This window comes from Salvelinus fontinalis, chromosome 4 (assembly GCF_029448725.1).
Source record: "Salvelinus fontinalis isolate EN_2023a chromosome 4, ASM2944872v1, whole genome shotgun sequence".
Classification (NCBI taxonomy): domain Eukaryota; kingdom Metazoa; phylum Chordata; class Actinopteri; order Salmoniformes; family Salmonidae; genus Salvelinus; species Salvelinus fontinalis.
The window spans coordinates 69680487-69824665 of NC_074668.1; the positions used below are offsets into that span (position 1 = coordinate 69680487).

General features: G+C 44.7%; 6 protein-coding genes and 1 non-coding gene across 40 annotated transcripts in view; 2 read left to right on the top strand and 5 right to left on the bottom strand.

Annotated features, from left to right (window-relative positions):
• Positions 1-11698, bottom strand: part of LOC129852718 (CUGBP Elav-like family member 4) — a 189368-nt gene extending 177670 nt beyond the window's left edge. For 15 of the 28 annotated variants that reach the window (XR_008759039.1, XM_055918371.1, XM_055918365.1 and 12 more), the window contains exon 1: positions 11152-11698. Coding sequence is in view for 27 of the 28 variants with exons in the window: in XM_055918371.1 (XP_055774346.1) it covers positions 11152-11401 (250 nt within the window). In the remaining variant the exon portion in view is untranslated. The remainder of the gene's footprint in view (positions 1-11151) is intronic. The other 13 variants (XM_055918370.1, XM_055918368.1, XM_055918369.1 and 10 more) reach the window with 1 other exon arrangement.
• Positions 11699-47993: 36295 nt separating this feature from the next.
• Positions 47994-71374, bottom strand: LOC129852709 (protein mono-ADP-ribosyltransferase PARP6-like). Of its 6 annotated transcripts, none has more exons than XM_055918322.1 (24): positions 71071-71373; positions 69363-69500; positions 68858-68935; positions 68161-68255; positions 67908-67968; positions 67719-67809; positions 66229-66295; positions 65016-65165; positions 57349-57499; positions 56449-56580; positions 55955-56050; positions 55682-55774; positions 55451-55576; positions 55201-55266; positions 54961-55028; positions 54779-54827; positions 54550-54662; positions 53262-53334; positions 51558-51627; positions 50833-50927; positions 50676-50739; positions 50465-50549; positions 50117-50250; positions 47994-48493 (listed from the first exon to the last, which is right to left on the bottom strand). In XM_055918322.1, exons 2-23 carry the CDS (start codon positions 69363-69365, stop codon positions 50148-50150), a joined length of 1929 nt encoding a protein of 642 aa, XP_055774297.1. In that variant the 5' UTR covers positions 69366-69500; positions 71071-71373; the 3' UTR covers positions 47994-48493; positions 50117-50147. The 6 variants fall into 6 exon arrangements, with proteins under 6 accessions (XP_055774297.1, XP_055774295.1, XP_055774298.1 ...); XM_055918320.1 differs by having other exon boundaries at positions 47994-49116; XM_055918323.1 differs by having other exon boundaries at positions 47994-50250; positions 55201-55263; positions 71071-71374.
• Positions 71375-76979: 5605 nt separating this feature from the next.
• LOC129852717 (pyruvate kinase PKM) lies at positions 76980-98996 on the top strand. 2 transcript variants are annotated; one of them, XM_055918340.1, is made up of 11 exons: positions 76980-77088; positions 82418-82596; positions 83366-83457; positions 89693-89824; positions 90325-90511; positions 90702-90972; positions 91119-91269; positions 91420-91572; positions 92691-92857; positions 96145-96326; positions 97846-98996. In XM_055918340.1, the coding sequence occupies exons 2-11, from the start codon at positions 82440-82442 to the stop codon at positions 97950-97952; spliced, it is 1599 nt and encodes a 532-aa protein (XP_055774315.1). In that variant the 5' UTR covers positions 76980-77088; positions 82418-82439; the 3' UTR covers positions 97953-98996. The 2 variants fall into 2 exon arrangements, with proteins under 2 accessions (XP_055774315.1, XP_055774316.1); XM_055918341.1 differs by lacking the exon at positions 92691-92857 and adding an exon at positions 93196-93362.
• trnaa-ugc (transfer RNA alanine (anticodon UGC)) lies at positions 83128-83201 on the top strand. The gene has a single exon. It is a non-coding gene; the product is annotated as a tRNA-Ala (tRNA).
• Positions 98997-99222: 226 nt separating the features above from the next.
• Positions 99223-103740, bottom strand: dhdh.2 (dihydrodiol dehydrogenase, tandem duplicate 2). The gene is made up of 7 exons (XM_055918382.1): positions 103574-103740; positions 102947-103058; positions 102568-102731; positions 102135-102387; positions 100692-100816; positions 100383-100533; positions 99223-99370 (listed from the first exon to the last, which is right to left on the bottom strand). The coding sequence occupies exons 1-7, from the start codon at positions 103661-103663 to the stop codon at positions 99261-99263; spliced, it is 1005 nt and encodes a 334-aa protein (XP_055774357.1). The 5' UTR covers positions 103664-103740; the 3' UTR covers positions 99223-99260.
• Positions 103741-104277: 537 nt separating this feature from the next.
• LOC129852726 (trans-1,2-dihydrobenzene-1,2-diol dehydrogenase-like) lies at positions 104278-107986 on the bottom strand. The gene is made up of 7 exons (XM_055918383.1): positions 107122-107986; positions 106836-106947; positions 106561-106724; positions 105695-105947; positions 105310-105434; positions 104945-105095; positions 104278-104686 (listed from the first exon to the last, which is right to left on the bottom strand). Exons 1-7 carry the CDS (start codon positions 107209-107211, stop codon positions 104577-104579), a joined length of 1005 nt encoding a protein of 334 aa, XP_055774358.1. The 5' UTR covers positions 107212-107986; the 3' UTR covers positions 104278-104576.
• Positions 107987-132661: 24675 nt separating this feature from the next.
• hcn4 (hyperpolarization activated cyclic nucleotide-gated potassium channel 4) overlaps positions 132662-144179 on the bottom strand; it is a 97071-nt gene continuing 85553 nt past the window's right edge. Inside the window, exons 7-8 of the mRNA XM_055918297.1 lie at positions 142269-142433; positions 132662-139656 (exon numbers count right to left, since the gene is read on the bottom strand). Of these exons, the coding sequence (XP_055774272.1) occupies positions 137675-139656; positions 142269-142433 (2147 nt within the window). The 3' untranslated portion in view covers positions 132662-137674. The remainder of the gene's footprint in view (positions 139657-142268; positions 142434-144179) is intronic.

The window sequence follows — 144179 nt, forward strand, 5'->3', positions numbered from 1 at the left end:
ACTGTCCAGTCCCCATAGACTACACTGTCCAGTCCCCATAGACTACACTGTCCAGTCCCCATAGACTACACTGTCCAGTCCCCATAGACTACACTGTCCAGTCCCTACACTGTCCAGTCCCTACTCCCTATAGCATCCACAGGATTCACCCCATGACCAAACATCGAATCACCATCAAATCCCCTTAACAAATCGCAGTGTCGACCAGAAGTGGGAGATATAAGCTATTGTCACAAAAATGAATCTACAGTCAAACATTTAAATGAAATGTGCAGATGTTTTCACCCCATTAACATTTGGGAAATGCATATACACCTAAATGGACCTTGAGGAATTCAAAAGAAATTCACATTAGGCACTAGAGAAATTCAAAAAGCCCAGAGTCAGTATTCATGACACACAGAACTGTTCAGGTTGAGATACCGCAATCCACATGCATAAATCATGAGTAACAACATTATACCCCCCCAAATCATGAGTAACAACATTATACCCCCCCCCAAAAAAACATGAGTAACAACATTATACCCCCCCGAATCATGAGTAACAACATTATACCCCCCCAAATCATGAGTAACAACATTATACCCCCCCCCCCAAATCATGAGTAACAACATTATACCCCCCCGAATCATGAGTAACAACATTATAACCCCCCAAATCATGAGTAACAACATTATACCCCCCCAAATCATGAGTAACAACAGTATACCCCCCCCCCCCAAATCATGAGTAACAACATTATACCCCCCAGAATCATGAGTAGCAACATTATACCCCCCCAAATCATGAGTAACAACATTATACCCCCCGAATCATGATTAACAACATTATACCCCCCCCCCCCCAAATCATGAGTAACAACATTATACCCCCCCAAATCATGAGTAACAACATTATACCCCCCCGAATCATGAAATTTTAATAGATCCAAAATGATGGTGCAACCCTGTGTTATATCACTCTGAGTATGAATGGTGTAGCAGAAGATGATCCATTAGTTGAATAATGAAATAATCATTAAGTCTAGACTGTGATGACACACTCCTTAACCACCTGAGGCATTTCAATGACATGTCTCTTGGTCTGAGGGAGGGGATGTCACGTTGCTGAAACAAAATGTGCTGAAGGCCTATGCACAGCCATTGTTGGTAGACTTCTACAATGGTATTGGCCTGCTAAAATAGCTACTATACTTGCTAAGTCTAGGTTATGTGACAGGGTTATGGTTCAATATAGCCTGTGGCCTATTTTAATGCAACACACATTTAGTTGAATATGACAGAGACATAAGAATAGGATACTTGTTTGCTCTTATTTTAATAGGTCTTTATCAATAAAATGTCCCAATAAGGTGCAGAGCGTTCAATTTGCATGCTGGGGTGCAAGGAGACCCGCAGCTCCACGAAAATGATTGACAACCATGTGCTGTTATCACGCCTGCTTCCGCTCTCCCTCCCGGGCGCTCGAGGGCACCAGGCAGCCCGGCATTACGCACTCCTGCCACCATCATTATGCAACCCTGCTTCCCTCGTCACGCACATCAGTGATTCATTGGACTCACCTGGACTCAATCCCCTTTGTATTTTCTCACCTATATCTGTCTGTTCCCCAGCTCTGTTCCGCGCCTCTGCATTGATTGTCGTATGTCTCTGTACTACCCAGCTCTGACACTGTTCCTGTCATGTTCCGTGTCTGTGTAAATGAAATGTTCACTCTCCGCACCTGCTTCTCATCTCCAGCGTCAGTTCTTACAGAATGCTGAAGCCATCAAATGAAGCATCGGGGAGTGCTGGCGTTTCGGTTGGTGATGACGTCGTGTCCGGGGGCTGCAGCCAAGGGAACCGGGGTTTCCTCAGCCTGCTCATCGGGCTTCCACGCCCTAGCTGGCTCGAGAGGTCTCCTTGCCCCGGGTTGGCTCGGCCATCCCATGTCAGGCCTCCGCTGGATCATCAGGGTTTTACGCCTCAGCCGGTTCGCCAGGCTCCTACGCTTCTGCCGGTTCGTCGGGCTTCTACGCCCCAGCCGGCTGGTCCAGCACCCATGCCTCGGCCGGCCCGCCAGGCTAGACCAGGTGGGATGAAGGGTGACACCCCTAGAGGGGTGGGTACTGTCACGCCTGCTCCCGCTCTCCCTCCCTGGCTGCCCTGCATTACGCACTCCTGCTACCATCATTACGCACACCTGCTTCCCTCGTCACAGGTATCAGCGATTCATTGTACTCACCTGGACTCAATCACTTGTGCTATTTCCTTCCCTATATCTGTTTGTTCCCCACTTCAGCATTATTTGTCATATGTCTTTGTATTTCCCAGTTCTGACGCTGGTCCATGTCTGTGCAAGATTAAACATTCACTCTCCGTACCTGCTTCTCATCTCCAGCGTCGGCTCTTACAGCCGTTTTCAAGGGATTGTTAAATAAATGTGAACTGTGAGCATATATTGTGAGCATAGTCCGAACTACACATTTCCGATTATTCCATGCAACACAATTGTGCACATTTAGCTCTATCATCAGAGTTATACAGCATGCTTTTCGTGGGCTCTCCCTGTCAAGCAGCAGAAGGCTGCATTTGCCGATGTACTAATAGCTGATAATGTTTACTTTGCAAGCTACTGGTAGAAACTTTGTACAGTTGGCTAAACATAGTGGTAAGTAGATCTAATGTACTTTTTTCTCCAACCAATGTAGGCCTACCTCGTGAAGTTGGCTAACATCCCCGTTTCAACATTGTTTTCAAGCCTGTTTAATCGCGATTGCTGCTGACAGACATGATAGGCTACATTGATTGATGGACCATGTCAAATTGGCTAGCAGGTTAATAACAGATCACGTTAATATGGCCAGTTAATAAGTTAACTTTCAGGGTATAAACTATATGGCTGTATATCCAAATATTGTTTGATGTGCTTGCCATCTATCGTGGTAATGACAGTAGTCCGACTGACAACTTTACCAGGACGAGGACTTGCCAATGTCAAGCTCTTTCCAAAAGCATAATCTCTGATGACACAATGTTTGTTTGCTTAGCTAGCTAGCTAGCTACATGCCAAATGGATAGTCTACCCTCACGTATCTGAAATTACATAATCAATTGATGTTTACTGAGCATGAAAAGCATGCAGTTACTTGCTGTATAACTCTGGTGATAGAGTTAAGTGTGGAATAATTGGAAATGTGTCGTTCTGACTATACTCTTCAAGAGGTGATGATATTAAAACCAAATAGTTATAACATTTATTTAACAATCCCTTGAAAACGGCATACAGTTGTCAATGGTTTTAGCGGAGTTGGGGGTCTCCTTGACCCCTAGCAGTCAAATCGAACTCTCTACACCGTATTGTGACGTTTTATTGAAAACAACATTTAGCAGGCAGTGCTGAGCGATTAACTCAAATGTCGGTTATTTTTCAATATTTAAACAACTAATTGACCGACATCAGTTCAATTATTTGAATTCCGTTTCGTTCAGTTTTTTTCTGTGAGCTCAATGCCCAGACAATTCAGATCAAGCCCAAACTGTGTGATGTAGTAGGGAGCTGTAGTTTCCAACAGGCCAATATTCTACCTAGTTTAGTGCAGAAAACGTGGTAATTAACTACAATGACCATAATCCATTGCACGCCTACTTGTCCGGTCTGTTTGGAGCAGACACGGAGAGGGAGAGGGAGTTGGAGAGGGAGAGGGAGAGAAGAGACAGAAGAATGCACAATTGAGAGGATAGAGAGCAGTTGCTTCGCAAGGTATCTCTACCTGAAAATACATCATCTATGTGATTGATAGTTGGTATTCAGCAGTAAAACTATGCATTATTTACTTTGAAGAACTACTAAAATAGTGATTTTGCAGCATAGGCAGCAGCTCTATAGAGAAGAGATGACTTGGAAATTCAAATAAAACAAATGTTATATAGACAACTTAAATATTTTATTAAAGTAAAGTAATATGAATAAACAATGGTTAATAAGCAATAAGCGGAAATGGGCAGTAACTACCATCATGGCACTTTAGTTCATTGTTGTATTGTGTGTTGTTACAAAATTTAACCCACATCATGTATATTGCATTTAATGTTTTAACTAATTGTCTAAACTGAAATCGAAAACCATGATTATTGTTTAATAATCTAACCAAAACCGAACCGACCTCAAAAGGCACTAATCACTGTAACAGTCCTGACCTGTTTTATGTTGTTTTTTATGTGTTTATGGTCAGGGCATGTGTTAGGGTGGGCAGTCTATGTTATCTGTTTCTATGTTGGTTTCGGTTTGCCTGGTATGGCTCTTGATTAGAGGCAGGTGGTTTGCATTTTCCTCTAATCAAGAGTCATATTTAGGTAGGGCATTATCACTGTGTGTTTGTGGGTGATTGTCTCTTGTGATGTCTTCGTGTCGTTATCGATGTTTTTCACATATGGAGCTGTTTGGCTGTTCGTTTTGTTTCGATGTCGTCTGTTGCCTGTTCGTGAGTTTACGTTCCAGTTATGTAAGTTTATGTTCAGGTTTTCGTTCTACGTCGTTTTGTTATTTTGTAGTTTGAAAGTGTTTTGTTTAGTTTTCGTGTTGCCATCTGCATCATTGTAATTTATAATAAAGATGGCATATTTCCCAGACTCCGCATTTTGGTCAGAAGATCCTTCTCTCCTCACCTCATCTGAGGATGAGGAGAGCGACAGTTCTAACAGAATCACCCACCAAAATACAGAGACCAAGCGGTATGGGAATGCTCGACGGAGCAATAAGGATTTCTGGACTTGGGAGGAGATATTGGACGGTAGAGGACCTTGGGCTCAACCAGGGGAATATCGCCGTCCTAAGGAGGAGAAGAGGGCAGCCACAGCCCAGGAGCGCTGGTATGAGGAGGCAGCGCGACGACGCGGTTGGGAGCCCGTGAGTAAGACCCAAAAATTTCTTGGGGGGGGGCACACGAGGAGTGTGGCAAAGCCGGGTAGGATACCCGAGCCAACTCCCCGTGCTTACCGTGGAGGTAGAAGGCGTCGTACTGGTAAGACACCGTGTTATGCGGTAAAGCGCACGGTGTCCCCAGTACGCGTGCTTAGCCCAGTGCGGGCTATTCCACCTTGCCGCACTGGGAGGGCTAGGTTGGGCATCGAGCCGGGTGCCATGAAGCCGGCCCAACGTAGCTGGTCTCCAGTACGTCTCCTCGGGCCGGTGTACATGGCACCAGCCTTACAGGTGGTGTCCCCGGTTCGCCTGCATAGCCCAGTGCGGGCTATTCCACCTCGCCGCACTGGCAGGGCTACGGGGTTCATTCAACCTGGTAGGGTTGGGGAGGCTCGGTGCTCAAGAGCACGTGTCCTCCTTCACGGTCCGGTATATCCGGTGCCACCTCCATGTACCAGTCCTCCGGTGGCAGCCCCCCGTACCAGGCTGTCTCTCCGGGTTCTCTCTCCTGCTGTTTCCTCCTCTCCAGCGCAGCCGGTGCCTAGACCACGCACCAGGCTGTCTCTCCTTCTCCTCCCTACAGAGCTATCTGTCTCCTCAGCGCCATCTGAGCCATCCGTCTCCCCAGCGCCATCTGAGCCATCCGTCTCCCCAGCGCCATCTGAGCCATCCGTCTCTCCAGCGCCATCTGAGCCATCCGTCTCCCCAGCGCCGTCTGAGCCATCCGTCTGCCATGAGCCTGCAAAGCCGCCCGTCTGCCATGAGCCTGCAAAGCCGCCCGTCTGCCATGAGCCTACAGAGCCATCCGCCAGACAGGAGCCGCTAGAGCCGTCAGCCAGACAGGAGCCGCTAGAGCCGTCAGCCAGACAGGATCTGCCAGAGCCGCCAACCAGACAGGATCTGCCAGAGCCGCCAACCAGACAGGATCTGCCAGAGCCGCCAACCAGACAGGATCTGCCAGAGCCGCCAACCAGACAGGATCTGCCAGAGCCGCCAACCAGACAGGATCTGCCAGAGCCGCCAGCGAGCCATGAGCAGCCAGAGCCGCCAGCGAGCCATGAGCAGCCAGAGCCGTCAAAGAGCCATGAGCAGCCAGAGCCGTCAGAGAGCCATGAGCAGCCAGAGCCGTCAGTGAGCCATGAGCAGCCAGAGCCGTCAGAGAGCCATGAGCAGCCAGAGCCGTCAGAGCGCCATGAGCGTCGAGAGCCGTCAGCCTGCCATGAGCGTCGAGAGCCGTCAGCCTGCCATGAGCGTCAAGAGCCGTCAGCCTGCCATGAGCGTAGAGAGCCGTCAGTCTGCCATGAGCGTCGAGAGCCGTCAGCCTGCCATGAGCGTCGAGAGCCGTCAGCCTGCCATGAGCATAGAGAGCCGTCAGTCTGCCATGAGCGTCGAGAGCCGTCAGCCTGCATGGACCTGCCAGAGCCGTCCAAACAGGACCTGCCAGAGTCCTTCAGCCGGGATCTGCCCCTTGTCCCGGTGTTGCCCCTTGTCCCGGTGCTGCCCCTTGTCCCGGTGCTGCCCCTTGTCCCGGTGCTGCCCCTTGTCCCGGTGCTGCCCCTTGTCCCGGTGCTGCCCCTTGTCCCGGTGCTGCCCCTTGTCCCGGTGCTGCCCCTTGTCCCGGTGCTGCCCCTTGTCCCAGTGATGGTCCTTATCCTGGTGCTGCCCCTTGTTCTGGTGCTGCCCCTTGTCCCGGTGCTACCCCTTGTCCCGGTGCTGCCCCTTGTCCTGGTGCTAGCTGTTTATTTAGGGGAAGGTAGTGTTAGGGTGGGCATTAGAAGGGGTAGAAAGAAGAGGGGAGTGACTATGGTGGTATGGGGACAGCGTCCTGAGCCGGAACCACCACCGTGGTCAACTGCCCACCCGGACCCTCCCCTGGACTTTGTGCTTGTGCGCCCGGCGTGCGCATCTTGAGGGGGGGGTACTGTAACAGTCCTGACCTGTTTTATGTTGTTTTTTATGTGTTTATGGTCAGGGCATGTGTTAGGGTGGGCAGTCTATGTTATCTGTTTCTATGTTGGTTTCGGTTTGCCTGGTATGGCTCTTGATTAGAGGCAGGTGGTTTGCATTTTCCTCTAATCAAGAGTCATATTTAGGTAGGGCATTATCACTGTGTGTTTGTGGGTGATTGTCTCTTGTGATGTCTTCGTGTCGTTATCGATGTTTTTCACATATGGAGCTGTTTGGCTGTTCGTTTTGTTTCGATGTCGTCTGTTGCCTGTTCGTGAGTTTACGTTCCAGTTATGTAAGTTTATGTTCAGGTTTTCGTTCTACGTCGTTTTGTTATTTTGTAGTTTGAAAGTGTTTTGTTTAGTTTTCGTGTTGCCATCTGCATCATTGTAATTTATAATAAAGATGGCATATTTCCCAGACTCCGCATTTTGGTCAGAAGATCCTTCTCTCCTCACCTCATCTGAGGATGAGGAGAGCGACAGCTCTAACAATCACTCAGCACTAATAACAGGTGTCTACATATTTTTCCACCAACTTGTCGGCTCCGTCATAGGCAGCTCTCAGTGAAAGACGAAGTATAGCCGACAGATGTGCCTAAATATACGCTGAGTGTATAAAACATTAGGAACACCTTCCTAATGTTGAGTTGCATCCCTTTTTGCCCTCAGAACAGCCTCAATTCGTCAGAGCATGGACTCTACAAGGTATTGAAAGCGTTCCACAGGGATGCTGGCCCATGTTGACTCCAATGCTTGCCACAGTTGTGTCAAGTTAGCTGGACGTCCTTTGGGTGGTGGACTATTCTTGATACACACTGGAAACTGTTGAGCGTGAAAAACCCAGAAGCGTTGCAGTTCTTGAAACACTCAAACCTGTGCGCCTGGCACCTACTACCATACCCCGTGCAAAGGCACTTAAATACTTGGTCTTGCCCATTCACCCTCTGAATGGCACACATACACAATCCATGTTTCAATTGTCTAAAGGCTTAAAAATCCCTCTTTAAGCGGTCTCCTCCCCTTCATCTACACTGATTGAAGTGGATTTAACAAGTGACATCAATAAGGGATCATAGCCTTCCCCTGGATTCACATGTTCAGTCTATGTCATGGAAATAGCAGGTGTTCTTAATGTTTTGTACACTCAGTGTATTTGCATGATTTGAGTGTAGGCTGCTATTACAGCTAACTAACCTGCTGACCAAAATAAATGTACACGTACATGTTATTCAATCATTGCATCCACACTGCTCACGCGCATTAACGAGTATATGCGTAGCCAGGCTCTAAAATAGAACTTGGTTCTATTTCTGACGCTTGATGTGCTGCAAGTCCCGCCTCTCCCATCTCCTCATTCGTTTTTAGGAGCATATACCCACATGGGTGATTGAACAATGAAATGAGGTCCACACTCCAGTCCAGTTGGTGGTGGTAATGCACCTTAAAGTTGGTTGCCAACCGCATTATAAAGTCCAAAGAAGAAGAAGCCTGAAGGAGGAGAGATTACTAGAAACTAACTCAGTTTACCCTTTTAACTGAGGATTTATTGTCAGAGTAGAGGACCTTGTGCATTTCAGGTAAAATAATAACCCAATGTTTATATCCCAGGACAAATTAGCAAGCAAAGGCAAGCTAGCTAGCTAAATTGCAATGGAAGTGTAATGCTTTTCGACCTGTCCCCAAATGAATATAGTTGGTTCAGAGTTCGTTTTGACATTTCAACCTGCGTGTCCTGATCGCATCTGGTGTGGGTAGACAAAATCAAAATGTGTGCCATAGCGCACGTGGACGCATGTAGTCAGCATGTAAGACTTCATTCACGAAGCATGTAAGACTTCATTCATTCATTTACAGTCGCATTTGGTTATAGTTTGCCTATTGTAAGTTTACCAATACCTTTAGTATTTCCGTATACATAGTCTACTAGGATGAAGAGGAAATTCAGCAACTCTTGGAGGGCAGTGGAAGTTGATAAAAGAGTTAATGTAAAAGTAGTCTAGGCCTGAAACCAATGCATATCAGACTTTTGCCTTCACTAGGGTTTAAAGACCAGAAGAAATGTGGGTTTTATACATTTCAAAACGCCCTCCTATGAGCCCAAAGACCAATCACAATTGGAATACAAAACAAACATAGACTGACCAATAATAGGCTAGATTACGATTATGGAGGATTCAATTATTGTAAATGCAAATCCCAAATGTATTTAAAAAGTCTTAAAATCAAATGTTTTTTATTTCAAGGAAGTACTATTTTATTTTAAGTCAGGCTTTTTTGTAAAGCATTGTTCCCTCAAAACGGAATCAGCCATTGCTTAGGACCTTTGCATGCCTATTTTAAAGTAAAAACAAACTCACATGCCAGTTGTGAGTCTGTAGAAAAATATTTTCCACGTGCCTTTCTGTAGGGAACATTTAAAGATGTTGGCATATATCACAGGTGAGAAGACCATATGAGGGGAAAAACTCCTCCATAAAATGCATTTATGAAATCTTATTAGACAGCACGCATGTAGCCAACTCCCGCGCACTCCCAATGTGACTTTGAGTCGGTGGGTAGTAATACATAATATGTCCTACATTATAGGCTACTAGTACACCGGAGTGGCCTCGGCGGATGCTGATTTGACTGGGCAGACAGTTTGGCTTGTGAACAGGATTATCTTTCTTTAAGCAAACAGCCCTGGAGCTTTGACATTCATGGAGTTCGAGGACAGGCAGACGTAGAAAACACACGCATCGAGAATATTGTTTTAAACGATCATCATGTTCCAAAGAGAAACGCGGGGTGTGTGGGTCCAGCAGCAGTGACTGATAACTCACTGAACAGGTGGCGCGCAGAGACCTTCAGGGCACAGGGTAAAGGGAGATCCGGGAGCAGGACACTGCTGGGCGGCCGCTAATTTCTGTGTCACGATTCCCTCTCTGTCTCTCGGCGGCTTGTAGGCTCTTTGGCAATATGACCTATTAATGTAAACTAGTAGCTTTAATTATATACTGCACTATATGATTTAACTGGCACTGGTCCCACGACGAACCCAGCGCTGTACCTGTATAGCAGTGATTAGTGGAAGCGCGCTCTTCTGAAGAAGAGATTAGGAAAATCGTTAGAAGAGAGCCTTTTATTATAGCTTTACACACATATTTAAACGTCATCCTACATAACGAAATTAAACACATTATATAACTAGGCTATATTAGGCCTGCTTTTAGTAATAATACACAAATTATTTAAAAAATAATAAAAATAATAAAGCAATACTAATACTACTACAACTACTAATAATAATAAAAATAATAATACGTATCCTTTAAGTAACTTTTTAGTATTTGCTTTCGGTAGGTCTATAACACTAGCATTTAAATAGACAACCACCTCGATTCTAAGACATAGCCTATACTTTCACAGGACATTGGGACATTATGTTGACATAGCCTACCGGTAGACAATATTTTCAACCAATAGCGGCTAAATGTACGGGGTTGTAATATTAGTTCAGAGGTGAAATAGAAGGACACCCTCTGGATAATCAATCACATTTAGTCTGTATTCTACGCGCGCTATGAAATAATGACATGAGTATCGCTCCTGATCATTGTGGACAATGAGGTGACCCGGCCGGTGAAAGAGCGCGAGAGAGAGACCCCATGCTGTTCCCATGCCTCTGCTATGCAACATTGGATGCTTTTTATTTCCTGGGCCCCGCCCCCTGAACTAGCCTACACTACAATACATGGCAGTGATCTAAACAGTTATTTTGGTCTCTTAATTACGTCTAAAACGTATACATTAGCCTTCTCAAAATGCCACATCAGCATCGTCACACAGCCCTAATAACTAACATCTCATGCCCAGTGGTGATTTCCGTCCTCCTTCTTCCGGAGTATATTTTAGCTTATCTGTCTATGACGATCTAACTATCAGGCACCGTGAAGCAAACAGACATTCCTTGTCCCACCCCTTAACTAGGAGCCCAGCACATGAGCGTCAATGTAAACATACACAGACATAGGCTACAAAGCAGTAGTATCCTAGCGGATGAGGGGTTGACACTTTGACAATTAACCCGCGCGCACTCATTCGCACACGTGTGTGTGTGTGTGTGTGTGTGTGTGTGTGTGTGTAAAGCAACAACGTACTGCTTTGCAGGAAACTCCCACATGCCACAAACATCTACAATAATTACACTTTTTATGCTCTCATTAGAGCCTCGAATGCTTTAAAAAATATATATACTGTTTTTGAAAAGGATGTTGCTGCGTGCATACAGAAGCAAAGAAATGATACCAGAACCGACCTTTATGCATTCCCGTAAACCTGTCTTTCAGCACAGTGAGTTCGTATATCTTTCCGAATTCCTCAAAAAGGGGCTTCAGATCTTTCTCCTCCAGGTTTCTGGGAATCTGTCCGATAAACAGCTTGATGGCGTCGTGGTCCTTCATTGGAATGGTGTTCTGACCGATCATGAGTCCGTTCATCCTGCCGGCGCTGTTCGTGGTGCTGAATCCATTCTCTTGCTGCACTCCGTTTGCAGTGACTGTAGCCATCTTTCCTAAATGGGCCGGCGGCTGGTCTCTCTCTCGCTCTCTCTCTCTCCCTTTCTCCCTTTCACTCTCTCTCAAGTCAACTGCAAACTCCCCCTACTTTATTTTTTATCTTCTTTCTCTCTCCCTGTCCCTCTCCCCTTTTACACAGTTTCTCTCTTCTTCTTACTCCTTTCTCTCAATCTATGCTATTGCTTTGATTTCGCTTTATTTATGTTTGATGTATTTTCATTCCTCTTCCCGTTCTCAATCTGTTTCTTTCTCCCTGTGTCAGCTGCCACTCTGCCTAGTGACGTCAGCTCGTAGGCTTCTGACTAGACCCCTAGCTAATTTGCATAATAAACCCGGTTTAGCCAATTGGAGGGCAGGACGACCGAGCGCCCGCAGGGTGTAGTGAGAATCCAAACATTTGTGTAAAGGGAAAGCTCGAGACTTTTAAGAGGAACAAAGACAGGAACTTGCCGCTGTAGGCTACGTATGAAATTGAATTCTGTAGATAATCATTCTTACAGGTAGCCTTGTTCTGGCTAATAGGAAAGACACATTTAGATATGTGTAGGCTATTGTCTGCTGTGTTTTGATGTCGCGCGCTCAAAGAAAACCCAGTATTTACGTTCCTAACATGTTGCTGTCTATGGTGCTGAATTGGCGCTACCGTTTGTTTCAACAGTTTTTGGACTGATCTACGGGTTCTTTTCACTTCTTCATAATCAACGGGTCTTTGTCTATACATATCCAAATAACTTTCTGAAAATGTATTTGTTGTCATATTAAAGTACTACTAATTAAGTTTTGCTTTAGGTAATCATGGTTTATGAAAGGCTCAACAGTTTGGTCATAATTAGGTCAGAGATCCTAAGTGGTGATGATGTGTACTATTACGGCAAGGATGAGATTATTGATTGGATGCTGAATGACTCCACTACTGTAAGGCTATTTTGAGAGCCAGGCAACAGGTTATGCAGAGATGAATTGTTCATCAGTCAGTGGTGGCAAATATTCTAGAGAAGGATATAACTATAGTTGAAGTCAGAAGTTTACATACACTTAGGTTGGAGTCATTAGAACTCGTTTTTCAACCACTCCAAAAATGTCTTGTTAACAAGCTATAGTTTTGGCAAGTCGGTGAAGACATCTACTTTGTGCATGACACAAGTAATTTTTACAACAATTGTTAACAGACAGATTATTACACTTATAATTCACTGTCTCACAATTCCAGTGGGTCAGAAGTTTACATACACTAAGTTGACTGTGCCTTTAAACAGCTTGGAAAATTCCAGAAAATGATGTCATGGCTTTAGAAGCTTCTGATAGGCTAATTGACATCATTTGAGTCAATTGGAGGTGTACCTGTGGATGTATTTCAAGGCATACCTTCAAACTCAGTGCCTCTTTGCTTGACATCATGGGAAAATCAAAAGAAATCAGCCAAGACCTCAGAAAAAATATTGTAGACCTCCACAAGTCTGGTTCATCCTTGGGAGCAATTTCCAAATGCCTGAAGGTACCACGTTCATCTGTACAAACAAGAGTATGCAAGTATAAACACCATGGGACCACACAGCTGTCATACCGCTCAGGAAGGAGTTCTGTCTCAGTTCTGTCTCCTAGAGATGAACGTACTTTGGTGCGAAAAGTGCAAATCAATCCCAGAACAACAGCAAAGGATCTTGTGAAGATGCTGGAGGAAACAGGTACAAAAGTATCTATATCCACAGTAAAACAAGTCCTATATCGACATAACCTGAAAGGCCACTCAGCAAGGAAGAAACCACTGCTCCAAAACCGCCATAAAAAAAGCAAGACTACAGTTTGCAACTGTACATGTGGATAAAGATCATACTTTTGGGAGAAATGTCCTCTGGTCTGATGAAACAAAAATAGAACTGTTTGGCCATAATGAACATTGTTATGTTTGGAGGAAAAAAGGGGAGCCTTGCAAGCCAAAGAACACCATCTCAACCGTGAAGCACGGGGGTGGCAGCATCATGTTGTGGGGTGCTTTGCTGCAGGAGGAACTGGTGCATTTCACAAAATAGATGGCATCATGAGGGAGGAAAATTATGTGGTTATATTGAAGCAACATCTCAAGACATCTGTCAGGAAGATAAAGCTTGGTCGTAAATGGGTCTTCCAAATGGACAATGACACCAAGCATATTTCCAAAGTTGTGGCAAAATGGCTTAAGGGCAAAAAATCAAGGTATTGGACTGGCCATGACAAAGCCCTGACCTCAACCCTATAGGAAATTTGTGGGCAGAACTGAAAAAGCGTGTGCGAGGAGGCCTACAAATCTGACTCAGTTACACCAGCTCTGTCAGGAGGAATGGGCCAAAATTCACCCAACTTATTGTGGGAAGCTTGTGGAAGGCTACCCAAAACGTTTGACCCAAGTTAAACAATTTAAAGGCAATGCTACCAAATACTAATTGAGTGTATGTAAACTTCTAACCCACTGGGAATGTGATGAAAGAAATAAAAGCTGAAATAAATAATTATCTCTACTATTATTCGGACATTTCACATTCTTAAAATAAAGTGGTGATCCTAACTGACCTAATACAGGGAATATTTACTCGGATTAAATGTCAGGAATTGTGAAAAACTGAGTTTAAATGTATTCAGGTAAGGTGTATATAAACTTCCGACTTCAACTCTATCTAGAAGGAATATATGCCTAACTAGTGGTTAACATTCAGATATTCTCATTACATCTTATGCATAGTGTCACGACTCCTACCGAAGGTGGCTCCCCTTCCTGTTCGGGTGGCGCTCGGCGCTCGTCGTCACTGGCCTACTAGCTGCCACTGATCCCTTTTTCCCCTTTCTGTTTATTGGTTGCACCTGTTTGTGTTTTAGGCTGATTAGTCAGGCTTTATTTACCAGCAGGCCCGCCTGCTGGTTGTGCGGGATTGTTTGGTGTACATGTGTACACGTCTGTGAATTACGGGTTTCCCATTTTTATGAGTTTTGCTGGACTGTTTAAGTCCCCCGTGTTTGGTGCATTTGTTTTGGTGTGCGCCCTGTGTTTCGTGGGGTTGGTTTATGTTCACCGGTTTTTGTGCATTAAAAGGAATAACACTACCCTGAACTCTCTGCTTCCTGCGCCTAACTTCTCACCCACTACACCCCGGACGTTACACATAGTTATATAGGCGCGGCAAGTATTGATTGTTGCATGATTGTAACATCTATGTATATGATTTAAAAAATATATATATGTCAATTCAATATTTAATACATATCCCAAGCATATCCTCTATGTTGAATGAAATCAAAATAGATCTTGCAGATTCTTTCATATTTGTCTTTGTATGAGAAGGTTCCTCTCCTATATATGCAGGAGTGTGGTTGTTTGGGGAGAGGAGTGGTACTTAAAAGGCTCTAGTAACATCTGGCATTGCATTGCTTTGGTTAGCTTTAATAATTTATTTTCTATTTAATCACATCTTTGTAGATCGTTTTTAAAAATATCCTGCAGAGTTTACATGCTGAATGGGGTATTAAAGCACAACAGGCCCCCTTGTCAATACCATCAGAGGCATTCATTGCCATAAAGGCAGAGCTAATGTAACGTCAGTGCCGCCCTTTGGTTTTGTGATTTTTTTGTTTCCTTCTTTTTGTCTTCTCTCAGTGGGGAACCTTGCCTGCACAGCTGTGAAGACTTCCAAACTGCTTGGCAGGGGAACAGACATGCAGGTACTGCTGCCTGGCTGCATGCTATCTCCTATTATGCTACTGCTGCTGCTGTGTATACATCTTTTTGTTTGAGTGCGTGGAGGCGTCTCAGAAAGGTTGACAGGGTTCTCAGGCTTGTCGCTGCCAAGCCTCACCACCTGTACTGAAACGGAGGGAACCGACGTGCTTGGGCCTCTCACAGATGGAGTGCAGTCAGATGAGTTCCAAGCTGTGCTTGTGGAGGCATGTGAACTTTTCACAAAGAAGGAATGCACACAAGAAGAATATCATGTGTCCTCCAGGATTTTCCACACCTGAATACCCCATGTCACTTCATCCCTTTTTTATGACAAACCTTATTCACCACGTATTCAAGGTGACTCACCGGAAAAGTCATAGGCAAGCTATTTGAAATACCTCCAAATAGATTCAGTACCTTGAATTTCCCAAATCAGATACGGACAACCCTGGGAGTGTATAATGGTTTTAAAGGAAATTACCTCAGTGTGTGTTCATTATTAACCAATTAAACAGATCATGGCGAGTAGACGAGGTGTAATGCAGTCAGGCATGAACACATTTCACTGTCCATCTTATCTTGTAAGAATGAGTCAAATTGAAGAGAGAAAAGAGCCATTGATATTCATGTTATTGCCTCTATGAGGTGTGATAGTATTTATGTGAATTTAGGAGTGGTATGGTAATCCTGGAGCTTTCTCCAACACACAGGCTCTATCTGCTGCTGGCTGCCTCAGGGAGGGGTAGTGCTGTCAGTGCACTGTTTCCCCACACGCCACAGGAGAGAAAACCACTCTCTCTGAAGCAATCATTTGCTTTCAAAACTTGACTTCCCTCAAAATTCATTCATTTGCCTGTGCACAATGGAAGTGGCAGTATAACACTTGTTGGTCCAAGCCTGGGCTGCGTATAGAGGGATTGTTTAGGCTTGGTTCATTTTCATTTATAAAGGCTGGATTACATCTCATTGATGAGGGACTTATATCCTTTATGGTGGGCGTCCTCTCTAGTGTTAGTGCCTGGCCGTTCCCCTGAATGCCAAACAGGCATCTTGCATTGCACATTAAAGAGTCGCAGTAAACAGAGGGAATGAATAAACGAGAGACAAACAAACAACAGGTCATGGAGACCGCCATGAGTCATCTGCTTCCTGGCAGCTAATGAATCCCACAATCCTCTCTGCCTGCCTGGTTCCCAGGAGTATGTTGCGCACTCAGGCATTTTGCTCTCTCTGTATGGTTACATTTCTCCATTTAACAATATCTGAATATGCATTTTTTGGGGCATTATGTTGGATGTAACAAAGCGACTCAGCTATATGAATACACTGCTGTTGTGTTATTGCAATGACACAGTTTGGTGGAGAAAACCCCTCCCTCCCTCCCTCCCTCCCTCCCTCCCTCACACACACACATGCACACGCACACACATGCACACGCACACACAGGCACACAGAGTCACACACAGGCACACACACGGACGCAGACACACACTCACGCACACACACACACCGCTGTGAGTCAGATGAGGACAACATGAGCATCTACACAGTACTGTGAGGTGAGTAGAGAGTAGAATGGATGACTCTGAGTCCATTCACACCCAATGGCAGGAGGGCTCCACTGAGGCATCACAGGTAACAGTACTGACGTACAAGCAGCCAGCAGGATTACTGCCTGGCAAGCCCATTCACAGAGAACAAAGAATCATCACCATGTTTTTCTCTCAATGCCCAATATGTAGAAGTAGGCAACGTATTCTGTTTGATGAAGGGTATGTGGAGAATGAGTCAGTGTTATGGTGACAGCTGGAGGTGAGGCGAACCAGAACTCTCAACAGCAGCATCACATAATGTTAATGGACTTCTTTACGGCGCCGAACGTACAGTTGTCATGGCAGTCTATTTTTACTTTGGTGGAGGCCCAGCAGGATCAGTGGTTCAGTGTGGTGTTTGAAGCTCACTCCGATGAGAGGAGTCCCACGTATAGCAGCCCGGCTTCACAGAGCCCACTCAACTAGTTCACAGAGCCCACTCAACTAGTTCACAGAGCCCACTCAACTAGTTCACAGAGCCCACTCAACTAGTTCACAGAGCCCACTCAACTAGTTCACAGAGCCCACTCAACTAGTTCACAAGCTGTTCTCGCTAGCTGCTGGCGCACATGTTGTTCAGCTTCCATCGTCCCCTCGCGTTTGCAGAGAGAGGGAAGAAAAATAAACCTTTTTCACCAAATCTATTTTTCATTAGCTTTTAGCGCTTCTCTTGTATGAGCTGTTGGATTTCAGCAGAGTTGTCTCTCGAGCGGTGTATTGTAGTGCCGTGTAGTGAGTTCTGGTTGTGCTAAAGAGTAGCTTACAGACCTTTGAAAACCTTTGGTGGATCTTGCTTGGCAGGCATAGGAGCAGGCTTTACTTTGAATGCAGATGTAAAACCATGAGCAAAACGGTACTATTTCAAAAGCGTGTAAATGCATATTCTGGGGCGAGCCACAATATTATGGACAGTTTATTTGGATAGTCCATCTGTAGACACTCTACAGACTCACTAACATTTCACATCACTAACACATCACTAACATTTCAACTAACTATCTACTAACCCTAAACCCCTAACCCTAACCCTAACCCTTATCCTAACCCTAAACTTAACCGTTACCCTAACCCTAGCCCTAACCTTCAACCTTACCCTTATTCTAAACCTAATCCTAACCCTAACCGTAACAGATCGTTTGTTGATAGTATGACCATCTGTAGAGCATCTACAGATGGAAAATCTGGGACTATCCAAATAAAGTGGGAATGTTATTTTATTTCAATACATTTTCGACATTTACATTTTAAGTTTGGGAAAGGTTGATCATTCACATATCACAGCGTTCCTAAAGTCAGTTAGATAGTTCTAGTCTTGTCAATGTCAAGGTGAAGCACCAGTGAGTTGTAAACGTGGGATAACAATCTCCTTGGAGGAGAGGCAGGTATATATCCTCTGGCAAAGACATCAGAGAATAAACAGAGGGGGCCAAAGACTAAACGTACCCACATCACAACATGACTGAATTATGAATGTCTCCTCAGTCAGTATGTAGGATACTTTTCTCTGGGCGCTTCACAGAATCATCCAGTTGACCATTGGGCAGTGGTATAATGGGTGACTCAATCTGTCCGTGTGTGTGTGTGTGTGTGTGTGTGTGTGTGTGTGTGTGTGTGTGTGTGTGTGTGTGTGTGTGTGTGTGCGTGTGCGTGTGCGTGTGCGTGTGCGTGTGTGTGTGTGTCAGACCACTGGATGATTTACATAGACAAGTCTACCTGTTAGGATGCCTGTGTACCTCAAGGGTTCAGTACAGCATTGTGCAGCTCCTCTCATTTCATACCGCACAGAATAAACAGGACAATGTGACATTACTGTATTTAGGCCTAGTTTATGTCAAATACAAATGTTTGCTTTTCTCACAGTTAATACATTTTCCACCTACAGAGTAGACCGACAGTGAGTCCAAGGTTGCACATGAATAAATCTCCAAAGAATTGGTAGTGTATGTTTGGGGTGATACAGAGGTCAGTATACTGTATGGTTCTCTTATGCTAATGCTTGCTGGAATATTGAGAGTAGTCTGGCCAGCTACAAGAGTTTTTACTGTCACATTCTCAGGCCCTGTTACCCCTGCCAGCCAGTCATGCTGACCTCTGGCCAAACTCCTCTGGTCAACCTCCAACTACCATCAGGGGTTTTAATGGCTGTAAGGTCACTTCTGGCTATAAATACACATTTATTAAGCTTTTCTGGAAAATCATGTGCTAACATACCCATATGTATTTCCTGTGTATTTACACATATTCATGTCTATTCATGGAGGTGACATGTTGTAGCTGAATTATTTATCCAGTCTATTCCGCTAACCTCCCTCCACCGAGTCCCAGACAGTGGCAGGACTAATGTCTGGTCCAGGGGGTTCCTTGGAGCTCTCCTGCAAGTTAATACATTCTGGGCCATCTGTTTCAACACACCTCCTTTCCATTACCAAGTGCCCCCCTCCCTGGCCCACAGTCTAATTAACTTTGGTCCCTCTCCCTCTCCCCGTGCCCAGATTCAAACTGCCCCTCTGAGAGAAGGGGAGATGGAGAGAGAGAAAGAGAACGAGAACGAGAAAGAGAGAGACAGAGAGAGCATCTTCCCCAATATTTGGAAACAAGGCCTGATCATCCCAATCCACAAAAGTAGAGACAAATTTGACCCCAATAACTACCGTGGGATATGCGTCAACAGCAACCTTGGGAAAATCCTCTGCATTATCATTAACAGCAGACTCGTACATTTCCTTAGTGAAAACAATGTACAGAACAAATGTTAAATTGGCTTTTTACCAAATTACCATAAGACAGACCACCAGATCATGCTTTGTTGATTTCAAAAAAGCCTTTGACTCAATTTGGCATGAGGGTCTGCTATACAAATTGATGGAAAGTGGTGTTGGGGGAAAAACATAAAACATTATAAAATCCATGTACACAAACAACAAGTGTGCGGTTAAAATTGGCAAAAAAACACACACACATTTCTTTCCACAGGGCCGTGGGATGAGACAGGGATGCAGCTTAAGCCCCACCCTCTTCAACATATATATCAACAAATTGGCTAGGGCACTAGAACAGTCTGCAGCACCCGGCCTCACCCTACTAGAATCTGAAGTCAAATGTCTACTGTCTACTGATGATCTGGTGCTTCTGTCCCCAACCAAGGAGGGCCTACAGCAGCATTTAAATCTTCTGCACAGATTCTGTCAGACTTGGGCCCTGACAGTAAATCTCAGTAAGACAAAAGTAATGATGTTCCAAAAAAGGTCCAGTTGCCAGGACCACAAATACAAATTCCATCTAGACACCTTTGCCCTAGAGCACACAAAAAAACTATACATACCTCTGCCAAAACATCAGTGCCACAGGTAACTTCCACAAAGATGTGAATGAGCCGAGAGACAAGGCAAGAAGGCTATTCAAAACATTTGACATACCAATTAGGATCTGGCAAAAAATAATTGAATCAGTTATAGAACCCATTGCCACTTATGGTTATGTGTGTCACGTTCCTGACCGGTTTTCTGTTATTTTGTATGTGTTTGACGGTCAGGGCGTGAGTTTGGGTGGGTAGTCTATGTTATGTGTTTCTATGTTGGTATAAGGGTGACCTGATATGGCTCTCAATTAGAGGCAGGTGGTTTTCATTTCCTCTGATTGAAAGCCATATTAAGGTAGGTGTTTTCACACTGTTTGTTTGTGGGTGGTTGTCTCCTGTGTCAGTGTCTGTGTATGTTACGCCACACGGGACTGTTTCGGTTTCGGTTTGTTTGTTCGTTCGGTTTTTGTGTAGTCTGTTTTTCCTGTTCGTGTGTTCTTCGTTTCATGTAAGTTCTTACGTTCAGGTCAGTCTACGTCGTTTGTTGTTTTTGTATCTATTCAAGTGTTCTTCGTGTTTTCGGTTTTGTTTAATAAATCATGTCATATAACCACGCTGCGTTTTGGTCGAATCCCTGCTCCCCCTCTTCGGATGAAGAGGAGGAGGAATTCCGTTACAATGTGGTCTGGGTTCCGCTCACCAACCAAGAATTCACAAAATGGGACAAACACCAAATTGAGACTCTGCATGCAGAATTCTGCAAAAATATCCTCAGTGTACAACATAAAACACCAAATAATGCATGCAGAGCAGAATTAGGCCGATACCCGCTAATTATCAAAATCCAGAAAAGAGCCGTTAAATTCTACAACCCCCTTCTAAAAGGAAATTATTCCCAAACCTTCCATAATAAAGCCATCACCTACAGAAAGATGAACCTGGAGAAGAGTCCCCTAAGCAAGCTGGTCTGGAGTTTCTGTTCACAAACAGGACAGCAACACAATTAGACCCAACCAAATCATGAGAAAACAAAAATATATTATTTGACACAATGGAAAGAATTAACAAAAAAACAGAGCAAACTGGAATGCTATTTTGCCCTAAACAGAGAATACACAGTGGCAGAATACCGGACCACTGTGACTGACCCAAAATGAAGGAAAGCTTTGACTATGTACAGAATCAGTGAGCATAGCCTTGCTATTGAGAATGGTCGCCGTAGGCAGACCTGGCCACAAAATTAGGTGGAAACTGAGCTGCACTTCCTAACCTCCTGCCAAATGCATGACCATATTAGAGACACATATTTCCCTCAGATTACAAAGATCCACAAGATTTCAAAAACAAACCAATGTTGATTAACTCACATATCTACTGGGTGAAACACCACAGTGTGCCATCACAGCAGCAATATTTGTGACCTGTTGCCACAACAAAAGGGCAACCAGTGAAGAACAAACACCCCTGTAAATACAACCCATATTTATGTTTATTTATTTTCCCTTTTGTACATCGTTACAACACTGTATATAGACATAATATGACATTTTAAATGTCTTTATTCTTTTGGAACTTTGGTGAGTGTAATGTTTACTGATAATTTGTATTGTTTATTTAACTTTGTTTATTATCTACTTCACTTGCTTTGGCAATGTTAACATATGTTTCCCATGCCAATAAATCCCTTGAATTTAATTGGACTGAGAGAGAGAGAGATGGTGGTTCAGAGAGAAAGAATATGAAAAATATATTTTCAGTCAACCTGATGTTTTGAAGAGGACACATCCCTCAAGGCTACACTTTCTGTGGTCCACACTATTCTGAGAGACTTTTCATTGTTCGGGGACAACGTTATTAATTAGCATGTGTGTGTGAAGGGTACTAAACACTTTGATAAAGAGAAGGAACATTTGTGAGCCAGTTGTATCACTGCTATTCGTAATAAGCCAAAGCCTTCGTTGGGAGAGGAATACTAATTGTGGGGGGATGAATAAATGAAAAAGCCACAGAACAATTGAAAAATGGAGACATTCTCTGTGAAGAATGAAGGAAAAAGGAAGTCATGAAAACTCATTTGATCTATTCACATTTATGCCATTCTCAAATAAACATGAATACATCTCGTTTGAAACAATTTTTTGTATTTTCTCTGGATCTATTATTTTGTAAAGAACTAAGATGTAAATGGATGTAGAAACCTGAGGTGGGAGTAAGAACAGAACCATAGGGCTTTGAAAAAAGTCAACCTCTTTAGATAATCGCGTGCCCATGGCATATAGCTTGCTACTTGGTACAACCACTTGAAGCTTTTATTCCAGTTTAAATTCTCTAATCTTTGTTTTGCCATTGATCTCTAAAAAGTCACTCAAAACATGTACAAATTGGAGGATTGCAATAAAATATATACAATTTGTCACCCAACAAGCTTAGGTGACAGCATTGTATGCTTCCTTACCCCAGGTTCAGCACCTCCATTAAAGAGAAACGCAGATTTTATATGCAGCCACATTAAACTGTAATGGTCTTGGAGGAGATGATACCACTTTTAACAGCTGGCCTGTTGACTATGGAAGGGGGGTGTATACTGTTTTCTGATACCTGTTGAAGAGTCTGGTATTTGCATGCATATTAAATCGTACAGACCTGTTGTCAACCCAGGGAAGTCTCTTCATGGGGAAGCATGGCAATAAGTTACTGCTTCTTGTCATATGCCAGCCTGGTTTGCTATTAATGTTTGTGAGCAGGACCATTGTCTGTTGGCCCAGGGGGTATTCTGTTTGAAGTTGATTTCAGCTTTATGACGCAGACAGACAGAGAGAGCCTCTACAAATACTAGGGAGCAGGCAGAGCCTTGGCAAACACCTACATCTCCTCTTCAAATAAATATTTAAATTCCCCTCCAAATTGAATTTGTGAGATGCAAAAAGAGGAGAGGAGGTGAGTATTTGCACATGACCATCAGTGGTGGGAGAGGGGGAGGAGGAGCGGGAGGAGGGGGGATGATGAGGTGTTTTACAACTCTGAGGAGCCTATCAGGAAGGGCACGTCCCTCATTACCTGGTGTTTGAGAGAGATGCAGCTGCAGCATGTTAAGAGGCCCATTTCACCCAGACCTCGACCTGCATCAGAGAGGGGAGGGAGAAAATCTCTGACATGACCTCCAGCGAGGCGAGCGTGTCGGGAACCACTGGAGACGGGGGTTGGAACTGATGGAGGAGAGGGGGATAAACACATGCCTCGCAATCAGCCATGAAATGCAACCTGGCAGCTATTGGGCTTTGGCCTGCAGGGGGCCTCTCTCTACAGAACCGACTGAGGCCTGTGGAACGACACTGAGGGAACCTGAGAAAGGGAGAGGAGAGAGAGAGGGTGAGGAGAAAGAGGGGGGAGAGGAGAGAAAGGACAGAGTGGGGGGGAGAGAAGAGAGGGCACGCCACCTCACAGGGCTGTTTATTAATGTAATTAAACACAGGCTGGCTCTCACTCTACACCACACCTGACCTCCACAGGAGAGAGAGAGAGAGAGAGAGAGAGAGAGAGAGAGAGAGAGAGAGAGAGAGAGAGAGAGAGAGAGAGAGAGAGAGAGAGAGAGAGAGAGAGAGATGGAGACAGAGACAGAGAGAGAGAGAGAGAGAGAGAGAGAGAGAGAGAGAGACAGAGAGACAGAGAGAGAGAGAGACAGAGAGACAGAGAGACAGAGAGACAGAGAGAGAGAGAGAGTTGTAACTGGGACAGGATATTGGAAGGATAAGGCAGGAAACAAGAGAGGACAGGCAGAGACACATTAACATATGACGTGATGAGAGGGAGGAAAGATGTGGACACAGAGGATGAGAACCAGGGACAGAAATAGAACAGGCAAATGAACAGATAGGATATAAAGAAGATGCACAGGTGGAGAGTGAATCACAAACCAACAACGGAAGAGGACATGACGACAACAGAAAGCCACTGAGAGGTAAATGAGAGGCCAAATGGAGGGGATCTAGGGAGAGGGAGAAGGCCAGGTCGGATTGTGGCCCAGGGGCCTGTGTGAAATATGAAAAATGCCATGTAATTACATTAGACCAAGTGCACTTCTTTGTCTAATCACTTCCCGTCCTGCCTGTCTGTCCCTCTCTCCATCCGCTCACCTGTGGGCGGAGGGGCCCAGTGAAGCAGACAGGGCGGCAGAGACGGGGCTGGGCTGTGAAAGGGTGGAGGGATGTGAGAAGGGTGAGCGGGGAGGGGGGGTGGCAGCTTGAAGCACACCCTGTCACGATCCATTTCTCGTCTCCACAGCCCACATTAGACGCATTGTCACAATAATTACATTTCTCTGTATTAATTGACGACTTGTAATGGAAATGTGAGCAGTCGGGGAATGTATCAAAGTACAACAACAACAATAGCAGAGGCAATAACAAAACAAATATCATCTGGACAAATGAGGGAGGGAATTAGACATGATTGATGAGTATTGGGGCTTCAGAGTCAGCCACACACTGTCACACTGTCTGTGTGCTCTGGGACTTCTGACACTGTGTATTTCACTGGCTTGTGTGTGTGTGAGTGCACGTGACTGAGATTATGTGCATTTGTCTTTTTTGTATGTGTGCTAAAGACTTTGCTCAGAGGGAAATTACACCAGCTAATGAGGAATGAGGAATTGGTAATCCATGGCAAAATTGAATTACCATACAATAATACTTATTTCTATAACAACAACAAAAAACTGACGTTTTGAGGAGCTTAATCCCGTTCATCTGTAAGCTTTCCTTTTGTCATCAGTGTTTACACAAAATAATTTGAGCGTAGAAGCACAGAATCATTACCTTATTGGCAGGAAAGCCCATTTCTCTCATGTTCTACATGTTCAATGCAGTTGAATGTGACCCTATCTGTTATTCTAGTTCTAGCACTAGATTCAGCATTCTGATCATAGGGACAAGTACTGCAGAGGATTAACAGAGTTGCAGAAAGTTTCTCGCCGTGTATAATCAATACAATAAACAGAAGCAATCATTAGTTATAATACTATAATATATCTGTAATCCCAGTAATCCTTCCTCATCTCCTCCATCTTCCCAGACCCATCACTGCGCCTTATCTTGCTGCTCTCAGTGCAGGGCCTCATCATGGGCCATATGACCTCATCATTCAGGGCCATGTCCTGTTGCCCTTAGGGACAGGGCCACATGTTTGACTGACTGACACCACTCCCACATGGCTAGTCTACAGTACATAGGTAGAGTGGTTTAGCCCTGTGAGCTGCTACCTTTCTTTCAGCCTCTCAGTAAGGATTTGGGCTCAGGTTTGCAGTGCGTTGGAATGTCTATGGAGACAGGATGACTTGAGTTCAGTGTGGCCCAGGGAGAGAGAGAGGGTGACCAATGAGTGAAACATCTGGCTGGAGACAGGGGGATGGAGACAGGGATTGGGACAGTATGGGAGTGGGGAAACAGAGAGGAAGCTCATCTGTTTGGCACATCTCCTCTGTCCCAGCCTCTCTTGGAGCACAATCTCTCCTTCATTGTTTCTGGCATCTTTATCTGAGACTGACAGATGGATCTCACTCCCTTGGTACACACTCACACAACTTGTGCATGCACGCACGCACGCACGCACGCACGCACGCACGCACGCACGCACGCACGCACGCACGCACGCACACACACACACACACAAATCCATCCTTACTCTTCTCTTGAATGCTTTGGAGAGAATGGGAAGCTGCGCAAACATGCCTGGCGCTTATTCCAGGGTTCTGAGTGAAGCTCCAGCCACCACAGCAAACATTTCCCCACACAGTTTTTATTCCTTATAACCATGGCGATGCAGCCGAGGCCCTGGCGAGGGTAGGCTCAAGCGCTTTCAGCATGGCCAGGAAGGAACCAGTGAGCTGAGCTGAGCGTACCGCTCTCTCCCTGTCTCCCTGCCTTCTCCAGGAAACAGCTGCGTATTGGGGGGAAATGTGCGAGAGAGGAGGGACCCAGGCTGTCCCCGGGGAAAATGAAATGTAGATTTTGCGACGTGGGCTCATTTTCTGCAGTCTGGAGCTGTCTGATAGGGCCTGACTGGAGGCTTATTTGATTAGTTTAATTCACAGCCTCGTGTGGTCCTCTGCTGAAATGTACCCCCAGGTAATTAACCATTTTGTTTTTGTTGAGCAATGGAACAATCACACACAAAACTGTGAACTGTGTGTATGTTGGCTTCACAACAATGTTCATAGTTATGACACCTACACAAGAGGTGGAACAATCATCTTTTTTATTGCTACCATGATTTGATGACTCCCGAGAGTGTGCTCTTCTCCAGCACGTCAATGCCTCATCACTGTGAGATAAGAGGGTTTGAGGCTCTGCAGCAGGCAGCATCACATCAGGAATCACTCCTAGCTGAGTCATCCAGCACATCGTATTTCCTCATACAGTCTCGTACATGCCAGTGTCTGTTCTTCCAGCATCCTATGACTAGCAACATGAGACAAAAAAACAACAGCATTCACTCTTAGAATTAGGGGTGACTCGAAGAACCCTGAAGATCCTCAAGGAACCCTGGAATTCCTCAAGCAACCATAGCTTTCAATAGTTAATACTTGCACCTTTGGATAGTTGAGGGATTCTTGGAGGAACCTTTAATGTTTCAATGTAGCAAAGGTTCCTGGAGAAACAGTATACACTTCCACCTTTAATGACAATACAACAAAACACATGACCAGGCATGACATTTACTCTCACGTGTGGTCCAAAAGAACTATCTGAAAGCCACACCTCCAATAAGCCACACCTCCAATTTTGGTGCCTCAACTATAATATATTATTAAAACAGTTCAACATTTAACCCCTCCCACAACAAAAAGGTTACTATTTCAACCTTTACAACGGGGTTTCTTTTAAATAACCTTTTCAGAGGGATTCTTCAAAGAACTTTGAATTGAAAAGGTGCCCCTGTAGTGGCAAAAGTTTTGAACCCCAAAAGGTTTTTCGAGGATCAAACACAAGAGCACACACACACACTCACACACAAGGGAACATGGACAGAGGAAACCGTAAATGTCACAGCACAGTGAGGAAGAAAGTGGAAAACAATGCATGATGGGAGGAGGGGTTAAGTGATCAGAGTGGGCGACTCTTACATCATGTAGGGCACAGTGCATGATGGGAGTACGGGTTTGGCAACATACCCTTCTGAATTCCAAATCTCAGTCCTCAAGCACTGTGAAATTAGAATACAAATGAAGACTAGACTATTTTGCCATGAGATCTGGAAGCACAATTAGAAGTGACAATGGGCAAAGGGGGCCCAGCTCAGTAAAGGGGGCCCAGCTCAGTGCAATATCTACTGTATCTCTCCTACCAAACGGTTAAAAAAGAGCAAGTCTTGCTCCCTCTGCCCTTCTCCTTCTGTTTGCACCCTCTCATTTGTCACATTTACAATGGAAACATCCAAATTTACAGATGCTATCAATTAATCACCTCCGCTCTAATTACAATCCAATTAACCTCGCTTTCCGTGCTCCCTGCCTGCAGCAGGACGGACACTTCTCTGTCCCAGTTCCCTCCATACTCAATCACTAAGAACACATACACACACAAAGAGAAAGGAAGTGAGGGAGAGAGACTGGAAAGAAAACGAGAAAGAATGAGAGAGAGAGAGAGAGAGAGAGAGAGAGAGAGAGAGAGAGAGAGAGAGAGAGAGAGAGAGAGAGAGAGAGAGAGAGAGAGAGAGAGAGAGAGAGAGTGAGAGCTCAAGAGAGAGCAAGTGAGAGGGAATGAGACCATGAGCTGGAACCGATGTCTCTCTGGAGGGGAGACACAGGTGTGTCTTATGAGAGAGAAGAGCTGAATGAGCACTGTCAAGAGGAGGGAAGGATGTGTTCAATCTTTAGGCTTTGCTTTCCTCTGTCACCATGGGATACGGGAGGGAGTGAGTGTTGAGGGGAGGAGGGTGGATGTGTAGGTCTATACCGATCCTCTCACCCCGACCACAACCACCACCACCTCCATCCCCTGCTCTATGCTCTAACCCAGATATACTCCATGACTATAGAGGGTGGATGTGTCTCCCCCTCAGTTCTAACCCAGATGGATATACATGATTGTTTTATTATTTATTGTTTTATTTATAGTTTTTATTTCAGTGTCATACACCAGTTGGTGCCCAGCCCGTATGGGCTTATACGACACTATTTCTTTAAGTAGGTGGATGTGTGTGTCTCTCCCTCAGTTCTAACCCCAGATGGATATACACCATGACTATTACCTGAGTAGGCAGGCCTGGATTTACAGCGGGCTGTCAGCCGGGGCTTTTAACGCCACACTGGGGCTGTTTTACAGCTCTGCCCGAGGGCCCCAATCGGCTTTCAATTAGCAGGTGAGCTGCAGCCCTGCTTTCAATCAATAATAGCCTAGTCCAGCCCAGGACACTGAAGCACAGGCAGGCTGGCTGACTGGATGGAGGGGACCCAGGGGCTGGCAGGGGGGAGAGGGGGGTGTACAGGAGGGGCTAGGTAGACTCATGCCACATAGCCAGAGGGCTGCAGATGGAAAGGGTCTGGGGTCTGTCATTCTATGTCTCCCCTCTCGTTTTAAACTCAGTCTGCAACCTCCAGTGTGTCTCACTACTGAGAATACAAAACCGAGGGAAGGGAACTGAGATACAGAGAAAAGACAGAAACTGATTCTCTCTCACACACACACACACACACACACACACACACACACACACACACACACACACACACACACACACACACACACACATGAAAAAGCCCAACTCCCCCTAGTGTCAGAAGAGAGATCAGACCTGCCAAGCCAGTGAATACTGTAGCATGGAATTACATGCAGCTCTTTCCTTGCATCACACTTGATTTTCAAAAGCGATGCTGTCATACCATTTCTGTTCTTATTCTGCTCACTTCAGCATTCTGTCTCTCCAAAGTCACAGCTCAGAAACAAAGAGAGGGAGAGCAATATTGTGTCTAAGGGATGAGGAAACATAGAGGCATGGAGAAGAGGAGCTGTGGAAGGAGGAATAAGCAACATGGGTCTCTTTGAACGCTCCACGGGGTGGGGGTGGGGATAGGGGAAAAGGTTTTGGGGGTTGTTGGGGGGTTCGGGGTGGGTTGAAGTTGGGAGTGGGGCCAGGCTATGCCTCCCTTCCACGCGGGGTAGCTTTAAGGGGGAGAGGCAACATGGGCGTCTTTGAAGGCACCTCAGCAGGGGGGTAAGGGTGTGTGTGTGTGTGTGTGTGTGTGTGTGTGTGTGTGTGTGTGTGTGTGTGTGTGTGTGTGTGTGTGTGTGTGTGTGTGTGTGTGTAGAGGGAGGAGGGTAGTTGGTAGAGGAGCATGGCAGCTATACATCTCACTCTGAGCAGAGAGAACAGAGCTGGAAGGGGAGAGAGGCAGCTCTTCCCTCCACACATCTCTGTTCAAAGGCGCCATCAAAGTCTGGCAGAAATGTCAGTGCTGTAGGCAGGGGACCGGCCTCTGAATGTCACTCCTTCTCAGGTCAGCACAGAGCGTGCCTGCCATGCTCCAGAGGAGGAAATCGAGAGAGGAAAAGTACAGGGCTACTCAGTCTATCATACGATATTTCAGGGATTTTTTTCAGGCTGTTTGAGAGAGAGGTTTCTGAGATCGGTTTGACACCTACAACCTCCTAGTTAACAAAAACAGTTCCCACAACTTTAGAGAACATTCCTTTCAGAGTCTTACTAGGTCATTGTCTAATGTTTTCTAGGAATGTTCCTTTGATGTGCAAGGAATGTTTCCAAGAGACTTTTCCCTTAATGTCAATTAAAACTTACTCAGAATGTGGTTACCATGTTCTTAGAACTTAAGATATGAATGTCCTAGGCACGATACATGGGAATGTTACAAGAACATTCATGTGTCCAGTTTTCTGAGGTTTAGGAGAATATTCCATCAAAGTCCCACCAAACACACACAGAATATGGTTGCCATGTTCTCAGAATATAAGATAATCGGGCCTCACGAGTGGCCAGCGTTCTAAGTCACTGCATCGCAGCGCTAGAGGCATCACTACAGACCCGGGGGCGATCCCGAACTGTGTCACAACCGGCCATGAACGGGAGTCCGATAGGGCAGCGCACAATCCTCCAAAGGCACTTAAGTAGATTAATCAATTTGATAGGTGTAAGCAAAAGGGTGAATGCACTTTTAAGTAAATCTCAGTTTTGTTAAAAGTACACTCAAGAAAAACTATTTTATTGATCATAGTGATTCAGGAGTATCATTAAAACAGGTTAACACTCCCCACCAACATTACACAACTATACTGAAAGCTCTTAAATTATAAGTAAATCAAATCAATTATGAGAATAGTCAGATTAACCGATACATGACACAGACATGGTGGCGTAGCGGAGCACCATGAACCAAGAGGTTGTGAGTTCAAATCCCAGGTGAGGACATGCTGAATAATAATTACTGCATAAATGAACATGCACAATGTAATCATGTACGTCAAATATGTAAGTTGAAAACACTGTATGTTAAAAGCACTGTGTGTGAGTTTCCCTAACCTTGCCAACAGACAAAGAGCTATGAATGGATCAGTGGTTCACCAATCAGGGCCTTGATTGGCTCGGCGACAGTAACAAGGCGTGTTGTGTAATGCCATTTTTTGGTGGGGAAGAACTTTTCTTTGGGACCATCAGGCAACATCTTGAGAACTGATACACAGAAATATTCTTGCAACATTGCCATTAAAAGCGTCTAGAAAACGTATAGCTTATGTTCTGAGAACATGGCAACCATTTTCTGTGTATGTTTGGTGGGCAGTTGATGGAATATTCTCCAAACCCTCACAAAACTGGACACGTGAATGTTCTCATGAAACAAGTCTAGAACATTAAGATATTGTCTTTGACCCACATGCTCACACCCACCTCCAGCTCACACCCACATCTCCAGCTCACACCCACATCTCCAGCTCACACCCATATCTCCAGCGCCCTCATCACTCTCCTCCACATGGCCTCAAACGGCACCATCTTGTTTCTCTCCATCGCCCATAAACTTTCAACATTTAGATAATAAAGCGTTTTAACTTTCCATTGTGTTAACGACAGAGGATTGGTTGATTTCCAGTTTTTAAGTATACGTTTTTTCAAGATGATTGACTAGAAGAAAAAAATTCCAACCCATCGGATATCACTGCACCTTCATATGGCATGTCTTGAAATATGCAGACAGACGGATTAAAAGTAGATTTACATTGTAATACTTCTAACAGCCAACTTTCTACCGCCGCCCATAAGTTTTGGACTTCATAACATTCCCAGAAGGCATGGATTATTGAGTCATTGTTAGTTTTACACTTAAAACATGACTCTGCCGTTATACTGTAGAATTTGTGAATTTTATCTCTTGTATCAAATTCTATATTTACTTTATACTGGATTAAGCATACATTTTTGTTAACTGTAATTTTGTTAGTTATGTTCCAACATTCACTCCATCTTGTGCCAATATCAGTTATTTTTAAGTTTTGGTTGTAATCATTTTTTTTAAGAGATTGTCAGTTGGATTGGCTCTCTGCACGGTTTTGTATAGGCTACCGATCATATTAATATCCTTTTTCTGACTCAAACAGGGTTCCCTCAAGATTTCTCTGATGTACAAAATATTTCAAAACTAATTGACTTGCAACTTTTAAGTTGTATGTATTTGAAAATATCTACATTGTTCAATCCAAAATTGCTTCTTAATGCTGTCATGGAAATGTAAGGTTTTTCCATGCCTTTAGTTTTCCATGTGCACCAATTTATTGGTGAATTCTGAAAAACTATACAAGGATTGTTCCATAGGGTTGAGTTTTAGGGAGTGATATTGGTTCTTGTAGAATATGTTACATGTTCTTACATATTGTTATAATGTTTTTAACTATGAAGTTGTTCATGTTCTTAACTCTATCTTTGAAAATAAACACATGGAAAGATTCTAGGGATGAGCATGTGCATCTTCAATATGTACCCATTGTTCCTCTTTAGTGCATTTAACTATATGTGGCAAGTTAAAGCCTTGGTTGACGAGTTGATACAATTCCAAGTCTGGAAGGTTAAAACCAACCTCAGACTTAAGATGTAAAACTTTCCTTTTTATTTTATGAGTTTTATTTGCCCATACTGTATAAAGTCTGCTATGAACAAGTATACTTAAAAAATACATATGTGGGCCTCCCGGGTGGCGCAGTGGTCTAGGGCACTGCATCGCAGTGCTAACTGCGCCACCAGAGTCTCTGGGTTCGCGCCCAGGCTCTGTCGCAGCCGGCCGCGACCGGGAGGTCCGTGGGGCGACGCACAATTGGCATAGCGTCGTCCGGGGTAGGGAGGGTTTGGCCGGTAGGGATATCCTTGTCTCATCGCGCTCCAGCGACTCCTGTGGCGGGCCGGGCGCAGTGCGCGCCAACCAAGGGGGGCCAGGTACACGGTGTTTCCTCCGACACATTGGTGCGGCTGGCTTCCGGGTTGGAGGCGCGCTGTGTTAAGAAGCAGTACGGCTGGTTGGGTTGTGCTTCGGAGGACGCATGGCTTTCGACCTTCGTCTCTCCCGAGCCCGTACGGGAGTTGTAGCGATGAGACAAGGTAGTAATTACTAGCGATTGGATACCACGAAAAATTGGGGAGAAAATGGGATAAAATTTAAAAAATAAAAATAAAAAAATATATAAAAAAATACATATGTATTTGGTGAGGTAATTGGTATGACCGAGCATAAGTATAAAATCTTTGGGAGCTATGCCATTCTGAATAAGTTTATTCTGCATGTTAGATTTATGGGAAAATTGCTCCATTTCATTAGGAGTGCTTTCAAATTGTTGAGTAATGGGATAAAGTTATCTTAATATATTTGTTGTTTGTTGTCACTTATTAAGCATCCTAATATATATTTTAGTCGTCCACTTAAAGGATTGCTGTTATTGTCATTATTTAATTTTTTTCCACGTACATTTTATATCCTGACATTTTACAGTATTCTTAAAATATTTTTGCAGGGGGGGCAATGAGTTTTCAATATTGGTCAGGTATATCAGGAGATCGTCTGTAAATAAGTTTAGTAAATATTTATGTTTACCAATATTGATACCTGTTACGTTTGGGTCCTGTCTAATTCATTCTGTAGGTGGTTCAATTGCCAGTGCGAACAGGAGGGGGAGAGAGGACTGTTTTGTGCCCCTTTATAAAGCAATTTCATCTGATAATGTATTGTTTTTGTATGTTTTTGCTTTAGGAAATTTACAGTGCATTCGGAAAGTATTCAGATCCCTTGACTTTTCCAAATGTTGTTACATTACAGCCTTATTCTAAAATGGATTCAATCTACACATAATATCCCATAATGACAAAGCAAAAACAGGTTTCCATAAATGTTTGCACCTTAAAAAAAATATATATATACAACTTTGCTATGAGACTTTGCTATGAGACTCAAAATTGAGACTCCAAATTAAACTCTCCAAATTAAAATGCATCTTGTTTCCATTGATCATCCTTGAGATGTTTCTAAAACATTATTTGAGTCCACCTATGGTAAATTCAATTTATTGGACATGATTTGGAAAGGCACAAACCTGTCTATATAAGGTCCCATAGTTGACAGTGCATGTCAGAGCAAAAACCAAGCCATGAGGTCAAAGGAATTGTTTGCAGAGCTCCGAGACAGGATTGTGTCGAGGCACAGATCTGGGGAAGGGTACCAAAACATTTCTGCAGCATTGAAGGTCCCCAAGAACACAGTGGCCTCCATCATTCTTAAAAAGAAGAAGTTTGGAATCACCAAGATTCTTTCTAGGGCTGGCCTCCCGGCCAAACTGAGTAATTGGGGGAGAAGGGCCTTGGTCAGAGAGGTGACCAAGAACCCGATGGTCACTTTTACAGAGCTCCAGAGTTGCTCTGTGGAGATAGGAGAACCTTCCAGAAGAACAACCATCTCTGCAGCACTCTACCAATCAGGCCTTTATGGTAGAGTGGTCAGACGGAAGCCACTCCTCAGTAAAAGGCACATGACAACCAGAGTGGACTTTGCCAAAAGGCACCCAAAGGACTCTCAGACCATGAGAAACAAGATTCTCTGGTCTGATGAAACCAAGATTGAAGTCTTTGGTCTGAATGCCAAGCGTCAAGTCTGGAGGAAACGTGACACCATCCCTACGGTGAAGCATGGTGGTGGCAGCATCATGCTGTGGGTATGTTATTCAGCGGCAGGCACTGGGAGAATAGTCAGGATCGAGGGAAAGATAAACGGAGAAAAATACAGAGAGATCCTTGATGAACACCTGCTCCAGAGCCCTCAGGACCACTTTACCATCGAGGACCACTTTGGGAACAAGCGTTTTAACCTGTTGAGGATGGGGGCGCTGTTGTCACTATTTATGCTAATCGTGTAATTTTTGAAACGGCTTCCCACAAAATTCTTGATCGTACAATATGCATATTATTATTATTATTGGATAGAAAACTGTCACGATCGTGTGGAGGATTGATGGACCTAAACGCAGCTTTTGGAAAGTAAGCCATCTTCTTTTATTTTTTAAAGATGACGAAAAATAAACACGACACGAAACACTTTAACAAAACGAACAAAACAACAAACGACCGTGAAGCTAAATAACGTTGTGCACTTACACACACAGGCTACAAACGTTCTGACATAGACAATTACTCACAACCAATGAGAGCCTATGGCTACCCTAAATAAGGCTCCCAATCAGAGACAACCGAAATCAGCTGTCTCTAATTGGGAACTCATTCAGGTAACCATAGACTCTCCTAGATAACTAAACATACATAGACAACGCTAGACATCTGAACTCAACACAAACCCATATACTACACCCCATAACCCCTTTATCATAGAAACACCCAAAACCAACAAAACATAAACATTCCCCATGTCACACCCTGACCTAACTAAAATAATAAAGAAAACAAAGAATACTAAGGCCAGGGCGTGACATAACCCCCCCCTTAAGGTGCGAACTCCGGGCGCACCATTACACAGTCTAGGGGAGGGTCTGGGTGGGCTTCCATCCACGGTGGCGGCTCCGGCTCAGGTTGTGGTCCCCACGTCACCACAGTCCCTAACCACCTCCTAGGCTTCCTCCAAATGACCCCCCTCCACATTAACCCCATTGCATTAAGGGGCAGTTCCGGACTAAGGGGCAGCTCCGGACTAAGGGCCAGTACCAGGGTAAGGGGCAGTACCAGGGTCAGGGGCAGTACCAGGGTAAGGGGCAGCACCAGGGTAAGGGGCAGCACCAGGGTAAGGGGCAGCACCAGGGTAAGGGGCAGCACCAGGGTAAGGGGCAGCACCAGGGTAAGGGGCAGCACCAGGGTAAGGGGCAGCTCCGGACTGAGGAATGGCAGCTCCGGACTGAGGAATGGCAGCTCCGGACTGAGGGACTGCAGCTCCGGACTGAGGGACTGCAGCTCCGGACTGAGGGACGGCCCATGGCTGGCTGACAGATCTGGCTGCTCATGGCTGGCTAACGGATCTGGCTGCTCATGGCTGGCTGACTGATCTGGCTGCTCATGGCTGGCTGACTGATCTGGCTGCTCATGGCTGGCTGACGGATCTGGCTGCTCATGGCTAGCTGACGGATCTGGCTGCTCATGGCTAGCTGACGGATCTGGCTGCTCATGGCTAGCTGACGGATCTGGCTGCTCATGGCTGGCTGACGGATCTGGCTGCTCATGGCTAGCTGACGGATCTGGCTGCTCATGGCTAGCTGACGGATCTGGCTGCTCATGGCTAGCTGACGGATCTGGCTGCTCATGGCTAGCTGACGGATCTGGCTGCTCATGGCTAGCTGACGGATCTGGCTGCTCATGGCTAGCTGACGGATCTGGCTGCTCATGGCTAGCTGACGGATCTGGCTGCTCATGGCTAGCTGACGGATCTGGCTGCTCATGGCTGGCTGACGGATCTGGCTGCTCATGGCTGGCTGACTGATCTGGCTGCTCCTGTCTGGTTGGCGGCTCTGGCAGATCCTGTCTGGTTGGCGGCTCTGGCAGATCCTGTCTGGTTGGCGGCTCTGGCAGATCCTGTCTGGTTGGCGGCTCTGGCAGATCCTGTCTGGTTGGCGGCTCTGGCAGATCCTGTCTGGTTGGCGGCTCTGGCAGATCCTGTCTGACGGACGGCTCTAGCGGCTCCTGTCTGGCTGGCGGCTCTAGCGGCTCCTGTCTGGCTGGCGGCTCAGTGGGCTCATGGCAGACGGGCGGCTTTGCAGGCTCATGGCAGACGGGCGGCTTTGCAGGCTCATTGCAGACGGATGGCTCAGATGGCGCTGGGGAGACGGATGGCTCAGATGGCGCTGGGGAGACGGATGGCTCAGATGGCGCTGGGGAGACGGGCAGTTCAGTCATCGCTGTGCAGACGGCAGACTCCTGCCGGCTGAGGCGCACTGTAGGCCTGGTGCGTGGTGCCGGGACTGGTGGCACCGGGCTGGGGACACGCAACTCAGGGCTAGTGCGGGGAGCAGCAACAGGGGACACACAGGAGGCTTGGTGCGTGGTTTAGACACTGGTGGTAAAGGGCTGGAGACACGCACCATATAGCTAGTGCGTGGAGGAGGCACTGGTGGTACTGGGTTGGGGCGGGGAGGTGGCGTCGGAAATACCGGACCGTGCAGGCGTACTGGCTCCCTTGAACGCCGAGCCTGCCCAACCTTACCTGGTTGTATGCTCCCCGTCGCCTGACCAGTGCGGGGAGGTGGAATAACCCGCACCGGCCTATGTAGGCGAACCGGGGACACCATGCGTAAGGCTGGTGCCATGTACGCCGGCCCGAGGAGACGCACTGGTGACCAGATGCGTTGGGCCGGCTTCATGACATACGGCTCAACGCTCAGTCTAGCCCGGCCGATACGTGGAGCTGAAATGTACCGAACCGGGCTATGCACGCGTACAGGAGACACCGTGCGCTCTACTGCGTAACACGGTGTCTGCCCGTACTCTCGCTCTCCACGGTAAGTACAGGGAGTAGGCGCAGGTTTCCTACCTGACTTCGCCACACTCCCTTTAAGGCCCCCCCCAAGAAATTTTTGGGTTGTACTCACGGGTTTCCAGCCTTGTCTCCGTGCTGCCTCCTCATATCGCCTCCTCTCGGCTTTAGCTGCCTCCAGCTCTTCACGAGGAAGGCGATATTCTCCCGGTTGAGCCCACGGCCCCTTACCATCCAGTATCTCCTCCCATGTCCATGAATCCTGTGTAGGTAGGTCCTGTTGCCGCTTTCCATGCCGCTTGGTCCTATAATGGTGAGTAATTCTGTCACGATCGTGTGGAGGATTGATGGACCAAAACGCAGCTTTTGGAAAGTAAGCCATCTTCTTTTATTTTTAAAGATGACGAAAAATAAACACGACACGAAACACTTTAACAAAACGAACAAAACAACAAACGACCGTGAAGCTAAATAACGTTGTGCACTTACACACACAGGCTACAAACGTTCTGACATAGACAATTACTCACAACCAATGAGAGCCTATGGCTACCCTAAATAAGGCTCCCAATCAGAGACAACCGAAATCAGCTGTCTCTAATTGGGAACTCATTCAGGTAACCATAGACTCTCCTAGATAACTAAACATACATAGACAACGCTAGACATCTGAACTCAACACAAACCCATATACTACACCCCATAACCCCTTTACCATAGAAACACCCAAAACCAACAAAACATAAACATTCCCCATGTCACACCCTGACCTAACTAAAATAATAAAGAAAACAAAGAATACTAAGGCCAGGGCGTGACAGAAAACAGTCTATAGTTTCTATAGGAGTTGAAATTTTGTCTCTAAGTGGAACAGAAGTCATTCTACAGCAATTTCCCTGACATGGAGTCAGATTTCAGAAATTTTGGCCCCTGATCTGGAGTCAGTTAAAAGGTCACAGTTATTGCTATGAGTATACGGACACTGCTTACGTCTTCCCCTGGATGCCTTTACGTGATGACGATTTGAATGGGGTCGATTGCGCGTTCACAAATTAAAAAACCCTGAGGCTAGTCACTCTTTTGGAGCTGCGTCATGCGCCTAGAGGACACCGACCCGCACCTGTTCCAAGCATTAGTGGAGGGAGTAATATTACTCTGGTCATGTTTCTACTCGTTATGGGAGTTAAAAACATCATAAGGTAGTTAATTTAAAGCGTTTTATAGCAATTTATATCCGTTTAGTGCGATTTTGGGACATTTATTTCTGAAACGCTGTGAATTGCTGGGCACGCTTCCAGTTCATCCCGAACGCAGTTGGGATTTCCACATGGCAAGAGGACAGCTTTCCACCAAAAGACGATTAGACCCAAGAAAGGATCCTTTGCCCAAGATACTGATGGAAGAACAGCTCAAAGTAGGACATTTTTATTATGATAAATCGTGTTTCTGTCGAAAAATGTTAGTGGCTTAGGACGCCATGTTTTTTGACGTAGCTTCGCTTGGCGCAAACTGTATTGAAAAGTAAGGATAATTTAAAAAATGTAATTCCGCGATTGTATTAAGAATTAAATTGTCTATCAATCCCTGTCCACCCTATATTTTTTAGTCACGTTTATGAGTATTTATGTATAAGAGTAGATCACTGTCTAATATGGCGCACGGACATTTTCTCACCAGCTGGGCTACATTTCACATTGTCTAACCATGATTTTGGTGGCTAAATATAAACATTTTCGATCAAACTCTATATGGATTGTGTAATATGATGTTACAGGAGTGTCATCTGAAGAATTCTGAGAAGGTTAGTGAAAAAATTAATATATTTTGGCGATGTTAACATCATCGCTCACTTTGGCTAGAATCAATGCTGGGCTGCTATGTGCTATGTGCTATGCTAATATAACGATTTATTGTGTTTTCGCTGTAAGACACTTAGAAAATCTGAAATATTGTCTGTATTCACAGGATCTGTGTCTTTCGATTAGTGTATGCTGTGTATTTTTACGAAATGTTTGATGATTAGTAAGTAGGTAAACACGTTGCTCTATGTAGTTTTTCTTGTCCATTTGTGACGGTGGGTGCAATTGTAACCTATGCCATCTACCTGAAATATGCACTTTTTTCTAACAAAACCTATCCCATACCATAAATATGTTATCAGACTGTCATCTGATGAGTTTTTTTCTTGGTTAGGGGCTATAAATATCTTAGTTTAGCCGAATTGGTGATAGCTACTGGTGTTGGTGGACAAATAAAAGATGGTGGATTATGCTAATGTGTTTTTAGGTAATAGATGTACATCTTTACATATTGTGTCTTCCCTGTAAAACATTTTAAAAATCGGACATGTTGGCTGGATTCACAAGATCTGTGTCTTTCATTAGCTGTATTGGACTTTAATGTGTGAAAGTTAAATATTGTAAAAAAATATTTTTTTTGAATTTCGCGGCACTGGTTTTTCAGTGGGGGTGGGGGGGGAGTGCCGCTAGCGGCACCCTCATCCTAGACAGGTTAATTAATACCTTCAAGTGATATCCTCTGGGTCCACATTGTACATTTTGTTGTATATGTCTGTTACCAAAAATAAATTCAATTCAGGACCTCAGTCTGGGGCGAAGGTTCACCTTCCAACAGAACAACGACCCTAAGCACACAGACAAGACAACGCAGGAGTGGCTTCGGGACAAGTCTATGAATGTCCTTGAGTGGCCCAGCCAGAGCCTGGACTTGAACCCGATCAAACATCTCTGGAGAGACCTGAAAATAGCTGTGCAGTGACGTTCCCCATCCAACCTGACAGAGCTTGAGAGGATCTGCAGAGAAGAATGGGAGAAACTCACAAAATACAGGTGTGCCAAGCTTGTAGCGTCATACCCAAGAAGACTCGAGGCTGTAATCACTGCTAAAGGTGCTTCAACAAAGTACTGAGTAAAGGGTCTGAATTCTTATGTAAATGTGATATTTTAGTTCAGTATTAAATTCTTATGTAAATGTGATATTTCAGTTTTTATTCTTAATACATTTGCAAAAAAATCTAAATAGGGGCTCTACTTTGTCCCAATATGTTAAATACAATTCTATGGGAAAGCCTTAATATTTCGTATATCTAATATGTCTGCGGATAATTGCTTCAGTTGAGTCTAAGAAGGCTGTAGGATCAGTTCCACTGTTGTTTAATTCTGATTTATAGAGATTTTCATATAATCCTGTTGTTTCTAATTAACGCATCTGTATCTTTTACGATTATAACTGGTTTGGCGTGTATTCGTTTTGTGAGGGTTGTGAGATGCTTACCAGGTTTTTTGCCATTAAGTAGTATGCTTTATTTGAGTTTAACCTGTAGTTGTTGGCTCTCTTCAAAAGTAAAGTATCATATTCCTGCTTAAATTCAGACATTTTATTTTATTCTTAACCTTGTAAAGATTTTTTTATGGGCTTTTTAATTTCTAACTCAGATTAAATGTTTGCCGTGTATGAGATTATCATTCCTCTAATGTACGCCTTAAAAGCATCACAAATTATATCGGGGCCAGCTTTCTCTATCCTGTATGTCTACATTTGTAATGGTAAAGGTTATTTAGGTATTTAATACATTTTGGGTCTTCAAGATGCGCTCTGTTCATTCTCCATATTGTTGCTAGGTGTATTTTCTATTAGTGTAATTAAGCATGATAACAGAGAATGATCTGATATCACTGATATGTCATGGATTTCTTAACCCAGTAAATTGTTGAGTATATTTTTTAAAATAAAAATGTAGTACATTTTTTTATATATTTTCTTACTTTGAGAGAAAAAAGGAGTAGTCTTTTGTAGTTGGGAATAGTAATCTCCAGGTGTCCTGTAGATTATTTGTAGAGATTACATTTTTAAGCCTCTTTGGAGGCTCCTTGAATTCTTATTTTTTATTACTGCGTCTGTCAATGTTATTGAATGTATGATTTAGCTCGCCTGCTAAAATAATAATGATAATGATAGGCTAATGCAATTAAAATGTACTTTCTATAAATATGACCATTTACAGTATGTCACATTAATTAAACTCTTATTCACATATCACTTCTAAACAAACAAATAAACATAAAATATACATTTTACAAATACATTAGCACGTTTAATACATTTGTTTCAAGCAATAGAGCATATGCTTTGAATACTGGTCTTTTGGGAAAATATGCAGTTTTGGGCAAATTCTCATGTCACTTTGCTCAATTTGTCACATACAAAGATTTTGTATGACTGTTGAAATGTGCAGAACATTGACTGTAGCCCTTTCTGAATCTCTGCAACTAAAGTGGGGGGAAAGTACTTATTATGTCTGTCGACATTACAGACATAACTGCAGGACTAAATATTAGCATATCAGCATGTAGGCTACAGCCCTATGACACTGTAAGCCTATGTTACAGTCTCAATGTATAGTTCTGTTTTCCTATCACTCTGTTTTATTCACTTTGAATACATTTGCTGGAGAAAGGAAATAAATATTATTTATACACAGCAAGTCACCTGACAATAATGGGCTACTCTCCCTTTTTATTTACCTGTGATTTGAGCTGAGAAGCAAGGAAGGAATCCCTAGGACTTTGCTTATTTTCTTTAGAGCTGCATAACCAAGTCCAAGTTCGTGGGCTAGAAGAACCATCCTCACATTTATATAAAATGCCACATCTTCCCTGGAGCACTCCTGCAGCCTGGAGGAAGTGTCAACACTCCTAAATGCATCACGATCACCTTCACAGTCTGCACATTCATGACATAATTGCAGAATCATTGGTTGGTGAAGTCTATGGTGATTTTAAGTCCAGTGTTTAGACACTTAGGGCAAATAAAATCATGTACATGTTGGTTTATTTGAGACATGTGGAATAAAAACCACTGTTGATCTGGCTGCAGTCTGGTTGATCGCTGCTAACATAGTTGTCATCTTCATCTCAAATCATTTGCGTCTCAACGCGCTGCTGCGGGCTACCTCCTCACGATCGGCGGATCAGACAGATTTTTTCTTTCATTTACTGCTTTTCTCGCATTGGCTAACTGAGATTGCCTGTTTTTATTCACATTCTGTAGGTATACTCTTCGAAATGTTCTAATTTTGTCTCTTTTTACGTTGATTCTTCGCGGGAGATATTTTCAAACGAGGAAGTGCTGCGTGGCGGGAAAAGGCATTTTAACCAATCAGGTTGCCGGAAAGGGTTTTTAAATACAAGTAACCAATCGGATGTCAGGTAGTTACTTATCATTCAACATGAAGCACCACGTCTACAAAGAATATAACCATGTATGGACTAGATAACGATACGCGCCGGAAAACAAGCTTTTGAATGATATATGATTCAACATGGAGCTTTTAAAAAATAGAGGTTGAATAAAATAGCGGTTGAATAAAATAGCGGTCTACATGAAACATGATATCAAGAACGACATTTATGGTAGGTGTAGTTGACGGAGTTGGGATAAAATTATACAAATCAAGTATTTATATACATTATTGCCTATTTATTTGTACATTTGATGAAAGTTTGGAAGCAAAATAAAAATGTTTGCCTGTGGTGCCTGGCCTTAAGTGTTCAAGAACCATATGCTATTTTTTCCCCATCATGAAGCTTAAGCACATTACATGTAATAAGTTGGATTTTACAATACTGTAGAATCAAAGTTAACCTTGTCTGTTCCGTCTATAATTGAAGAAACAGATAAAACATTTTAGCAGAAGTCATTTGAGGGAGGTGGACATTCCATGGAATGGGAGAGTCATAGTATAAATACAAAGTTAGTATATACAGAACATGTATAGAGTGTGTGAGCTGAGCAGACATTTAGAAGAGAACACACAAAAAAATATAAAGCAAAGTACTTTGAGGCGCTGTGCCTTTTAAAGCTTCAACTCCTCTTCTAATGTACCAAAAGACTGTGGATTATGACATTGTACAGTACATACATTGGAGGAAGACTGCCACTTTAGTACTGTGGTCAGTTTGTATTACCTTGTAAATTACATTTGAGTATACAGTAGTGGCTGGTGGGGGTCTACATGGGGAGAGTGGGTCCACCGAAAGAATGAAGTGGGATGCATGGAGGCCCTTCACACACTTCAGAGAAGTGTCTGATGCCCTTTCCAGTCACCCAATCCCCCGGATAGAGCCCCTCTCCACTCTTACCAATAACAACCATTGAATCTTAGCTATAATGACAAACAAGTAATAATAATGACTCGACATCCTCTCCTAATCTGTCTAGAACTCTTTTTCATCTTACAGCCTGTTTGCAAGTCACAAAAATAAATACAATTACACTGCAATCTAGTTAAATCCTTCTTTCTCTCTCCCAAGCCAATCCCTTCTCTCTCTACCATTAAGATCTGTTCTGAGAACATGGCAACCATGTTCTGTGCATGTTTGGTGTGAGGTTGATGGAATATATTCTCCTAACCCTCAGAAAACTGGACATATGAATGTTCTTGCAACGTCCCATGAAACATGTCTAGAACATTAATATTGTATATTCTGAGAACATGGTAACCACGTTCTGGATATGTTCTATTTGACAACTCTAACGCCAAAACATTCAAAAAAAGTTTATCCGAAGGTTTTTGCTAACATAGATAGAATGTTCCCCTAACTAACGGAAAACTGGACGATCAGACATTAGAGGAACATTACGGGTAACATTACAAAAACGTTTTCTCTCCCTAGAATTGTTAGCTGGAATGATGTTGGCAACAACCTGAGGTCATTGGGAGATGAATGGCAATTGGGGAGTAACAGTGGTTTGCTTGCAGATGATGTCTACTGAAGCTCTTTAGGCAAAACATTGCAAATTCAATCAACAAAGATAAACAATGTGTTCTCTCTTTCTCTCTCTCTCTCTCTCACACACACACACACACACACACACACACACACACCACACCACACCACACCACACCACACCACACCACACCACACCACACACACACACACACACACACACACACACACACCACAAACACTTCCTTTCTCAGTACAAGTCATGAAGGAGCTGTCAGATTACAGGAGGGTAATTGAATTTGGGAGTGCTATGGGGAGGGACCAGACAACACATTTTCTATTGTCTCCCCGGAGTGTCAGAAACAGGAGCTCAGGGGAAATTCCTGCCCGTTGATGGGGATTTCGGGAAGGGAGATTGTGGAGGGCAAAGGAGAAACGAGGTGGAGGCTGGGACCCGCAATATGCACAGCTTTATTTGGAAACTAGTTCAGAGGGTCAGCCTTCAGCGCGCTGCAGTCACCAGAGAAAGACAGAGAGACACGCCGAGCAAGTCAACCTGACAGACACACAGAGAGAGGAGAGACCATAAGCATGACAGAGAAAGAGGGAGAGCGATACGGAGAGGATCGTAAAACAGCAGAGACAGACATACAGAGAGAGGAGAGAACATAAGCATGACATACAGAGAGAGGCACGATGCTGAGAAAGACAGGTAGAAAGAAAGGCCAGGGGATAGATAGATAGAGAGAGAGAGAGAGAGAGAGAGAGAGAGAGAGAGAGAGAGAGAGAGAGAGAGAGAGAGAGAGAGAGAGAGAGAGAGAGAGAGAGAGAGAGAGAGAGAGAGAGAGAGAGAGAGAGGCAGAGGAGGGAGAGATATATAAAGCGAGAGAGATACGGAGAGAGAGAGAAGGGAGAGGCAAGATCACCCGCCTTGAGTCTATCTGTCATTGAGCAGGCTCTCACACCACATGAATTGACAAGTGACTGTTGGGATGGACAAAGTGATATACAGCGCAATACTATATGAAGAAGATCGGGAAAAATACAAATGAAACAATGCTTTTTGTGAATGGCATGTTAATGGAACGTATGGCTTTCTCATTTCTCTCGAGGTTCTACAAGCGCTACAGTATGAAGTGAGGGGGCCGAGGTGGCACATTGACAGACAACAGACTTCCATTGGGTGTCCTGTCTCTCTCCACACTCAGACAGAAGCCTGGAGGCTTACTGAGTTGGAGCAGCTAACATGGAGGGTAGTTCAATCAGGGGAAGGCTAGCTAGCGTCTGTCTGTTTGCCGGGTGTGATGTTAGCAGACCGGGGACGTGATGTGTGGATGTCATTAAGTCTGTGAAGTGGAAATAATAAAGAATTAGGATTGTCTCAGAAGACAGGAGAATTAATCCAAAATGAATTACATGAAGGAGGAGGAGGAGGAGGAGGAGGAGGAGGAGGAGGAGGAGGAGAGGAGGAGGAGGAGGAGGAGGAGGAGGAGGAGGAGGAGGAGGAGGAGGAGGAGGGAAAATCAACATCAGCTTCTTTCCTTTCCTCTCTGCTTCAAGCAAGATAGGGGGCAATTTCAACGATTTCTCTGAACTACGAAAAATGTTATGAATAAATGAGAGAGCAAATAAAAACAGATAAATTAGTGACGATGTGGGGGAGGGGAGAGAGAGAGAGAGAGAGAGAGAGAGAGAGAGAGAGAGAGAGAGAGAGAGAGAGAGAGAGAGAGAGAGAGAGAGAGAGAGAGAGAGAGAGAGAGGAGGATAGTCAGACAGAGGATAGAAATAGAGAGAGAGGAGGGGAGGAGATGGGCCATGGCAGAGGCAGTAGTCAAAGCCCTGTGGCTGCCAGATTGCCCTGGTCTTTTGTTCCTGGTGTTTTTCTGGAGAGGCCTGCCAGTGTTAAAGAGGCGGCGCTGCCGATTGTAATAAACGGCACTTGTAAATCGCGGAGTGGAATTATACAGCATGCAGATGGATCCATATGCCATCATGTGCAAAACGTGGCCAAAAACTCAAAGTGATAATTAAGACTTAGGGGGTGAATGGCAGAGACATTTGTGACAACGGAATATGGTGTCTCCTGGCACTGGGGGAAACAGAAGGGCTCGGAAAAGCTCTGTGTCACAAAACATTACCCACGCAGCTGTTGGCTTTATGAGCAGAGCTGGTGTGCTCTTCCCACCCCCTCACCCTTCTCTCTCTGGGTCGATATGCACAGTGGTGCTGTTCACTCCCAGTTTGTGACATTTTAAAGCAACATGTCCCCTTCTCACCTCACACTCCCCCTCAGGAAATAGACAATCATTCAAGTCAACGCGCACACACACACACACACACACACACACAGCATATTACAAAGTAAAGGCCACCAATTCAATCTGAACATTGTTACAGTTTCTACTGTACTGGTTGCTCCTTGTGTCATTTAAAATTTTATTTAACCTTTATTTAACTAGGCAAGTCAGTTAAGAACAAATTCCTATTTTCAATGACGGCCTAGGAACAGTAGGTTAACTGCCTTGTTCAGGGGCAGAACGACAGATTTTTACTTTGTCCGCTTGGGGATTCCATCTTGCAACCTTTCGGTTACAAGTCCAACGCTCTAACCACTAGGCTACCTGCCGCCCAAATAATGCAGTGTCTTTGGGTGCAGTGTCTTTGGGCTGGTCTTTATTGCGTTAGAGCTGCTGGTCTATCCCAGAGCTTGTGTGTGTGTGTGTGTGTGTGTGATTGCACTGTACCCTGCAATCACACCTGCAACCCTGTACATGTGACTATTAACCAATCTGAATCTGCGTGTGTGTATGTGTGTGTGTGTGTGTGTGTGTGTGTGTCTGTCCATTGTCCCCCTTGCACCAGGAGTGCAGGCAGCGTAGACATATAGAGTCTGACTGGGAGGAAACCCTTAGCGCCCTGTTAAACTGGCAACCTCCTCTGTCACTCCTCTGTCTGTCGCCACTCCAGACATGGGGCTGGAGCTGCAAACAAAGAGCCCCCGAGCTCAATAAAAATGTGGTGATTAAACACCTCCCCTTAATTGCTCCTTTTGTCCGGGAATCAAACGGTCACACTGATTACACAGGTATGGGAGAGAGAGGCAGAGAGCTGACCATGCCGGTGACGCCTCCGAGAAGGCCAGACACCTCTGCTATCCCTCTGCCTGCCCTCACGACTCACGTCACCGCCTTTTTATCCCACTAAACTAAACAACCAGCGTCTGTGTGATATGATGTGTGTGTGTGTGTGTAAGTGTGTGTGTGTGTGTATGTCTGTGTGAGTATGTGTGTCTCTGGCAGGTAGGGAGAGAGAGGTAGAGGGACAGAGGAAGAGAGAGGGTTCTGAGGTGAGCGACACCAGAGCTCCCCACAGTGGACGGTTGTTGTATTACAGCAGGCTAGCACAGTCCACACACTGGGCTCTGAGCTAACAGCCAACTGGCCGTACTGCTGAGGGGACGAGCCAAACCCAGGGCCTGTGTCCAACGTGACGCAGCATGTGTAAGATCACAGCAGCATGGGAACCATACACATCATCTGCCAGTCACAGAAATAAAGACATTTCACTCAAACACAAGGCCCCGAACACAGCGCCTGTCAAATGGGTCAATATGAAAGGGAGGGGCTCAATTACTGTGCCTGCAAATACACACATTAAGTGCCTTTCAAGGGTCTGTAAGTACTTCACTGTAGTACTTCGATGCTCTCTCTCTCCACATTCACCACTTGTGAAACACAGCAGCCATTTTGGTGCCAAAACACCCATCATATTAAAGCTGGGCTCAGTCAGTTTCAGAGGAGAGTTTTCTACGGTCAGATTTAGAGAGTCAGAGTGGGAATTTGGCTGGAGAACAGGTCTTAACAACCCCTCTCTACGAGGGAAAAGTGCTCCCTGCTGACACCATATGGAGCACCTACCTACCAACCCCACGCAAAACAAACAGGTCTCCTGTTAATGCATTCATCTGACCAAACCCAAAAACCTCACAAACCCCACAATTATTGGCATCACCACGATGCACCTGTACACCCCAATGGCTGTAGCTTAAAAATGTTATTTTTAATTGATGAAGTTAGATGTTTAATAAAACTGCCATTGATCATCACGGTAGTGAGACACACTGCTACAACAGTTGGCATGGTGGACAGTAATCAAGTCTGGGTAGTCACACGGGGCGAGGATGCCCCCTGCAGTCTACGAGACACCAGTACATATTTCCATGTAACGTTGTACGGTAACAACACCCTTTCCGTTCCACAACGCAATCAACGACTCTCTAAACATTACGAAAAGAAAAGGAGACCATTATTAAAATTGTGCAAAATCTTTATTCATTCCTTTCATCATATCTTTCCATCGTCGTCACCATCATGAACACACCACTGACAGAGAAGGACAAGAACAGATAGGGATCTGAATACAGTCACTCTTTATGGGGGGGGGGGGGGACAATAGGCATCAGCTGTCAACGGGCCCTACATACCGCAGCTAGAAGGAGCACTGGATACTGAAGGCTTTGTAAGGTGTTTCCCACAGTCTTTCCATTTCTACAAACAATATTTGACATGTGCAGATAGAGCCATTTCTCTCCCAACAGTACATTTCTCCTTCTCTGGTCCATATTCACATGTACAATACACTCTTGTTGTTGTTGTTCAACACCACGCCACTATGTATGCATGTCCTAGTGAAGACATTTTACCAAAAGGGACATTTTAGTTCTTTTGTTTACTTTTACTCCAAATATAAATCTTTCGGTGGTTCCCTGTCTTTCTACACACTAGACAGGTAGACCTTGAGACAGTCTGAGAGAGAGAGAGAGAGAGAGAGAGAGAGAGAGAGAGAGAGAGAGAGAGAGAGAGAGAGAGAGAGAGAGAGAGAGAGAGAGAGAGAGAGAGAGAGAGAGAGAGAGAGAGAGAGAGAGAGAGAGATCATACATTTTATCTGGGCTAAGCAAATGTTGAATAAGTGCAATGTCCAGTATAATGTACTATAGTACAGAAAATATGAATAACCCACACATACATACAACTAATTGATAAACAGAGTAAATTATACACAGGGTTGCCGTTCCCCAAGGTAAACCATAAATATGTAAGTAAAGCACTTGAACAACATCCAGTGTCCTGTGGGTAGGGCCATATAATATCTTCATGTGTTATATCTCTGAGTAGGGAGGGGTAGTGGGCTGTACGGCATGGATTCACCTGGGGTCACTGCCCTAGTCTCTCAGAGTGGGATGGACTGTACTTTATGGAGCAAGTCACAAAGATAAGTCTATGGCCATGGCAGAACAGCTCCTCTTGTCAGTGCGATTTCTCGAAGAAGAGTGTTGCTATGGGTTTTGCATCATGCTCTCTCAGATTCAGCAGTCTAGAGGGCACCAGTATTCTCTGTGTCATCATTTTGACTCTCCGGTCTAATTTCCCTAAATGAAACGTCAGGAGAAGACAAGAAAGCCTTTAGTCTACAGAGGGAGCAGGCTGTGGCTGTGTCTGTCTGTGACTAGTCTCTCCTGACAGACTGGTAACAATATTAGCTAGTGATGGATTCTCCTGTGTAACATACAATCATTTTACTCAACCAGAGGGCTTCAGGTCCCTCTGTCTGTGCTATCTGAAGACAAACTGACCCACTACATGACGAGGCATGGTAGAACAGTGCTTTGACCCGGGAGATAATTGCATCTTGGCCCGTTAATTTATGCCATTAGTCAAAGAATAGGAAATAAACGGATCACTGAGATAATGCCTACAACAAACACAATACAATAACAACCTTCTATATGCATGTAGATCCATTATTCAACACCCACAGGGGGACGTAATAAACAAAACATGATTCTTTGTTCTTCTTCTAGGTATCCATAATGAGAACTGATGATTATAGATACATAGTCCAAAGGATTCTCACATTTGCAGCTGATAAAAGAGAGTGGATGAGACTTGACAGTGGCTCAGGAGGAAATGAGAGACTAGGGGCTGAAAGGGAGGTGTGTGTGTGTGTGTGTGTGTGTGTGTGTGTGTGTGTGTGTGTGTGTGTGTGTGTGTGTGTGTGTGTGTGTGTGTGTGTGTGTGTGTGTGTGTGTGTGTGTGTGTGTATGAGCGCTTGCGCTTCAGCTCAGAGTGTGTGTGTGTGTGTGTGTGGCAAACCAGTCCAGCTAAGGTTTCCTTCATTCATCCCTGTGTTCTCCAGCTCTATCTCATCCACGGGTGTGGCTCACTGGAGCACAGAGTAGGAACTGTTACATATGCTAGCCAGACACAGGGAGAACGGAAAGCAGAGGAATAAAAAGTGAGGGAAAAGGACTGTAGCTATGAGGCGTAAAGATCATCAACCTCCCTCATCTGGTCTGAGTTTGTGTTTCCCGAACGTCTGTCTGTATTTATGTCTATAGTTCTGTCTGTCGGTCTATCTGCAGTACAGACCTGTTCCTCCAAGGGCCCCGGGGAGCCTCCATTAGCTGGAGTAGATCTGGGTGCCGATCACACGCATTATCTCCTTCTGCACCTTGGGCTCCTGGGTGTTGATGTTGGCATCTCCCACCTGGCCGTCCTCGTACCTGCAACACAGAGGTGACCGTTCACATTCGATGAAACCATGTGACTGGTAGTTCGCTGTCTTGCTGTGTGTCACGTTTCTATTGTTCCTCATTTTGTTACATGGTTGTGGAATCTCTTACGGAAACGCAATAACACCTTTACAGGCAACAGACGGAACCAACGTGTCACACGGATTTCTAGGGGAACGATAAGAGTCAGGACGAGGTTACTCACACGAAGAAGAAGCGCGTGCAGACGTGGTCGGACACAGGACACACCCAGATGTTGCCGTGCTTCTGGAGGTCCTTGGACGTGATCACTGAGTCAGGCAGACAGCGAGACATGGAAGGGGTCATCGTTAACAAAACACACCACCCCATGACCAAGAACAACGGCTCAAAATTGACCAAGCTAGTCTATACATTTCATGTGGTACAGTATTTACCTTCACAAAGGGCAATGCAGTTTAGATTCCGGCTCTGGAGAAACCTTGACTGGATAGGACGGCTCTGTGGAAGCAGTCAGTACAGAGCATGATGTAATGCTCGGACACGTATCAACAGGGCAAATGGTTGCAAGTAAAACGTGTATGAGTCTCTCACCATCAGACACTGCACCTGTGGGACGCTATTCATACGGTTGTAACGCTGCACCAGCTCATCTTTGGTGGGCATGCGGTGCTGTCCTTTACCCATCCCTGAACACACACACGGATGTAAACAAACACAAAGCTGCTTATAGCTGTACTAGAGCTAAGATAATACCATATGCTAAACAGGTCAACAGCTGAACATACTTTTGAGTTCTGTTGATGGAACAACACAGAGGAGGTGAGGATGGCATAGGGTCAGGGTATTGCTCAACCTTACTTAAAGATGGCTGCTTGCTTACCCAGTTAGACTTGGACGCACATGCACACAAAACTAGAAGACATCAGATGAGTGTGTGATATGCAATGCACAGAGCCAGACACATACAGACCAGACCAGCAGCCCCACAGTGGACACACAGGACAATGTAGTGCAGGGACAGCACAAGTAGGTGAACCCAACCCAAAGATGAAGATGGACTGTACCAGAGACAGAGACAAGTCAGCTGAACAAAGAGAGCAGACACAACCAACAGTCTGAAGGACGAGGGGTGAGAGAGAGAGACAGAGACATAGAGAGAGACAGACAGAAAAACAGAGCGAAACAGAGCGAGACAGAGAGAAATACAGAGACAGAGACAGAGAGAGAGAGACAAAGACAGAGAGAGAGAGACAGAGAGACAAAGACAGAGAGAGAGAGAACAGGCCATAGCCTGCAGGACAGAGGGTCATTCCTACCTGAGTATCCAAAGGAAATGCTGGAGATGGGGCTGAGATAGATACCCTTTCCATAGGCTGCACCATGCAGCTTGTGTTGAAAAGAGCAGGGGGAAGAATCACTGAGAGCCCACCAGCAGCGCACACACTCAAGACACACACACACACACACACACACACACACACACACACACACACACACACACACACACACACACACACACACACACACACACACACACACACACACACACACACACACACACACACACACACACACACACACACTCAGAGACACACTGCCAGAGGAACATACACTCAGAGGCACACACTCTCATACACACACACATACAAGAGAGACACACACAGAGAGGTAGCAGTGCAGAGAGAAGGTAGAAGGTAGCCCACAGTGGGCACTATGTGGAACCACGAGGTGAAGTGCAATAGAAAAAGAAACCTGCCTAAAGTACAATACATTGGTTATTGTAGGACCACATAGTCTCCTGTTCCACTACCCACTGAGACCTCATAAGGTGTTGAGGTGAGGTAACACACGTCCATGTAGAAGTCTTGTGTTGAACATTCATGTAAATCATCCATAATAACGTGGAACCACATCAGAACGGATGGCGACAGAACAAGGGGAGGATGAGGATGAAGACGGATGATGAAGACGGGGGAATGTTTGATGGACATCCATGGCAGAGCAGAGGGAGTTTCAGCTCCAGTGGAGAGGTGACACCCACGGAAATACTTTGTGAGAGTGGAGGAAGAAGAATCACTTCTGAGTTTAGGAGACAGAGATGACATGTATCTGAAGGACAGCGTGCGAGAGAGACAGAGACACAATGAGATTTGCTGTGCGAGCTGAAGGCATGATAGAATGAACAAACACGCGCTCAAGGTGAGGAGGAGGGAGAGAGCGAGGGACGCAGAACAAGGAGATGAACGACGAGTCTTCAAAGCTCTAACAACAAAGGTTCTAATGCTGTAATATGCTCATAATAAACCGCTCACTGACAACAAACACCCTGCTGACTTCTCCCATCCATACAGCATAATATAATAACAGGAAGGAGCGAGATGGCGTGTCTCAAAGGTGCATACAGCATGAACCTAACAGTCTATAGACATAGAAATTTTGTCATGCATGTGGTTTAATGTCTTGTACAGGGTCTTGAACTGCCAGGAGGATCAGCCATATACATATTAAACATCATTAGGTTCAGCATAGAGGTAAATACGAGAGACAGTATAGGTGATGACCGTTACTGACCTTCCTTGGATCCCTCACCCACTCACCCACTCTGTGGATCCTCATAGCGAGACAGACATGGGGCGGGGCAGCAGTCGTAACCTCTGACCTAGTCTACTCAGTGCTCTTAGTGGTCAACCCAGGCAGCCACGCCTCCAGCCAGGCCGACTGGTAACCCCCAGCCCCCCAGCAGACAACACAGCCCCTCCGCCTCTCTATCAGGACAGGAAGAGGCGTGGCGTCCACTGCTGTCAGAGCAGGAAACAGGAAGTGCTCGACATATGCCAGGGGAAAATTACTGGTGGGCCTGGCATTTTAAAGCGCCCAATACATTGAGAGAGAAACCTGGCATCCGTTACTGTCAAAATGGATCAGCTGGACAGCCAACCTGCACTGTGTGTGATGAGGACAGACAGGCTCTGTCCAAGGGGGGATGCGTCTTAGCTCAGCCAACTGCTGGATCTACATACCTGCAGTTTGGTATAAGAGGCATTGACTAGTCCATTTCTCAGAACGGAGTGCCAGTTCTCTATATGGGAACCACTAGAGCAGGTGCAGGGAGAGAGAGAGAGAAGGAGAGTTGTGAATACTGAACACTTCTTCCTCAAACAGGGCCAGTGCTTTCTAAAGGCTCCAACAATGCTGTGCAGAGAGCGTTCAAAACATAATTATTTCCACTTTTGCCCACCATTTATGGGCATATTGTTATACTGTACCTCGAGTAAATCATTCATGCCGGGAGATATCTACATCGTATTGGCAATGCAATACGTCTGTTTACACTGTGTTTTTGGCTGATTGTATGAGATAGTAATTCTATTTTCTCACATTTTCTAAACTTGGCATGTTTGTTTGCTAAAGACAGCAGAATGGCTGAGGACATACAGCACAGGAACAGCCCAGAAATCTCATGATATTACATCACCCCTCCTTCTCCTTTCAACAGCAGGATGTCACGTGAATAGAAGTCTCAGTGGGAATGCATCAAACTATACCTTCTCTCATCTCTTATTGTCCTCAAATAAACACCAGGGGTGAAACAGGGTAGCCATGCTGTTATTTTTAGCAGAGACACTGTTCAAGAGGAGTGGTTGTTGAATTTAAATCAGCTAGCTGCCTGAGGGACTGAGACCGTTCTGATTGCTTTCAGATAGTCCCATGCATGCTTCTGCTTCGTGCCTTTTGTACAGCAGGGGCATGGCTGTCTGTTGCTCACACTGATATTGCTACATCAGGGACCCAGTACTGCTGGGAAAACAGGGTGTGGTGTCTGTTCACTGTGCTGTCAGCTGGTGGATGCTGTAACTACCAGACATGTGGGACTCTACTTTGTGTTGCCTCTGTCTATAAGACTGGGCGGCAGGTAGCCTAGAAGTTTCAATCCCGGATCTGACAGGAAGAAGAAAATCGGTGTGGAAGTGAGCTGGCAACCGGAGGATACTGGTATCTAATCCCAAATGCCGTTGCCTGACATTGTGCCCTTGAGCAAGGCACTTAACCCCCCACGACAACTGCTCCACTGGCGCCCAGTGTGGCAGCCCCCTGCTCCAACCTGGATGTGTCTTTGGGAAGGGATGGAATTAATTTTGGTTGGACTTTGTGCACAATTGACGAATCAAGTAATCTCAAACTTAATATAACATAGTACCTATTCTGTATGTGGGAGTCTATGGTTAAGGGGAGGTTGGTGTTGCCACATACTGTATATGGGACCACTACAGGGGAGTGGCACCCTTAGGGGAGAGAGAGGGGACTCACTGGAAGGCAAAGGTGCTGCCGTAGAGCTTCTTGGCCGTGCGAAAGCGTGCCTCCTTGGCAGGCGGGCTGCTGAGCAACAAGAACTGGTGGGATGTGTGCATGAACTTCAGTTGCTATAGGAGAGAGAGAGACGGAGGGAAGGAGAGAGAGAATAGAGAATCATGTAGTGGAGAACACACGGCAACAGTTACGAGGAAGAGCAGACACCAGAGATCTGTGTTATTCATACCCTACTCAGAGGCAGCTTGACAATATGGGATCGGTTACTGGATATGATCCTAGAGAGGGAGAGAGAGAGAGGGAGAGAGAGGACGGGATAGGATGGGGAGAAGAAAAACAGGTTCGTGAAAGAAGCAGAACAGGGTTGGCGGTTTAGATTGCAGGAGGTGTAAGCAGAGACCTTCTACCTACCACTGCAGTAGAGGGTGAGCCAGAGGGTCCAGTTTGTCCATCTGTTTCTTAATCTCCAGATATGAGCCCTGGAAAAGACAGCGTTCATTATTTCACACCCCACTATCATTTCGTCACTAAACTACCAAATCAAAATATGACAAGGAGACGATTCAATGCAACAACACATATATAGTCTCTTTTCACAGCCCAAGTCCAGCACTGCCCTTCCTTCATCCCAGCCTCCCCCAGCCTCAGTACCTGGGTCATCTCGCGGATGGACATGACACTGTCCAGTGCTTTTTGCAATCTCTCATAGTTCTTCTTCTGTGACCAGGGAGCAAGATGGAGCCACAGAGACAGGCGTCAGAAGGACAGGGAGAGAGAAAAACATTGGATTAATATCTACAACCCATTTAATGAGCCCAAAGTAATGTTTCAGAATGTTATCACATATTATGATAACCAGACATCCTGTAACGTGGTGTGTAACCACAGCAACAGTAGTAACCTTTGGGTTGAAGGCCAGAGTCTTGGGGTCGTTGGGGTCGACCACAGATGGGTAGGGTTCAAAGATGATGCTTTTACGAGGAGACTCCAGAGCAGCCCGACACATAGCCACCAGCAGATCCACCACCTAAGGATCAACATGAAAGCCGATCAGTCATCACCAGATAGACAGGGACAGACAGACAAGACAGGGGGATAGAGAAAGTGTGTGTGTTGTTAGTCAGGAAGTCACCTCTGCTCCAGTGGCCACCTCCTCTGCTGCTCCTGACATCACACCCAGAGTGTAGAAGGAGAACACACACAGCTCTCTAGTGCACACAGCCGGCTGCGCACCCACACACACACACGCACGCACGCACGCACGCACACACACACACACAGGGAAAGCGGCACGCACATGAACAAACATCAATCTGAGTGAAACAAAGAAACTTGCTCATAGCTGAATTGAAACATTTACATTTTAACGTTCACTTCACACTGTATGTTTTTTTATGTGGTCTACCTTCAACATGGATCCGTTCTGAAAGACGTGCTGCTCGTCACAGACCACACAGTACTCATTGAGAGTGGGGATCCTCTGCTCCGAGTATTTCATTATCTGTCAGGAGACAAAACATGGTGTTCCTGCCAATCACTCCCTCCTCTCCTCCAGCCCCATATATCACTCTCCTATCATGACATCATCAGCTGACTGGGCCTCTTATCAACGTTTTAGTCTGTCACTTTACCCAGGGTTGAAACAAACCCATTATACACACGCACATGAATCTAAATAATTTGATAGATAAAACATTTCCTCATTTCAACTTTCATGAATCAATTAAACTGAGGCGGAGAACTTCTTTGAGCACATACTATGTCCTCTAACTCTTGTAAGGGTAATTTGACCCTTGATAGTCCTATCAGTGTTTGCGCTTTGGAGTTGTTTTGGAAGGACGTTCAGAGTGAACTAAAAGCCTATTAGGGCCCTAGCTTTGTCCTTGAGGTCTTATCTACCTGTACTAAGAAGCCATACTCCAAGGTAGGGATGTTCTTGCAGTGGCCGCCCGCCTGGGATGAGAAAAACAATTCAATCAGCTGCCTCGTGGTAATCTGCGCTGGGGCCCTGGCCGCTGGGACAGCCACAGTCTGATGGGTACAGTGAAGACAAAGCATTATGGGACACGGCGCCAGCCATGTCAGATATGGGTAGGGAGAGGCTCAGGAAGGAAGGTAGGTACAGTACTGTAGGTGTGTTGGTTGGGGGAGGGGACCAGTCAAAGTTCTCAGGTAGTTCAAAGCGAGAAAACAATTCGATATTATGGATAATAGAATGGGGAAATAGTTGCTTGTGACGAGTATTGCTCTGAATTCATGCACTTTCTGATATGGATGATGTATTGTGTTTGACTGTTCTAGCTAGCTGTAAGGTCACAGTGATTTTTTTAATGCAATAGAATACACATCAAAACACACAAACGTGAAATTTCAGTAGGTGCAATAACTGGGCTCTGAGCAATATTTAGACATGTGTTTTTGGGTTTCACAACTCAAATACCATCAGGTCCAACAGCAATACGTAGAATGACGTTTATGTGTATTGTCTTGACCTCTGTATTGAAACGTGTCTGCATGTCTTGACTGGTGTTTTGAACATGTCTGATGTATGTATGTTGACCTTTTGTATACAATGTTTTCATGTTTATATGTTCACCTGCCAAGGGCCTGCAGATGTAAGTTAGCTGTTAGCTAAATCTGGTGCAATGCATCTCTTCTCACTTCTGAGATGTTTTTGTTGTAAACTTAACAAATAAAAAATAGAAAATATTGTGTTGTCTGTGCTGATGTGTATAGGGGTAAGAGGGCCAGTCAGGAGAGGGGTGTGTGATGGTGGTGGTGAGGCGAGGTGGCTCCGACCTGGCTGTTGGGGGGATAGCTGAACAGCTCCCCCTTGGGGTTCTTCATGGTGCAGGAGATGGAGCGATTCATGAGCCGGGTCACCCTCAGCTCTGGAACACTCAGCTTCCCCTTCAGAACCGTGTCCTGGATCAGAGGGTAGCTGGGGGACCTGGGAACACAGACACACACACACAACCCAGAGACCATTAATGCATAGACCTGGAAGTATATAGTACATACACATACAGACAGACATTCAGACACCTACGCAAGAAAATTATAGGAGCACAAAAGTTCAGAGCAACCAATTAGTGAGTATGTTTACATGCACACTAATAATTCAATGTTAAGCTGATTATGGCAATACTCCGAGTTTGGCACTAGTCATGTAAACACCTTAATCTGATTATCTTAATCAGCGTAAGATCAAGCAAAGTAAGCATAACCCGGTTAAAACAACCTTTATTGGCGTTCCTGTGTTGTTATTGATCTGCGCGTGTGCTATCACGATCAATCAGAGCCTCCCTCGAGTGAAGTGAGTTCGGGAAAAAGTCTTTAAAATAGTTTACACATACAAATGTTATACGTCCAAACTCAAATAGGCTTCCCAAAAATAACATGTTTGCTGCGATAGAATGTTTATTTTGATTGGCAATTTTCTACATTTTTCCATCAGGGAGGCTGATTATGCTCTGTACATGTATAGCGGATTGTGAGCAAAATCGTTCTTCTTGCAAACCATGTCAACGTTTTAATCTAAATATTATATTAATCAAGAGTATTCACAATAATTGTATTATTGAATGGAAGTAAAATGTACCCATTGACTACTGAGATGACAGTGATGATGTCATCTCAGTGGTTGTTCCACTGGATATCATAAGGTGAATGCACTAATTTGTAAGTCGCTCTGGATAAGAGCGTCTGCTAAATGACTTAAATGTAAATGTAATGATGAAATCTGACCAGGATAATGAATGTGAAGCTATAATAGTAGCCGGGATAGTACTAGAAGCTATAATAGTAGCCGGGATAGTACTAGAAGCTGTAATAGTAGCCAGGATAGTACTAGAAGCTGTAATAGTAGCCGGAATAGTACTAGAAGCTGTAATAGTAGCCGGGATAGTACTAGAAGCTGTAATAGTAGCCGGGATAGTACTAGAAGCTGTAATAGTAGCCAGGATAGTACTAGAAGCTGTAATAGTAGCCGGAATAGTACTAGAAGCTGTAATAGTACTAGAAGCTGTAATAGTAGCCGGGATAGTACTAGAAGCTGTAATAGTAGCCGGGATAGTACAGAAGCTGTAATAGTAGCCGGGATAGTACTAGAAGCTGTAATAGTAGCCGGGATAGTACTAGAAGCTGTAATAGTAGCCAGGATAGTACTAGAAGCTGTAATAGTAGCCGGAATAGTACTAGAAGCTGTAATAGTAGCCGGGATAGTACTAGAAGCTGTAATAGTAGCTGGGATAGTACTATAAGCTGTAATAGTAGCCGGGATAGTACTAGAAGCTGTAATAGTAGCCAGGATAATACTAGAAGCTGTAATAGTAGCCGGGATAGTACTAGAAGCTGTAATAGTAGCCGGGATAGTACTAGAAGCTGTAATAGTAGCCGGGATAATACTAGAAGCTGTAATAGTAGCCAGGATAATACTAGAAAATGTAATAGTAGCCGGGATAGTACTAGAAGCTGTATTAGTAGCCGGGATAGTACTAGAAGCTGTAATAGTAGCCGGGATAGTACTAGAAGCTGTAATAGGAGCCGGGAGAGTACTAGAAGCTGTAATAGTACCCGGGATAGTACTAGAAAAGCTGTAATAGTAGCCGGGATAGTACTAGAAGCTGTAATAGTAGCCGGGATAGTACTAGAAGCTGTAATAGTAGCCGGGATAGTACTAGAAGCTGTAATAGTAGCCGGGATAGTACTAGGAGCTGTAATAGTAGCCGGGATAGTACAGAAGCTGTAATAGTAGCCGGGATAGTACAGAAGCTGTAATAGTAGCCGGGATAGTACTATAAGCTGTAATAGTAGCCGGGATAGTACAGAAGCTGTAATAGTAGCCGGGATAGTACTAGAAGCTGTAATAGTAGCCGGGATAATACTAGAAGCTGTAATAGTAGCCGGGATGATACCAGAAGCTGTAATAGTAGCCGGGATAGTACTAGAAGCTGTAATAGTAGCCGGGATAGTACTAGAAGCTGTAATAGTAGCCGGGATAGTACTAGAAGCTGTAATAGTAGCCGGGATAGTACAGAAGCTGTAATAGTAGCCGGGATAGTACTAGAAGCTGTAATAGTAGCCGGGATAGTACAGAAGCTGTAATAGTAGCCGGGATAGTACTAGAAGCTGTAATAGTAGCCGGGATAATACTAGAAGCTGTAATAGTAGCCAGGATAATACTAGAAGCTGTAATAGTAGCCGGGATAGTACTAGAAGCTGTAATAGTAGCCGGGATAGTACTAGAAGCTGTAATAGTAGCCGGGATAGTACTAGAAGCTGTAATAGTAGCCGGGATAGTACAGAAGCTGTAATAGTAGCCGGGATAGTACTAGAAGCTGTAATAGTAGCCGGGATAGTACTAGAAGCTGTAATAGTAGCCGGGATAATACTAGAAGCTGTAATAGTAGCCAGGATAATACTAGAAGCTGTAATAGTAGCCGGGATAGTACTAGAAGCTGTAATAGTAGCCGGGATAGTACTAGAAGCTGTAATAGTAGCCGGGATAGTACTAGAAGCTGTAATAGTAGCCGGGATAGTACAGAAGCTGTAATAGTAGCCGGGATAGTACTATAAGCTGTAATAGTAGCCGGGATAGTACAGAAGCTGTAATAGTAGCCGGGATAGTACTAGAAGCTGTAATAGTAGCCGGGATAATACTAGAAGCTGTAATAGTAGCCAGGATAATACTAGAAGCTGTAATAGTAGCCGGGATAGTACTAGAAGCTGTAATAGTAGCCGGGATAGTACTAGAAGCTGTAATAGTAGCCAGGATAATACTAGAAGCTGTAATAGTAGCCGGGATAATACTAGAAGCTGTAATAGTAGCCGGGATAGTACTAGAAGCTGTAATAGTAGCCGGGATAGTACTAGAAGCTGTAATAGTAGCCGGGATAGTACTAGAAGCTGTAATAGTAGCCGGGATAGTACAAAAGCTGTAATAGTAGCCGGGATAGTACTATAAGCTGTAATAGTAGCCGGGATAGTACAGAAGCTGTAATAGTAGCCGGGATAGTACTAGAAGCTGTAATAGTAGCCGGGATAATACTAGAAGCTGTAATAGTAGCCAGGATAATACTAGAAGCTGTAATAGTAGCCGGGATAGTACTAGAAGCTGTAATAGTAGCCGGGATAGTACTAGAAGCTGTAATAGTAGCCAGGATAATACTAGAAGCTGTAATAGTAGCCAGGATAATACTATAAGCTGTAATAGTAGCCGGGATAGTACTATAAGCTGTAATAGTAGCCGGGATAGTACTAGAAGCTGTAATAGTAGCCAGGATAATACTAGAAGCTGTAATAGTAGCCGGGATAGTACTAGAAGCTGTAATAGTAGCCGGGATAGTACTAGAAGCTGTAATAGTAGCCGGGATAATACTAGAAGCTATAATAGTAGCCGGGATAGTACTAGAAGCTGTAATAGTAGCCAGGATAGTACTAGAAGCTGTAATAGTAGCCGGAATAGTACTAGAAGCTGTAATAGTAGCCGGGATAGTACTAGAAGCTGTAATAGTAGCCGGGATAGTAATAGAAGCTGTAATAGTAGCCAGGATAGTACTACAAGCTGTAATAGTAGCCGGAATAGTACTAGAAGCTGTAATAGTAGCCGGGATAGTACTAGAAGCTGTAATAGTAGCCGGGATAGTACTAGAAGCTGTAATAGTAGCCGGGATAGTACTAGGAGCTGTAATAGTAGCCGGGATAGTACAGAAGCTGTAATAGTAGCCGGGATAGTACAGAAGCTGTAATAGTAGCCGGGATAGTACTATAAGCTGTAATAGTAGCCGGGATAGTACAGAAGCTGTAATAGTAGCCGGGATAGTACTAGAAGCTGTAATAGTAGCTGGGATAGTACTATAAGCTGTAATAGTAGCCGGGATAGTACTAGAAGCTGTAATAGTAGCCAGGATAATACTAGAAGCTGTAATAGTAGCCGGGATAGTACTAGAAGCTGTAATAGTAGCCGGGATAGTACTAGAAGCTGTAATAGTAGCCGGGATAATACTAGAAGCTGTAATAGTAGCCAGGATAATACTAGAAGCTGTAATAGTAGCCGGGATAGTACTAGAAGCTGTATTAGTAGCCGGGATAGTACTAGAAGCTGTAATAGTAGCCGGGATAGTACTAGAAGCTGTAATAGGAGCCGGGGTAGTACTAGAAGCTGTAATAGTAGCCGGGATAGTACTAGAAGCTGTAATAGGAGCCGGGATAGTACTAGAAGCTGTAATAGTACCCGGGATAGTACTAGAAAAGCTGTAATAGTAGCCGGGATAGTACTAGAAGCTGTAATAGTAGCCGGGATAGTACTAGAAGCTGTAATAGTAGCCGGGATAGTACTAGAAGCTGTAATAGTAGCCGGGATAGTACTAGGAGCTGTAATAGTAGCCGGGATAGTACAGAAGCTGTAATAGTAGCCGGGATAGTACAGAAGCTGTAATAGTAGCCGGGATAGTACTATAAGCTGTAATAGTAGCCGGGATAGTACAGAAGCTGTAATATTAGCCGGGATAGTACTAGAAGCTGTAATAGTAGCCGGGATAATACTAGAAGCTGTAATAGTAGCCGGGATAATACTAGAAGCTGTAATAGTAGCCGGGATAGTACTAGAAGCTGTAATAGTAGCCGGGATAGTACTAGAAGCTGTAATAGTAGCCGGGATAGTACAGAAGCTGTAATAGTAGCCGGGATAGTACTAGAAGCTGTAATAGTAGCCGGGATAGTACAAAAGCTGTAATAGTAGCCGGGATAGTACTAGAAGCTGTAATAGTAGCCGGGATAATACTAGAAGCTGTAATAGTAGCCAGGATAATACTAGAAGCTGTAATAGTAGCCGGGATAGTACTAGAAGCTGTAATAGTAGCCGGGATAGTACTAGAAGCTGTAATAGTAGCCGGGATAGTACTAGAAGCTGTAATAGTAGCCGGGATAGTACAGAAGCTGTAATAGTAGCCGGGATAGTACTATAAGCTGTAATAGTAGCCGGGATAGTACAGAAGCTGTAATAGTAGCCGGGATAGTACTAGAAGCTGTAATAGTAGCCGGGATAATACTAGAAGCTGTAATAGTAGCCGGGATAATACTAGAAGCTGTAATAGTAGCCAGGATAATACTAGAAGCTGTAATAGTAGCCGGGACAGTACAGAAGCTGTAATAGTAGCCGGGATAGTACTAGAAGCTGTAATAGTAGCCGGGATAGTACTAGAAGCTGTAATAGTAGCCGGGATAGTACAGAAGCTGTAATAGTAGCCGGGATAGTACTAGAAGCTGTAATAGTAGCCGGGATAGTACTAGAAGCTGTAATAGTAGCCAGGATAGTACTAGAAGCTGTAATAGTAGCCGGAATAGTACTAGAAGCTGTAATAGTAGCCGGGATAGTACTAGAAGCTGTAATAGTAGCTGGGATAGTACTATAAGCTGTAATAGTAGCCGGGATAGTACTAGAAGCTGTAATAGTAGCCAGGATAATACTAGAAGCTGTAATAGTAGCCGGGATAGTACTAGAAGCTGTAATAGTAGCCGGGATAGTACTAGAAGCTGTAATAGTAGCCGGGATAATACTAGAAGCTGTAATAGTAGCCAGGATAATACTAGAAGCTGTAATAGTAGCCGGGATAGTACTAGAAGCTGTATTAGTAGCCGGGATAGTACTAGAAGCTGTAATAGTAGCCGGGATAGTACTAGAAGCTGTAATAGGAGCCGGGGTAGTACTAGAAGCTGTAATAGTAGCCGGGATAGTACTAGAAGCTGTAATAGGAGCCGGGATAGTACTAGAAGCTGTAATAGTAGCCGGGATAGTACTAGAAAAGCTGTAATAGTAGCCGGGATAGTACTAGAAGCTGTAATAGTAGCCGGGATAGTACTAGAAGCTGTAATAGTAGCCGGGATAGTACTAGAAGCTGTAATAGTAGCCGGGATAGTACTAGGAGCTGTAATAGTAGCCGGGATAGTACAGAAGCTGTAATAGTAGCCGGGATAGTACAGAAGCTGTAATAGTAGCCGGGATAGTACTATAAGCTGTAATAGTAGCCGGGATAGTACAGAAGCTGTAATATTAGCCGGGATAGTACTAGAAGCTGTAATAGTAGCCGGGATAATACTAGAAGCTGTAATAGTAGCCGGGATAATACTAGAAGCTGTAATAGTAGCCGGGATAGTACTAGAAGCTGTAATAGTAGCCGGGATAGTACTAGAAGCTGTAATAGTAGCCGGGATAGTACTAGAAGCTGTAATAGTAGCCGGGATAGTACAGAAGCTGTAATAGTAGCCGGGATAGTACTAGAAGCTGTAATAGTAGCCGGGATAGTACAAAAGCTGTAATAGTAGCCGGGATAGTACTAGAAGCTGTAATAGTAGCCGGGATAATACTAGAAGCTGTAATAGTAGCCAGGATAATACTAGAAGCTGTAATAGTAGCCGGGATAGTACTAGAAGCTGTAATAGTAGCCGGGATAGTACTAGAAGCTGTAATAGTAGCCGGGATAGTACTAGAAGCTGTAATAGTAGCTGGGATAGTACAGAAGCTGTAATAGTAGCCGGGATAGTACTATAAGCTGTAATAGTAGCCGGGATAGTACAGAAGCTGTAATAGTAGCCGGGATAGTACTAGAAGCTGTAATAGTAGCCGGGATAATACTAGAAGCTGTAATAGTAGCCGGGATAATACTAGAAGCTGTAATAGTAGCCAGGATAATACTAGAAGCTGTAATAGTAGCCGGGATAGTACTAGAAGCTGTAATAGTAGCCGGGATAGTACTATAAGCTGTAATAGTAGCCGGGATAGTACTAGAAGCTGTAATAGTAGCCAGGATAATACTAGAAGCTGTAATAGTAGCCGGGATAATACTAGAAGCTGTAATAGTAGCCAGGATAATACTAGAAGCTGTAATAGTAGCCGGGATAGTACTAGAAGCTGTAATAGTAGCCGGGATAGTACTAGAAGCTGTAATAGTAGCCAGGATAATACTAGAAGCTGTAATAGTAGCCAGGATAATACTATAAGCTGTAATAGTAGCCGGGATAGTACTAGAAGCTGTAATAGTAGCCGGGATAGTACTAGAAGCTGTAATAGTAGCCGGGATAGTACTAGAAGCTGTAATAGTAGCCGGGATAGTACTAGAAGCTGTAATAGTAGCCGGGATAGTACAGAAGCTGTAATAGTAGCCGGGATAGTACTAGAAGCTGTAATAGTAGCCGGGATAGTACTAGAAGCTGTAATAGTAGCCGGGATAGTACTAGAAGCTGTAATAGTCGCCGGGATAGTACTAGAAGCTGTAATAGTAGCCGGGATAGTACAGAAGCTGTAATAGTAGCCGGGATAGTACTAGAAGCTGTAATAGTAGCCGGGATAGTACTAGAAGCTGTAATAGTAGCCGGGATAATACTAGAAGCTGTAATAGTAGCCGGGATAGTACTAGAAGCTGTAATAGTAGCCGGGATAATACTAGAAGCTGTAATAGGAGCCATACTTGGGGATGGGAGAGAAGATGCTGAGTCCTGCGCGGAACTTCTTGATGGTTCCCCCGGCCTTGAACCAGCTGTGTCTCTTCTCCTGCTGGGCCTTCAGGAACTCATTACTGAGATGCTTCCACTGCTGGGACGTGAACGTACTCAGGATCCTATAGGGCACACAGCACAACCAGTCACAATCAATTAGCAATTAGCAGATGTCATTGACTCTACTGTACATTTAAGTCCATAATATACATTAAATGACCAAAAGTAGGTGGACACCTACTCGTCGAACATCTCATTCCAAAATGATGTGCAATAATATGGAGTTGGTGTGCAGGCCAGTCAAGTTCTTCCACACAGATCTAAACAAATCATTTCTGTATTGACCTCGCTTTGTGCCCTTGGGCATTGCCATGCTGAAACAGGAAAGGGCCTTCCCCAAACTGTCGCCACAAAGTTGGAAGCACAGAATTGTCTAGAATGTCATTGGATGTTAAGATTTCCCTGCAATTGAACTAAGGGGCCTAGCCCGAACCATGAAAAACAGCCCCAGACCATTATTCCTCCTCCACCAAACTTTACAGTTGGCACTGTGCATTCGGGCAGGTAGCGCTCTCCTGGCCTCCGCCAAACACAGATTTGTCCGTCGGACTGCCAGATGGTGAAGCGTAATTCATTACTCCAGAGAATGCGTTTCCACTGCTCCAGAGTCCAATGGCGGTGAGCTTTACACCACTCCAGCTGACGCTTGGCATTGGGCATGGTGATCTTAGGCTTGTGCACTCGACCCAACGGTCCTGTTCTGTGAGCTTGTGTGGCCTACCACTTCGTGGTTGAGCGGTTGTTGCTCCTAGACATTTCCACTGCACAATAACAGCACTTACAGTTGACCAGGGCAGCTCTAGCAGGGCATAATTTTGACGAACTGACTTGTTGGAAAGGTGGCATCCTATGACAGTGCCACATTGAATGTTCCAGAGCACTTCAGTAAGGCCATTCTACTGCCAATGTTTGTCTATGGAGATTGCATGGCTGTGTGCTTGATTTTATACACCTGTCAGCAATGAGTGTGGTTGAAGGGGTGTCCACATACTTTTGCATATAAGTTGTATAGGTGTCATTGAAAATGGTGGAAATCTTGTGAAATTTGTGTAGGACCCATGGATAGCCTCTCTGAACCAGAATGAGTAATCGTGCTGAGTGGCATATGACTTGGGTAGGACTCACTTCTTGAGCTGCAGGCCCAGGCTGAAGCCCTCTTTATTGGAGGGCTGGAACACCTCCACTGACGGTTCTGAGAATAGATTACTCATTATTTCACAACCCATAGGAGTGAAGAGCTCAGCTCTGATTAAACACACACAGGCACACATACAGTTGAAGTTGTAAGTTCACATACACCTTAGTCAAATACATTAAACTCAGTTTTTCACATTTCCTGACATTTAATCCTAGTAAAAATTCCCTCTATTAGGTGAGTTAGGATCACCACTTTATTTTAAGAATGTGAAATATCAGAATAATAGTAGAGAGAATAATTTATTTCAGCTTTTATTTCTTTCATCACATTCCCAGTGGGTTAGAAGTTTACATACACTCAATTAGTATTTGGTAGCATTGCCTTTAAATTGTTTAACTTGGGTCAAACGTTTTGGGTAGCCTTCCACAAGCTTCCCACAATAAGTTGGGTGAATTTTGGCCCATTCCTCCTGACAGAGCTGGTGTAACTGAGTCAGATTTGTAGGCCTCCTCGCACACGCTTTTTCAGTTCTGCCCACAAATTTCCTATAGGGTTGAGGTCAGGGCTTTGTCATGGCCAGTCCAATACCTTGATTTTTTGCAATTTTTTGCAATTTTACAATCTTTGTCCCCACGCGCAGTTGCAAACTGTAGTCTGGATTTTTTTATGGCGGTTTTGGAGCAGTGGCTTCCTCCTTGCTGAGCAGCCTTTCAGGTTGTGTCGATATAGGATTCATTTTACTGTGGATATAGATACTTTTGTACCTGTTTCCTCCAGCATCTTCACAAGGTCCTTTGCTGTTGTTCTGGGATTGATTTGCACTTTTCGCACCAAAGTACGTTCTCTCTAGGAGACAGAACATGTCTCCTTCCTGAGCGGTATGGCGGCTGAGTGGTCCCATGGTGTTTATACTTGCGTACTATTGTTTGTACAGATGAACGTGGTACCTTCAGGCATTTGGAAATTGCTCCCAAGGATGAACCAGACTTGTGGAGGTCTACAATGTTTTTCTGAGGTCTTGGCTGATTTATTTTGATTTTCCCATGATTTCAAGCAAAGAGGCACTGCGTTTGAAGGTATGCCTTGAAATACATCCACAGGTACACCTCCAATTGACTCAAATGATGTCAATTAGCCTATCAGTAGCTTCTAAAGCCATTACATTATTTTCTGGAATTTTCCAAGCTGTTTAAAGGCACAGTCAACTTAGTGTATGTAAACTTCTGACACACTGGAATTGTGATACAGTGAATTATAAGTGAACTAATCTGTCTGTAAACAATTGGTGGAAAGAATGTCTTGTGTCATGCACAAAGTAGATGTCCTAACCGACTTGCCAATGCTATAATTTGTGGAGTGGTTGAAAAACGAGTTTTAATGACTCCGACCTAAGTGCATGTAAACTTCCGACTTCAACTGTACACAGGCAGGCGAACGCATGCACACACACATGCACAGCCACTGGGGCTCTGCTCACCCGGTCCATCTAGGTACTGGGAGAGAGAGAACCGTAGTCTCAGAATGATGGGCTCTGTTCGGATGACCTTCCAGGCTGTTGCCACCTCCTCCTGGAACAAACACACACACATATGATATACACATACACTTTCTACAATGCTGAATTGTAATACTGGAATGCCCAAAGATAATAAAAACAAAAACTCACATCCAAGAAACTGATATTAATCTGAAGGTCAATGTCCACATCATCAATGGTTCCATACTCTCTGAAAGAGGAAGAATAGCAAACATTCAGATGTAATAATCACATAAACTGAAAAGCTTTTACGCACCAAAAAACTTGACATCTCAGTGGGTCTGATGTTCTCTGTAGCAAAGTATATACTGATAATGACAATAACAGTTTGTGGTCTTGGTTTAGAGACTTGGCTGTGGAGACTGTGTGTGTACTGTAGTACCTGACAGAGACAGCACTGTCGGTATAGATGTCCTTCACTGCCTCGATGTCTGCATCCAGTTGGGGGTGTCGGTAGAGGTCAGCAGCACAGCTCCCCTACAGGCCGGGAGGGGCACAAGTCAGACCACTGAATTATCCATGGAGATGCTGCTGTAGCATCCATGTACAGTAATATGAGCTAGCACTGATACTCATGTATACAATGACTGTAGTATTAGAAAATGTACAGGGGCAGTCTCCTGTTCTGCTGTCTCACAGGACTGTATCGGCATGTCTCTATCTCTAGTTCCGTCTTCTATCTGTCTCGTTCTCACACACATATATTAGTGCCTACAAACAGGCTCTCATGTCTCGGTAGATGGTCTGAATCCACTGGAGAATAGGCTTTTAAAACCGGACTGAATTTACAGTACTTTCACCTCAATCCTTTAGAGATAACTTTATGTAGAAAGCTGATTGAAAGATTAAGACATTGTGTATGTCACATAGGATTTGATGTAACAAGATTGCAGTTACTGTAGACCCCTAGGGGAGTTCTGTAGACCCCATGTGTTGATTCTGTTTGTATTGGACCAAAGAGCCTAGCGGGCAAAACTGGTTGAAATGACGTCATTAAGACATCCTTTCAACCAGTTTTGTCCGGTTTGCCCTCTGGGAGGGATAGGAGGCCTGGGAGGATGTCATGACGGCCTGGGTACCTGGATCCCATAGAGGAACTGCTCCGACTCATTCTCCCCATCTGATTCCTCATCAGTCCAGGACTGGCCTTTGATGTCCTGCAGGCAGATGTGACAGATGTGAAACGCCATTGTAGTTATTATCGCTCCATCTCCCATCCTTTCTCTCTCTCTGTCCATTTAGCTGCCAGTTCTTCAAAGACTTCAAAATAAAGCTTTTTATGTCACGTCAAGGGGATGGACGGAGATCCATTTGGATAAACAAAGTACAACTAGACATGAAATAAGCCAAAGATATTCAATACATTATTTGTAAAACATGTATGACGATTCACTATTATGTTTTCGTCTGGCTTAGTAGTTATCGACAGCAAGGCATCACGCCTTATATATCTATTAGATATCTACACACATCAGCTGTTCTGACTGTATCTATTATGATAATTGCAGTCTGATGATAAACAGAGACTACAGTATTACGACTATGATACTACCATTGGATATGGTGTTATAAGAGTCGTCTCACCATTGGGTCTGTTGTTCATAGGGGTTTCTCAGACAGGGTTAGGCTTCTCCCATCCATAACAGCTGAGCTCCATGTAGGTGGAGGGACTGAGGTTGAAGTCTGGCCTGGTCACTCGGACTTCCTCTCAAACTGTGGTAACTAATCATTTGGCATGACAGGAAGGAGAAACAAGAACAATAAGCTTACAGTATGTCTCTTATTTCAGCATTTTCACAAAGCATCTACCTTAAATAAACACAGTTCACTAAACAATGATGCAATGACGTTTTCCGCATTGCCACTTCCTAATGGTGGCCTCCTTTTCCCTTTTTCTTTCAATCATCTGCACTCCACCTTGACATGTATCCTAGCAACAGCCACTTCTGCCATCTGTCACCGTCCCATTAATCACAGTGAAGACGGAGAGTGTGTGGGAGAGAGAGGCTTTATGTGTTGTGCTTTGTGCACAATTGTATGTTAAGGTAATCTGAATATCCAACAGAATCTTCATCTAATCTTTTCAATCTGTGTACAAAAGGTAAGGAAAGGGTAGTCCATTTGGTAAAAATCACTTCATTGTATTACCTGCACTGTCAAGTTTAGGAATAGTATTTGTTAGGAATAATAATTGAAAGTGTGCAAAATATTTATCTGGCTGAATCAGGAGTTAAAGCCAGGGATGGATATATTTCTCTCTGGGCATTTTTTACATTTTCTCAACATCCTAAAATTGTGATATTTCATCAACATCAGCCATTAAGCTCTCAGACCTCACAATGACCTCATAGGATGAGATCACTGTGCTAGATGGTACCAGGTGTGTACTTTTATAAACTGAATCTATGATATATCCCTAACAGCTCCCAACAAAAGCATAATAGCGTTACAGATGATAGCGTACTTCCCTCCAGATATTTCAGCTGCCATATCTTTACATTCAGGTGTAAACACATCAGGCATTGTGTCCCCTAAGCTAAACACAACATGCACTGAAGGCAATACCTTTTCAACATTGGACAAAATCACAACATAGACGACAAAAGATCTAGAGTGACACATCCAACACAAAAATAAGATTATATCAGTTAAACTGCATAATGGTAATGGACTCCTGTCAGCTGTACGATGCTCATAGTTGAATACAGGTTGTTATCACAGAACACGCTAATAAACACACACTCACAACACATACACAGCCTGTGGCTGTTAGAGTCAACAACAAATCCAACGATGCCTCCTCTACCAGATACGTGTGAGTCCATACAAATGAAGAAACACTGCCTTTCTTTTCCTCTGCCGCTCTCTCCTTTCCTCTTCTGTGCTTACTCAGTTCAGCGACCTCATCTCTCCCCAAAACTGAGCCATTTTGTTTCACCAAAAGCTGCCTCTGGCGAGACCACATTCCATTTCAACTATAGTGTATTTATCATGTGTTCTTCTGCTATTAATGGTTTTCCACATCTCCTGGATGTTCAGCAATCTTCTTTTGGAAAGCGCCCCCCCCCCCCCAAATCCACTCACCATTACCCTCCCCCCCTCCTCCTCCCGTATTCCCCCACCTGCATTGCCATGTCCCCGAACCCCCCACCCCCCTCGCCTCTCTCTGTCGTCTCACATACCGATAGAGCAAACTGACCCCCCTCCCCTCATCCCTTCAATGAGAATTAAACACACGCAGAGGCATGCAGCTTTACCCATCCCCCACCTCTCCTCCGTCCGGCACGCTTACCTATACAGGAGCTGGAGATGGAGGATGGAGATGGAGGATGCTGTCCTTGGTCCTGATCCTTTCCCTCTTAAAGGGAACACCTGCTTTTATATCCCTGCTATGTCCCCCCTGAATGAAAAATTAAAATAAAATTACTTAAAAACAACAGTGAGAATTGTAAATGCCAAAATGGCTGCCTCCCTCTCTCTCCCTGTCCGTATCAGCCTCTCTGCTTCCAGGTGGCTGCTCTATGTCTGTGTTTATCTATTGCAGATCTCTGCTCGTACTGCCGTCTTAGTTTTTGCCTGACAACACTGAGGGGCCTGAGCATGCTCAGTTGGAGCTAGCAGCTGGTCATGTGACTTGCAGCTGACTGTGTTTCTGCTAAAGGGAGAAGGGGGAGAGAAAAATGGAGGAAAATGGCAGTCCTGTTAGTGCTGTGTGTGTGTGTGTGTGTGTGTGTGTGTGTGTGTGTGTGTGTGTGTGTGTGTGTGTGTGTGTGTGTGTGTGTGTGTGTGTGTGTGTGTGTGTGTGTGTGTGTGTGTGTGTGTGTGTGTTTCTGAGTCTGTTTCTAAGCCTGTGTCTCTACCACAGCAATCACTTTTTGAGAAAGAAGTGCATGTCTGTTGTCTGATACCATTTTAGGACCATTCTGTCTGTTACGCTCACAAATCGCCTTTTCTAAAAGATGAAACAAAAAAATATATACAGTGAAAACTTAGGAACGAAACCACAAAACATGAAACATATTACATTCTAATTAACTCATGAAATGTAGAAGCATTGGTACAGTATTTAATGTATTGCAGTTTGTATAGCAATTATATAGCAGCATATTGTTTAGGATATTGTACAGTGGCTGAGTCAGTGTCTGAGCCAATGGCAGTTAGCCTCTGTGCAACAGTCTTAATCAGTGTTTATCCTGGTTAGCTCCCTGTATCGTGGTAAGTACTGACCAATATCACAGACAGATTAGGCTCTGAACAAACTGTCCGTTTGGCTCTGCTGTGTGTCCACTCTTAGTAAGGAGTGCTGTCTCACTCTTTGCTGATGTGTTATGGCAGGAATTCCAAAGTGCAGTGACCCTTATAAAGATTTTCTGCCTGAAGACAAAGATAGAGCATACAGTGCATTCAGAAAGTATTCAGACCCCTTGACTTTTTCCCATTTTTTTTTCTTTTTTAAAATCTCGCCAATCTACACACAATACCCCATAATGACAATGCAAAAACAGGTTTTTAGACATTTTTGCTAATTTAAGTATTCAACATACACTACTGTTCAAAAGTTTTAGAACACCTACTCCTTCAAGGGTTTTTCTTTCATTTTTACTATTTTCTACATTGCAGAATAATAGTGAAGACATCAAAACTATGAAATAACACATATGGAATCATGTAGTAACAAAAAAGTGTTAAACAAATCAAAATATATTTTAAATTTTAAATTCTTCAAATAGTCACCATTTGCCTTGATGACAGCTTTGCATACTTGGCATTCTCTCAACCAGCTTCATGAGGTAGTCACCTGGAATGCATTTAAATTAACAGGTGTGCCTTCTTAAAAGTTCATTTGTGGAATTTCTTTCCGTCTTAATGCGTTTGAGCCAATCAGTTGTGTTGTGACAAGGTAGTGGGGTACACAGAAGATAGCACTATTTGGTAAAAGACCAAGTTCATATTACGGCAAGAACAGCTCAAATAAGCAAAGAAAAACAACTATCCATCATTACTTTAAGACATGAAGGTCAGTCAATGTGGAAAATTTCAAGAACTTTGAAAGTTTCTTCAAGTGCAAGTCGCAAAAACCTTCAAGCGCTATGATGAAACTGGCTCTCATGAGAACCGCCACAGGAATAGAAGACCCAGAGTTACCCCTGCTACAGAGGAAAAGTTCATTAGAGTTACCAGCCTCAGAAATTGCAGCCCAAATAAATGCTTCACAGAGTTCAAGTAACAGACACATCTCAGCATCAACTGTTCAGAGGAGACTGTGTGAATCAGGCCTTCATGGTCGAATTTCTGCAAAGAAACCACTACTACAGGACACCAATAATAAGAAGAGACTAGCTTGTGCCAAGAAACATGAGCAATGGACTGGTGGAAATGTGTCCTTTGGTCTGGAGTCCAAATTGGAGAATTTTGGTTCTAACCGCTGTGTCTTTGTGAGACGCAGTGTGGGTGAATGGATGATCTCCACATGCGTATTTCCCACCTTAAAGCATGGAGGAGAAGGTGTTATGATGTGGGGGTGCTTTGCTGGTGACGCTGTTTGTGATGTATTTACAATTTTAGGCACACTTAACCATAATACCTACTACAGCATTCTGCAGCGATACGCCATCCCATCTGGTTTGGGCTTAGTGGGACTATCAAACTTTTGACCAGTAGTGTAAGTATTCAGACCCTTTAATTTTTATAGATTTATTTTTATTAAACCTTTATTTAACTAGGCAAGTCACTCAGTTACTCAAGTACTTTGTCGAATCACCTTTGGCAGCGATTACAGCATCGAGTCTTCTTGGGTATGACGCTATAAGCTTGGCACACCTGTATTTGGGGAGTTTATCCCATTCTTCTCTGCAGATCTTCTCAAGCTCTGTCAGGTTGGATGGGGAGCATCGCTGCACAGCTATTTTCAGGTCTCTCCAGAGATTTTCAATTGGGTTCAAGTCCGGGCTCTGGCTGGGCCACTAAAGGACATTCAGAGACTTGTTCCGAAGCCACTCCTCCGTTGTCTTGGCTGTGTGCTTAGTGTCGTTGTCCTGTTGGAAGGTGAACTTCTGAAAAACATCCCCACAGCATGATGTTGCCACCACCATGCTTCACCATAGGGATGGTGTCTGGTTTCCTCCAGACATGACGCTTGGCATTCAGGCCAAAGAGTTCAATCTTGGTTTCACCAGACCAGAGAATCTTGTTTCCCATGGTCTGAGATTCCTTTAGGTGCCTTTTGACAAACTCCAAGTGGCCTGTCATGTGCCTTTTACTGAGGAGTGGCTTCCATCTGGCCACTCTACCATAAAGGCCTGATTGGTGGTGTGTTGCAGAGATGGTTGTCCTTCTGGAAGGTTTCTCCCATTTCCACAGAGGAACTCTGGAGCTCTGTCAGAGTGACCATCGGGTTCTTGGTCACCTCCCTGACCAAGGCCCTTCTCCTCCAATTGCTCAGTTTGGCCGGGTGGCCAGCTCTAGTAAGGGTCTTGGTGGTTCCAAACTTCTTTAATTTAAGAACGATGGAGGCCATTGTGTTCTTTGGGAACTTCAATGCTGCAGACATTTTTGGGTACCCTTCCCCAGATCTATACCTCAACAATCCTGTCTCGGAGCTCTATGGACAATTCCTTCGACCTCATGGCTTGGTTTGCTCTGACATGCACTGTCAACTGTGGGACTTTATATACACAGGTGTGTGCCTTTCAGAATCATGTCCAATCAATTGAATTTACCACAGGTGGACTCAAATCAAGTTGTAGAAACATCTCAAGGATGATCAATGGAAACAAGATGCACATGAGCTCAATTTTGAACCTCATAGCAAAGAGTCTGAATACTTATGTAAATAAAGTATTTTTGTTTTGTTTTTTAATACATTTGCAAACATTTCTAAAAACCTGTTTTTGCTTTGTCATCATGCGGTATTGTGTGTAGATTGATGAGGAACATTGTCATTTAATCCAAGGCTGTAACGTAACAAAATATGGAATATGGGATGAGTCAGACCGCAGAGTGAAGGAAAAGCAGCCAACAAGTGCTCAGCATATGTTGGAACTCCTTCAAGACTGTTGAAAAAGCATTCCAGGTGAAGCTGGTTGAAAGAATGCCAAGAGTGTGCAAAACTGTCATCAAGGCAAAGGGAGGTTATTTGAAGAATCTCAAATGTAAAATATATTTGATTTGTTTAACACTTTTTTTCAATACAATGTGCAAACATTTCTAAAAACCTGTTTTCGCTTTGTCATCATGGGGTATTGTGTGATGGTTTTTGAGGTGAAGTTGTATTTAATCCAAGGCTGTAAAGTAACAAAATATGGAAAAAGGGAAGGGGTCTAAATACTTTCCGAATGCACTATACTTCAAGAGCCTATGGTGGGGGAGTATGCACAGTGCATGACCCTTTCAATAGACATAATTATACAGGACAAATGTACACACCTTCTCAAAGGATGGCTCTAGCTGTATGCGTACAGGGGAGACTTGCCATAGACATAGAATAGATAGTTCTGCAGTGAATATTGCTTTTCTAGGTCTTTATCAAAAATGGAATCACTTCAATAAAATATTATAAAAACCTGATGAAGATTTTACATGACATGAAAATAAACTACCATCTTAGTCAGAAAACATATAATCTAACAAATCAAAATTTGAATATATCATCACAGCCGCTTATCTAATATCTATATATCTATAGGATTTCACTGAGGATTTCACCAGGGTGAGGGTTATCTTACTGTACCTCATGGCTGTGGTGTGTGAGATGATAATGCCCTGTGACTGGTGGGGGCTTGGCCAGCGGGGCCAGGTGATTGGGTTGGAGGGAATGTCCCTCACCTGGGCAGGTGTCCATTGGTCTGAGGGAGCAGAGCCTATGAGTGCAGAGTGCAGGACACAGCCAGAGTCTGGCCAGGGCCAGGGAGAAGCCAACAGTGGCAGCAGCTGCAGCCATGTTACCTTTGAGTTCAGGTGAGGACTACCGTAGGAGCGGACAGAGAGGGAGGGGTTACATTCCATGACTGAATGGTGTACATGATGACATGTAGACAATCCCTACACAGTTAGAACACTTCGCCAGGGACAACAGGTAGGAATTTTCCTCTAATTTGGCTTGATGAGGGTTAGGCAGAATTTGTAGTCTCACTCCCATCTGTGATGAGAGCTTGAGTTGAGTAGGAATACAACAAGTCAGATTGAGTGAAAGGGTTTTTGTTTATATAACTCCTTTACCCAAAATATATTGCATGATATAAAAGTAAGAGAAAAGGTTAGAGGGAAACTATCAAAGGTTTGTGCTGGGGGAAGGAATATTCAATTGTAGTTTAGCCACAGCAAGCTAAACCTCAGCTAATCTCTTCTTCATAATGAACACTAGAGGGAGCTGCTGATTATAAATCATCTCATCCTCAACTGTTACAGTATACCAAAGGTACTGTCTCCTATCTGTGGTTATACTTGTGCTGATGACAGACCCCTCTGAATTCTCTAAATTAAAAAGTGAACTGTTAAAGTGGCGTGTTGTGGAACTGCCTTGCATGATTAGTAGTATCGTGATGGTAACTACAATTATGTAAAATATCGTCATCATCATCAGATACTATGTGTCTGGGTGAGATGAGTGGAGATTGGAAAGGATTGAACTACTGATTTGTTTGAGAGCGTGAGACACGATCATTTTCTGACACATTTGTTACTTACACAATAATATAACCTTTCAGTCATGGGCATCCCATGAGACACTGCGGCTTCGAGGATGTACGTGCAATTTTAGGTGTGTCTTTCCTGGGATTTTCACATCTCCAACCACCATGATGGGTATACATTTATGCAACTATTGACTATACAGTGAGATTGAGCATAGTGTCACTGAAATGCAGGTAATTGAATATAAGACCCTATGGTACCCATTCCGATGAGATGTTCAGGAAATTATACCGCATCCCTGAGTCACATGTCGACCCCATGCTTCAGAGATGCTTCTCGTTCCTGATTGGACATCAGCGGTATCGCATCACCGCACTTTCATTATGTTCCTTTATGTAAACTTCCCCATGGTTTATAGTTCCAAGCCCTAGTTAACCGGGTGTTTTTCCCCCCAAAGATTACATCAGAAATCATGCATAAATACATTCTAAATATGTATGAATTATTGAAACCATATATTTCGATTGAATTCATTATATACTTGTAATAGCGACTTATTTATCGCGGATGGATACGTGATGCATCGAACAAAAATAGTTCCGCGTCAGTTTAGGAGATCACCTTGAGCTTCTGGGTGTAAGAGAAATACGTCAGTCTAGCAGTTGTTCATCGACAGAAGGTGAGTATCATCACATGAGTTGTAGCTAGCTAATGACATGATGTACGTTTGTTTTGCTGTAATGCTGTCACCAAATTACAATTTTATTCAATTGACGTTATCATATTTTGTGTTGCCAGCTGGTTTCTTTAGTGGCATAGTCCAGGCAAGGGATGGATCCCAAAAGATGACTGTCTAGCTACCTAGTTAGAGATAACAGTAGTGGTCACTTTGAACCATCTTACACCGTTTAAACTTACAAACCATGTGGTGTTGTAGTCATACAAAGAATGGTGTCGTTTGTTGTAGTCATAAAAAAAGAATGGTGTCGTTTGTCAGTGACTAACTCAGCGTGATGCAGTTTTCTCCAGTTAACTAGTAAGTTCACCCGTATGAATGGTTAACTACTATTTTTATGAGTGGAGTTATTTGTCATGAACTAACATGGTATCAGTCTAAAACATGTATTTTAAAGCGCGTATTTCTTGTCTCGCGTGGTGGGTGTGGTTGCCCGATGAACTTGGAATTCCATTGGCTAGTTAATCTTCGCGATATCTTAAATTCGTGAAAATGTGACGCAGAATGGAGACGTGCCCTGTGGCGCATCAGTGGATGCGTTGTACTGCAAACGGATGACTGACCATTCTCATGTTACCAATTTAATGAATCGGTTGTTTTTAATAATAATGAGCAGATATGTGCGGTCCTCCCGGCCTCCTGAACAAAACTGTTATTCACACTGACATTCAGTGGTCTAGTGTCCTTTTGTTGGAAATAAGTCTACAACAAGTACCTTTACTATAGTAGTGTGGCCTCACTGACCTGTCAAACTCTAGGGCCCTATAAAATCCGTGAAAGCAGACAGCAAAAAAACACAATTTTATATGGCCCTAACTATGTCTGAATGGACTGGCTTTGTTGACACTGGGGGGAGTTGGTGCAACCTTCTAGAATCCCTCTTCTGCAGTGCCTGTTTATTGACCAGTCATACATCAATACTGTAGCTCTATCAGCTAGCCTGCATCAAACCCTGACCTCCATGGTCAGTTCTTCCATCTCTCCTACCTCCCAAATAAAATTGTCATGTAGGCCTTCAGTTTTTTTTTTTTTGATGATGAAGCCTGTCTAGACTAACTTGAACAATTTGTAAATTTCATATCAGAAATGTGTGTGGTTAGTCAGTCTCAGAACTAATTTAGGCTTCAAACTAAGGTTTAGTGCCCCTCTTACGTCTAGTTAGGACTTCCTGAGATGCTCAGCCATTGTTATGTAACAGATTCTTTTGGCTCAGAGCCCTGTGTTAGTGTAGGAGGAAATACAAGCCACCCTGGCCCTATAATTTACACAGCATCAGCCAGGTCACTTGAGGGAGCCGACTTCTATTTTGGGATGCTAGGGCATAGGAGCACTTCTCAGTAGGTTAGGAATCATGTGTTGTCAGTGGGGACAGGAGTGGCTATACTATTGGTATGTTCCAACATAGTGCTTCTCGTAGGGGTGTGAGGCCTAGATTATAATGTATACGTCAGTGCCCAGCGCGTACACTGCAGGCCCCACAGTAAATGTATAAAATACTCCAACTATGGTGTCACCTTTTTAGTCATTTCCTGCTGTAACTTTCCAGAGTTACAAATATCATGCAATAGCCCCTAACGGTGCACAGTTAGAATGACTAGGCACCTCTTCCTCTGAAGTTTGTTCTCAATGAGGTGAAATAAAAACTCAGAATGCCCAGGTTGAAAACCCCACCTATGACTCACTATTCTACACAGCATACTCCTTGTCTCCTACTCAACTGCAATTGAGTTGACTAAGAAGAAATCTAGCCGTGGCTCCTCTGTGAACTGTCCTTAACCTGCTGCAGTGTTGAGGGGTGTAGGCCTACACTGACTGCATTTGTTTTGCTGCAGTAGTCCTGCTGCAGCTGGTGTCACTTTCATGCAGTCTGCCATGCATCGTGGTAGCCTTACCTCCTGCTCTTGGCTATGTCTGGCAATGTGAGACTAGCATAGTGGCTACAGGTGCTGAGTAACGCTAGGCTGCAGCGCAGCAGAACATGGATACTATCTGCTGTGCAATGCAGCACAGAATGCAAATGTGTCACCCACCCAGTGATGTATGACTACTGCCACCCAATGGCAGCATGCAATGCACTAATCCCAGGCTAGTGTTTTGTCTTCTACACAGGCTTACCATGTGTTATTATTAGAATACACAGCCACCATTTTTAGAGCCCAAGGGGTAATATGACCTAGTGCTGCCAGCATAACATGGCTGCTGTAAACGGCAGGTTTGAAGGTCTCATGTATAGCCGCAGTATCAGGGCACGCAGCCTGCTCCATGGATGCAGCAGCCTGGACTGTGTGTCCTGCAGCACGTTATCCTCACTGAAGAGAAGAGGATTTATTCCTGAGCCATGCGTAGGCAGGCGAGTCACTCTACCGGGAGTTCCTGCTTGTCCGGTTAGCTCTGCTGCTGCGCTCTGTGGGGACCGGGGGTCACACAGACTGGGGATCCTCTGGAGGGCTGTAGCAGCTACGTTTTTGTACGTCCCCAGGAGGAACAGAAAGGTCTACTGGTACGTAAAGCCACATAGCTGGATGATGAGACTGAATCAATGTAGCACAGCGGAAGAGAGCTGGGCTTCTCTGAGGCCACCAGTGTAGGATTATTGGCTACGTCAGGGTCGTCATGGCTGCGCCTAGGATGTCATGTGATGTCACTCCTGTAAGGCAAACTCTGGCTATGCTGCCAATGCACAGTGGAGACATCGCACAGTGTGTGCATGGCATGGATGTGTGAAAGTGAGGGAAGGGGGAGGGGGCAGTACGTAGGCAGAGAGGAAGTACTTGGAGAGCGGGGAAGCATATTCTGTTCCAGTGGGATTGGGGAGGTTGATAGCAACAGGGCAGCTCTAAAGTTAGACATGCACCTGGGTCCCTTAAATGTATTACTGGTGTGTGTCACTGGCCCCAGGCCAGCCCTAACATTCTTTACATCTTTGTCACAGGCTGTATGGTTATGTATGATGTCTCTCAGTGAAAGGGTGGATCAGACTGGCCTGGCATGACCTTGGACTGTAGAGCATCGTTTGAGCCATCATCAGCCTAGCTGTGTTGTGTTAGTCACAGGGTAGGAAGGGTTTCCTGCGGAAGCATAGCAGGCTGGGTCAGGACTCCCTCAGGCTGTAGGATAATTCAGAACATGTCCCTGTTCATTTGAAGGAAGGAGTAAAGCCATAGTGACCATATGAACAGCAATTGCATTATACAATTTACACTATGCATTTTATGTAGCCTATGGCACTGATTTATGTGTGCATATTTCATTAGCAAATGTTTATCTTGAGATGTCATGGTCAACCTCTTGAGATTGTCAGTTGTTGTTGGTTACCTTACCAGCCTTTGTGTTAACAGTGGACATAAGAGCCCATCCCATGTCTCACCCCCTCAAATAAAATGACCCTGTTGTGCGTTCTGCAGTTTGCTGTAAACAGTGTGTTCCAGGGATAAGAATCTAGGCCTCATTTGAGACAAGGCATTGTATGATTTTTGTTCCTCCCTCTGCAGTCTACACTGCTCTACTCTGTCTGGGGGCTACACCTTGCCCCTGCTGTCTCATGCTGTGTACGCAGTTGGGAGTCTGGAGAGAGCAGGATGTGACCATGCTCACGTACAACACTGGGCTGCTGCCTTTGAGGCTCTGGTGTCACTGAGCTACTGCCTATTGGGTTTTACTGCCGCTGTTTGGCAGGGCCCTGCCCCGATTCATTTACACACTGAAAGAGATGAGCTGAGTGTAGGCCTGGTTCTAGAGGGTTGCCTGCCCTAAATAATAGTGAATGCGGGGGGACGGGGTCGATTACAGTTACATATCGGGATATTATTTTTGACAATATCACATTAATTTTGCAGACTGTACCTGCACCAAAACTCATGTATTTTTCCTTCAGAGCTTTTATCTCCAAGACTGATCACTTGTTTTGGCAACATTGGCTAACATTAGCCAAACAAATTTAGCCTCGGCTAATTCAAACTAGCCTGGTAATTGAGGGGAGTTATGTGATACGATTGTGCTGTGGGCTTTGCAGTAAGCGGGGCTACTGAGGGAGATGACATGCTCTCTCTGTCCCTATGCATTCTGCAGATTCTCATCTGTTTTAAGTAGTGTCTTAGAGTTCTGCCAGAATAGTGAAACTGTTCACTGCAACAACGTAGAATAACAGATGTAGCCTATTAGAAAGCTTAGTATTTCCTAGAAGCTCCACCTTGAAGAAGCAATCAGTGAGTTTGTTCTCTGTTCATGTGCGTTTCACTGTATAATTTAGACTGGGTTAAATTAAACTCTCCACTGGTTAGTGTTTACGCTAGTCCAGTTTGGTAACCCTGACTTGTCTAGGGCAGCCCTCCAGTGATCCCCCCCCTCAGCCTACATACCACAGATGGAAGGCATGACATCTATTGCTACATTCCTTGGTTATGTAACCAGGGCAACAGCCCCTGAAGCAGAGTTGACTCGGACTCCACACTCTTAAAGATGCTCCACCTTACACAGAGCTACCACATTAACTTTGTTTTTGCCTGCCCTAAAGCCACTGAGAATTTGCCCTGACATACAGTACCTGTATAAAGAGCCTGTTGTGTAATACTGTCAAGAATGACACTAGAAAAGGAAAGAGTCTTGAGCAAGATAACTTTATGGTGCTACGAAGTATCCTATTGGGTTTGATGCAGTCCTTCTCGAAATGTCCCCTTGTTTTCAACAGCTCTGTATTGAGCCATGTTGAAAGTGATCTGTCCTGGGCTAGGAGGAAATAATGAAAGCACTGTGCCAGTCAGGGCTGCGGTTGCCATGGGTGACCTCAGACGAGGGGAGGGGGAGAACACAATGTGCAAACAGCTCAATGTGCTCCTCAATGAAAGAATATTACTGGCTAGGAATAACCTCGACATGTTTCTGTAGCCCAGGCTATGTTATAGATCAATCGTATCTAGGCCCATGTCTTTGTCTATGGTGCAGCATGAGAACCAGCAGGGAAGGGCTTCAATCACACTTCCTGTTTCTTCAGCTGTAGTCTTCTTTTGAATAGGTTCCTCATTCCACAAACAAACGGTTATTTGCACAGATGTCAGTTGATTCAAAGCCACACACTGCCTCAATAAGCTGTTGTGTGCTAATTCCTAGACTGGTGGCTCTAAAGTTGGTTTCATGAACCAGTGTGTTTTAATGTGGCAGTCCTGTCCATGACCTGATAATGCCTGAGATTGGAGACACTGAATTGAGTGAACCATTAGCACCTTACTGTCTTAGTACACCCTTCATATCACCTCATTTCTCTCTCCTCCTCAAGGACTTCTTCAAATTTTGCCATCATGCCCGGTTCAAAGTCTCAAGACATGGGCTCTGCCTTCGTCCAGACGCAGCAGCTCGGCGCTGCCATGGCCGACACCTTCCTGGAGCACATGTGCCTGCTGGACATTGACTCTGAGCCCACCACCGCCCGCAACACTGGCATCATCTGCACTATTGGTCAGTGGCCACGCACTCACACACTAGGCTTGGGCAGTATCTAGATTGTAATACTGACCTTGTGCCATCCTGGGATATTCGGCAATACCGGCACTGAACACAAGGACTGCTATTTTCAAACTTCACTGAGCCTCTGTAATCCGAAGGTTAGCAATGCTAACAGGTACATGTAAAATCCCATAGAAAATGCTAACGAACGTATTGTCAAAATGTCTCTGACCTAAACTATTTTCAGCTTCAGCTAGATGGCTAACTAGCTACAAAATTAGTAAACCAAATGCACAACTTGAGAGCATTTAGGACATTTTTAGACAATTAACTTAATAGTTATAAGATATCTAGATGGCAAACATTTAGTTGTGAATTCCATACTGTAACTAGATCACCTGGCACGTGCTGCACAACAGTGAGTGACTCAAGGTATCTCGCCTAACACACACACACACACACACACAATGGATGCTAGCATTCAAATGTCTGTAGGCCTATAATCTTTTTACATCACTATTTTAAAGGACCTCTACTCTACTGGCCCCGTGTGGCTCAGTTGGTAGAGCATGGCGCTTGCAACGCCAGGGTTGTGGGTTCGATTCCCACATGGGGCCAGTACAAAAAAAAAAAAAAAAAGTATGAATGTATGTACTTGTAAGTCGCTCTGGATAAGAGCGTCTGCTAAATGACTTAAATGTACTATAGGATAATGCTGTGAAATACCCACTGTATGCCATCACATGTGTGTGTGCTGATGTTTAAACCTCTCTCGTAACAGGGCCAGCCTCCCGCTCTGTGGACATGCTGAAGGAGATGATCAAGTCTGGGATGAACATCGCTCGCATGAACTTCTCCCATGGATCTCACGAGGTGGGTTCCCTAGCATGTCTAGACACCTAGACTTTTGCAGTGGAGGATGATCACACACTTCTACACAGACTGGGTCCAGACCTAAACCGTATATCTGTGGGGGGGGGTCGATAGTTACATATTAGGATATTTTCACGATGTATCGTTTTGGCAATCTCTATTTTTGCGCTAGTTGGCTGAACCTGCACCAACACGTCTATTTTCCATTCATAGCTTTTAAATTGGGAGCAAATTTCTTTTCAGCACTTATTTCCATGACTGATCAAAACATGTTTCTCGTTGCTCCCTCTTGTCCCTCTGCAGCAGACATATGGTGAGCAATATGTTTGAAACATTGAATTGCAATAAAATCGCAGTATCGAATCGCGATGCATATCGTATCGGCACCAAAGTATTGTGATATCGTGTCGCGATGTCCCTGGCAATTCCCAGTTCTACTGAATAGCACAAACCTACACAGGCTGTTTTGATGATCTTTAGGTCAAGGACATTTTTTTTCAACAAAACATCAATACAAAAGTACATGGAACACAAGTGTGTGTGTGTGTCATATACACATACAAAGGACAATTGGGCTAGGGGACCTTAAGGGACATAAACACTTATTCTAACAGCTTTTTTGTTGGTAGTGTATTTAATTGTCTTACAAAATTAAATGTAACTATATTTTAAGAAAATGTGTTTGTAAATTTACATTTTGAATATGAAATGAATTACTTGATTGTTTCAACTTATTTCTAAGTTGAATCCAAGCTGTCCATCGGTGTTATTTCTCTTAAAGAATCCAAGCTGTCCATCTCTCCATAAGTGTAAAATCCTCATAAATGTGTTCAATTATAAATCTACTGATTCCAGCAATACAATGCCAAAAAAATGCAACACCGTTTCTGGGTGGTCATTACAAGAGGTACAATGGTGAATTAGTGTTTTTCTTAAACGTCTTTGTATGGTGGTTGGCATGATTAATAATTATGAAGGGTTTAGAAAGGAACTTCCTTAATTTAGTTAATAAGTAGGTATGTGTGTGGCAACATCCAAGACCATTATCAATAAAACCATTTTCAATAAGGCATGGCATAAGGTATAGATACAACATCCTGCTGAAACGAGGCTCTGTTGTTGAATGGACCAAAAGAGAACCTTTGCTACTGATGAGTCAACAGGGTCAATAGAAGGTAGGCTCTGAGGGTCAGGTCTTGACATGTTCCTGAATAATAAAGCAACACCTGAGGGAATGGCATCTAAAAGAATTGCGAAATCATGAGGTGTTACAGGGATCTTGTGAAAATAATTACCCTCTGCATTTACAAGTTGGCTCACCAATAGGATATTATTTCAGAAACCAATATTCTAAAAAACAGTATAAGTAATACTATGTCCTAATTTATTCCATATATAATGTGTGGAGAAATTGATGAAAACCTGCCGATGAAAAGCAGCGTTTCACTGGAACTTTGTCAATATTATAATTACAAACCAACATGAAGTGAAGGCCACCAAAAGTAGAGAAGACATGATGAGGAATGAAGTTCTTCTTAGGAATTGATTTATCCAATTGATCTTAAGTATTATTTAAATTAGTTAAGTCTAGTAAATTCAGCTCACCATACTTGTAAGTGTTCATTATATTTTCCTAATGTAATGGGTACGGGGTCTCCACAGAAATGAGAAAAGCATCTGGTGTCTCTGCTTATTTTACTGTTAAAGGTATCTCTAGACTAACATATGCCGCTCTAATAAGAGTGAGCAAAGCTGTCATCAAGGCAAAGGGTGGCTACTTTGAAGAATCTCAAATATAAAATCTATATTTTGATTTGTTCAACACTTATCTTTTGGTTACTACATGATTCCTTATGTGTTATATAGTTTTGATGTCTTCACTATTATTCTATAATGTAGAAAATTAGTACAAATAAAGAACCCTTGAATGAGGTGTCAACTTCTGACTGGTAGTGTGTGTACATTCTTAAGACCGTTCTCACTTATTAATAACTACATAGAACAATAACAGTAATGTAAGTCATAACAGATCTGTATGCCCCTCAGTTACTGTATGCAGGTTTCTTATTTTTATACAACTTTCAGTCTTCGTGAGTTTGTAAACATAATAGGCCGCCATCTGGTCATACAAGAAAAAAATAACGAATAAATGATTGAGGTACCTGAGTCGTGCTGAGAAATTGTCACCCGAGGCTTGTTAGGTATTCGGTGCAATGAGAATACCATGGGTAACACCATCAATTTGTTCCTGCTGGTGAGGTTCTAGGGAGGAATGTGGATTTCCAAACTGTTGATGAAGCCTCGTCCTCCGTAGCAGGCAGCATTTCATGCATTCTTGATCGTTGGCCACAACTTGTTCCTATGTCCTCCGGGTTGAGATGCTTGTCAACACGCAGACCGTGGCTCTGAAGGAACACGTTCTTTTTAACCGCTTTCCAGACCGCATCACTGTAGAATCGGGCAGTGAAGAGAATTGATACCCCTTAGTCTTAGATACCCCGTTTTGCTTTTTCTTCTTGGCGACGCACAACATCGACGGTATCACCGATTTTTGTTCTTTTCTACAGGCGTAAATTCTTGGCAGATGTGGATCGCGTCGCACATCCTCGGGCATGCCGTAGAGTCTCAGGATCCATCTTGTGTATTGCTCCAGATTAGTGAGATGTCTATGGTAGATATTGTTATTCTGTTCCACCTTTTTCCACACGCTTTTCAACTTTAGCTACTCATTTTCACATCCTTGATTTCACCACATGCAAACTCTTTTTCCAGCCTTTGATTACCATGGTGTTTGACCCTACCATTTTCTCAATGGCGTCAGACCTGGAGTTGATGAGTAAGGAGACAGAAGCCAAGATGTCTGTCCCTTGTTATTTAAAAAAAAAAAAAAACGAATTATTAGGAGGGTGGAGGTTTGCACGGCGTAACCGGTAAAGAGGGGAACTCGTCATCTTCAACAGCCTTTGAATGCGTGAGGTCATCCATAGGACGAGCGTAGTTATGGCAGTTGTCTATAAGAAAGTTCCTCTCGTTGTTTAGCAATAGAACGGCTAGCTTCTTCCTTCCTCTTTTTGTCACGGCTTCGCATGGACATGCCATAATAAATGACCCACTTATGAGCTTTCCAGTGACTGGAATGATATCTTGAGCAAATAAAAACAATAATAGGAATGTCTGGAAACGTTTTATTTTTTTCTCCACAATCTTTCTGAAGTTTGGTGCGCAACTCGCTAAAGCGTCTGTTCAAGCCTCCATTTTGACCGCCTCCCTGCTCCAATGTCGTCATAGTGCCACTCGTCATTGTCTGTCAGGCATGCTTTGCAAAGCATCAGCTTCCTTCAGAAGATGTCATTTGAATATGAGATGTGCTCTGTGCCAACCAGGCTGTGCAGTTCAAGGGTAGAGTCAGTGTGGAGTTGTCTGCTCAGGATCAAAGGTAGGCCCTAAACTGTGAAATGGAGCAGGCAGACAGCAGTGGAAACCTTACCTGAGGTTGCTTGTGCCACTAAAAATACTTAATCTGTGCCTTCATCTTGTAGTTTTATCACCCCGCCCAGGGTGCAGTCCTGGAGCAACAGGTGGAGTCCCTCCCACTCCGTCACAGTCACCTGCTTCAATTCCCTGTTCAGTAGAGGTCACTCAGCAGGCAAAAGATGCTTCCTCTCCCTGTGTCTTAACCTGCTACTCTCAGGCAGGGGGCCTGAGCCACTCACCTTGTCATCCTGTCTGTCTCCTGGCCCTCTACTGTATCATGGAGGCTTATCAAAATGTTAGGAAGTGCACTTTGACATCTTTATTTATATCTTCATGAAATGACATATCCACTTGCTGAAACTACCCAGTTCTCAGATGACCTTGCTTTGTCTGACTAGCTGCTCTAAGGCATATGCTGAGAATGTAGTTTGTGGTGATACAGTAACAGCAGAATAACTGGGAAGGAGGGAAAGAAAATTAAGCTCTGTGATTACCTGCCAATTAAGTGCTTAGGTAAAGCTCAGGTTACTTTTTACCCAGATGGGGAGAAGCAGCATGAGCCATCTGGGGCAGCTGTCTCCAAGGGCAACGCTAGCACTGCCATTCAAGACCATTAGTATAGTTGTAATGTACATGTGGACAGGCAGGTTGTATTAGTGTATTTAACTATTTGTAAATATCCAGGTCATGCTGTCTGAATAAAGTAAGTTTTGTGTTAACCACACAAGTTTACAACTGATAAAGGGTATTGCACTGAGTGTGTAGTCTAATCTGAAATGGGGACTAGCCATAAATCAGGGGTTGACATTAAGCTTTCATGGCCACTTGCTCATCTGGCAAATTCATGAAGCTGTAATCCCACTTCCTAGCTAGCGCACTGGGCAGCTAAATCCAATTAATATTCTGTCTAAACTGAAATATTTTCCTTGGTGATTTCCTAAATGGAGGACTGCAAGTGCCACTTGATCTGCGACTCGCGCTACTGAAATAGGTGCATCTCTCTCACTGTTTACTCTAGTTTAACAGGGTGTTTTTCCCTTTATTGGGAGTTGAGACATGCAGTTAACAGCATTATAAAGAGCTTAAATTCATCAGATTTGGTGGTAATTGGTTTTCCTTGTTTGATTTGAGCTTAAACTTGGTGGGCAGGCTTTTATATAAAAAAAATAACAAAATAGACTAATGATTCTCAAAACAATACACTCTGACCAATTCCTTTCATATTTCAGTCTGAAACCTGCCTAGGTTTAGGGGGGTTGTAACCAATTGCTTAATGGCACACTAGCAGTTTGCAAAATATCACTGGAAAATAGACACCAGTTATTTAAAATGCAGCTGGTGGTTGGGGACAGGCCTACTTCAATCCACCAGAACATTTATTTGTGATAAAGCGTTCATGATTTAGCAAGGAATGTAGTTTGTGTATCCCATATGTTTTATAGGCAGTATTTCTGCAGGCCTAATGGGAGCGCGTGTCTAGAGCTAGCGGTCGTCATTGTAGGGGAAATAACTAATGGCCTGGCCTTGGTTTAATTTTTTTTTGCGAGTCGCTAAGGCACATTAACAAATGGAACAGTAGAATCAATTTTACCTGTCCAATCGGGTAGCCACATAGTAGATTTTCTCCCTGCTCTACTGTTCAGTTTACCTGCCCAGGGCAATCGGTTAACAGTTAGTCAACCTCTGCCAAATGCATTTGGCGGCTTGACTCGCACTGTTTACATAAAATAATTACTCTGTACTGTATGTTGTAGCTGAAAATATGACCAATTTTAAGTGACCTCTTCCTAGAAATCCGGGGAGAATGTTTTCTATTGCGCTTCAGAACATCTTAGCCTTCATTGAAAACCATTTGAACTTTCTCAGTGGTACCTATACAGAGGGTAGCTAGATGGGATGTTTGCGCTACTGGTAACAGTTGTCAAGACTCTAGACCACATCCTGGATTGCGTCATGTTTATGACACTTTGTAGTAGTTCTAAGCAGTGGTGGGGGAAAAAGTACTAAATTGTCATACTTGAGTAAAAGTAAAGATACCTTGATTAAAAAATGACTCAAGTCACCCAGTAAAATACTACTTGAGTAAAAGGATTTGGTTTTAAAAATAAGTATCAAAAGTAAATGGAATTGCTGAAATGTACTTATCAAAAGTAATTGTATCTATTTCTAATTCCTTATATTAAGCAAACCAGGCAGCACTTTTTTATTTTTGACGGATAGCCATGGGCGCACTCCAACACTCAGAAATAATTTACAAATGAAGCATTTGTTTAGCGAGTCTGCCAGATCAGATGTGGGAGGAATGACCAGGGATGTTCTCTTGATAAGTGTGTGTGTGTGAATAGGACAATTTTACTGTCAAAATGTAACGTTCTTTTGGGTGTCAGGGAAAATGTATGGAGTAAAAAGTACATCTTCTTTTTGGAATGTAGTAAAGTAAAAGTTGCCAAATTACTTAAGTAGTATTTTTACTTAAGTACTTTATACCACTGGTTATAAGATTATGCATTATCTTCTTATTGCCCTGCCCTGATATGTTGTCAGCTGATTATGTTCAGTTGCGTGACTCATTACACCTACACTAGGTCTCTACCCTCCGACATGAGTTTTCCCATGCCTAGGCCATCTCTCACAATGTCACTGAAATAAAATGTGTATCTGGCTGACGCGTTGTTGCTTTAGTGTTAAATGTGCAGGCCTGATCAAAAATGATTTCCTTCTTATATAATGTTTATTTTTGTTCTTATTCTCTGTTCCACAGTACCACTGTGAGACTATTAAGAATGTGCGTGAGGCCTGTGAGAGCTTTAAGCCTGGCAGCATCCACTACCGCCCCGTGGCCATTGCTCTGGACACCAAGGGACCTGAGATCAGGACTGGACTTATCAAGGGAGTGAGTAGAACCAACCAACAACACTTAACTACCATGTTCCCAGCACACATCAACTGATTGGAGGCCCTATCAAATGTTTACTACACTCATTTTGTTGAACTAAATATTGAGTACAGATGTGGGATCTTAATTTGAGCCAGTTTGCTACAGCAGGAAAATAATCCTGCAGCAACGGGAAATGTGGATTATAGTTAATTGGCATTTTTGTAGGGGTTGATCCTTTTTTCTTAAGGCAAAACCAAGCCTGAAATTTTAAAGTGGAATTACAAATTTCATATGCCTTTTAAACCTCAAATATATACAACAAGTTTTACATTTCCTGCATTGCAGGAAAGTTCTCCTGCAACTGGGTGATCAAATTAAGAACCTACATCTGTATAAAATATTGGACTACTACAAGCTTGAGAGATTTCAAACTCTTCAATGAGCCATTGAGTGGTTGAACCCCAAAATTGTCATGGTGACCAATTGATACTCATCCATGGTCCTTTGTGTGTCAGAGTGGTACATCTGAGGTGGAGCTGAAGAAGGGCAACATGATCAAGTTGACCCTGGATGATGCCTATCAGGAGAACTGTGATGAAGACAATCTGTGGCTGGACTACAAGAACATCACCAGGGTGGTGGAGCAGGGCAGCAAGATCTACATCGACGATGGACTCGTGTCCCTCCAGGTCAAGGAAATCGGTGAGTCCATGTCTGGCTCCCACTTAAGAGCTGAATATACTAGAGAATATTCCTTTGAGGATCTATGAGCCCTAGAATCTCCTCACTTACTGAACCTTTAGGTGGTTAGAGGATGGACAGAAAGTCCTTTACTATTCTTTATTGCCTGGATATAACGGTTAAGTGTCTCCTCTCCAATGTGTGTCCCCAGGTGGTGACTACCTGATGTGTGAGATTGAGAATGGAGGGACCCTGGGCAGTAAGAAGGGTGTGAACCTGCCTGGTGCTGCTGTGGACCTGCCTGCTGTCTCTGAGAAGGACATCTCTGACCTGAACTTCGGCGTGGAGCAAGGAGTGGACATGGTGTTTGCCTCTTTCATCCGTAAAGCAGCCGACGTGCACGCTGTCAGGAAGGTGCTGGGAGAGAAGGGCAAGAATATCAAGATCATCAGCAAGCTGGAGAACCACGAGGGAGTGCGCAGGTCTGTGTGATGGCATTAAATGCACAGAAATGCAAGCTGATTTTGGACCCTTGGCTAGTAGAAATTGTGCTCGACTGGCCAGTGCCCAAAATCTTTACGTTCCAGCACTAAATTCACATTCACAAACATTCCCGTCCCCTGTGCAGATTTGATGAAATCATGGAAGCCAGTGATGGCATCATGGTTGCCCGTGGAGACCTGGGAATTGAGATCCCCACAGAGAAGGTGTTCCTGGCCCAGAAGATGATGATTGGCCGCTGCAACAGAGCCGGCAAGCCAATCACCTGCGCCACACAGGTCAGTTTACTTGTGACGACAGCTTTTTTAAAATATATGAACGAGAGACATTTCTATTTCCACAGGGATGCTACAGTTTGTTGTGATGTGAAAGGTTGTGTGTTATTACACTGTTGGTAGCCTGACATTGTGAACCCCTGTCCTTCCCAGATGTTAGAGAGCATGATCAAGAAGCCCAGGCCCACCCGTGCCGAGGGCAGTGACGTGGCCAACGCCGTGCTGGATGGAGCTGACTGCATCATGTTGAGTGGAGAGACCGCCAAGGGAGACTACCCCCTGGAGGCTGTCCGCACACAGCACATGGTGAGACAGTGGCCCCTACAGTTAGCCTCCAGTACTGTCCTTAAGTCTGGCTCATCAGCCCTCGACTAGCACTAGTCCTGACCTACAGTGTGTAGACCTATCAACAGCAGGGTCAGAGCTACTGGAAGTCATGTTGCTGATGGAAGTCAAAACACTCATTTCCACTTTTTTATTTGTTCATGTTTTATGTCATGTGATGTTTGTCAGGGTCAGCAAAAGCAGTCTGGATTCAGCTGGTATTATATTGCCTCATAATGATCCATAGAATGGTTGCTCACTACGTTTTAATAGTGCAGAGTGTAGGACATGGGTGGAGAATGTGACTGACGCTGCCCTCATTTTCTTCTACTCTGGCTTTTAACAGCTGACTCTAGTTCCGCTGCTGCACTCCTCTCTGGATGCAGGCAGGAGTGACTCAGCAGTCCTTGAGCAGCTGCACTGCAGGACCCAGTCCTTCACGCTTTAACATGTTTTCACCTCTTAAGAATGCATTGTGAGTTAACTGAAGGCACTGTCCTACACAAGGGCTGATGTTACGCTCAGACTAACTCTGCCTCTTAACAGCTTCTATTTTATGGTCTTTGAATGTTTTCCCTCTGTTTAGTTTTTTATTGGACTTTGAAAAATGTTTCTTATTCCTCTCATTTCCTGTTTGACTGTCTCTTCATATGTGACTGAGCAAGGCGTGCATGTTATAACACCAGTTGGCTATAGTCACCTGCCCATCTCATAAAACCTCTTCACAGCTAACTAGTTTGAATGAGCAAAGTCAGTTTGGGTGGTATGTAGACTTTATATTCCGATACTAACTATAGAATTACCATAGGATCATAAAAGTAGTTTAGTGTTTTTATAATGCTGTGATGTGTTAGCTAAATGGACTGGCTGCTGTGGCCCATTGGATGTGTTAACATAAATGTTTTGTTCTTGTCTCACTAAACTGCACTCTGACTAAATCTACATTTCTGCCCTTTCCCTCTGCATACCTCTCCATCTCCTCATCTTATTCCTTTCACCTTAACTTCCTACCCTCCCTCTATCTCGTCTCCTCCTATCACTCTTTCCTTATCTGTCTGGTGTTCTTCCTGTCTGCTACATCTTGCCCTCGCCTGTGCCAGATCGCTCGCGAGGCAGAGGCAGCCATGTTTCATCGGCAGGTGTTCGAGGACCTGCGGCGTGCCGCACCACACTCCACCGACCCGGCCGAGGCTATCGCCATCGGCGCCGTGGAGGCGTCCTTTAAGATCTTGTCCTCTGCGTTCATTGTGCTCACTAACTCTGGAAGGTAGGCAGGTGGCTGTAGCACGGCTGTTTGGAGGGAGACTCAGGAGGTTTGTGAGAAGCCAGAGTAGGGAGAGACAGGTACTGAATGAAAGGGCATGGCACACGTTTACAGGTCTTTACGGTCACAACAAACTGGAAACCACTAAGTTGAATCCATTATAAGAATAGGCTATATATCTGGTAGTGCCTCTGATTGACAGCCGTTACATCAACCTAACTCCGTAAATGAAATGGACCAGGACTAGATAAGCGTTTGCCATGCCTCTCAGGTGCGAGGCATGCCTCGTGGTGGTGTGACTGAGTGTAACCCACATGCCTCGGGCACACCCTCACACTCAGATTGCTCGGGAGGCTGAGGCAGCCACCTTTCACAGACAGCTGTTTGAGGAGCTGCGACGCACCACCCACCTGACCCGGGACCCCTCTGAGGCCGTGGCCTGTGGCGCAGTGGAATCCTCATTCAAGTGCTGTGCTAGCGCCCTCGTCGTACTCACAAAGACCGGCAGGTAAGAGGGAGGACAGGGACAGGCAGCAGCAGGTAAGAGGAAGGCAGGGAGGAGAGGGACAGGCAGCAGCGGGTAAGAGGAAGGCAGGGAGGAGAGGGACAGGCAGCAGCGGGTAAGAGGAAGGCAGGGAGGAGAGGGACATGCGGGTAAGAGGAAGGCAGGGAGGAGAGGGACAGGCAGCAGCGGGTAAGAGGAGGGACAGGCAGCAGCGGGTAAGAGGAAGGCAGGGAGGAGAGGGACATGCGGGTAAGAGGAAGGCAGGGAGGAGAGGGACAGGCAGCAGCAGGTAAGAGGAAGGCAGGGAGGAGAGGGACATGCAGCAGCAGGTAAGAGGAAGGCAGGGAGGAGAGGGACATGCAGCAGCGGGTAAGAGGAAGGCAGGGAGGAGAGGGACATGCGGGTAAGAGGAAGGCAGGGAGGAGAGGGACATGCGGGTAAGAGGAAGGCAGGGAGGAGAGGGACATGCGGGTAAGAGGAAGGCAGGGAGGAGAGGGACATGCGGGTAAGAGGAAGGCAGGGAGGAGAGGGACATGCGGGTAAGAGGAAGGCAGGGAGGAGAGGGACATGCGGGTAAGAGGAAGGCAGGGAGGAGAGGGACATGCGGGTAAGAGGAAGGCAGGGAGGAGAGGGACAGGCAGCAGCAGGTAAGAGGAAGGCAGGGAGGAGAGGGACAGGCAGCAGCAGGTAAGAGGAAGGCAGGGAGGAGAGGGACAGGCAGCAGCAGGTAAGAGGAAGGCAGGGAGGAGAGGGACATGCGGGTAAGAGGAAGGCAGGGAGGAGAGGGACATGCGGGTAAGAGGAAGGCAGGAGGAGAGGGACATGCGGGTAAGAGGAAGGCAGGGAGGAGAGGGACATGCGGGTAAGAGGAAGGCAGGAGGAGAGGGACATGCGGGTAAGAGGAAGGCAGGAGGAGAGGGACAGGCAGCAGCAGGTAAGAGGAAGGCAGGGAGGAGAGGGACATGCGGGTAAGAGGAAGGCAGGGAGGAGAGGGACATGCGGGTAAGAGGAAGGCAGGGAGGAGAGGGACATGCGGGTAAGAGGAAGGCAGGGAGGAGAGGGACAGGCAGCAGCAGGTAAGAGGAAGGCAGGGAGGAGAGGGACATGCGGGTAAGAGGAAGGCAGGAGGAGAGGGACATGCGGGTAAGAGGAAGGCAGGAGGAGAGGGACATGCGGGTAAGAGGAAGGCAGGAGGAGAGGGACATGCGGGTAAGAGGAAGGCAGGAGGAGAGGGACATGCGGGTAAGAGGAAGGCAGGAGGAGAGGGACATGCGGGTAAGAGGAAGGCAGGAGGAGAGGGACATGCGGGTAAGAGGAAGGCAGGAGGAGAGGGACAGGCAGCAGCAGGTAAGAGGAAGGCAGGGAGGAGAGGGACAGGCAGGTAAAAGGAAGGCAGGGAGGAGAGGGACATGCGGGTAAGAGGAAGGCAGGGAGGAGAGGGACATGCGGGTAAGAGGAAGGCAGGGAGGAGAGGGACATGCGGGTAAGAGGAAGGCAGGGAGGAGAGGGACATGCGGGTAAGAGGAAGGCAGGGAGGAGAGGGACAGGCAGCAGCAGGTAAGAGGAAGGCAGGGAGGAGAGGGACATGCGGGTAAGAGGAAGGCAGGGAGGAGAGGGACATGCGGGTAAGAGGAAGGCAGGGAGGAGAGGGACATGCGGGTAAGAGGAAGGCAGGGAGGAGAGGGACATGCGGGTAAGAGGAAGGCAGGGAGGAGAGGGACATGCGGGTAAGAGGAAGGCAGGGAGGAGAGGGACATGCGGGTAAGAGGAAGGCAGGGAGGAGAGGGACATGCGGGTAAGAGGAAGGCAGGGAGGAGAGGGACATGCGGGTAAGAGGAAGGCAGGGAGGAGAGGGACATGCGGGTAAGAGGAAGGCAGGGAGGAGAGGGACAGGCAGCAGCGGGTAAGAGGAAGGCAGGGAGGAGAGGGACAGGCAGCAGCGGGTAAGAGGAAGGCAGGGAGGAGAGGGACAGGCAGGAAGTAAGGGACTCACAGAACATGCAACTCTGACACTTAACATCCTATTCCCCTACTTTAGATTGGTGGGGAACGGTTGCATGGTCCCAGATAGATGTCACCCCTCTGTGTGGGTGGAGACAGTAATGTTAGCTGTAGAAGGGTGGGTGGGGAGTATTATGGGTTGCACAGACAGAGGCCACTCTGTAGAGACAGATCTGTAGATAATAAATACAAAAATAACATTTGTATTATTCGTTTTAAGAGTCCTCAACATTATTGGGAACACCTACATTGTTAGAGCCATACAGTTTCAGGGTATAGATTTCTGCGGCTGTATTGCCAAAACACTGCAGGAGTCATTCAATTGTGTTCACCCTCACATCAACCGACTCTTTTGACTACTCAACCTTGACATTTTCCTAAGATTTTTAACTCTCATTGTGCTGACTTTGACCAATCTAGAGTGACTGTCTTTGTAACCCCAACAGAACCAACAGGATGAAATGTTGACTGGCTTGTTTAATGTTCACAATGAGACACATCCTTAGACTTGGCATATCAATGGGAGATCATTTGAATTACATCAATGCACACTATAGGTTTACGCAAACATTTATTTTACTATAGTAGGTCCTCTACTAATCAAATCATTAGTTTCCTAATATTTCAGAAATACATTTTAATTAGAAGTTTCAGAAATCTACCCCCTTTTTATAGATTTGTGTAGGCTTTGTTCAAGCCATATTGCCAGTATCTGAAATGGGAATGGCAGCAGGCCTTGGGTGTGTCCTTGGCTGACAGTCTGAGCTGTGTTGTCTGTGTGCAGGTCAGCCCACCTGATCTCCAGGTACAGGCCCCGTGCCCCCATCATTGCTGTGACCCGTAACGGCCAGACCGCCCGCCAGGCCCACCTGTATCGCGGGATCTTCCCCGTCCTCTACAACAAGCCTGCCCACGACGTCTGGGCCGAGGACGTCGACCTCAGGGTCAACTTCGCCATGGAAATGGGTGAGTCCACAGCCATTACAAAGATCTTTTCATGAGCTGTAAGATGATCTCCTGGATATTTATGGTATTTTAGTGTTCACCAGAATAAAAGCTCACTCCAAACGGTCTAAACCAGGGGTCTACAACCTCTTTGTATCATGAGCTACTTAAAAAAAAAAAAAAAAAAATCCTAGGTTTCAAATAGGCACACTTCTTCTCTCCCCTGCAACTCTTCCATGTCATTAGTGTACAAGAGAAAATATTACACTGTTCTGTCAATATACCTGGTAAAAGAGTTAAGCAATAAGGCCCGAGGAGATGAGGTAATGGCCAATATACCACAGGGCTGTTCGCACCGCGGAGTGGACACAGCCCTTAGCCGTGGTATATTGACCATTTATCACAAACCCCTGAGGTGCTTTATTGCTGTTATAAACTGGTTTCCAATGTAATTAGAGCACCCTTTGTTCGGTCATACACGTGGTTATACGGCTGTCAGCCAATCAGCATTCAGGGCTCAAACCACCTAGTTTATAATGGTTAATAAACCGCTCAAGGGGGGGGGTTTGTTTAATTTCTTGGTTTCAGATTTTGTTTTTCACTGCATGCATTTGAGTCAACTCTGACAGGTTCAGCTCATGAGCTCCATTAGCAGCAGATTTTAATTTAGAATGGAAAATGAATGTGTTTACGCAACAAATGCTAGTGTCGTATCACACCGCATCGATTCGTTCCTCTAATCAAACCGAATCGCATAGAATAGTTTCAATCTACAATGTATCGGAGCCCATGTATCGAATTATCTTGAAAGGGAAGATGCACGCCGATACTAAGTTTCCATGCTAGTTTACAGCTTAAGTTAAAATCAATTCACTACCCCAGAACTTTTGTTTGTGATCATATGCATTTAAAAAGAAAATCGAATCTGATTGTCACCAAAAACATTCCCTGGGTTAATCGTCTCTCCCTCGCCGAACTGACTGCAGGTGCCTTATGAATGACTGTCTTAGAAACAGCTTGCACCTTTTTAAAAGATTACTACTTCTATGCAAAATGTTGATCAGTAAAATAAGTCCCAAAGGGAAGCGGATTGTAGCCCCAGGTGACAAACTGAAATCGACCAGAAGAAGCTCAACTCAAAGTATCCAGTGAGCAGACCGAGGCTACATCTTGATTTACAGTTGATCAAGACCTACTATTCAAATAAATGACTACTGTCAAGTTTTAAGTGGTTGGTGAAAACAATCCAAAGTCAAATTGATTGTATAATTGATTCATACATGACTGTCTCAAATAAATTGACAAATGTTTAAACATTCCAAATGTAATCTTGAACTCGAGATGCCCAGAGATTTGCCAGATCAGTGTAGTAGACTAGTTTCTGTCTGGATCGAGTGCTGTTCTTTGGATCATCTTTATAGATGTCTTCTTTTTTTGCCATTGTATCGCAATATTAAACCTGGTATCGAAGTCAAAATCCTGGTATGGTGACAACACTAGTAGGAGTATGGTGTTGACAACTGTGCTCTTTGTTTCCCAGGCAAGGAGCGAGGGTTCTTCAAGGAGGGAGATGTGGTGATCGTCCTGACCGGTTGGCGCCCAGGCTCTGGCTATACCAACACCATGCGTGTGGTCGTGGTTCCTTGAATTATGACTACCCTCCTTTCCCCTTCTCACCCCTCCACTGTCTTACCCTCCTTGTCCCTCTGCTCACCGCTCCCTGTCCCAACACCAGGGCTCAGACAGACTTCTACAGCCCACAACAAACACCTGGCCTTTTCTTCCTCTCCAAGAACAGGCCAGTGGTGGTGACTCGACCAATAGGAAATCTCCCCACTACAATCCACTCCAGGGTTCCCCTCACGTAGGTGTGCTCTGTTCATCTCCAGGATATCTGTACGCGCACACCAGAAACAGCTGTATTTATTCACACAAACAAAACCATGTATGACTCTTACATTCAAACCAGACTGAAAGAGCTACAACCTGCTGGTCTGTGTGTCCCGGGCACCTCTGTTTTGAGAGGCAGGTGGGGCACACCTTAAGAGAGCCTGCTATACTGTAACTTGTAACAAACACACACTCCAATTCCTATAAAGTGAACAAAATGGTGGCAACCCGACGTGAACAACTCTTTAAGGCCCTGTCAGTTAAACTCTTCCCCCAAACATAGCCCCTTGTTGTGCTGTCTGTATTTACATTGGGAGTGCAGAGAAAGTATATAGAACACAATCTACTGTAGACAATGTTATTCTGTACTTTACTTGACTTTAGATTCTGGGCATCCAATACTATGTATAACCATAGAGAAATCCTATAATAGTTTGACAAGTTACTTTTTTTGTGTTGAAGTATTCTTAGAAAGCCCTTACATTTTGGTCATAACTAAGTTGGCACTTAAGAACCACTGTATGTATGTATGTAAGCTGCTACATGGTTCTCACAAATGAATGATGTATGAATTTAGTACTTTGAGGGCACTGTGGGGGGATAAAGGAATGAGTTGGACCCCCCCCCTCACCCTCTTCTTTCCTCTTGCTCCTGTCTGTCGGTGACCTAGTGTGTGTCTAAATGTCCATCTGCTTCTTTGATTGTATTACCCTTAACATGTTACACCCTACCCTCACAATGTTAACTGCTGTAATGAGTTGTCCTTCACGATGATTTTAATCATTAAAAGAGATGAGCACCTGTCTTGTTCCTGTCATGTTTGTATAACAGTAGTCTTAACTGGGTTCATAAGGACAGACTGGCTTGTGTACGTGCCATCTCGGACTGGCTTGGAGCTACTCACCACTGACAAACTGTTAACATTACATTTACACCCCAAATGTGCCTCATTTTCTTAATGTGGTCTTATTACTTCAAGGACTCCATGATATTAGGGAAAGTCAATTAAGTGTTCTGATGACAAAGACAATTTTAAGTGGATCATTTTATTAAACAAAGGTCTGGTCACTGGCAGTCCTGGCTGTAAACCACCCCCACCTGCCTGCGTGCCTCATCCATCACGTCAGCCAGGAGTAGAGAGTCTGCCTGGGACATCCTGGGGCTCTCCTTTAGGCCTACAGGACACAAGAGAATCATCGGAGATTGCATTGTCTGACAGACTACGTAATTCTATCACGTTGCCAGGAACCATTAGGCAGAGCTTACATCAGAAGACATCTGCACTCAAGGTACAACTGTTTTCTGAGGAACACATCAAATAAAATGTTATTGGTCACATGCACTGCCGTGATGTGTTTGGACCATAATAGGTCCTTAGCGATTTGGACAATGGGGTACTTGAAGCTCTCATCCCGCTCCATTGATGGGGATGTGTTTGACCCCCCCCCCCCCTTTCCTATAGTCCAAGATACGCTCCTTTGACTTGCCCACGTTGAGGGAAAGTTTGTTGTCCTGGCACCACACTGCTCATCGGTGATCAGGTCTACCAACGTCGCGTCGACGGCAAATTTAATGGAGTTGTGCGCGGCCACGCTGTCATGGGTGAACAGGGAATACAGGATGCCTACTCTTACCACCTGGGGTCAGGAAGTCCAGGATCCAGTTGCAGAGGGAGGTGTATAGTCCCAAGCTCCTTAGTGATAAACTTGGATGGCACTATGGTGTTGAACTCTGAACTGTAGTCATTGAATAGCATTCTCATAAGTGTTTATTTTGTCCAGGTGGGAAAGGGTAGTGTGGAGTGCAATAGAGATTGCGCCATCTCTGGATCTGTTGGGGCAGTATGCAAATCATCTCACAAATATTGTTTCTCCACACATATATTTGTATTTCATGAAAAGGCCCATTGTTGAATTTGCCAGTGGTTTGTTTTGTCTGTGGAGTAGTCTCAGGAAACATTACAGAAGTCTTGAGCTAGCTGAATGTCAGTTACATGTCAAGGGCATTTCAGATAGTTTGCTGGCATCTTGTTGTGAATTCATACTGAGTAAACAAGACTTGGGTCTGTAACTGCTTCAACATTTAGGGGAGGCGGGGAGCTAGTTGAAAGGCCATCCATGTCGCACACATACATGGGGAATAGTTGCTAAAGAAAAAACTGTTATATTTATGGTCTCATCAGTGTACCTTTGAGCAGGCACTGGCGCACCTCCTCTGCCTCATAGCGCATCCCAGTGCTGTTGATGAAGTTGAGGGGCAGGTAGGGCTCAGGCAGAGGGTATTGAATCTCCTTCCCATTCACCAGCAGGGAGGTAGGACACCACATGTGCTCAGGAACCTAGGTGAATTAACACATACAGTGTACACCACCATTAGAATACATACTGTATAATTGGACTTTTTATGATTAGTAGGCAGTTTGAATTAGCTATGATGCGACATTGATTCAACGTATCAAATGTGTTTTTGGAGGAGTGTGCCCCTCGTAGAACCTACCCTGATGGTTCCCTTAGTGCCAACGATAACAGTGTCGTTGGGAAGCTCCACAGCAATAGAGCAGGTGAACATTGCTAATCTGTTCCTGGAGAACTTCAGGGTGACCACCATGCCTTCATCCACACCTAGCACAAACACAATGACATGGCTGATAAAGAAATACACCTGTTAACATGTTCAACACATATTCATAGACTTTCCCTCCCTCTAACATTCCAGTTGTCCTTCCATCATGTCATTTCCACAGACCATATTGTCCATTCAAACTAGAGTGAACACTGGTCTACAGCACTGCATTGTATGGAACATGCACTTGCTTAGTAGCACTGTCGTTGCAGGGAATAATTAACATTCCACTTTTGGACTACCTGAACAGCACTATGAAATATTTTCCTACAGTAAAAGTGATAAGAGGTGAGAGTGAAGCCTAATCTAAGAAAAACTAGAAAGACTGGCATGGTTAAAAATGACAGAATTTACAGATTCAGTAGGTAATAATACAGCTGTTGCACAACTTTTACAAGCTAACCATTGTAAACCTCAAGCTAAACGGTTGTAAAGAAGACTGTTGTAATTTAAACCTCAGTGGCAATGGAATGACCTCTGAGTGAACCCAAAGAGGGCAACAGAACAGACCACAGAGTGTAGGCCGTCATTGTAAATAAGAATTTCATTTTAACTGACTTGACTAGTTAAATAAAAGGTACATTTTTTTATGTTTAAAAACAACAGGGAAGAGACTAATACTGATACCACAGGAATATATATCAGAAGCAGGGAGTTGACACAAGGATTAAAATTAAAAAAGTGGAGGAATATAAAGATATGACCTTAGTGTTCTCTACAATTGCTAGCTGCGGTACTAGGCTATCCCCAATAGGTAAAGCACTAGTAATATATCCCCAATAGGTAAAGCACTAGTAATATATCCCCAATAGGTAAAGCACTAGTAATATATCCCCAATAGGTAAAGCACTAGTAATATATCCCCAATAGGTAAAGCACTAGTAATATATCCCCAATAGGTAAAGCACTAGTAATATATCCTCAATAGGTAAAGCACTAGTAATATATCCCCAATAGGTAAAGCACTAGTAATATATCCCCAATAGGTAAAGCACTAGTAATATATCCTCAATAGGTAAAGCACTAGTAATATATCCCCAATAGGTAAAGCACTAGTAATATATCCCCAATAGGTAAAGCACTAGTAATATATCCCCAATAGGTAGACCACTAGTAATATATCCCCAATAGGTAGACCACTAGTAATATATCCCCAATAGGTAGACCACTAGTAATATATCCCCAATAGGTAGACCACTAGTAATATATCCCCAATAGGTAGACCACTAGTAATATATCCCCAATAGGTAGACCACTAGTACCCCCAACATCTACAACTAGTATTCCTTCCTAAATGTCCCATCGCTGTATCGCTACCTGTGTCCAGACAGACACCGGTGGCTTGGATGCACTCAGGCTTCTCTCCATTGTACACCATGCATATAAACTGCAGGCAGTAGATGCCGATGTCCAGCAGCGCCCCTCCTCCCAGCTCCTTCTCCACCGCTCTGGGCACGTGCATGAGGGGCACCCCAAAGTCTGCCTTCACCATCTTCACCTCACCCACCTCCCCCCGAGACAGCAGGCGCTCAATCTCCAGAGAGGCTGGGAAGAAGCGGGTCCACACTGCCTGGAGCATCAAGGGAGGAGGAGGGAGAGCACTATGGTTAAACACATATACATGAGCAAAGATGAATAAAGTATTATTTTTAACACAGTCACACGGGGCTGCCTTCACCTGCGTGCTGTTGAAACACTGGCTGGGTATGTGGCGTGGTCATAATGACACAGGTGTAACAGTCTGTATTACCTCCATGAGAAACACGTTGTTCATCGTAGCAGAGGCCACCAGCTCTTGCACCTCTCTGAGGTTCATGGCCATAGGCTTCTCACACAGCACATTCTTCTGGGCCTTCATGAAGAGCATGCCAACTGGCAGGTGGTATGGGTGGATGGTGCCCACATATACCACCTCTACCCACACACAGTGACAATGAGGAGACAGGATTAAGGATACATTTGAAAGAATTAGAAGAGGAATACATTTTATTACTGGACATGAGGCCGTTTAGAAGAATGCCATAATAAAATGCACTAATAAACATTGTTCTGGCGCATATTACACACGCCGAGAGGGACATTAAGCACCTGAGGGGACGGCTAGATTATGTTTGAGACAAGACACTGACCAATCTCTGGATCTCTGGCCAGTTCCTCGTAGCTGCCATAGGCTTGAGGGATGCTGTGCTTCTTTGCAAACTCCTGAGCGTCCTGTAGTTTCCGCGCTGCCACAGCAACAATCTAGGGAAGACCAAAAGGTGGGCTTTTTCATTCATCACTTTACATTTGCAACATGTTTGTAGCCCGTGGCACTTTTAAATAAGCCACTTTCACATTTCTATATTACATTTAACTCATACTCATTTAGTTCGAGTTTTACGGTAAATCATTCATTTGTACAGAGAATACCGTGTGGCATTAAACGAGAATGTAATGTCAGCAACTCGAAAAATTCATTACAATAGGCCACATTGTAACTGTTACAATCTACTTAAAGTTAACTACATGGGTGCGGTACAACCTTCTGATATCTGATCATAAAACGGGTGGGTATCATTTGTTGAACGTTCCAACAGGAATCTGTTCCAAAAACTTCGTAAAGTACAAGGTTGCCAACAAACAACGCATACAACAGTTCAGATTATTCACGTCCATTTGAAACTCCACGCCGACGATATCAAACTGAGGCTTGAACACGACCACAATAAAGTCTGTGGTGGTGGGTGTCACTGTCTACTGTAAACGGGTACAAGTACCTGATGGTCTCCGGGAGGGAGGGTTTTCAGTGCCACTGTAAAATCATGGCTTATTTTCCCTGCGCTACAGATTCCCCACCTGGTTGCCATATTGGCGTAGAAAACATGTAACTATTAGCCAGCAGGTGGAGACAGACACTGTCTCGAGGCAGCGTCATTGATGCGAGTAACCAACCAGTCGTGTTCGGAATATTACAAATACATCCGGGTATATCAAGCACACACGTTATAAAACACTGGTGCTGCAGTAACGTACATTTACCAACAGATGGCATTAACGTGCCATTTTACACCCATAACAGACCGAGGTTTGGTGCTAATTTTTATTGTGTTTAATGAATAAATGTTCATATTTTGCATTAGGCCTACAACACTTCAAATCTTTAATATCAAATATTTGAATTACTTTTAGATTACATTATTTCCCCATGTGCTGCTTGGTGTACTGAAACCTAAAAGCTGGCCATGGTAGCCGATGTTGTCAAATGTGCCATATCTAAACTTGCTGACTCATCAGGCCTTTTTTCCACCCATGACCTTGGGTAGCAAAGTCATTGGTCATTGTTTACTCAGGCAATAGTTTTCAATTTGGGGGTCCGACAATGTGTCTATGACAATTCGTTTTTTCTCCAATTTCGAATGTATTCTGACTGATGGTCACCCTCTTAGGATGATCTTGTCACCTCATGAAATAAACCTCACCATGACAATCAGTGTCCTTTATTGAACCCATCAATCATACACTTCACTGTGACAGACTTTGGTACTCTTAATTTAACCTGTCAGTCTTAGCAGCTCACAGTAGCCTACTAATCAACTCAGGCTTCCTTGTCTTTATCGTCATCGTGTTCAAATGTGTCTCTCATCAGGTGCAAGCTGTTTAGGGCTAAGTCATATACACTCAGGGATTAATCCCTCCCTCCTGCCTCAAACAGCTCTGTCCATGTCCAGGCCCTGTGGCACAGGTCAGATGGACCATGGTCGAGTGGCGAGTGAGGGGTGGTTATTGGCGGTCCTGGTTGAAGACCACTCCCACTTGTTTCCTGCACTCATCCATAACCTCAGTGAGCAGGGCCGACTCAGACAGGGGCATTCTGGGGCTCTCCTTCAGTCCTGCGGAAGAGAAGGAGAAATTGACTGACTCTATTGTAAGCAGAAATTGACTGACTGTATTGTAAGTAAAGGTTCAGGTTGGAAGCAGCATGTATAACAACTATGTTATTGTTTATTTGACTGTTTTTACTGTTTATTTTCTAGGATCTACCAACAGCATTGCAATTGAATTGTTGTTGTATATCTGTTCAAACAAACACTCATCTTAGAACAGAGAAATTGTGTTTTTCTCTGGTAAAACCTTGCGAGCCACCATACCTTTGAGCAGGCACTGCCTGACTTCCTCAGCCTCGTAGCGCAGTCCAGTGCTGTTAGTGAAGTTCAGAGGTAAGGAGGGCTCAGGCAGGGGGTACTGTGTCGTCTTCCCATTCACCTCCAGTGTGGTGGGACAATGCATGGGACCTAGAACCTGAGAGGACATGAAACAGCCATTATGTTTTATGTGTATACTTATCAGCATATGCATTAATAAATAATACATCTCAATGAAGTCTCAATCAGGGACATACTGTAGATCAGACATTGTTTAGCATTTGTTGGCTCTTTCATCGCTATATTACATTTCCCCTAAATGAAGATAAAACAGACTGGGCAGTTTAAAGGTTGATTCAGTAGCAACATACCCTGATGGTGCCCTTTGTTCCGCTGATGGTGGCGTCGTTAGGCAGTGTAACAGCGATGGAGAAGAAACAGCAAGCCAGCCTGTTCCTGGGAAACTTCATCACCACCACCATGGACTCATCCACTCCTGTCAAACATCAACAAGTCAAACAGAAAGTTAGCCATTCCCCTACAATAAGTAATTAATTATTGTCGTAGGCCTAGTTAATACTGACCCCAATGCTAATCTGATCCTTGGGTTGTGCCCAATTCCAAACTCATTGTCCCTGTCCCACCCTCTCTGTTTTACTTGACCGGTACTTGGCTTACATGACCAGTGAGTAGTATCTTGTGATAGATTGTTAGCGGGCCAGCACGGACAGGACATGTAGGTGCCAAGATTAATACCTGAGTTAAGAAGAACTCCAGTGGCATGGATGGACTCTGGCCTCTCCCCGTTGAACACCATCAGCACAAACTGCAAGGTGTAGACCCCAATGTCCAGCAGAGCGCCTCCTCCCAGCTCCTTCTCCACCGAGCGAGGGATGTGAAGCTGAGGGGAGCCAAAAGAGGCCTTCACCAGCTTTATGTCGCCGATGGCGTCCTCAGCCAGCAGCCTGCGAACCTCCCTGTGCAGTGGGAAACAACGGGACCAGATGGCCTGGGAGAGGACAGAGAGACCATCACCTCACAGAGTGGACAGATAGTTCCTTTCTGTACCTCAACTTGGTCATTTCTACAACAGCCCTCATATTATCAACAAAGTCCGGCCATATATTTGCCAGACCTTGGTTCAAATATATGTGTATTTGAGGATATGGTATTTAAAATACTTTTTTCTGTGTATTTGAGTATTTTCAAATCCACAGCCCAAAACAAGTACTTATATTTGAATATTTCAGTGGTTATTTGTTAACACCAAATAGTCTACCAAATTGTATTTGATAGTATTTTCAAATACCCTTTTCAAATAATATATTCAAATACCTGGGTTAAATGTATGGGAGTGTATTTGAGTATTTTCAAATACTTTGCAAGTGTATTTCCAAATACTTAGCTACTTGTCTTTTCAAATATAAGATATCTGAATACTTACTTTGCATGTACAGTATGTGAAAGTAATTTAGTTATTTGAAATAGTATTTGAGCCCAGGTCTGATATTTGCTACAACAATGTGACAACAGTACAAATGGTGAGAATCAAGCAATAAATCATGTTAACAGACAGAGACACATTTATGGAAACCCCAATTCTCATTGAGCCTTTCGCACACCTCCATGAGAAAAACGTTGGACTTCTTGGAGGCAGCAATGAGGTCCCCCACCTCCCTGGAGTTCATAGCGAAGGGCTTCTCACACAGCATGTTCTTCCCTGCGTGGAGTACCAGCAGGCCCAGGCGCCAGTGCTCCGTGTGCAGCACGCCCAGGTACACCATGTCTGCAGGGACAGTCACACAGTACACAAACTGGAGGCTGATTTTCAAACAGTTACGTCATTAAGCCATTATCTGTGGCTGCACAGACAGACCCTCTGAGGCTGTTAACCCACCAATCTCTGGGTCGTTGGCCAGCTCTTCATAGCTCCCATAGGCCTTGGGGATGCTGTGCTTCTTGGCAAACTCCCGGGCACGCTCCAGACTCCTCGCAGCCACTGCCACTATCTGGAACGAGAGGGGAAAACACACAGACATTCATCACTTCTAGGCAAGCTGTCAGTGCCGACGGAGAGAGAGAGAGAGAGAGAGAGAGAGAGGCAGGAGGAAGAGAGACATCCAGCATGTGAATCACAATAGAATGTGTTTGTTTGTTTGGGTGGGTGGAGTGGAGTGGGGTACCTGGTGGTCTCCAGGAGGGAGGGTTTTCATGGCCACACTGAAATCGTGGCTGATCTTCCCCGCACCGCAGAGTCCCCACCGGGTCGCCATGTTGAACAGATGGTAGTTGGCAGGTAAGAGGGGCTGTGCCTGGGCCTTGGGTCAGAGCTGGGGAGAGCAGTTGTGACCTTGTGGAGTGCTGGGTAGTCAGATGTAGTGGAGCTCCACAGCGTGTCCACAGAGCTGGTAGCTTCACCCTGAAGAGCTGCTGCTGCATTTATATGCTGGAGAGGCTGGGAATGTCAGCTCTCCACTCTGCTGCCCCTCAAGAGGCGGGTGTATCACACACACACTCATACATATGCGTAAGCATACACACACACACACATATGAGCACACACACACGCACACACACACAACCCTCAGAGCACCACCACAGGTTCATACAGTCATGTAATGCTGCTGCTGATACAAGTCTCTTACAACCAGGCCAAAGCGGTTTGTACCGGTTGTCTCTGACAATCTGTAACAGAACAGTTCAATGGAATGCTCCAGCAACATTAGCATTATGGGGAACTGAACGGTTTAATGTGTAGAGACATACTCACTTTGCCCTCACATAATCACTGTCCCAGAACGCTGCAGGTCAACCCGGGGAAGCTGGAGCTATTAGGAAGGAGGTAGGGGGCTGTGATTAGGTATTGATTCGCCTGCAAGGGCTTGACAGCAGCACACAGGCCAATGGTTAAACTGGAGCCACACAGGGACCACTGGGGTGAACAAGTAGGCTATGCAGTGTTCACAAGCTCCCATAGGAACACACAGTACAGCCAAGCACAGTTGTTTAGCTGCTGGTCAATACACTGAGCTAGGATGACTATGGAAATGAGAGAGCTCAGTTGCCCCTGGGCTAAACATTAAACAGTTATGACAGATTCATTACCAGAACGGATAAACAGATGGATTACCAGAACGGACCACTAGATGGCAACATGTTATAAGTGTAGTTCAGGGATCCTGCAAAGCTCTGAGAATTTCAAATGGATTATTGTTGTGTGTTACATTACAAAAGCATCATCAGGTATCAAACAAGTATCAACCCTGAAATACAATTGTTGACATTTTTGGAAATGGCCATAGCATCTGATTAGAGAGAAACATACATTTATTTTGTTTTCTAATTGTTGTGCAACTTATATCATTATTGTATTTCAGGCTGATGTATTTATGACTATTATCACTTTTTATATGATAATAATACGTCCCAATAAGCCAAAAAATAAATATATATCTATATATTTTTTCCCACATATTTATTACACAGTGTACTGTCTTCCACTATCTTAATTACATTTCAAACAGATACCTAGAGATTGGATTCAAATGAGAACATTGTCGAAAACAATTCTCATTGTGAAAAAAAATACATTTTTATCAATGACTCTGACTCTGCTGGTCGGCTGCTTTGCCTTTGTGTCTCACTTCCAAAGGCATTCTGGGAGCTGTGTGCCGTTGTCATAACGACAAGGTACCAGCTGGGCAATTTGTATGCAAATGGCGTCAGGCTTGGCCTAATCTCCCTGCCTATACCACAGGACCTGGTTGCCATGGGAATGTCCATCTCCGCCTTGGGTGAAATGTTACACTTTTTTGGTGTAAATTTTGTGTGCAGCAGGAAAGGTGGACATAGTGATGTTACTGCCTGGTGGGTAGGGAGAGAAAGAGAGAGAGGGAGAGAAGCAGGAGGAGTGAGTGTCAGTCAGGGCCATACCTGAGAGGCCTGGTCCATCTGGGTGTTGGAGGTAGGGAGGGGAGGATTGGGCCTGGTGGCAGTGGCAGATGATGGGGCAAGAGAAATAACCTAGAGCCTCAGGTGGTCTGCTATGGAAGTTCTGGACAGGGCTGGCGCAGAGAAGAAGCCAGGTACAACTTTCTTCCTCCAAGCTGTGACACTGCCAGCCATAAGAGGGAATGAAAAGTCAAACTTTCTTTGCTGAGACTCGTCAAGACATCTTTCTCTGTTTCTAGCATGGCTCTCAAGGTCAAGAAGAGGGCATGCGTGCCTCTGAACTGAAGACTAATCAGGCAGGCTCACAGATCTGACAGAGATGGGCTGAAGGACAGGAGGGTTGGCATGGTGTGGGATGGGACCAGGGGCCCTGTGGGGATTGTGCTTGAGATTGCAAGACGAGACGTCATACAGTAAAGATGGAGTTGGCTCCAGGAACAGAGACTGCTGATGAGATGAGCCGAGTCAGGACGTTGGCATGCAGGAAGCCAGGCGGTGGCTTCATTAATTCACAGCAGCCAGGACGATTGCCTTCCATTCCTATCACTTCTCACTGAGTGCTTATTTGATTAAAATTTCATGCATCATCTCTGTCTGACTGTGTCCCTGGCTTTGTCACTGACAAGGCTGGGGGAGTGTTGGGGGCTGGGTGGCTATCAGAGATGTCACCGTGGTTGGTTTCCATGGCAGGAGCCATGTTGTTGTTGTGTGAAGGTGGCTGATCACAAAAGACACTTTTGTCTTTGCACTCCGTCACATCACTTCATCTTAGCTTTCAGCTGTCAGTAGAAGTGTTCTTCCTTTGGAGCTGCAATAGCTGTGCAGCTATAGACTTCATCCCACAAAACAACATTTCATCTCTGACTTGAGCTTAATGGGAAATAAAAATGTCCCTGCAGGGAGAGACTGTATAACCCTGTTTTGATTTAAAGGGTTTCTATTTCCTCTTAGACACAGCTGCCCATAAGTGAAATACACTGTATATCTAGAGCTGGGTGAATTTGGGGGGACTAGTATCGCTGTACTAAAGGAGCCACCATCTCTCCATCTGTAACTCAAGGTCACTGCAGAGGGAGTAGGGGTGACAGCCAGGCAAGGAGAGGGAGGCGAGCGCCGGGCTGGTGAGGAGAGGAGGTGCCGAGGGCAGGGGAGTTTGAGGTGGAGGGAGGCTGGTGAGGAGAGGAGGTGCCGAGGGCAGGGGAGTTTGAGGTGGAGGGAGGCTGGTGAGGAGAGGAGGTGCCGAGGGCAGGGGAGTTTGTGGTGGAGGGAGGCTGGTGAGGAGAGGAGGTGCCGAGGGCAGGGGAGTTTGAGGTGGAGGGAGGCTGGGAGGCGAGCTTGATGAATGTGGGGGGAGAGCAAAGTGTGCAGGGGACCAATAAGTAATTTTGTCAATGGAACGGGATGTACTGACATTTGGAGCTGCAGTTTTTCCTTTCCATTAAAAAGAGTGTGATAGCGCAGAAGGATAGAGCTGAGGATGAGACGAGACGAGATGAGCTAGAAGGCTGTAATGGCAGTCTTTGAGCTTCTGCACTGTGCCAACCCTTTGGGAATCATATCTGTGTCTGCAGCACATACCCATTGGATGAGACTATACCTTAGCAGAGAGAGAGAGAGAGAGAGGCAGAGAGAGAGAGAGAGAGAGAGAGAGGCAGAGAGAGAGAGAGGCAGAGAGAGAGGCAGAGAGGCAGAGAGAGAGGCAGAGAGAGAGAGAGAGAGAGAGAGAGAGAGAGAATGTATTCACCCTGCATACCATAATTGACAAACAAAAAACAAATCAAATCAAATGTATTTATATAGCCCTTCTTACATCAGCTGATATCTCAAAGTGCTGTACAGAAACCCAGCCTAAAACCCCAAACAGCAAGCAATGCAGGTGTAGAAGCACGGTGGCTAGGAAAAACTCCCTAGAAAGGCCAAAACCTAGGAAGAAACCTAGAGAGGAACCAGGCTATGAGGGTTGGCCAGTTCTCTTCTGGCTGTGCCGGGTGGAGATTATAACAGAACATGGCCAAGATGTTCAAATGTTCATAAATGACCAGCATGGTCAAAGAATAATAATCACAGTAGTTGTCGAGGGTGCAGCAAGTCAGCACCTCAGGAGTAAATGTCAGTTGGCTTTTCATAGCCGATCATTAAGAGTATCTCTACCGCCGCTGCTGTCTCTAGAGAGTTGAAAACAGCAGGTCTGGGACAGGTAGCATGTCCGGTGAACGGGTCAGGGTTCCATAGCCGCAGGCAGAACAGTTGAAACTGGAGCAGCAGCACGGCCAGTTGGACTGGGGACAGCAAGGAGTCATCATGCCAGGTAGTCCTGAGGCATGGTCCTAGGGCTCAGGTCCTCCGAGAGAGAGAAAAAAAGAGAGAAAGGGAGAATTAGAGAGAGCATACTTAAATTCACTGGAGTCAGCCTCCATAAATACTGGAGGCTGAGACAGGAGGGGTCAGGAGACACTGTGGCCCCATCCGATGATACCCCCGGGCAGGGCCAAACAGGAAGGATATATACCCCACCCACATTGCCAAAGCATAGCCCCCACACCCCTAGAGGGATATCTTCAACCACCAACTTACCATCCTGAGACAAGGCCGAGTATAGCCCACAAAGATTTCCGCCACGGCACAAACCAAGGGGGGGCACCAACCCGGACAGGAAGATCATGTCAGTGACTCAACCCACTCAAGTGACGCACTCAAGTGACGCACCCCTCCTAGGGGCAATGACAAAGGCAAAGTGTTCTCATGCTTTGTTGATTTCAAAATAGCTTTTGACTCAATTTGACATGAGGATCTGCTATAGAAATTGATGTTAAGCGGTGTTGGGGGAAAAATATGCAACATTATAAAATCCATGTACACAAACAACAAGTATACAGTTAAAATTGGCAAAACAACACACATTTCGGCCTCCCGAGTGGCACAGCGGTCGGACCAAAATGCAGCGTTGTATGCAGACATAACGAAATGTATTTAAACAAGACGAAACACGAAGAACACTTGAAATGATTACAAAACAACAAAACGATGTAGACAGACCTGAACATGAGAACTTACATAAACACGAAGAACGCACGAACAGGAACAGACTACATACACGAACGACATGTGGGGCAACATACACAGACACGGAAGACAATCACCCACAAACAAACAATGTGAACAGCCTACCTTTATATGGTTCTCAATCAGAGGAAACGTCAAACACCTGTCCCTGATTGAGAACCATATAAGGCTAATACCAATGAACCTAAACATAGAAACACATAACATAGACTACCCACCCAGCTCACGTCCTGACCAATTAAACAAAGTAAAACAAAGGCAAATAAGGTCAGGAACGTGACACCAATTGAATTGAATTGAGAGCGAGAGAGAGAGGGTGGGTGGGTGGGTGGGTGGGTGGGGGATAGATTATGTTAGTGCTGTTATCAGCTGCTGCTGGTGGAAAGACATCCACATATATAGATACGACTCTTCCTGGCCTGCCATGGATAACGTGCGGTTTCCATAGGTTTGATGTGTTTGATATCATTCCATTTATTCCATTTCAGCCATTACAATGAGCCCATCCTCCTATAGCTCCTCCCACCAGCCTCCTCTGCTACTATCTGTGGCCACTCACCTGTGCAGACACTCCTATATGGTTTTCACCCAAATGCACATTATCCACGGCAGGCCAGGAAGAGTCGTGTCAGGTGTCACTCTCCTGATGTGGTGTGATGTGGATGTCCTTCCACCAGCAGAGGCTGATAACAGCACTCACATCATAGCAGGAGACAGGAATAAATATTCCGGACTCCACAGTAGTGATAGGTGCTAGAGGTTTTCTGAGTTGAGGTTAGAGGTGCTTCTCTTTTCTCATCTCCCTCAGAGACGTGGAAATGTGATACTGTGGTTTATTATCTATCGTGTTTTGTACCAGCCTGTAGTAAATGTTAACAAAGCACTGATGCATCTAGTATCTGTCCTGTATCATTAAATGGAGCCTGTCCTACTCAGAGAAACTGTTGTATGTATGACACTGAAGGTAGACACACACTGAAACACACAATACACAATTTGAGCCCTTCTATAAAAACAGCTGTGTCACAACTATCCCAGTGTACAGTGGAGACACTAGTATCTGCAGACTGACTGAGTACAGATTGTGTAAGGAGATACAGTTGAAGTCGGAAGTTTACATACACTTAAGTTGGAGTCATTAAAACTTGTTTTTCAACCACTCCACAAATGTCTTGTTAACAAACTATAGTTTTGACAAGTCAGTTAGGACGTCTACTTTGTGCATGACACATGTAATTTTTCCAACAATTGTTTACAGACAGATTATTTCACTTATAATTCACTGTATCACAATTCCAGTGGGTCAGAAGTTTACATACACTAAGTTGACTGTGCCTTTAAACAGTTTGGAAAATTCCAGAAAATGATGTCTTGGCTTTAGAAGCTTCTGATAGACCGATTGGCATCATTTGAGTCAATTGGAGAAGTACCTGTAGATGTATTTCAAGGCCTACCTTCAAACTCAGTGCCCCTTTGCTTGACATCATGGGAAAATCAAAAGAAATCAGCCAAGACCTCAGAAAATAAATTGTAGACCTCCACAAGTCTGGTTCATCCTTGGGAGCAATTTCCAAATGCCTGAAGGTACCACATTAATCTGTACAAACAATAGTACGCGAGTATTAACATGATGGGACCATGCAGGCGTCATACCGCTCAGGAAGGAGACATGTTCTGTCTCCTAGAGAGAACGTACTTTGGTGCGAAAAGTGCAAATCAATCCCAGAACAACAGCAAAGGACCTTGTGAAGATGCTGGAGGAAACAGGTACAAAAGTATCTATATCCACAGTAAAACGAGTCCTATTTCGACATAACCGAATAGGCCGCTCAGCAAGAAAGAAGCCATTGTTCCAAAACCAGCATAAAAAAGCCAGACTACGGTTTGCAACTGCACATAGGGACAAAGATCATACTTTTTGGAGAAATGTTCTCTGGTCGGATGAAACACAAATAGAACTGTTTGGCCATAATGACCATCGTTATGTTTGGAGGAAAACCATCCCAACCGTGAAACACAGGGTGGCAGCAGCATGTTGTGCAGGTGCTTTGCTGCAGGAAGGACTGGTGCACTTCACAAAATAGATGGCATCATGAGGTAGGACAATTATGTGGATATATTGAAGCAACATCTCAAGACATCAGTCAGGAAGTTAAAGCTTGGTCGCAAATGCGTCTTCCATATGGATATTGACCCAGAGCATACTTCCAAAGTTGTGGCAAAATGGCTTAAGAACAACAAAGTCAAGGTATTGGAGTGGCCATCACAAAGCCCTGACCTCAATCCCATAAAACATTTTTAGGCAGAACTGAAAAAGCTTGTGCGAGCAAGGAGGCCGACAAACCTGACTCAGTTACACTAGCTCTGTCAGGAGGAATGGGCCAAAATTCACCCAACCTATTGTGGGAAGCTTGTGGAAGGCTACCCCAAACGTTTGACCCAAGTTAAACAATTTAAAGGCAATGCTACCAAATACTAATTGAGTGTATGTAAACTTCTGACCCACTGGGAATGTGATGAAAGAAATAAAAGCTGAAATAAATAACTTTCTCTACTATTATTCTGATATTTCACATTCTTAAAATAAAGTGGTGATCCTAACTGACCTAAGACAGGGAATTTTTACTAGGATTAAATGTCAGGAATTGTGAAAAACTGAGTTTAAATGTATTTGGCTAAGGTGTATGTAAACTTCCGACTTCAACTGCATATACAGAGTCCATCACTAGGCTCCCACTGAGGAGGGAGTGTCAGACATGAGGAGAGCCAAGAAGACACAGAGCAAATACCAACTCCTATCAACCGGTTGATTACAATGTCCTCTTCAGCTTTGGGAGCTTCCATTATGTCGACCTATCAACCAGTTGATGTGAACATATCAAACAGTAATCTACCAACCAGTTGATAATTTGCCAAGAAACAAGGCTAATGTCAATCTCTATCAACCAGTTGATAGTAATGTCCTCCGGTGCTTGGGAATGTCCATAACCCCTTGAAGGTCCAGAGGGGTGTATAGAGGTGTTGTATTGGGCATGTCAGTACTCTTCCTGCAGCCTTTCTGGAGCCCTCTTGCTCTGCCCACTCATCTGAACCCTTCCGTGGGAGTGAGAACCCTTAAATAGTCCCCACAGCTGTGTTTCAGTGGTAATTGCCTGATATGACCTGTATCAAATCAAATCAAATGAAGTTTATTTTATATAGCCCTTCGTACATCAGCTAATATCTCGAAGTGCTGTACAGAAACCCAGCCTAAAACCCCAAACAGCAAACAATGTAGGTGTAGAAGCACGGGGGCTAGGAAAAACTCCCTAACTGTAATATTTTTATCAACCGTCCTGTGGCGCAGGGGTGCCATGGGACGAAGACTGTGGCCCTGCATGTGTGTCATGCCTCGATACACCCTGACAGCAAAGATGGAGCCGCCTGCCTCCCTACCTGCACTTCATGCACCTGTAAAGTAAAACACTGACCCAGCACCTCACAGAACATCCATACTCAAAATAAGCGCATGCTTTATAGAGCTCTATAATCATAATTTCAGAGCTCATTGTGGGTTATTTACTTGCACAGTTCTAATGATTGATTGTTGTGATGGAAAGATGTTTACTGTACATGTTCTATTGACATGGAAGAGACTGCGTCTGCCTCAGGGTTTGGCACACACTCACACTCACACACACACACAGACTACACACCTTCCCGCTGGCTGGCAGTTTTATTAACTGTATGCTTGTCCACAGTCATAGTCGGTTAAGGCTTTAGAGGCCGGTGGAGGAAGAGGTGTCGCTGAGAGCAAGATAGGACACAGAGGAGCCTGTAATGGAATGCCTGAGCCCACTAACTGTGGACCAAGATAAAAACAGGAAAAACCAATTCTCTCCTTTTGCCAACTGAGCTGTGGCAGGGATTAGAAACTGGAGTCTGCTCCAGTGTATCTCCCCAGAAATGTGAGCTGTGTTTTATGTGGGAATTATTGAAATCGTTCGTCGTCTCACTCAGTGGCGGCCTGGGTAATTTGATGACGTTAGCTCCACACTCTGATTGGACATCGTAAGTTAGTCACGCCATCTTACAAAGCTACCATCCCTCAACAAAGTGGGCCAAGCCAGAGAGATATCATGCAAAATGTGCCAAACAGAAAGAATAAAAGTCAATCAGTGGAATTCATGACTGAAGCTCATCTATGGAACAAATGCACCAAAACATATCCCCCATGTGTTATTATAACATCTTGGCTAGAAATGTGTGTTTGGGATCTTAACAAAAGCTGAAGAACATATGCAAATCCAGGTACTTTCCTGTCTGTTTTCCATGTGTTTGGGATCTTAACCCCTTACACTCGTGGAAATTGGCCTTTGTGGATCGGGCCATATGTAAATGTTTGTGGTTTTTGTTTGGAACACAGCCCATCACACAATTACTGTTGTTGTTTACGCACTCCAAAAATGTTTAATTATAAAATCGCCATCTGGGTTAGGTGGGCATCATTTGAAAGTTTATTCTATTGCCAACATGACTAGCTAAGTTATAAAATGCGATCCGACAGTATAAGGCTTTCAAAAGGCACTTCAGACAGATTGTAATTTTGGTGCATAGAATGGAGTCATGAGTCCATTCACGTGTGTGTTCTGTGGTTCATTTTCTTCACAATACCACAAACACAGGCTCATTCTGTTCAGGACAACCCAGGGTATAAGGCATGTGATCCCTGTGACTGTGGATCAAACATAGAGATCGTAAATGTTGATACTGTAAATTACATGAGTTTCCAAATATGGAAATGTGAAGCGCACATTTGGACTCACGGGTGTGTGGTTTGCTTGTATGACATCAAATCTGTATTTATTGTAATTCTTAACGTCTCATCTTTTAGAACCTATCGATTCCTCTCGATTAACAGCATTTCCCACTCACACAACAACAAATGTGCAAAAGTAGCCCAATTAGCTGGAGGGATAGGGGCATCATGTTGTGCGCGTTGCTCAAGTTTATAACGGCTGTCAGTCAAAACCCATACAGCACTGTTAAATGGAGAACCTGAACTCTGACATCATGTGTAGCATGTTACTGTACAGTGACTGTGTTCCAATTTAGGCGCTTATTAATCACTAAATCTGCCATTTTCAACCAGTATACGGGATGACAGGGGCTATGAGTGGAAAGCTCTTCTCAACTTGTTTATTTAAGCATTAAGACATGTATGTTTCTTATACTGTATGAATATACAGTGTAAACTCTTTCAATCCAGTCACCAAAAGTACCAGAGGTATATCACACTTCAAAAGAAATAGGTCCCTTGAATGTGTAAATCAAAAAAAGAAACAACCACATGAATGGGGCAAAAGGCATGGAACCGACATTCCTCAACAGACCCAGAAACATTGCATTCTCTTTCAAGAAAATGAAACAAATAGGATGTGCATCAATTATCTGAATCCCTGTGTGGTTGACTCATAACAATCATGAAATATTCAGAGTTTAACAGTCTCCCTTTAAATCCTAACGGCTGGGGCAGGATAATAACAACCAGAACTGGATGCTCAAAAACACAGCATCTCTCCCTCTGTCTTTCTCTCTTCCACGTCTCTCTCTCTCTCTCTGTCTCCCTCTGTCTTTCTCTCTTCCACGTCTCTCTCTCTCTCTCTGTCTCCCTCTGTCTCTGTCTTTCTCTCTTCCACGTCTCTCTCTCTCTCTGTCTCTCTCTGTCTCTCTCTGTCTCTCTCTCTCTGTCTCCCTCTGTCTTTCTCTCTTCCACGTCTCTCTCTGTCTCTCTCTGTCTCTCTCTGTCTCTCTCTCTCTGTCTCCCTCTGTCTTTCTCTCTTCCACGTCTCTCTCTCTCTCTCTCTCGGTCTCCCTCTGTCTCTCTCTGTCTCTCTCTGTCTCTCTCTGTCTCTCTCTCTCTCTCTCTCTCTGTGTCTCCCTCTGTCTTTCTCTCTTCCACGTCTCTCTCTCTCTCTCTCTCTCTCTCTGTCTTTCTCTCTTCCACGTCTCTCCATCTCTGTCTCTCTCTGTCTCTCTCTCTCTCTCTCTCTGTCTCCCTCTGTCTTTCTCTCTTCCACATCTCTCGCTCTCTCTCTCTGTCTCTCTCTCTCTCTCTCTCTGTCTCCCTCTGTCTTTCTCTCTTCCACGTCTCTCTCTCTCGCTTTCTGTCTCCCTCTGTCTTTCTCTCTTACACGTCTCTCTCTCTCTGTCTCCCTCTGTCTTTCTCTCTTACACATCTCTCCCTCTGTCTCTCTTCCACATCTCTCCCTCTGTCTCTCTTCCACATCTGTCTCTCTGTTTCTCTCTCTCTCTCACATTTTTTTCAAATTCAAGCTGCTCGATTGGCATGAAAAACATTGTGTCAATATTGCCAAAGCAACAATGTATACAATATACATTGTAATAAAAAAATAAATAAAAGAAACTATAACTAACTTATAACTAAATAACGTCATCTTCACCATTACATCGGTACTACAACTCTATTTTCTGGGTCATTTTGTTCTGATACTCTCCCTGCCCTCTCACCCACCTTTACCCCCCCTCCATTTCTGTCCACTCCTCCCTCTCACCCAGTTCATATTGCTCTGGGGGTCTTGGTATAGTAAGACATCATACTGTGAGATGTGTGGTTTAACATAAATGCTACTGAATGAGTAATGCAAGCAAAGACAACCCCTGAAGCCCATCAGAAACACCAGCAGTAGTAACATCAAAGGAAGCTTGGAATATATTAGTTCTAAGAATAGTTGAAGCTAACTATTTTATGCAAATGAGGATCTTCATATTTCAATGCAATACATCATGTGATGTTAATGGCTGGTCCCTGGGTCTGGCCAGCTCATTTCAAGGTGATCATACAGTCAATCAACCAGAGAGGAAGAGGCAAAGCTTGTAACCCAGATGTGAAAGTAAGCGCTCACAATTTACCCAGATCAATCAGCGTCAAGGCAAGGAATTGGGTTGCGGCACACCGGGGTGGGCGAACTCACAGGGGGTGTTGACTATACAGCAGCATCACACGGTGAAACATTGGAAGCCATTAATTTTCAATGGAAGTAAAGCGAAGAGAAACTGAGTGGGCGGGGGACCGATTAGCGATGCGAGCATGTGCGAGGGAGCTGAACAGGGTGGGACTAAAGTTAGGGAAAGCTTTACTTTATGCAAATCGTCTGCAATATTGTGGCGCGAGTGACCAATCAAAGCTTGCCATAGCTTCCAGCCTCTGCTGGATTGGCTGTTGATACCTACAGCTTCACTACCTAGCATACTGGCTAGCTTTCTAGAACCCACGAGGCCCTCCAAGTCAGAATTACAAGTGGGAAACCCGAGTTGCCGAGTTTCACCACTGACCTTTTACCTTTTCAACCAAAAGATAACACATTTGTTATTGACAACTACAGCCTTATCAATGTGGATAATGTAGCTAGTCTGACCATATTGTTAATGTTAAGCAAGCTAGCTAACTTTATTATTAACAATGTTAGCAAGCTTATCAAGCTAGCAGTTCCCAGTTTCCAATTTGCCATGAGCGCGTGAAGCCAGCCTGAATAAAGATATCCCATCAAGGCCATTTACCATTGAAAAAAATGGTCACAGTTCTGGTCTACTTAAACCAGGGGTGGCTCTCTCCATAGAGATAGACAGAGGACTCTAGTGCCCAAATGCCAGTATTAGCATGGGCAACATCATTAGGGCCTTTCACCATCTGGGTGAGACTTCCTATGGGTTAAGGAAAGATCACATAATTGAATCCAGGTCATCAAGAGGGATCAGCCAATGAATTATACTCGTGAGCAAACATTTCATAACTGCAGGTGGCAGTAAATCGCCAACCTTGACATTGTAGCTGTTCAAACAACACACTCCAGGTGGCAGTATGCACCTTTTCAGTTTGTTTACCAACTCATAGAAGTATTAGAAGAAGAAAATGAACTACTTCAAAATGGAGATGCCGCAATGGCGCTGCCCATGCGCTCACAGGCACCGATGATCGGTTTGAACATTAACATGCATCGCTTGCGGTACGGTTTTGGAAGCACCTTATCTTTCATATCAGCGAGAAATGGTTTTCCCCCTAAAAAAGGTTAAATTGATGCACAACTTGATAGCGTTAGGGTTAGTGTTCCCACATGGCCATATCTCCATATTACAGTGCTTGTTTATAGAAAACAGACGGAAGACAAGAGTCGACTACCTGTGCTAATTAGCTATCTAGCATGCTCCGAACACCAGTGTGTAAGCGTAACTCTGGAAGTGTAGCAGAAGTGTAGTTTTGTTGGATGGAGGCCCCCATAGCTGTATGGATCTGTGCAAAACTGTTACAGAAAGTGTATCTTTTTTATTTTAACCTCTACAGGATCTGTGTCACCCCCGCCGGACGGTTGAGCTAACGTAGGCTAATATGATTACCATGAGGATGTAAGTAACAAGACCATTTCCCAGGACATAGACATATCTGATATGGGCAGAAAGCTTAAATTCTTGTTAATCTAACTGCACTGTCCAATTTACAGTAGCTATTACAGTGAAAGAATACCATGCTATTGTTTGAGGAGAGTGCACAGTTATGAACTTGAATATGTATTAGTAAACCAATTAGGCACATTTGGGCAGTTTTGATACAACATTTTGAACATAAATGCAATGGTTCATTGGATCAGTCTAAAACTTTGCCCTTACACTGCTGCCACCTAGTGGCCAAAATCTAAATTGCACCTGGGCTGGAAAATACATTATGGCCTTTCTCTTGCATTTCAAAGATGATGGTACCAGATCTAATCTGTTATATTCTCCTACATTAATTTAACATTTCCCCAAACTTCAAAGTGTTTCCATTCAAATTGTACCAGGAATATGCATGTCCTTGCTTCAGGTCCTGAGCTACAGGCAGTTAGATTTGGGTATGTCTTTTTAGGCAAAAATTGAAAAAAAGGGTCCGACCCTTTAGAGGTTTTAAGGATTCTTTATCGCTGATAAAAGATATTGGTCATATGTTTCGAAAGCCGTATTGCAAGCGATAATTATTGACGATTCTAAATGTTAAAACACAGCTTCTGGATTTTAGTTTACATGAGACAGTCATGGGCAAAGCTAATGGCTGAGAACTGTAGGGAGAAGGCGGAATGAGGCCTCTAGTTTTCGAGAGCTAGCCTCACGATATCTCTGATTATTGGCCACCATTAATTGGATATTTGAGTGATATAAAATAAAAGTGAACTATACCTGTGTCACGCCCTGACCTTAGTTCCTTTGTTATGTCTCTATTTTGGTTTGGTCAGGGCGTGAGTTGGGGTGGGCATTCTATGTTTTTGTTCTATGTTTTATATTTCTATGTGTTTGGCCGAGTGTGGTTCTCAATCAGAGGCAGCTGTCTATCGTTGTCTTTGATTGAGAACCATACTTGGGTAGCCTTATCCCACCTGTGTTTTGTGGGTAGTTGTTTCCTGTTGTGTGTCTGCACCAGCCAGAACTGTTTTGGTTGTTATTCTTTGTTATTTTTGTTATTTCAGTGTTCATTTAATAAAACACAATGCAGATAGCCCGGTTAGCCAATGTGCGGGAGCACTGGTTGGTCGACCCAATTGAGGTAATACGTACATGAATGTATAGTTAAAGCGACTATGCATATATGATAAACAGAGAGTAGCAGCAGCGTAAAAAGAGGGGTTGGGGGGGGCACACAATGCAAATAGTCCGGGTAGCCATTTGATTACCTGTTCAGGAGTCTTATGGCTTGGGGGTAAAACTGTTGAGAAGCCTTTTTGTCCTAGACTTGGCACTCCGGTACCGCTTGCCATGAAAACAGTCTATGACTGGGGTGGCTGGGGTCTTTGACAATTTTTGGGGACTTCCTCTGACACCGCCTGGTGTAGAGGTTCTGGATGGCAGGCAGCTTAGCCCCCTTGTTTAACAAGTGATGTACTGGGCCATACGCACTACCCTCTGTGGTGCCTTGCGCTCAGAGGCATAGCAATTGCCGTACCAGGCAGTGATGCAACCAGTCAGGATGCTCTCGATGTTGCAGTTGTAGAACCTTTTGAGGATCTCAGAACCCAAGCTAACTTTCAGGGGATAAACTATATGGCTGTATATCCAAATATTGTTTGATTTGCTTGCCATCTATAGTGGTGATGACAGTAGTCCGACAACTTTACCAGGACGAGGACTTGCCGATGTCAAACTCTTTCCAAAAGCATAATCTGATTAAGCAAGCTAATTGACACATGTTGTTCACTTAGCTAGCTAGCTTTATGCCAAATGGATAGGATTAACCTCACGTATCTGAAAATAAATTATCAATTAATGTTTACTGATAATGTAAAGCCTCCCGTTACTTGCTGTATAACTCTAATGATATAGCGAAATGTGGAAAAGTGTTCTTCTGACTAGGCTCTTCAAGAGGTGACGATATTAAAAACAAATAGTTCTAACATTTATTTAATAATCCCTTGAAAACGGTACGGAGTTGCCAATGGTTTTAGTGTAGCTGAGGACTCATTTCCCCCCAGCAGGTAAATCGAACGCACTGCACTTTTTTTCTCTCCCCAATTGGTAGTTACAGGCTTGTCCCATCGCTTCAACTCCGGTATGGACTCGAGAGAGAGGTGAAGGTCGAGAGTCGTGCGTCCTCTGAAACACGACCCCGCCAAGCCGCACTGCTCGCTTAACCCGGAAGCCAGCCGCACCAACCTTTTCGGATGAAACACCATATAGCAAGCGTGCATGCGCCTGCCGACACAAGGAGCGCGATGAGACAAGGACATCCCAGCCGGCCAAACCCTGCCTTAACTCGGACGACTGTGGGTCAATTGTGCGCTGCCTCATGGTTCTCCCGGTATCGGTCGGCTGCGACACAGGCCCGGGATCGAACCCGGATCTGTAGTGATGCCTCTAGCACTGCGATGCAGAGCCTTAGACAGCTGCATCACTCGGAAGGCCCGGTCTGCACCTTCTTGTGACGTTTTATTCATAACGTCCTATGTAGTTACTACTGTTTGGTTATTGCATATTAGCCCATTTCAAAATGCCCTTTGCAACAGAGGCCAGAGGCCCAGGCTAGGTCAATAATGAATGAATGTCATGAATGAATGTCATTCAGTAGCTAATATACCATCATTTAGACCTTGTATAGTCATTACCTTGCACTTAATTGTACCCCACAATGAAATCGGGGATGGGACTGTGTATCTGTCTCTGTACATTGGTTCATACGTTTGTTAGTTACACGCAATATCTTCGACAGCACTGAATCGATTTTGACTTGGGTGAATGATGGGTGAATGAAACTTGAGTGAATGATGCGTCTTTCCATAGAGATCCGGAATATACAAAATTGATTGATTGGTCTTAGGCAGGAGTTATAGTGATTAACTGAAATTTGTTAGTCAAATGCAACATCTCAATTGGCCCAAGGGGGGGCGCTGCATCCTTCGTGGGGGACGACATGTTTGCTGTTGCCTTGTTACTCTAGCTAAAGGTCTTTCCCCTCTCTCTCAACCGTCTCTCCTCTCTCTTTCTCTTCTTGTCCTATCCCTTTTGTATCTTTCATCATCCCTCTGTCTCTTCTCCTCCACAGCCTGCTCACGTTGAAAGGTCTCCTGTTTAACCTCCCTGTCTATTTTCTATTCTATTTTGGACTCCTATGAGTATCGCCAGTCACAATTGGGGGAGAATGTATGCAGTGTCAGTAAAGACATCTTTTGTCTCTTCTGTGACCACCTCGGAACACCAGGCTCCGTCCTTCACCTCCCCACCTCTCTTCTCTCCTCCATCTCTCGGTAAGTGTTTCTGGGTCTTCAGTCACTCCTAACAATATCTCAGACAATTCAAACTAATTTTAAGCCCTTCTAGGCTCTCTGACATAATATAACATGACATATAACATGAGATGACGTTGAACAGAAACTTTCCCTCTGGCTACATACTGTACATTCACATGCACCGCATCACATCCACTCTGGTGTCTGTGTCTGTTTATGTTGTGGGACTGGGTTAACGAAGTACATCATGGCTACAAATTTCAGAGCACATCAAAAAGGGGAAAGATTTCCGACATCAATGTCACGGTCGGTTGGTTCACCTCCCCTCGGATGGATGGATGATGTCTGTTTGTTTATAGGATGAATGGAGCAGAATAAATTGGTCTCTGACCCATGTGAATTAAGTTAATGAGGCCTTTTGGTTTGCTTTCTGTTTTTTTAATACCCATCAAATTCTCAATGGCATTTGGATTCACAACATAAATAGCATGTTTCTTTTGTCTATCCTGATGGCTGGCTGGGTTATTCATTTGAGCAACAGGGTCAAGAGGTGCATTACAGTCTAGGTCAAAAATATACAGGTTAAGTCAACATCATCACAAATCTGGGACCAGCACTATTCCTAACTAGCATAGCTATTTTGTCCCATCGTTGCAAAGAGTTATGGGATATTAGAATCCTGTTGTCTTAACCTTTGTCATCTTCAAACTAGACTACAGTGACATCCATGACGCTGTCTCTGGCTGACAACAAAATGGTTCCGCTCCCTCTCCTTTCCAAGAGAAACTGCTGCTCTGCTTTGCTCAGTGGAGTGTGGTACTTCTGCCAAACTAATTATGGGAGTCATTGATGGCACTTCAAACAACCTTAATTGTTCTGCACAATGAGCGGATGGCCCTGCACATGTAATTAAGCCCCTCTAGATGCACACTGACGATAATTATTTGATTACCCTGCTAGCTCTTCCGGCTATCCTTCCCTAGCTTGGCCCAAATGAAATTAGATTTCTATATTTCTTAATTAAGGCCAACAATGAATGAGAAAATAACACTAAATTATAAATGAAGATGAATTCAATCCTTTTACTGCTACATTATCCAAATGCATTTATCATGAGATTGATATTCAAAAATATTGATGGGAGATGGAACCTGATCCATTATGTTATATAAGTGTGCTCATAGTCAAGTATTCTCTATAGAACATATACTGTATAGCAAGTCTCATGAGAGATAAAGAGACAACATTGCAAATCATACAATTCCCCCCACTCCATCACAGCATGTGAGGCGGCAGAGGTTCACACACTGAAAGACGTTCACATACGTGCAGTCACCTCCAAAATGATTGTCACCCTTGATAAAGATGAGCAAAAAAGACTGTATAAAATAAAGCGTACAAATACTGAGCTATATCCATCCCAGTGTGTTCTCCAATCTCATAAAACATTACAGAAAAAGGCTAAGTGCAGTTATGCTCGCAAGGGGAGGGTGTTTTAGTATAAAAAAAATGTCTAAAGACAAATTGAAGCATACAATATTATTATTATTATTGTATTGTATGCTCCAATTTGTCTTTATACCTTTCTTTATACTCATATAATTGCTCAGATAAATACTTTGTGCACCCTCCCCTTGTGAGGATAACTGCACTTAGCCTTTTTCTATCATGTTTAATGAGATCGGAGAACACACTGGGATGAATCTTTTCTCCATACAGAATCTTTCCAGATCCTTCATGTCCATCGGTCTGCGCTTATGGATGGCCCTCTTCAATTCAAATCACAGTTTTTCAGTTTTTCAACGGGGTCCGGAGGCTGAGATGGCCCTTGCTAAATATTGATTTTGTGGTCAATTTAACTAACCGTTTTTATGTGTGCTTGGGGTTTTTATCTCGCTGGAAGATTCACTTATGGCCAAGTTTCAGCCTTCTGACAGAGGCAACCAGGTCTTTGGCTAAAAATGTCCTATTACTTAGTAGAGTTCATTAAGCCGTTGACCTTAACAAGGGCCCTAGGACCAGTGGAAGCTAAACAGCCCCATAACATCAAATATCCGCCATATTTTACAGTAGGTTTGAGGTTCATTTCTGCACATGCATCCATCTTTTGACACCATACCCACCGCTAAGAACTCTATTTTCGTCTCATATCACCATAGCACCTGGTTCCAATCCAAGTGCCAATACCATTTAGCAAGTTCCAGGTGTTTACATTTGTTGGTTACTCTCAATAAAGGCTTTTTTTCTAGCAACCCCTCTAAAGAGCATATTGGCTGGAGGTGGCCTCTAATAGCAGATTAAGAGACTTGGTGACCCCAAGATGCGACCAAATTCTGTAATTCTCCAGCTGTGGCACTTTTCTTTGCCTACAGAACCATCTTCCTCACAAGATACACATGCATCCTCTACCAAGCAAGTTTACCTTTGTTCCAGTGGTTTTAAACTTCTTATAGGTCTTGAAAAGTTTAAAAAGACAGGCTGGCCTCCTGAATGGAGCAGCGGTCTAAGGCACTGCATCGTGGTGCTTGAGGTGTCACTACAGACCTGGGTTCGACCCCGGGCTGTGTCGCAGCCGGGCCGTGACTGGGAAACCCATGAGACAGTGCACAATTGGCCCAGCGTCGTCCAGGTTAGGGGAGGGTTTGTCCAGCTGGGATGTCCTTGTCCCATCATGCTCTAGCGACTCCTGTTCCTCAGAACACATTGGTGCAACCGGCTTCTGGGTTAAGTGAGCAGTGTGTCAAGAAGCAGTACGGCTTGGCAGGGTCATGTTTCGGAGGACGCATGGCTCTTGACCTTTGCCTCTCTTGAGTCTGTACGAAGTTGCAGCGATGAGACAAGACTGTAACTACCAATTGAGGTGAAACATTTTTTTTATGTGTTTCGGGCTGAGTGGGCAGGAACTTATATTCATGAGGTCACCTTGAATGACAGCTCTTTGAAATGCCTATATCAAGCAACTTGGAGGCAGTGTTTTAGTAAACTCATCTCAAGCAAATTTGGTGATATACAAAGCAACTCTAACAACATTGAAATTGCGTCAATGATATACAGTATATTTTTTATAGATCTCCCATTTGGCATGTCTCTTGTGATGTGGTTCACAGCAGCACTGATGAATGTGTTGAGTTGACAACTGCGTTATGAGTTTTGAACGACCCGTCCACCCCTGTTGTTCATGCTGGCTGAAGACCTAGCTAGCCAGTAACTAGCGAACACCAGACACAGATGAAAGGGGAAACCTATAATTATATTTTCCATAGATTAATAGGGTAAACTTTTAATTACATTTTCCTACACCCTACAGTAAAATGTTGGCACCGGTAGAGTAGCTATCAAGCTATATAAACTACACCCCTCTTCAAACACGCCTTCTCCGGTGTTGGTTACAAGGTGGTACTTATTTAAATTAGGTAAGAGAATATCATGTTACCATTGGTGTATTAAAATGAGAGGTAAGTTGATGTCCCCTTAATAATGAATCCAAGTGTTTGGCATGGGGGAGGGGACCAGTAACTTTACGTTCAAACTTTATCAACGTAGAAGCAACGGTCATTTATCATACGTTTGTCATCATACGTTGATCTGGTTTCCATCAAATATCATCTGAGTTCATGAAAAAGAGGATTTTGACTGTTCATGACCTTTAATTATTGCCTTAATATTAGTAAGTGGTGTATTTAGTTTTTAGATATTGTTTTGTACCCAAAACAATAGCTAAAAGAGCAGTTTTATAGCTATAGTTTTGATCCTAATAAAATACTAAGGTCAAAAAGCATTGTCTCTTTTCGTTTGTGAATTCTTTGCCTTTTCCCATGGGGATGGATGACAAATGGATTTTACATGCGTGTTACCTGATTTTTACACCCCTGTGGCACAGGCACTCACACATATTGGTGCCACACACCCACACACACATGTACAGTATACATACACATAGTGTATACTGTACACTGCTGCTACTTTCACTCTTATTAGAATCTAGACGATGCTTAGTCCCGTTACCCCTGCCTACATGTACATATCTATCTCAATTACCACGTATCCCTGCACATTGATATGGTATTGGTAGTCCTTGTATATAGCTTTTTTTGGTTCATCTTTTTTTGTCATAATTTTGCATTGTTGGGAATGACCTTGTAAATAAGCATTTCACTGTAAGGTCTACACCTGTGGTATTCGGCTCATTGAAGCCATGGAAGTCCACAATACAGTTTCTTATGAAGAGATTAACTTATAAAACCAAACATACATTTTTTTATCAAGGCTGACAATAATTTGAGGTGACTGTATAAGAACACACAATGGGATTATTCAAAGCTCTCTTCACCCCACTTGTGTGATGACACTTGCGCATGTCTGTCACTTTCGATTTCTCTTAGAACGTCTGATGCCCTTAAATGTGTGTCTGTGGTGATTGTGATGAATGTGCGCTGTTTTCAGTCCCCCCACTTCTCACTGATAAGCGTTGAAAGAGAGACAGATGGAAATTGTGGGCTCCGTGTATCAGAAGCAATTGGTAATCCCATCCTCAGATGCTCTAAACTGCTTCTTGTGGGGCTCAGAGGTTGAGATACAGAAAGAGGCCGTTTTCTCCACCTGAATAGTTTAAGTAAAGGAAGGGTAAAGGCACCATTTCAGAGACACAAGCCTCCTTTACAGGTGTTCCAGAAGCTCTGCTACAGTAGGTGATATTGGTGTAAAAGACAAGGCCATTTACAATTTCTGGAATTTATGGTATGGCCATCTAGTCACCCAGGTCTGTTTTCTCCCGCTCGGTTCAAGGAAGACCCTGTTACAGAGAAGCTCAAGAGCTTGGGCTAATATGATAAGCAGGGAACTGTGAGCAGGGGACAGTGGAGACTTCTGCTGAGTAGCATTTACCTTCCGCCACAAACAGAGTGAGAGAGGAGGGTCAGAAGAGAGGAATCTTTCCAGAGCAGAGCCATGGGGGAGAAGAAAGGCTATGGAGATGGGAAATCCTTCCTCACCATGTCCAGGGCTTAGCTCAGGAAGGTGGGAGTAGGAGGAGCACACTGTGCTGGGATCACCAGCCACGAAGGATTATTGTTATTGAAGTGAAATTAAATAAGAAAATGTTTCTCAAACCAATTTTGTCTATTTCATTTTTTACTCCAAAGTAGCCAATTTTAGAAGTTGACTGAATTATACGGAAATTATCCAGAGCTCAAGAAAATAGTCTAAACAAATTAACTGTAGCCAAAATGAGTTATAAAAAACAGACAGGCAGTCAGAACTAGAGTTTTAGCATTACAGTACCAGGGATGACAGTTTATATAGAAGCATTCCTAGAAAAAAGGCAGACGGGCTATGTAAGGCGAGCATTAACAGACAGGTCACCGTGTAGATTAGTAGGGTGGAAGGTTTAGTAGTGAACATGGGTTGAAAGGCATGAATATGTGAGCTTAGCATAATATATCAGAATTAGCTCTTACCTGTTATACTGAATTTCTTATCACTTAAACTCTGTATGTATTTCTTAATGTGTTTTCTTCTTTTGAGTGGCAGCCTACGGGTACATGTTTTATAAACTTATAATTTGAAATGGATAATGTACATGTAACCCCCCCCCCCCCCCAAAAAAAAGTATTATGTGGGGTTAGCATTAGTGAGCTAGCTAGCTACAGTAGTATTGTGTGCTGGCTGAGTGAGGCAGGCAGGCTCTCATAAACAGACAGAGAGGACTGTTAGCAGACGCGAGGGTAATGATTAGAGCAGCTTGTCCTCGTGTTGCCATCTCTCAGGGGAATGCAGCTCAAGACAGAACATCATTTCTGAAATGGTCCATGAGACAGTGCTATACAGTAGCTGCTGGGACCTCGGATGAATTGAGCACAAGCACATTCAAAGAGATACTATCTACAATGATTCTAATACTGACCCATGACCTGTACAACAGTAAAATACACCCTAACCTACAATAAAGCTTATGCGTTACGGCACAGCTCCTATGTTGAGCTAATTCTCATGCGAAATGTCACACAATTCCCAGGGCAGCACACGTCATAACAGTAAAGACCTTTTCCCTAAAGTGGACCGACTCACAGATAGTCCAGTTATGTCACTTGTCTCTTTCTCCTAATTCTAAAATAGGGCAGGCATGTACCCATCCATGAACATTGACAGGTTTTATAGGGACAAATGAAAAATGTTGTGTGAAACTGGGGATCGGGTTGGATGGCCTGTGGCCATCTTAATCTCAAGGTTTATCATGCATACACTTCCCTGAACCCTAATACTCTAAGGAGCTACCCCACAAAATAAACACATCGACACAATTTTTTTTTTTTTTACTTTCAGCCATGCGCATCAAAGGCTGGAGCATTGCTAAGTTGGCCTTTTGACAATATTTGCGAACATGCTGGCAGATGTCAAAAGGCTTTGACGGTAGGATTTTATAGGGGTAAAAAAAAACACTAATACGGATGTGCTGTAGTTTCTGTGTGTGTTACTGAGTGTTCTATGTCTGGGACTGCCAAAAAACAACGGGGCAGGCCAGCATGCTTCAGCACGAGCGTGAGAAGATCTGCAGAAAAGGGATGAGTAGTCGACCCAAAGCCAGTCTTCTCCTTTTACAAGGGGAACCGTATAATGATGAATCTGAACCGTTTAATGATGAATCTTTGTTGTGCTCATGTGAATTTCTATAATGATAGGTTATTCCTTTTGATCCAAAGCAGAACTGTAGCATAGCTCTTAGACTTTTAGCATACTTAAATGTCATCCCTCTGGTTTGTTGAAATCCACTCTAATCCCCATGTCCCCTGAAATGCCACTATGAAAACATTTTAATTTATGTAAAAGTCAAGGCCTGCTTACCGCCCCCTCCATGACCACAGAACGCTCCGGCATAGAGAGAGAGAGAGTCTAAATGGTCCTCTGGAAAGGAGGGAAGACTTGAGAGAAACAGACACACAGACAGCCGCTCTACCCCAGCCTCGGCCTCACAGGGCAATGAGTGGGATTAATTACTGTTGAGTTTGAACCAAGGAGGCCCAGAACAGATTATCCCAGATGCTTCACAAAAAGGCATTAGCACTAGCTGTCCATCCCACTCTGGCAGGAGAAACGGAGATGATGGGCTACGAGGCAGTGGGATGGATGTCACTGTGGAGGCACACATATATCCACAGTCGGAGGTTATGAGAGTCTCACGTCGGAGAAGTGCTACTCACTTGCTGGCTTGCTTGCTATGCAGAGCTTTGTCTCATTTCTGAACATGGGGTTAGTAGGCAGCCGTATGCCAATCTCTGCACACTCCTCACAGCAGGCGTATATCACGAGAGGACAATTCTGTATAATTAAAAGAGACCATCTAAAACAAAAGGCCTTCACTTTCAATGAGTCCCTCTCTCTCCTCTCCCCTCCTCCCAGGGAAGGTTACCTCAAGGGGGAATTCTAATGAAACAGATGGCTGAGTGCTCACAGGGGCAGAGTTAGACAGTCCCCCTTTTACGGTCTGCCATGCAGCATAGCATTCTGAGGAGCTTCACTTCTTCTCACTGCCTGCCTGTGTGCATGTGCGTAAGAGAGAGAGAAAGTAAAAGAGAGAGGGGGGAAAAGTGAGAGAGAGGTGCTGAGTGGTGATGAGAATATGTGAAAGGCAGGAGTGTGTACTGAACTGTGGCTACATGTACTAGTGAATGTATTGGTTAGGGCATGTGTGTGCTTGTGGCACAATTCACAACAAACACTGAATAAAACAATGAATGAGGAAAAAAACGCAAAGCAGTTGTTCCTTATATTTTATTCTATACCTTTTTAATATTATCCAGTATGTGTGCTTATCAACAACCCCATTTATGCTTTGCTCCATCCCCCCCATCATCCACATTGTTAGTGGACAGCGCTGGTCGTGCTGATAGCACAGTGTCTGGTAAACACAGCCAGTCACAACATACCTGTACATCTCCCTTATTGCTATATCCCATGGTTCCCATTGTAAACACAGCAAATATATATTGATATCCATTGATCAATAGCAAAGCAGTCAAAAATACTGTCCTCCGCAGAGATGTGTCTGTGTGAGAGCTGTGGGACTGTCACTGCGGTTACAAAAGAGAACAAAGCCATCTGATAGAGAGTGATGTACCGTAGCGCGTCATGTCCCACTCCTGCACATTACTAAAGTCAAAGAGATTATACAATGCAAACAATATGTTCCTTTTAAAAACCATAATGATGACATGAATCTGTACATACACACAGTTTGGTGAACATTGCTTATCTTTATCATGGTGATGATGACGTCACTTAAGAATCTAAAATAAATACAGAAATATAAATAGGTCCTATTGGAAATATATAAATCTGTATATGTAAATATACATTGACATATGATCCTAAGTATCATCAGAGTATGTGAGATATACATAGTTCAGCAAAACGAAAGCTACAGTAAGAGAGAGAAGCAGGTTGGTTCTGAGCCCTCACCTCCACTCCATGTACTGTATACCCTTTCCCCCCCTAAGCCAGTGAGGAGGACTGGAGGGTCTTGCTCCAAAGCAGCCTTGTTTGACTAACACCCATGACGCCTCTGGGTTGCTAGGTGATGCGGATCTGAATTGCACACTCATGCGTACCACCCATCCTTGATTTGACGCACTCATATTTGCTACACTCTCACTAAACTGGGCCATATCCGGGTTGCACCCTTAACACTGCTCCCAACAGCATACTTTGGGATTAAACTCACATCATTTTCATGTTATTCTATCTGACCGAAGTAGAGTGGAAAAGAGGTCAGTTGCATCAGGCCCTGCCATAAACAGTAGTTTTAACCATATTCGATTTCTCTATTTGAAATATGTTGCTACATGTGTCCCTGCCTCAGATGCCTACATAGGCTGGGATGGTTTGTTTGTTGAAGGTTAAGAATGAATCTGTGGTTCTAAATGAGTTATGAAGGCGTCTAGTAAACTCAATGGTCTCCCCCTCCCCCCCCCCCCCAGCCTCCAAAATAGCAGGTTCAATTCTGCTGCTGTTACATCTAATCCTCAATCACTGCAGCTGATTTCCTTTTAGTGTGCACCACTGGATTCCCCCACCCACATTCACGGCCCAGTAATACAGCACAATGGGAAGTGGGGAGGCAAAGATTAGGTTCGGAAATTGGGAGTGGCCCAAATGGAATCAAAATGTGTTGTGTTACAGAGACCGCCCTGAATGTGAAATGCTGCTGGGTATGCTAGGAGAAGCTTCTCCAAGTCTCCCGTACAGACAGAGTCCAGGATGAAGCACTACAACAGCAGCACAGAATCCCATTCCCTCCACTCCCTCCAGCTCTCCAGCCCTGACTATTGCTAGGACCAGAGCATGCTAACACACTAAGGCCCTGGAGTGATCTGGACAGAGGTGAACACAATGACATACATCTGCAGGCAGAAGGAAGGAAAGAGAACCAACTCCCACCCTGCCATTCTACAGTAAACCTGTTTGGTCTGTTTTTACTGAATTACAGAAAGACAACATCCAAGGGTTATGTCTGCCTATCCTGAAATGAATTCAGAATGGAGGGGCTGTTTGTATTTGGATTGAGTAGTCTTTAGTTGCCATGCTCTCTTTAGTTGCCATGCTCTCACTGTCCTTGACATGTCCTTCATATGCTTTCTCTGGCATTCCACAACACATCAACCTTCCCATGTTGGATGGATGGTAAAAGGGAAATGGAATGGAAATAGCTCTACTGTATATTGAGTCAGTCTCTGATATGTAGAATTCAAACACGGTTCACTGTTTTGTAGAATTAAGTCTATTTATATTCTAATATAGATGGTCTTTATGGATGAGCTCTGAAATCTCCAAGGACATAAAGTTGCTATGCCTGTTTGCCTCTGTTCCCCGCAGACATCCTTAAAGACAATCTATAGAAAGGTACAAATAGATCAGCAGCAATTAATCAAAGGCCATGTCTAGACTTGACAGTTCATGCAGCTTTTGTATTCTGATCATGGAGTTCTGATCAATTCCGAACACCTCATGCGTCTACACCTACATTTAAATGTGTCTACCGTGTCCACATTGTGTCCGGATTCCCTTTTCCCTATATTCAAATGCAGTATACATTCTGCAAATGTTGGAACAGGCTAAATCTCATATTAACAAAACAACTTGATGGCAGTAGCCAACTACTGTAGCTAGCCAACTAACCTCTGTAACTAGCCAGCAAGCTAGCTAGCAAAGCTAAAGTGACTGCAAACAGGTTAGCATAACTCTAGCCAAACAAAACATTGTGTTTTTTATATTAGCTAGCTGGCTAGCATTTATGAAGCCAGTAAATACATTCCTCCCATGCTAGGTATGCATTTCCTCCAACATTATTATGAAAAGGTGCCTCTCGCACCCAAAACACACGTTTTCTGGAGACTTGTTGGCAGAGTGCTGATGACGTCGCCCACTGTATGCACTTTCGGTAGCCTGATTGTGTCCAGACTGAGGAGAAATCTGCACACAATACAACCCTGACCACCTCCTGAAGTGGCCGTCTTTTCAATGCGATCTTCCTATCCTGATAGCAGAAGTTGCATGTAAGTGTCAAGTGTAAACATGGCCAAAAATAACACAATCCCCTTGAAGAACAAATAGCATCAAAGGAAGACCAGACAGTTCAGTGTTAGGTAGGTGTGGCCTAGGTGAGATACAGAGTCATGTACATTCAGACGGGACACTGACAGCTCCCTGAATGACAGCGGCAGACTGGAATGATTGACACACTATGCACCTCCTTATGTGTGATAATGGCCCAGGTCTTTCAGGTCAGGTCCAGACCCAGCTAATCGATCACTGTCTTGTGCCTATCTCTCTTTAAGCCATGACCTGTGCCTCCCCTGCCCACCCATCTTCAGACACCGACCACTCCCACACATCGACCCTGGCACTGGGTTGAGAACGCTGGGTTGCGATCTCTCCTACAGACACACATGTACAAACGCACAGGCACACACACCGTTACCTCAGCAACACCCCAAAGCTGCCTCAAATACCCACAAATCAATATCCTCCTCCCTCCCACGAACCTACACGGGCGCTCAGGAACAATCATAAGGCAGGGGTGACGTGCCTTCAACGTCCCCCAGAAAACAAGCAGCTCGTCAGCCTGCGCACCCCATGGGCTGGCTGTCTACCTGTCAGCGCCCTGACCGTCTGTCCAACCACGTCATTCCTTCAATCTATCAGTGTCTCCTCACATTTACTCCTCTGTCTCAACCACTAGCTCCCTCAACCCCGATCCAAAGTAGTCACATTTCCCAACTCTTGGACTTAATGAGGTCATATTGTGGAAAAGAAACAAACAGGTTGAGGTTCTTGTTGTTTTTTGTTCAGATGTGAAACAGCCACGGTAGTCTATTGGCTTCGTGTTTTAACAGCTCCAGCAGTCACAGTCTTTAACGATTGCACTGTACACGCTACAGACATTAATATTCCTCCACTGGAGCTGATCACTTCCCTGTTCCCTCCCTGTGTACTGCCAATCATGCTGCTGAGCGTTCTATCTCAGAGAATAAATGCCTCCCCCTCCCTCCCTCCCTGTCTGTCTGTCTGAGGTGATGTCTGTGGGTTTCCCACCGTCAGCCGGCCTGTCAGGGAGTCAGGTGCCACATGTCAGACAGACACCGACAGTGAATAAATATTTCAGAGATGTCTAGATAGATAGCGCCTCGCTGCAGACGAAGAACAGGTGTAAAACAACAACAACAAACAGAGGGAGAGAGAAAGAGAGACGATTTAAAACCGATACTTTAGATCTGCATTCACTCCAATAGGAGAACAGAACTCATTTTAAAAGCCCTTTTAATCGATAGAAATCTTACTGTCCTGTTCAAATTAATTAAATTCAACACTGCAATTTGCACTGGGAGACTGCCATGGCCTGTGTGTGTGTCTACGCATGTGCATGAGTGTGTGCATGTCCATGTGTGTACGTTCCTGTGTGTGTGTGTGTGTGTGTGCGCGCACGCACGTGTGTATGTGTGTGTGTGTGTGTGTGTGTGTATGTGTGTGTGTGTGTGTGTGTGTGTGTGTGTGTGTGTGTGTGTGTGCGCGTGTGTGTGGTTAGCCCTTGTTACAGGCCTGCTGAGGGAGGTAGTAATGAGGGACTAGAGTGTGGTCACTGTGCACTTCTGTCAACTAGCCCATGCTGGCCTACATGGGTCAGAGGTCAGGTGCTGTGTTGTTAAAAAAGAGTGTTGTGGCTGAGTGGTGTGACTGACATAGAGATGGACCCAGCTGTCTGATCCCAGGGTAACATGCTGCTCCTTATGATGGGCAGGAGAGCAGGAGAGGGATGGGCTGTGGAGAGAAGCAGAGGTGATTACTGCTACCTATCTATACAGAACACACAGCCAGGCATACAGCTGGTTGGTTGAAATTATATCATGTTATGTTGCTGAAATGAAGTCATGCTATCTGGCTGGAATGACATAATTTCAACCATTCTTGTCCGCTGGGATTAACCTCAACCTCAACATACAGGTCATGAAATTGTCCCCAACTACCATTTATATTCCGTCATGACCCGTCTTTCTGTCTGTACCTCCTTGATGTAAAACCGCATAACCCATATTTATTCTAAATAAAAAGAAATGAAATGCACATACATTCAACATGTTCAACTCAACACTGGCATTCAATGTGGGAGAATGTCTGTTGACCTTATAGCAGCTGTGGGTAGTAATGTGGAGTGGTAAGATCTTTTCTATCAAGCAGCACTTCAACAGGTATCTGATATCATTACAATAACAAACGTAATTGCTTATGTCCAAATTGTCTATTTCCTGTGTGTTCGCTACATTATCTGACTGTGAAGTATGTGTGATTGACGGCTCTTGGAGCACTAGTGAGTGTAGTGTTTTCTAGCATTGAGAGATTGAAGGGTCCTGGAGGTACACAACTCCACACACAAGCTGGGATGGTAGTCCTAGTTTTGTGAAAAGGCAAAACCCTCTTTGGTTAGTCCGGCAAGATCTTCTCTTGCATTAGACTACTCTCCCTCTCTTTCTCTCTTAAACACACAGACACACACTCAAACACACACTCACACTCAGTCACTATCACACACACATAAATGCACACACTGTGTCCACTAGCACACAGATTGCAGGGCTCAACTTGTCCTTGTCCATCCAAAACATTTGCGGCATGATGAGCTTGGAAGACAAAGTGAATTTGTTAGGACAGGGTTGAGGACACTGCAGGAAGCCTATCACTAACACATCATACTTGATGCCTGTCTCACTACAGGGATGGAGGGCCTGTAGCCCACTCAACGCCCCTCACGACAATACAACGACACACAGGCCAAAGGGGAGGCAAATTCTTTTTGGTTTCCTAAAATCTCTTTTCCGCCTCGGAAGGTTTCGTAAAGTCTATACAGTGGATAAATAAGTAATCTAATTGATAATAGATGATTAAGGATCAACAATATGTGATCCTGTATGGGATGAAAAAATAAGTCAGTCTGCTCTTATTGAAGCATGTATTTCCGCTGAAAAGGTTGATTCTGTTCTTTTAAAACACACAAAAAAGCATCTATACATGCAGGTATTAGTGCATAGGTTCCTGCAAAAAAGTACTATTGTGTTGTCCATCTAACCATCAAACCAAACCCCATCATATGAATTTGGCATAGTTAGAAAGAAAGAAATGACCATCTCTTAAATAGATATCATTTTCTGTTCACACCCTCCTGTCGTATGGTTAGCATATCTTTTAAATATATTTCTATGCATATACATATGAATAAAAAAGGGACGAGGACAAAACAAAAACAAAGAAAGAGCAGTAGACTAGGGAGCTCGACGTTACCTGGTTAAGTGTCATCTTTTAAATCACAGTAATATTAAGATGGTGGAAATGATAACGATTAGAACACAGTGAAGCCTAAAAGAGAATGACATCATACAGGAAGATTGTTTGTGTACTAGTCCAGGGAGGGTGCACAGGAGGGTGTGATCAAACCTCACAAATTGGAGGTTAGTTTGGAGTGGACAGGTTCTAGTTCAGAGTGGGCTGCCGAGCCTTTCCGTGGCGGCAGGGCCGGGGAGGCCACGGGGGACTGAGTCTGGTGCTGCAGGTGTCCTGGAGACATCTGGGCAGGGACAGGAGGAGCCATGTGTCCTGACACCGAGCTACAGGGTTTGGGCACTAGGATGGGGGAGGAGTAGGGCGAGGAGAGGCAGTATCCTGGCTCCATGGAGGAGCGTGGGGGTGAGGAGCGTGGGGGTGAGCTGCGAGAGGGTGAGGAACGTGGGAGTGAGGAGTATCCCATGGCCTGGGCCACATCCTGGGGCAGGGAGGGGTTAGAACAGGACAATAGTTTCATATCCTCAGAGAAGCTGCCCAGCCCCAGCAGAGACTCACTGCCGGCTGCGTGCTGCTGGCTGGGGAGGGAGGTCTGGGCCATGAGCAGAGAGCTGTGGGACCCTGTGGCACTGGACGAGTCACTGTAGTGGAAAGTCCTTCCTGTGACTGGGCTTTGGACCGTGGGGCTAGGCCCCAGAGGGGTGTAGCAGGGCGAGCCGTTAGCTGAGCCATACTGGGCCAACGAGGCCAGGGCAGACCTCTCCAGGGACAGCTGAGGGACCAGGCCAGACTGGAGGCCAGACTGAAGTCCAGACTGTAAGCCTGGAAGGCTGAACTGGGCCAGGGGAGACAGGGAGCCCTCTGGGGCCTGCTGGGTGGAGGAGGAGGATGGGGAGCCTGGAGGGGGGGAGTGGTAGAACCCACTCGGAGTCCTGCCCCCGCCTGCAAACTGCTGCAGGGAGCCCACCTGTGGAGGCTTTAGGGGCAGCTGGCTGTGGAGCAGTTGACAGGGCTGAATGTTGCCGGATGAACCAGTGGACTGGGGGCTGATACTACAACCAGAACTAGAGGTACCCAGAACTCCAATTGTCATTCCACCTATAGCCCCTCCCATTGCCCCTCCTATATGCCCTCCAGCTGCCCCTCCCATTGCTCCACCAGTAGCTCCTATATGGCCTCCACTAGTTCCTCTAATGTGCCCACCACTAACCCCTCCTGAGTACCCCCCAGTGGCTCTTCCTATATGCCCTCCAGTAGTATATCCTTCTATAGATCCACGTCTACCCCAACCAGTGGCACTTCTTATTGTCCCACCCGTGGCCCCCTCATCAGCCCCTCCTATTTCACCTCCGGTAGCGCCTCCTGAAGACCAACCTGTAGCCCCCCCAGTAGCTCCCCCTGTTGCTCCACCCATCCCTGCTCCCCCCATGGCTCCCTGCTGGAAGAGGGCAGCGAGAGGCGGGGTGGTGCAGCGGAATGGCTGCTGCGTCTGAGGCTGTGAGTGGAGCTGGGCCGTGCTCTGTGCCGTGCTGTGGGAGGGAGAGCCCCCGGAGGAGGAGAAAGGCCCAAAGGGAAAGGCGGAGGCCCCGGTAGGCCCAGGCTGGGTTCCACTGCTGCTGGACGCCTGCTGACTGGAGCTGGCTGCCCCTGACCCCTGAGTCGTGTGGTGGGCCCGGAAGGAGGCCAGCAGGGCTGTGTCCATCCCAGAGCAGTGCAGTTTAGACGGGGTGCTGGAGGGGGAGTCAGGCCCCATGAAGGAGGTGGGAGCCGACGTGTGGAACTTCTTCAGCCGGCCGGGGGGAGGGTCCTGGAGGTTCCTGGAGCCCAGGACTGTGACCGGCGGGCGGAAGAGCGCGGAGGGGAGGTGTGGGAGGTGGGGGTGGTGCGTCAAAGCGATGGCCACAGAGGTGGTGGCGGCAGCAGCCTGCAGGGGTGCCTGGATGAGGGGAGCCCAGATGACGGGGGTGTGCCCCGGAGATGGGGGCTGAGGTCGAGGAATGTTCTGGAGGAGGTGGGCGCAGGTGGCCATGTCTCTGTCATGCTGCACAATCTGCTGGATGATCTCGTTCTCCTGGTAGTTGAGAACGCCGGAGCTCAGGTCATGCTGCACCTTGTGCTGCAGGAGGGAGTTCTTCTTCCCTGTGAGACAGACAGACAGACACAGACAGACACAGACAGACACAGACACAGACACAGACACAGACACAGACACAGACACAGACACAGACACAGACAGACAGACAGACAGACAGAGACAGACAGACAGACAGACAGACAGACAGACAGAGACAGACAGACAGACAGACAGAGACAGACAGACAGACAGACAGACAGACAGACAGAGACAGACAGACAGACAGAGACAGACAGACAGACAGACAGACAGACAGACAGACAGACAGACAGACAGACAGACAGACAGACAGACAGAGACAGACAGACAGACAGAGACAGACAACACAGAAACAGAACAATCAGCCGGATCGTCCAGTTAGTTAAACACTTTGGAATTGCATCTGATTTAGACATGATTTTTTCACTATACAGTTAGCCACACACTGCCTGGCCCTACTGCACAATAACCAGCTACATCATAATCACCTCTGATCCTGTGAACAAGCAACACATTTGCCAACAAAGGCCACTGAGTGTTACTGAGTTTTAGCCCCTAGGCTGCACATTGACTATTAAAGGGCGTCAGAATGGCTGTGATCAGCCTACTCCCAGACTCTTCTTTGATTCCTGTTTCACACGGTCGCTGCATTCTGAAGCACTTCTCCCTAACAGCACCGAGCACAAGGACAGAGCTTGAAAAGAGAAACCCTGGCTGAAATTTGGAGGAGGGAGATAGAGAGAGGGAGGGCGGGCGGGAGGGAGGGAACGTAGCCTACCAAGGGGAATAACACAGAGGAAGCATGATAGCTCCAGCAGGCTGTGTGTGTGTGTTTGTTTGACTAGCTCTTACTGTGGAGCCGTAGATAAGAGGCAAAGTGAATGCAGATGAAACATGGCTCTGAATGGGGACATAGCTGACTGATATGGAAAGAATGAGGAACTGGTCAGTGTTCACACTAACGTCAGTGATTTCGCAGTGTAGGGCAGTGCCCCTCTGCTGTCATTGGATGGCCAGAGCTCCATGGCCAGTGGTGGAGGGGTGAGGGGTCAGCCACTCACCAGATTACAGAGACAGGATGGGGATGGCCTGAAATAGCTCACTATGACGAGCTAAGTAACAAATAGCCTTTCTTCGGGAAAAGGTGAACTCAACACAGGCCCTATCCCTCTTGGGTGGACGTGCCAGCAGTGACCGGGTTAATTCACACAAGCGTTTTTTCTCAACCACTAATCCTGAAAGGGTTGAAATCATACAGTACCCGCACGCTCAGCTCACTACTGTCAATGCAATTAGGCCCAGATCAATCTCTCTCCATTTCAGATATGAGAGGCTGGCGATTAGGGCGAGCAGTGCTGGGGGCTGTCTCTCGGTCCGCCCTGACCCCGACGCCGCTCGCACGTCGCCGTAGAAGGCCCAGCTCTGATCCGATTGCACCGGGTCCATTAAGACAGTCATTAATTAGTAGGGCATTCGCTGTGTGAATGACTTCATTATGCAGGAGGGCTGGGGAAAGGTGAACACCATTTTCACCAAAGAAAGAGCCCCCTGCCTGCAGCCATTTTTCAACATTTCATTAGAGGCATACCCAGGGCCACAATGAAGCATGCAGAGATAGTTCAGTTATGATAGAGGTGTGCTGACGTTCACTGTGAATCTTTTATTTTGTCTGGGCTGGCTGAGAACTGAATGAAGTGTCATATCATTGCACACGCTGTACACATCACTGAAATGGTGCTAGAGTGAAAAGAACCAGTATTCTATGTACTTAACTACTGCATTCCAAAAACCTACCTCCCCTGTTCTTCAGGGCCAATACAACAGATGTGAGATGATCCATTCTCTTACTGTTAGCACCGGACATTTTATCTGTCACTGTCTGTTATGTAAATTGTATATAACTAACCAAACTAAATACACTACTTTCACTAGGTCAACTAGGTGAGCTATATATCGTGAGTTCTTCATCACCACCATGGAGTTTTCCTCTCTTTAACTTACATCACTGTCCCTGCCTGGAGAGATTATCACATGAGATAATAAAACAATATCCTGTAGAATAGAGAGAGTTGTCTCCTCTCTTCTCTCTGCGGTGCCTGTCCGTCCCTCCTCCCTGGCAGCCAGGGCCCACGGTGCCAGATGTGTGGAGGCCAGCGTGGGAGGGGTGGAGACATCTGAGCTAATATGACATATCTGTTTGCTTGGCCTACTGGTCCAACTGGCCCTGAGCAGGTCACTAACATACACACACACTGACTGCATGGCCTCCTCTCCTCTTCGCTGGCTGCTCACTTGGCTGGAAACAGCTCCCTTCCAGAGGATTCCTCAGCTTTGGCACATCTGTGTTTGATTCTCAGACAGACACCTCCATGTACAGTACAGTGACTGGCAGCTGACTCACTTTGTAATTTACTCAGCCAAACCATATTCATTTACTACAACATCACGTTTCATTTGTTCCATCCGGGATTTTAACCAGTGGCAATCTAGTACAGAGTGTTACCTGGGGACTGTAACACGTCTTTGAATACATTCATACTTCACAATACTTGACAGTGGAGAGGCAGATGATTGGCTGTAACGATCAGCTGATACATATGGAGTTGAAAGTCATGTTGTACTATATGTAGTCTCTTACCTATGCGGTCCAGCCGGTCCAGAGCCACGGTCTCGAAGGCCCGTCTCATCATGGGGTACTCTTCCAGGACCTCGTTGAAGTTGTCCACAGACAGAGAGTACAGACGGCAGTAGGTGTCTGCTCTGACGCTGGCTGTTCTTCTACCCCGCGTCAACAGACAGATCTCTGCACAGGACACAGGGAGAGAGGAACGTCGACACTATGATGGCATGATGACATGTTCACTATGGTCAAGGTAGAGATCCTGTTGTCGTGTAGGGCTGATGTTATGTCAACGTTGCTCCACTTCTTATCAAACGTCAGGGACATCTTTGTGAAGGCTGACAGAAGTATTAAGACCTAATGTTTCCTATGACATGTATCACCCCGACTGAATTCTCTCATGTGTGAACTTGACCTGAAGGGATTACGCACACTGCTGTGAAAAATAGATAAATATCCCCATTGTCCCACTTACCATTTATGATGACGAAAATGGGGAACAAAAACGTGAACCGCTGAACCAGGGGTAGGCAACCGTGTTCCTGGAGTGCCACAGGTACTGCAGGATTAGGTTCCAACTAGGCACCACACCGGACCAACTGAGCTAATCGATCAGTTCAGTGATTGCCTAAATTCAACACACCTGGTCTTCCAGGTCAAAAACATGACGTGCCTGCAGCACTCCAGGACCAGGGACGCCTACCCCTGTGCTGAACTCTTTTTTGTCTCTCCTTTTTAGCATTACAAATTTGAATTTTCTGTAATCCACAGCTGAAGCACTTAATGCCATTTTGAAAGCTTAGAGGTCTGCTAGACCTCCTCTGTCATGCCAGATCAGGAGAATAATGTTCCACTTAGCACGCAGCCGTGCTGTGGAGCTCTGACACCAACACCACCCCTATGCCGTGTGTCTGCCGCGGGTGTGTGTGTGTTGTTTGTGTTTGAGTGTGATTGTGTGTGTGAATTTACTGTATGCGTGCCATGTGCTTTTCTGTCACTATCACACACACATCCCACTTGTGGGCCACTCTCCGACTCTCACTTTCATCTACTCTCCAACTCTCAGTCCCAATCCCACGATAACACTTAGTCTTTCTCAGAAAAAGCCTTTTCCAACGCCACACTCTTCTTTTCAATTCTCAGTTGGTGCAAAATTAACTGCCTTTCTACTGCTCCCTATGTAACATTTACTAGGAATCCCTCTTCCATCATATCACTTTGAATCTCACTTCTCACTAATCTGTTTTTCTCTCTCGCTCTCCCCTCTCATACTGCCTTTCTGTGTATTGTGCAGTGCATGGCGGGTTAGAGGATGAGGGCTTCTGCCTTCTCTCTAGTGCAGCCAGATACCCAGCCAGCCAAAGCCTCCTTGTCCCTGACCATGACTGCCCTAATGAAAAACATGTGCAGCTCATCCTGTGTGTGTGTGTGTGTGTGTGTGAGGGGCAGTTGTGTGTGTCTGCGCTTCTGGGTAACCCCATTTGTGTGTTTGTGTGTGCGTGCTCCCAGGTCAACCATGGCTCTGCCTGTGTTGGGGGTCCGTTTTCTGCAGGCCTGCTCTACTCCCAGTAATCCCCTCTGGAGAGGAGCGTCCTGCCCTGCCTGGCTGTGTTAAATCCTTTTGCCTCGTGGCTTTCTGGCTGAAACCAGCACTGCTGAGATGAGACACTGAGCTGCAGAGTCTTTCTTCCGGCCTTATCTGCCTGACTTAAGAGAAGGGGATGTAAAGCCCAGACTCTTAGCACTGGTATCTGAACTCTGACTGTAGAAGACCCAGCATGGAGCAATGAGTAGAAGCTAGAGCTCAACGCTAAACAATGAGAGATTAACACTCAATCCTGGAGAACCTGGGATAAATGGAGGGACAAACCCTGCGACCCTGACAGAGGAACACCGAGTTGGACCCATGTCAGAACTAAAGATGAAAGT

Bases quoted from the DNA above. Each gene is read 5' to 3' on its own strand.
- LOC129852709 (XM_055918322.1), bottom strand. The intron at 68,256-68,857 runs GTACCCAGGCCG...CCCGGCCTGTAG, and splicing joins AGTTCCTCTATGGGATCCAG to GGGAGCTGTGCTGCTGACCT. The intron at 55,029-55,200 runs GTACTGAGGCTG...TGTCTTTTCCAG, and splicing joins CCATCCGCGAGATGACCCAG to GGCTCATATCTGGAGATTAA.
- LOC129852717 (XM_055918340.1), top strand. From the start codon at position 82,440: ATGCCCGGTTCAAAGTCTCAAGACATGGGCTCTGCCTTCGTCCAGACG. The intron at 90,973-91,118 runs GTCTGTGTGATG...TCCCCTGTGCAG, and splicing joins AACCACGAGGGAGTGCGCAG to ATTTGATGAAATCATGGAAG. The intron at 91,573-92,690 runs GTGAGACAGTGG...CGCCTGTGCCAG, and splicing joins CTGTCCGCACACAGCACATG to ATCGCTCGCGAGGCAGAGGC.
- dhdh.2 (XM_055918382.1), bottom strand. From the start codon at position 103,663: ATGGCAACCAGGTGGGGAATCTGTAGCGCAGGGAAAATAAGCCATGAT. The intron at 102,388-102,567 runs GTAATACAGACT...TTGATGCTCCAG, and splicing joins ACAACGTGTTTCTCATGGAG to GCAGTGTGGACCCGCTTCTT. The intron at 100,817-102,134 runs GTAGCGATACAG...TGTTTGTGCTAG, and splicing joins CGGTGTCTGTCTGGACACAG to GTGTGGATGAAGGCATGGTG.
- LOC129852726 (XM_055918383.1), bottom strand. From the start codon at position 107,211: ATGGCGACCCGGTGGGGACTCTGCGGTGCGGGGAAGATCAGCCACGAT. The intron at 105,948-106,560 runs GTGTGCGAAAGG...GTCCTCTCCCAG, and splicing joins CCAACGTTTTTCTCATGGAG to GCCATCTGGTCCCGTTGTTT. The intron at 104,687-104,944 runs GTATGGTGGCTC...TCTCTTCCGCAG, and splicing joins CAGGCAGTGCCTGCTCAAAG to GACTGAAGGAGAGCCCCAGA.